The sequence below is a fragment of the Diplotaxodon limnothrissa genome, linkage group LG1 (assembly GCF_057381915.1).
Source record: "Diplotaxodon limnothrissa isolate DT_005_m linkage group LG1, D_limnothrissa_male_GT1.1, whole genome shotgun sequence".
In the NCBI taxonomy this organism is placed as follows: domain Eukaryota; kingdom Metazoa; phylum Chordata; class Actinopteri; order Cichliformes; family Cichlidae; genus Diplotaxodon; species Diplotaxodon limnothrissa.
Window position 1 is genome coordinate 28,326,640 of NC_140596.1, and position 115,768 is coordinate 28,442,407.

At 41.0% G+C, this 115,768-nt stretch overlaps 8 protein-coding genes across 9 annotated transcripts; 1 reads left to right on the forward strand and 7 right to left on the reverse strand.

The window, feature by feature from the left end:
• The first annotated feature begins 10,434 nt into the window (after positions 1-10,434).
• Positions 10,435-13,267, forward strand: LOC146639925 (serine protease 23-like). The gene is made up of 2 exons (XM_085356561.1): positions 10,435-10,638; positions 11,364-13,267. The coding sequence occupies exons 1-2, from the start codon at positions 10,610-10,612 to the stop codon at positions 12,562-12,564; spliced, it is 1,230 nt and encodes a 409-aa protein (XP_085212687.1). The 5' UTR covers positions 10,435-10,609; the 3' UTR covers positions 12,565-13,267.
• Positions 13,268-13,685: 418 nt separating this feature from the next.
• Positions 13,686-34,217, reverse strand: tmem39a (transmembrane protein 39A). Its single transcript, XM_085348348.1, has 9 exons — positions 33,962-34,217; positions 28,522-28,735; positions 26,538-26,760; positions 26,219-26,302; positions 21,494-21,648; positions 20,479-20,836; positions 20,189-20,376; positions 19,970-20,090; positions 13,686-16,412 (listed from the first exon to the last, which is right to left on the reverse strand). The coding sequence occupies exons 2-9, from the start codon at positions 28,632-28,634 to the stop codon at positions 16,173-16,175; spliced, it is 1,482 nt and encodes a 493-aa protein (XP_085204474.1). The 5' UTR covers positions 28,635-28,735; positions 33,962-34,217; the 3' UTR covers positions 13,686-16,172.
• A 3,398-nt stretch (positions 34,218-37,615) lies between these two features.
• ildr1a (immunoglobulin-like domain containing receptor 1a) lies at positions 37,616-42,595 on the reverse strand. Of its 2 annotated transcripts, none has more exons than XM_085356571.1 (9): positions 42,408-42,595; positions 41,608-41,778; positions 40,996-41,145; positions 40,511-40,630; positions 40,213-40,359; positions 39,753-39,875; positions 39,457-39,638; positions 37,919-38,539; positions 37,616-37,774 (listed from the first exon to the last, which is right to left on the reverse strand). In XM_085356571.1, exons 1-9 carry the CDS (start codon positions 42,451-42,453, stop codon positions 37,736-37,738), a joined length of 1,599 nt encoding a protein of 532 aa, XP_085212697.1. In that variant the 5' UTR covers positions 42,454-42,595; the 3' UTR covers positions 37,616-37,735. The 2 variants fall into 2 exon arrangements, with proteins under 2 accessions (XP_085212697.1, XP_085212694.1); XM_085356568.1 differs by having other exon boundaries at positions 37,919-38,545.
• A 1,847-nt stretch (positions 42,596-44,442) lies between these two features.
• On the reverse strand, positions 44,443-47,629 carry LOC146639928 (coiled-coil domain-containing protein 42 homolog). The gene is made up of 7 exons (XM_085356574.1): positions 47,592-47,629; positions 47,380-47,485; positions 45,778-45,870; positions 45,509-45,700; positions 44,919-45,140; positions 44,658-44,816; positions 44,443-44,562 (listed from the first exon to the last, which is right to left on the reverse strand). The coding sequence occupies exons 1-7, from the start codon at positions 47,627-47,629 to the stop codon at positions 44,443-44,445; spliced, it is 930 nt and encodes a 309-aa protein (XP_085212700.1).
• Positions 47,630-52,025: 4,396 nt separating this feature from the next.
• Positions 52,026-72,810, reverse strand: LOC146639929 (uncharacterized). The gene is made up of 10 exons (XM_085356581.1): positions 72,702-72,810; positions 69,048-69,434; positions 65,973-66,092; positions 57,630-57,686; positions 55,576-55,722; positions 55,294-55,461; positions 54,937-55,065; positions 54,234-54,579; positions 53,433-54,156; positions 52,026-52,061 (listed from the first exon to the last, which is right to left on the reverse strand). The coding sequence occupies exons 1-10, from the start codon at positions 72,745-72,747 to the stop codon at positions 52,026-52,028; spliced, it is 2,160 nt and encodes a 719-aa protein (XP_085212707.1). The 5' UTR covers positions 72,748-72,810.
• A 3,517-nt stretch (positions 72,811-76,327) lies between these two features.
• Positions 76,328-79,548, reverse strand: LOC146639930 (cell surface A33 antigen-like). Its single transcript, XM_085374264.1, has 4 exons — positions 79,509-79,548; positions 78,716-78,888; positions 78,390-78,609; positions 76,328-76,374 (listed from the first exon to the last, which is right to left on the reverse strand). Exons 1-4 carry the CDS (start codon positions 79,546-79,548, stop codon positions 76,328-76,330), a joined length of 480 nt encoding a protein of 159 aa, XP_085230390.1.
• Positions 79,549-97,392: 17,844 nt separating this feature from the next.
• On the reverse strand, positions 97,393-105,246 carry LOC146639931 (cell surface A33 antigen-like). Its single transcript, XM_085375312.1, has 7 exons — positions 105,204-105,246; positions 104,596-104,768; positions 104,261-104,480; positions 103,878-104,062; positions 103,198-103,327; positions 102,520-102,568; positions 97,393-97,546 (listed from the first exon to the last, which is right to left on the reverse strand). The coding sequence occupies exons 1-7, from the start codon at positions 105,241-105,243 to the stop codon at positions 97,393-97,395; spliced, it is 951 nt and encodes a 316-aa protein (XP_085231438.1). The 5' UTR covers positions 105,244-105,246.
• Positions 105,247-111,247: 6,001 nt separating this feature from the next.
• On the reverse strand, positions 111,248-114,703 carry LOC146639932 (cell surface A33 antigen-like). The gene is made up of 7 exons (XM_085356589.1): positions 114,661-114,703; positions 113,907-114,079; positions 113,576-113,795; positions 113,088-113,252; positions 112,363-112,479; positions 112,120-112,246; positions 111,248-111,713 (listed from the first exon to the last, which is right to left on the reverse strand). Exons 1-7 carry the CDS (start codon positions 114,698-114,700, stop codon positions 111,248-111,250), a joined length of 1,308 nt encoding a protein of 435 aa, XP_085212715.1. The 5' UTR covers positions 114,701-114,703.
• Positions 114,704-115,768: the final 1,065 nt, after the last annotated feature.

Sequence of the window (115,768 nt, forward strand, 5' to 3'; positions counted from 1 at the left end):
GATAGCAAGATGACAAGGCTGGAAAGGAGAAAGAGCATGAAACCTCAGCAAAGAAGGGAGATCAAAGCAATCTCAGGAGAGGGCAATATATTTAGAAAAATAAAACATTGAGCGGCTCCTTCTCGTGATTCCTTCGGCATCTGTGCTGTCAGATGACGAGTGATTAAACTGCACCCATGACCAGCGTTCCTGTTTCCGAAGGGTAAATACCACCGATCTTTTGCATTATGTGGATATAATGGATGTTTTGATCAAGTTACCCTGTGATCTGATTACAAGCATTGGCCTTGTGAGCGAAAATGACTTCAGAGGAAAGGAGAGTTCAACATAGACTTTACCTACCACATGAACCAAATTAAGTTTGCAAGGACATCAAATCATATCAAACACAAAACTGAAGAACCAGAAACAAAACCACAACTCCTGAAGGATGTCATACATGGTTTGAAATACCTATCACAAGGATATGAGTCATTTTCCTAAAGCTAGAATATCACATGCCTTGCCAGATAACTGTGCTCATCCATAGTGACGGTGCAAAACTGAATGTGTCCCTTTAAAAGCTGTTATTGGGGAAAAAAAAAAGAATCCCTTGCATCACATTTCTGGCACGTCACATTTCCCAGTTAGTATTCTGTTTAGCTTATAGGCTGAAAGCACGGTGAGGTGAGCCACACTCAAAATCCTGTGGAGGATGATCACTGCCCTCTATGGTCAAATCTCAAGAAACAACGAGTTTGCTGTGTTCAGAAATGTCCTCTGTTGCATTGAATGTGGAAACAGGGCATGACCCACTCCCATAAAATCTCAAATTCTGCATTCTTAAATTCTGACTTGCAATTTTTATTATATGTATTATTTACAACAAAGTAACTCAAAGAGAAATTTTTAAAAGCTTATCAAAAAAAGATATAAATTACAGTTTTCACATTATTTAAAGGAGTACTGTGGAGTACTAAATGAGTACTGCGTACTGTGCTGTAGAGAAGTCGGCTCAAGTAAGCATGCTATCTGTAGACAGACCCTTGAGAGAACATGAGAAAATGAAGACACGCCCATGTTGCAGTAATACACAGCTGTACTTCAGAACTGCGCAGTGTTAAGGTGTGGTTACAGGTACAAATATCTGTAGGAGAGGCAGTAAGCACTGATTTTCAGCCCGGTGTTAAGAAACTCTTTAAAAAGTTTAGTGTGAAAATAAAGGTTTACATTTTGACTGCTAACAGCTGTTTGGAAGCACAGCTTTGATGGGAGGATACCTGAGAGAGATGACACAAAGGAAGCCAGGCTTTCTGTGTGTTAGTTGCCTCTATGAAACTGAAAAAAACAGTCAGTTTTAACAGGTATGACATCGGTGTCACACCGGCTCTGCTTTAGGTTCTATGTGTGCTCACATAAAAAGTTGTCTATGCAGATCATCAGTCATCCAGGTTATAGTAGTCTAAGAAAGAAAGCCACTGGACTGCTCTAAGTTTCATAAAGACTCATCCATGAGGCTTCTTCAGTTCTAAACTAAAGAAGCCTCATGGATGAGACGGGGAACTTCACTAAAATTAAAAAAGTCCAGCTCTGATTCATGACTTTTGCACAAAGTGATGCCATTATGAGTGCCTCTTCTCCAATCGGAGACTTATCTGATGATGATGATAAAAAGTTGACAAAAATCTATAAGTAAAAAGAAGTAAAATGCAACATGGCTGCAAATGAGATGATTAATGCTGCAGAGAATCATAGCTCTTGGAATTTAATGTACAGAGCACTAAAATAAATCTTTATAAAAATTAGTTAATCGTTTTATTGCTGTGCTGCTGTTCATTTCTAAGGTGAACAGAAGACATTTAAATATAAAATGCTACTATGTGCCACAGCCTGATAAAAGAGATGGAGAAATCACTTCAGCTTGTAATAATGAATTTGACTGATTAAACAGCTATTCGTGTATGCTCTGTGTTCTAGTAGCTGCAGTTCCAGCAGTGTAAAAGAAAACAACATTCACATAGAAAATGTATCCCCCAACAGACACGCTATGTGGATTACACTTAAAACATGCTTCAATTAAAAAAAAGTGAAATCTTTCCATTTCCAGATGATTATAAATGAAAACTGTGATTATAACTGGCTCCTGACCAGAGGGGTGCGCTGTGAAGTCAGACTGATGAGTTTGCAAGCTTAAAGTCAGAGTTTTCTGTGTCATGCAAATGGCTTTTTCTTACCTGGTTAAATCATTGTGGTAATGATAACCTGTGTTCAGTATAAGTTACTGATATAAGAACCTGTTTCTGGTCACGATCAAAATATTTTCCTAGTTTTAGTTTAAAATCATGTGGAAGCACCACATTTTCACTGATTATTTAATTCACAGCATGCTTAAAATGCAATATAGATTCTATAGTGGTGGAATACGTTCTAGGCTTCATGGACAATTTGTTAAGGCATAGCTGAATAAACCACTGCATTGTCACTGGCATACCTGTTCAGTCAATCATTTATAATCCATTCCACTTTAATCTGATCCAAAGAAAAACCCAAAACAATTTCATGTCTCCTGTTTTTTGCCACATGGAGCAAAAATGTTTCATGTTTAAAATGTAGCCAGTTTAAAGTTTCAGAGCTCTGATGTGCAGCTGCATCTTCGAAATAAACATGAGCACAGAGAGTGTCCTCAGCAATCAAATTAATTTGAATTAACTGAAACTACTCTGTGCCATGTTAATGTTCATTTCTGCTGCACCGATCACTTGTCTTATCTGTAAAAATTATAGATTTTGCAGCTATATTTTTTATTGTCTGATAACATCTCTGGCTGGAGTTGGTGGCGCTCATAGGAATCATTTTATGTGGAAGAAGAGTCACATGATCCATAAAATACCCATATTCTTGTGAGCACACAGAGATCCTGAGAACCTAGTTTAACAGAGAAAGATACCCGTTAGCCACACTTGAGGTTTTAGGTTTTCTTGAGCCAGCTTGTCCAAAGAAAGCCTGAGTGTGTTGAACTTCGTTTCTTATTTTACCCCTCAGGCTATGTATTCAGTATAAGTCACAGTGATTCAGCAAGGTAAAAAGGGAGCCATTAATTTCACTTTGTAGCACATCTCTCCAGATTATTTGTAGTTTGTGCTCTGCATTCTGCACAATTATTTGTTATGTTGTTGGTGGAAGTTATGCACCAACTCACTCTTTTTTTAAATGTATGCACCTATAGCACTTTATAAATGTATCCTTTTCTTGATTTCACAATAATAACATCTCATCTATCTTCACAAAATCTGAATTATGCATAATGTACTATTACAGCATGATTGTGTTGTCTAGCAAGCAACTAGCAGTAGATTCAAATTCCCATTTTTTGCACTAAAAAACATCTTTTTATTGTTTTCAGTGTGATTAAATCTTTTTGCCGAAGCAAAAATAGACCAAACAATACACCCACATGGTCACTAGTTATATTTACTATATATGTTTTGAAGTGAGAAATAATAGCACCAGCACTTTTCCACTATAGTATCACTTCATCACCGTGTTTTATGAACAAATTTAATTTTTAACTTAACCTATTATGTTCATCCTTACTTTTTCTCATATATGTCCTGTTACAGTGGTGGATGCATCATGATTATATACAGGGAGTGCAGAATTATTAGGCAAATGAGTATTTTGTCCACATTATCCTCTCCATGCATGTTGTCTTACTCCAAGCTGTATAGGCTCGAAAGCCTACTACCAATTAAGCATATTAGGTGATGTGCATCTCTGTAATGAGAAGGGGTGTGGTCTAATGACATCAACACCCTATATCAGGTGTGCATAATTATTAGGCAACTTCCTTTCCTTTGGCAAAATGGGTCAAAAGAAGGACTTGACAGGCTCAGAAAAGTCAAAAATAGTGAGATATCTTGCAGAGGGATGCAGCAGTCTCAAAATTGCAAAGCTTCTGAAGCGTGATCATCGAACAATCAAGCGTTTCATTCAAAATAGTCAACAGGGTCGCAAGAAGCGTGTGGAAAAACCAAGGCACAAAATAACTGCCCATGAACTGAGAAAAGTCAAGCGTGCAGCTGCCAAGATGTCACTTGCCACCAGTTTGGCCATATTTCAGAGCTGCAACATCACTGGAGTGCCCAAAAGCACAAGGTGTGCAATACTCAGAGACATGGCCAAGGTAAGAAAGGCTGAAAGACGACCACCACTGAACAAGACACACAAGCTGAAACGTCAAGACTGGGCCAAGAAATATCTCAAGACTGGTTTTTCTAAGGTTTTATGGACTGATGAAATGAGAGTGAGTCTTGATGGGCCAGATGGATGGGCCCGTGGCTGGATTGGTAAAGGCCAGAGAGCTCCAGTCCGACTCAGACGCCAGCAAGGTGGAGGTGGAGTACTGGTTTGGGCTGGTATCATCAAAGATGAGCTTGTGGGGCCTTTTCGGGTTGAGGATGGAGTCAAGCTCAACTCCCAGTCCTACTGCCAGTTTCTGGAAGACACCTTCTTCAAGCAGTGGTACAGGAAGAAGTCTGCATCCTTCAAGAAAAACATGATTTTCATGCAGGACAATGCTCCATCACACGCGTCCAAGTACTCCACAGCGTGGCTGGCAAGAAAGGGTATAAAAGAAGAAAAACTAATGACATGGCCACCTTGTTCACCTGATCTGAACCCCATTGAGAACCTGTGGTCCATCATCAAATGTGAGATTTACAAGGAGGGAAAACAGTACACCTCTCTGAACAGTGTCTGGGAGGCTGTGGTTGCTGCTGCACGCAATGTTGATGGTGAACAGATCAAAACACTGACAGAATCCATGGATGGCAGGCTTTTGAGTGTCCTTGCAAAGAAAGGTGGCTATATTGGTCGCTGATTTGTTTTTGTTTTGTTTTTGAATGTCAGAAATGTATATTTGTGAATGTGGAGATGTTATATTGGTTTCACTGGTAAAAATCAATAATTGAAATGGGTATATATTTGTTTTTTGTTAAGTTGCCTAATAATTATGCACAGTAATAGTCACCTGCACACACAGATATCCCCCTAAAATAGCTAAAACTAAAAACAAACTAAAAACTACTTCCAAAAACATTCAGCTTTGATATTAATGAGTTTTTTGGGTTCATTGAGAACATGGTTGTTGTTCAATAATAAAATTATTCCTCAAAAATACAACTTGCCTAATAATTCTGCACTCCCTGTATGAACCAGTGATCACGATGAGCAATACTTTCAAACTGCTTTTTTTCCTATTATTGGCTCTATGTGATGTCACTGAGAGCAGATATCCTTAATTTTGTCACCTTAGGAACACAGCAGCTCCACACTCTGTACTGTGGAAAGCTTTTGTTTGTGAGGGGTAACCAATCAGAAGAAAGCTGGCTTAAAGAGAGTGGGACAGGAACTGGAATGGATGAACTGGGGAGCTGCACTAAAGCTCAGTATACAGCAAGTAAGACTGTGACTGGGAAACATATAAAACTATTATTGCAATGTCCAAGAAAAGTGGATATAGGGCCCCTTTAAATTACTTACAGGCAGGATCCCATCAACCCAGCTGTTTCTACACAGTTGATTTCCCAGTGTTGACATTAAAGTGCATGAGAGCAAGTTCACTAGTTTATATAGTTTGCTTTCAGTATGTGGAATGTTCACCATGATTTCAGGGCCAGCAGGCTGCGACCACTTTAGGAATAAAGTTGCTCTATTGGCACTGCTTTTCAAACACAATAATTGTGGTTTTTCTGAAAGCAAAGACTCCAAACAGGAAATCAGAAGTCTTCATCAGAAAATAACTGGAATGCACTTGGTGTAAACAGTGGAGATGTCTATTAGCTGCAGCTGAGCAAGCCAGTTTTTATCATCTTTTATAAGAAGGAATTATAAATTATGTTTCATGCCAACAGTCACATTATCTCCTTTTTGGCTTTGCCTTGAGTTTTATATGTGTCTTAAACTCACCCCCAAGATTTCACAGCGAATAATTTCTCAAAGAACCTCTGTGGTTATCTCATTTTGCCAAACAGCTGTTCCATGGCCACGAGGGATGAGTGAGAGAAGAGGTCCAGGAAGGGAGAGATTATTCAAACTCGAGAGGCTCGGAGTGGGAAAATACAAAGAGCGTACAGAGCAAACAGAAAGAGACACGAGGACATGAAGGGACAGAATTCAGACTTGCGAGTCTGTCCACACTTGCTTGATTGTGTCTGTCAGAAGCGAGAGGACAGTGGGAGGAATAAAACAATTAATATGAACAGTACTCTGGGGAATGTTCGTTTCCTTGACAACAGCAGGCACAGCCAAACAAACGGGCCCTTTCATAACCATTCAAAACAAACAGAAACTTTATTAGCAACCTTGCATTAGTTTTTTTTTTTTTAAAAAAGAGGCGTCCCTTTCTGTCATCCTGGAGACGGAATTCATACATTTTGCCAAATTGAATTCAGCTCCCGTGCTCCTCATTTCAAGTCATTTAATGTGGATTTGCACAGTTTTGAAAATGTAGTCTTGAAAGTGTGAGAAACAAGCCGAGCCTAGAAAGGCTATGGAGCTGATTAGAGGTAAGTGGGAGGAGGATGAGACCCCGCTGTTCCAGACAGTGTTCCACAGAGAGACGGAGAGAGGGAGGGAGACCTACAGCAGGGTGAGAAACCAAAATGAAAAACCTGAACCCTTGATCCATACAGTGAGGGGATTCTGTGTGTCCGTAATGCATTTCCCTGACTTGGCCTGGATCTGGTCTGGAGTGATAGCCTTTTCTGTCTTAATGAGAAGAATCCGCATCCATAGTGCACTATGGGTCAAGTATGATAATGTGATTCTATGCCACAGTCACCAGATCTCAGACCACTGAAACTCCTACAGGGGAGGTTTGCACTGGTGTGTTAGACCGTGCTTTCATCACCAAAGGAGGAATGCTGTTTTTAGAGTTTCAGAGAGTTGGAAGATCGATGCCAACACTCTCTGAAGCTGGTCTAATACCACATAGTTGCCCAACAGCCTTTCTAAGACCCCCTTTTGGATTTTTTTTCCCCCTTGAACTTGTTGCCTCGTTTGTATGTGTGTGCCTTTTCTTTGCATATTTGTGTTGTTGGATGGGCGCGGTTATTGTTACTCAGAGAAGTTTTATGATGAGCCAGCCAGTACGCCCTGTTTCTTGGCAAAGGTGATGCGCTTTAATCAGCTGCAGGATATCTTCAACAATGGCTCAGCATTTTCTTTCCTTTCTTGCATTGGGTAAGAAGTGAACACAAACTGCAAAGCAAACACACAACTACAGTCAACAGCTGAACATATGGTAGCACGTGGTATAAGGTAAACCCTCAAAGTATAACCTGCTTTATTCTCACTTTTTAAAAACTCATTCAGACACAGTTTGCAAATCAAAGACATTCTGTATTCAATAAGCCCTGAAACTGTCGAGTTGAAACATAAACTCAAGGGAAAAGTATTTATTGAGGTCATAGATCAAGTGAGCAGCTTTTTTTTTTTTTTTACCACAGGCTTCAATACAATCTGCCTTCTTTACTTTTCATTATAAACCTCCTAATTCAGACCAAGAGGAAGAAGAAAAAGAGGATGAGTTTATATGGAAAATAAAAGGTGAGGTTCTGAGGTCTTTTTTTGTTGTTCACATTTTTTTTTTGCCCCTGTGGCTCCAGAAACAGAAACTAACCTCACTCTCATGACTAACACAAATGAGTTCTGACTGATTTTAATTACAAAGTTTATCTGTGAAGGCTCTGCACAACAGACAGGGATGGGTGGAGGTTGGTTAGAGAAGCACTAATCCCACCATTTACCCTCTAGTTATGTTCTTTCTTTCTCCAAGTCTTTCTGGTGGCTCTCACTCCAAATGAAGTCATAACATGTACTAACAGCTTGCACATTCAGCATGGGTGGTTTAAATATCAGGCTTCCAACATTTGCATCAGGAGCAGTTTCTTCCCACTAGATTCATTCCTCTGAGTCATCAGTGACAATGGAAGGAGGCTTATAAACATACAGTAAATGTAAGCTTTTCACGGAGAAAAAAAAGAATAAAAAAATCACAGCTGCAAGATGTGAAACGTGACTTTTATTGTGAAATAAACACCTTTCCCCGAAGCTGGCTGTTGCCAAAAGTCACGAGATTGATCGCCGCAGTTCAACATGTCGGAGAGTTTGTTTAGGCAAAACACTGATGTATGCGTGTTACATAGTTATCTAATGAGGCTTTTGACAAGTGTTTGTGGATGTACTTGAGTTTGATACAGGAAAGAAGAGAGGAGAAGGAATCTGGTCGTGTTGTCCTAGCTAAACAATGGATGTGGGTCAGTGTTTGTGTGAGTCTGTTGAGGTATGCGCAGTATCTCAGTTTTTTCTCTCAAACACCAACAAACATACACTCTTCAGTTTCCTCTGTCATAGTCCTCTCTGCAAGTTTTCCATCTCTCTGTCTCTTTATGACATGCGACTTGGTTCAGGTGGGCCAAGTTTAATGTTTTCATTAGTAGTATTTGATGAGTATTAGCACAAATATAAGTTCTACTTCTTCTACAAAGTGGATAAGTTTGCATAATTGCTTAATTGAAGGGGGGGGGGGGGGGGGGGGGGGTAGTTTTGCCCCTGTACATCACCCAGATTGCTTTTAAACCAAACAATCAATGTGTTTTTATTGAAAGTGCAGGCTTTCAGTTTTGATTTTAAGAGATTTCACAAATCTTTTGCATTAAGTGTTTAAAAATTAAAGCCATTTTTATACATTTATACTTTTTTAGAGGTTCAATTAATGAGCTAATGTAACATCATTTAAAATGTGGGATTTTTTGATAGTTGGATGAAAGTAATTTTCAGTCAATAAGAGAAGAATATCATTTCTTCCCCTTAAGAAACTCTTGGGTTGCTTTTGTGGTATATATTTGGTTCATTATCCATTTTCACTGTGATCAGGTTTTCATCATGTGGCTGAATCAGAGCAGAGATTAAACAACTGCATCACACAATTCAATCTGCTGGTTGAAGCAGCGGCCACATCATCATTAACCACTGACTCACGTCCACTGGCAGCTGTGAAATTACCTCCACATGTTTGACAGGTAATGTGATAGTTTCATCTTGGTTTCATCTGTGGGGAAGTTTATTTTTCTTTTCCAGAACTGCACTGGCTCTTTTAGACGCTTTCTGGTAAACTCTAAATGGTTTTGCACATTTCCACTCATAAAGGCATCTCTTCACCTTCACAATCACACCTTCCTCCCACAGAGTGCTCTTGGCTTTGTTAGATGTTTTGAAGTTGCTTTTCTTAGCCAAGGAAGTAATTCTATCATGATGCACTTCAGATGTCTTCTGTGTCTTTTCAGGCATTTTTGGTGTTGCTGAGCTGGTCAGTGCATTCCTTCTTTTTAACAATGCACCAGATTGTTGATCCAGCCACTCCTAAAGTTTCTGCTATCTTACAGATTTATTTTGGCCTCACTCATCACTTTGGAGCTCAAATTTAAAATGACAGCGAAAAGCTCTAAATTCAGTACTTTGAATCAACGTCTGCATCAAAACTAAAAAAAGAAACGGTGTCTTTGTTCAGCAAATTATAAACCTAAGTGTAGTGAGTTTGCCTGTGGCCAGATTTTACCGACGTGATAGAATTGCAACCATGCACATGACTTTACATTTAGATATCAGACATTACTCTGTAGGCACCACGATAGATGTTGCACGACAGATGGTCTCAACACCAAAAGCAAAAAAATATAAGTGAATGAGGGGAATAGATAGATTCATTTTTAATAAAATGTGTAATAAAGTGTAATAAAAAAATCTTTAGTGTGATTAAAGTTCAAACTCTTGAGGTGATCTCAACTGCACACCTGCTGAAGTAGGCAAAACTCTACAGTCTCTTTAGCAGACCATCTTCAGCAGCAGTTTGCATTTTGAGATCTTTATCATTTCAACAGCATTGCACTTATTTGCCAGATAGTTTTCCTCATAAGCAGTTATTGATCAGAAACATTTTAATTGCTAATTCTTTGCATCTTGTTTTAAAGGGTCCACGATTTTCTCTTTCGGAGCACGTGCGTGTTTCATGTTGGTGGGTTTCTTTCTGAAAATGTCATTGTGTCACAGACTGTCTGTCTTTTTCTCTGTTTGATCATCGCTGCCAGAAATTCTACAGAATAAAATCGAACTATTGATTATATTGAATCCAGATGCAGAAACGGCGTGTGATACAAAAATACAGCACACACGCTTTTTTGGATTTGATTATACGCGCAGCAGAAAGTTCGTAACGGTAACCAGCACCTGTGATAGAAAAAGTCACGTGACCGGGTGGTTACACTCCATCCGCATCGGATGTGACTGCTTGACTCCAGACAGGCAGGCAGGAGACCTGCCCCTCCTCCTATAGCATCAGCAGCAGCGATGATTCAACGCGTCCGCTGTCGACTCCTTTTTGGATTCACGGCTCAGCAGCTGAGGTCTGCAGTCCCTGAGTGAAGAGCTGAGAGAAGAGCTGGTTTGCTTTCGCAGCAGGAGTTCTTCACCGCTTCAGAGCTTCCATCGAGGGCGCAGTCTGCTCTAGTTTGAGGCGTTTTGCCCCTCTGTCGGTGTTCAGCCAACAGCTCACCTGCAGAGACTCCTGACAATGCCTCGCTCCCGGGCGGAGCTCCCCCGGTAAGCAACCTCTATGGCAGGTTTCACCCAGTTTATAGGAGGGTAGGGGGGCTGGGTGTGAACCGTGAAAAATCTCCTTAGGGCGAGGTTGTAAAATAACGAAATAAACCTGTAAAGAAGAATTACCGCCGGCAATTAGAAAACCAGTGCTGAAAATAGATATTTAGCCTTCTGATTTTATGAGTTAAAAAAATAAGATTTTTTTTAATCCAAGAGTCAGATATGGAATTTTTTTTCTATTACCGTTCCTGACAGCAGTGTATCAAGTAGTTGATCTGACGGGGGGCAGAGAAAAGTCTGAGCGTGTTTAAAATACAAAATTAAGGCTTTTGTCACCCTAACCTATTTACAAGTAACAGAGCTTGTATTTAGTGCAGTAACACTGTTATTGTTATTCCACCACTCTGGCAGGCTTAAGCCAATCCCTCAGGCCACTTTGGGAATTTTCCATCCGAGCATAGTACGCCTGATCTTTGCCCTTGTTCGTGGTATCGGCTGCATTTTTTAAAGTGGAAGATTGTGGCTGCCAGATTTCAGTGAAGTTAAAAATTCTTCAAGTTGAAAAAAAAGAAACTCTCCCGGCTGTAGCGATGTAATCTGAAATGCATTCTAGATGTTGTTTTTTAGTTATGTTTGCTGAGGGGTCCGAACGTCCGGTCACGGTATGATAAATTTGATCTTTTCAGTGCTGCTGTTCACTCACCTCTCCTGCCTCTTCTCCGCAGGTTGACCGGCCTCCTCGTTCTCCTTTTTCTTCTACCTGTTTTCCCGTTTTCCTCATCATCCTCCTCCTCCTCCTCCTCTCACCCTCAGTGGGTCCTCCAGCGTATCCCTGTGGTCATCCCCCAGCACACGGAGGCTCGGCCGGCCCCTCATTTTCTGTCTCAGGCCCGCTTGGACGTCACCTCAACCTGTGACCCCGAATGCCACAAGAAGGCCCCTCATCCAAGCTACTGGGACCTGCGGAGTCTCCTGGCATATGAGACTCTCCACTCTAATGGTCGGCTCACTGAGACTGCCATTAGGATCTATGGCTACAACCCCAACTCTAACACGACCCCAGCCTACTTAACTGGGTCCTCAGGCAAGGCTGAGAGGTCACATGTCAGAAGAAAGCGCCAGATCTTTGGCCACGATGGGCGATTTAGCATTGCTGGGCAGGACTTCTTGCTTAAATATCCATTCTCAGTGGCTGTCAAACTGTCCACTGGGTGTTCTGGTACACTGGTGGGAGACCGTCATGTTCTCACAGCTGCTCATTGTGTTCACGATGGTAAAAACTATGTGAAAGGAGCTCAGAGGCTCCGGGTTGGCTTTTTAAAACCTAAGCAACGAGACACACAACAGTCTTCCTTCCACCTTCTCTCCAACTTCACCAACCATGTTGAAGGAGGTCCGAGTCCCTACGCACCACCTACCAGTGACATAATGAAGTTCCAGTGGATCAGAGCCAAGCGCACCCATGTTCCCAAAGGCTGGATAAAAGGGAATGCTAATGACATAGGAATGGACTATGACTATGCTTTGCTTGAACTCAAGAAACCCCACAAACGGCGCCACATGAAGCTGGGAGTCAGCCCCCCCGCTCAGGGACTGCCTGGTCGCCGAGTCCACTTCTCAGGATTCGATAACGACCGGCCAGGACAGCTGGTGTATCGGTTCTGTCGTGCCGGCGAGGAGACTTCAGACCTGTTGTACCAGCACTGCGACGCTCAACCCGGGGCTAGCGGCTCGGGAGTCTACGCGCGGATGTGGGCTGGTCGACGCTGGGAGCGGAAGGTGATAGGTGTGTTTTCCGGGCATCAGTGGGTGGAGCGACAAGGTGCGTCCCAGGAATTTAATGTAGCAGTGAGAATCACGCCTCTGAAATATGCTCAGATCTGCTACTGGATAAAAGGAAACTTCATGGACTGTAGGGAGGGGTGAAAACAAAAACATGAGGACCACACAAGGGGTGTAAAACCACAGCCACAAATCCCTTTGGCATAACAGGAGCCACACTTTTCAACCCCACTGCCCACAGCACTGATATGTTAACATAAATATGCCAATATCTACACGCAGACGAGACTCAGATCCAGTAATGACATGACAAATGGGCCACTTTAATTTGTGCCTTTGCTTAGTTTTTGATATCAAGAAAGTATTTTTCTCCCTTTTAGAACATTTATCAGGATAACCAAGTTTTATTTGGACTCATTTAATCTGAAACATGGACTGATGGGGTGGGACCAGAGAAACTGTTTATCTAGACACTGCAGCATTTTAACTGAGCTAATACTAAAGATTGCACTGTTTTCTCTACTGAAATTTATATTTGTGAATGAATGTACAAGTCAGCTACCAAAGTTGCCAACTGTTTCCTTCCAAACCTCTCAGTGGAAACAGTAGTTATCTACAAGCATAGCATGCTTTATTTACAGTGGGAGGCGGGGTGGAAGCGTTTTGCAGGTGTTGATATTTCAGGACTTTTGCAAGTCTGCAGATTACTTGGTAAATGAAGCAGTTTGTGGAGTGTTGTTTATTGCCAAGCGCCATCTGCTGGCCACATAAGAACACTGCAGGTGTCCACATGAACATGATGGCATCCCAAGTTAGTTTAGGCCTACATAAGCACTTTTTACTTATTTGTGACATTTCTGAAGAAACCAGAAATCTGTCAGATTTAATGAAATATATGCTTTGAAATAAGGCAAGTGTCTTCTATTTTTTTCCCAGTCTGCTCACAAGACAAATTAAAACAAACACAACGTTGGTTCGACAAGTTTTTATTTCCAATTTCAAAAAAAAAAAAAAAAAAAAAAAAAAAAAAAATCAGAAATGCTGTGGGGAACCTGAACACTGTAAAAAGCCGAAATATGAGGACCAGCTCCTTTGACTTCTCCAGCACTGACATACTCAACGGGTTCATCACTGACTCTGAATGTGGAAACGTGGATATGTCATGTTTTTTTAAAACCATTTGAAGTAAATGAGCAACAAGTTGACTAAAATCGAGAGGGTAGAGCAGTAATAAATTTAGAATCTATTCATATCTCAATTCTTCAGCTTTTATTCAAAGCAGACTCTCCACAGAAGCGGGAGTTAGAGTTAAATTGTGTCATTTCAGAATTGCCCTGGGCAAATTAAAAGATGAGAGCCATTCAAAACTCATTTCAGCAATGGCGCTCAACTGAAGGCAACAGCACGGAGAAAGAAAGAAAAAAAATAAAAAAATACCGATTCACATCAACAGCACAATTCAGCTGCAAGACTTTGCTACATTCAAGTGTAAAGTGACCACAAAGTATAAGCACCAAAGAAAGGAGAGACGTTTGCAGACAAACTAGAACATGTATGACATGTGAATTAGAGGATCTGTCAAACCTGTGTGCTCCACATGTACACTGGTTCATCTCAAAGGTAGCAATGTGGGAAAAAAACTCCACTTTGTCAAACTAAAGTTTAATACTGCCTGAAGTTACGCACTGGCTGCAGACGGACGCTGGTGATGGAGAGGTGGAGGAACATAAAGGCAAAACTACTGACGGGTAAGGTGATGATCGCAAAGTGTAGCTACACAGAAAGGCAACAACAATGCAACCTGTTTGTAACACCATTCCGGTAACTGAGAATACATGAAGTGGCTGTCTTTCCACACCCTGCGATTACGCATTCAGTCCCCACTGAAGTGTCACTATTAAACACCCTCTGCGTTCAAACCTAAATGAGAGCATGGTGACAGTGACTTATTTGCAGTGGGTCAAGGGTGAGGATGAAGGATGTTCCAGTCCACAACAGACACAGACCTGATGTGATACAGTCCTATATCCCATCATACTTGAAACATTCAAGTGACTGGATGAACATTAAGTAACATGGTGTATTGTAGCCAGATTTCAGTGTGTGAAAGTGTGCTCAGGCATCACCCTCTCACAGCAGCAGCCTTTCTCACTTTAAGTACTGTACTTGGACTTTCATGAGTGCGCAGTGAGTTTAACGATGCCAGACAAAAGATTTTGTCTGACGCTTGTGAGGTTGTTGCGAGACTGGTGCTGTTACTCCACCCTCCAGTTAGCCAGTGATACGAAGCAAGCAGATACTAACTGTGAAAACGTGGTTAGAAGCTGAATGAGAAGAACACGGCATTGTCTGCGGAGGCCGCGGATTGGAGTACCAACTGTGTTTTTCTTCCAGACTGCTCTCGAGTCAGTTTGCATGAACAGTTTATTGGACTTTGAGTAAAAAAATAACAGACTGAGACTTTGCTTAAAGGAATACTTACTCTTAGGAAATGTTCTCATCCTTTTACATTTAGATAATAAGATTCATATCACACTCTTGCCTCGATAGTAGCTTCAGCTGACTTTTTAGCGTAGGTTTAAGTATTTATACAGTGGAACAGCCAATCCTGCACAAACCAAAAATCACTAAAATTACCTACAATGACCCCCTAAAGCTCATTAATATGAACATGTTTCACATGTACCGACTGGACAGATTTATTTTTACCCTTTGACTTTTGTTTCAATTAAATAAATAAATATAAAAAAAATAAAAAAAAGGTTTCACACACAGGGAATCAGATTCTGCCATTATGTTAAAGCCATCTCAGAGATATAAACAAAAAGAGTCCTTTAGGGTCACTACAGAGGTTGCAGCAGTGGAAACAGTGATATATCTAACACGGACGCCTGTACAGGAGCCCTTGGTGTTTAAATTTAAACACACTAGGAACCTTTAAGTGTTGCTTTTCTTTAGAGAGCTAACTTTGCAAAGGGACATTTAACCCAAATCATGAAAAATGGCCAATCCCCAAGTAAATAAAAACAAAAGGGGGAGGACAAAACACAAGCAGTCTACTAATGTGCATCTTTGTGACGGCAGAGACTTGTAGCAGAACAGCAGGATTTGACTCCCAGGTATGAAAAGGTACGGTAAACATTTGTCAGACTAGCCATTTTTCTTGCATTTGCTAATGTTAACAGATTGAGTGTCTAACTTTGATCAAAAGACAATAAGCACATTTCCCAAAAATCCCAAATTATTCCTTTTAGAGACGAAGAGCTGCACCAATACTGAAATGAAGGAATCGTGCTGATGCCCCCAGAAACGACTGGTTCCAGATTTAAGACTGAAGCAGAATAAAGGACAATCAGGACCCAAGCATGAAACCTCCCTCTGCTCTGAATCGAACGCCTGTTTTAACAGACTGTCAAAGGCAAAGTCTGTGCCGTCATTGGCCGCCTGCACTTAAAATATCTTTGGTGAAAAGTCACTTCCTGGCATTCCCTGACTTCCCTGTCACCTAGCAACAACATAACACAACATGCTAATGACATGAGCGTGGTAATGCCCGGTGTAACTCGAAATAGTATACAAAATAAAAATATTCTTTTAAATAGGTCTATATATAAACACTGCATTAAAAATTGAACCGTATCAAAACACAATTATGAGTCCCTTAATCTCCAAGCGCCTTCCACTTCCATCAGGCCTCCATCTGTCTCGCCTCCGCGTCCAGAGTTTGTAGGAGAGGTCTCGCCGTGTAGTCTTTACTGTGACTTGAGCCCCAAACTGTTGGAGGACAGAGGGTAGGAATAGGCTTTGCCCAGCACGATGCGGTCTCGGAGTAGTTTGAAGAGGACATAGTAGTTGCAGAAGAGAATAAGGCCCAGAGACAATGTGTGGTTCCAGCGCTCAGAGCGCAGCAGAGAGTATAACTGGTACAAAACCACGCTGGACTCGATCCAGATCAGCAGGTTCAAGATCCGCAGCGGCTTGTGGAACAGGAACTGGAAGCCAAACAGACACAAAGAACGGGGGGAAAAAATGACAGAGTGTCATAGATTAAAAAAATAAAATAAAATAAAAAATTCAATATGTGCAGTGGTTAGCGCTGCTGCCTCACAGCAAGAAAGTTCTGGAAACCTGCTGATGGACTGGAGCCTTTCTGGTTGGAGTTCCCCTGTTAACACCGTGCCTGCACAGGTTTCCTCCCACACTCCAAAGACAGGAAGGTTAACTGTTAAATTTAAACTGGCTGCTTATGTGAATGTGAGAGAGTGTGGGTTTCTGTCAAAGTGCCCAGGATTGGCTATAGCTTTGTGGGGTGGGAAAGCAAAAACAAAACAAAACAAAAAAGACTGAATAGAGTACACATGTATGGACACTTAGCAGGTTAGTGTGGCAGACAACTTGACCTGCTGTGGACTGTGGGAGACAGCCAGGACACTCAGAGGGGGCGGCGGTAAATAAATACTCAGAAATGTTGGGCACAACCAGGCGCCGAGCAGCTTCCTAATCACTTCACCGATGTGTGAATCCAGCTGTTTCAGGGAATCCCATTAAAGATCACATCTTACTGCATGTTTTTCTTCTCCAATATCTGTTTAAAGACAATATCTGTGGTTGAGCAGCCACACAAATTTTGCCGCTGTGCTTGACCACAGGCTGATGATTTTTTGAAGCTCGGCTTCAGAGTCAGCGAGAAGTAAAGATGCTAGCTCAACTCTATCACTGAGTGAGAAGTGCCAGACATCAGCGCTTCTGTACCGGCAGTCTGAACACAGTGCATTAGCCTCTGAGGAAACTCGTACTTTACTCACTTTATTCACTTGTTGCAGTAGTTTGTGTTTAGACATGGGCCTCGTGGAGCTCTGTTCTAAACATCTGGGGTGCAGACTCAGTGAAGAGCTACATGATGGACGCAGCAGTGATGTCAAATCTTGTTTTTGCTGACAGGTAAGAGCCCAAACCATCATTAGTGTTACTGTGGACCCTTCTGTCTGAACCATTCAAACAGCTTGATTTTCAAACCCCAGCCCAAACATTCATACCAGGGCTCGGTAACCTGCGGCTCTTTAGTCCTTATACTGCGGCTCCGCGTGGTTTGGGAAAATAAATTAGAAGTATTTAGCTGAAGTGTATTTTATTTATGTTAGTTCTTTTTTAACTTAAGTTCTAAATTCGAAGATTATTGTGATATTGAAATAAAATAATAAAATTACATTCTATTATTTTTTCATCGCTCAAAATAAGCGTCACACTCGCGGAAGCCGGTGTACCCGCCAAAACGGCATGCATTTTTCGAGACTTTCAACCCCAGGTAGGCCAATTATGGATCTTCGGATCCACATTATGTCAGCAGCTGTTCTCCACCGTGGACTATGTTAAAAACAAACACCGCTCGCGCCTCACAGATGACAGCTTACAGTCCTGCGTAAAGATGAAAGCCCCGATTTGCAGACACTGTGCACAGAGGTTCGGGACCAGAAGTCAGGGCACACCCGACGATGTTTGCATGAACATGCTTTTCAGCATCTCTTTATTGACCACTTTTCACACACGGTTGCTGACGCTTACAGCCGGCTGTAGCTTTTCAGCTCACAGCCCGACACACACCAACACAACAGCACAGATGTAAAGACGGCGAGGCGTGATTGCGGGTGCCACTCCGGTGCTTCCGCCTCCCCTGCAGCGGCGCTGCAGACCACGCCCTGCTACACACATTAACCAGGTAAAATACATATTTAATCAGAATTTTGCAAATATCTATTTTTCATTTTTTTAGCAGCATGGTGCATTTTTTGCCAATTATTTTTTAAAAGTCAGGTCAAGCCTCGAAAAGCCCAAAGACGATATATCTGTTGTGAGCCACCACCCTTATATATAAGGGTGGTGGCTCACAACAGATATATCGTCTTTGCTGGATCATTTTAGTTCAGTTTTCCTTTAGTTATATTTCTGTAAAAGTTCAAAATGTGTTAATTACATAAATAGGATGTAATTTTCTCTGAAGCACTTCATGGATTTCATAAGCAACACACTTTAGTTGTTCACACAAAGCATAAAGGTAAAAAAACAATATATACGGTGTTATCTTCATTTTAGATGTCAAAAAGTATTTGCGGCTCCCAGTGTTTTCTTTTGCGTGGAAACCGGGTCCAAATGGCTCTTTGGGTGTTAAAGGTTGCTGACCCCTGATTCATACCATGATCCCAACACGCTATATGGGCCTCTTATATAACATCTTATGATTTTCTCCAAAGCAGTGATTTGTATTTTCTGGAACAGTGGGACGACTTCAAAGAGGAGAGATTGCTGCTTTCCGGTTTTCCCGTCCTGTTTTGTCCTTGAATCCAGTATTTTGTGTTAATGATCTTTTTTTTTTTTTTTTTTCAACTAAGTGCAAAAGTCTGTTAAAACCCCCAAAAATAAAAATACATGTAATACCGTCTCTATTGTTTGTTTTATGCAACTTAAAATGTGGCACAAGTCATTTCTACCTGATGGATTGACTAAAAGAGTTTGTCATTATAATTTATTCAGGTCTACTGTATTAAACAAACAGTTTTTAGAATATCGCTCTTAAATTCAGGACAATTGTGAGAACACGGCATCTCCTCAGGAGAAATTGTTGGTTTCAACAGCAAAAACAAACACAATTCTAATTTCGTCCACTCGGCAGAAACAAGTAGTAAAAATCTCATTTTAATTGGTAAAGCTCTAATGTCCCGTTTCAATAAAGGCAGCATGAGGTTGTGCTTAGTTTATGAGTACTCTTATTTCCAAACACATCATCACTGCCCACACAAAAACACAAAGCCCAATCAGCTGATCAGAATTAAGGTCCGTTCACGCTCACACAAATACACAGAAAATAGCTCCAACACGGTAATTTACCTTGGCAACATGTAAATAAAGTGCTTGAATTCACTGGAGCTGAAAACGTTATACATACCAGTTTCTCCTAAAAGACATTGACCGAGTTAACACTAGACTAACCTGCTGAATGTTGATCATAATCACAGATCAAACAGAAGACTGCAAAAAATAATCACCAAGCAAACAATAACTGAAAAATTAGAGTTGAACCAATTTCAGATCTTCTCTTTGATCTATAACATGAAGTTTTGTACAAGAAATCAACACAAGTCAAAGTTTTTATGAGGAAAGCGCCACCTCTTGGTGACACTCTGCAACTGAATTTTCATAATCAAACGTAAACACGCCTGAGTTGGAGGGAGGAGGTTTCCCAGGAATCATGAATAGGCTTGGGTGTGTCTGTACCTAAACCTGCCTTCAGTGGCGATAAGCTAGTACTCTTCTAATGCTTGCAAGTAATCAAATACTGCTGCAAGAGGGACACTGCTGAACAGCACAGAGCAGTGACTACATAATAAGGAAGGCAGTTCCACCACAGCTGATGTTTTTTGTTTGTTTTTTCCTCATTTCTGAACACATTTGAAAAACATTTTATTAGAGATCAGAAGGGAATAAGGACCAAAACTATAAACTGAAAAATGGTGAACATCAGTGTAGTTAATATGGGAAATTCACAGGTACTCACATAAAATCTTGCATGGGAAACATCAGAGGGGAGAGCCACATTATAGGGACCGACCGCCTTATACAGACTTCGACTATGTCGTACTAACACCCCCTGAGGCCAAATGGTGCTTTCTGACCACCTGCAAAACATTAACACCACAGTTATACATAACCTATTAAATAGACATTTCTAAACTTGTCTAAGTACACCAGAGTGTGCGCACACTGGGCCACTCACATGTGTTGAGGTGCGTTACTGTATGAGCCGTGCTCCAGCTTCTGCCAGCGGCCGAGGTGAGCCGCCGAGCGATGAAGCAGGTCGCAGTAACTGGGGGGCAGCAGCTGGCTCATCAGCATCACGAATGCATTGATCCACACCATGATGAGATGCTCACATGACCACCGCATGTCATAGTACTGGGTGCTCTGTAGGAGTAAGAAGAACGAGTAAGAAACCAGAAGCAACCCTACGCAACGCGAAAGGTCGGGAATTTATGACAGAGAAAGAGACGCAAGTGAAACACCCACCTCAACGAAGCAGAGGGGCAGAAAGGCTACGTAGTAAGCGCTGAAGAGCGAGTTGAAAAGCACTTCCTTGATTCGCCGGTTGAAGTCGCTCTTCAGCTCCTCCACCTCTGCTCGAATCAGCTCTGGTGTGTGAGAGTGTGTGGGTGGCGGGCAGGTGTGTGTGGGCGTGTGTGGGGGGCTGGAAAACTGCTCTCTGAGGTTCTCTCGTAATAGGAAGAGGAAGTCGCGTGGTCGGAAGAAGGGGGTTTCTGTTAGGTCGGTCTGCTGGTGGTCAGCCGTGTAATCACAATCGGCTGGTGCCACCTGGCTTTTCCCTCCCTCTTGATGGAAACAGCAGAGTGGGACATAAACACCGAATCTGGGGATGAAAAATAAATAAATGACACAAAAGCATTTTTTTTACCTTCAGATGAGGATGAGATGGTAAATACAATGTCTACATAAACTTACAGCTATCTGAACCACTTCCTTTAAAAAATATCTGGTTAATGGCTAGAAAATGTATAGTAGCCAAATTATTCCTTTTCCAATGCTTTTAAGTTTAGGATTTTTTCCCACTGCTGCAGCCATAAACCGTGTATGCGAGCAAGGTTTTTACTTTTACACAGTCCAATCAGAAAAATGTCTTTTAGAATTTGATGCCAAAGCAAGCAGGAAAAAAAGACAATTTAAGTCCTGCTGACAGAGGTTCATTTGACAGTTGTGGCGACCATTTGTGGGAAGCACTTCAGATAAAGCGCTTATCAGATCACCACACAACCTGTGCACATTTTTTACAATACTTCATTCAGGAGCTGCACAGCCCAGTTTCTGTTATTTCTTATAAAGCTACTGACTCTTATTCCAAATATAAAAATTATCCCCATTTTTTACAATTTGCATGCATTGCGCCTCTGATAGCAGACTTTGACTGCTTCACTCCAGATAATTCAAAACACTTAGAAATACTTTGCTTTGAGACAAATTATTCAGTGGTAGACTGGCCTTTAGAGAGTGAAGTGGACCAAACACTCACGGATATCCCAGGAAGAGGAGGTTAAGAACAGAGTTTTCCTTGTAGAGGTTGACCAGCGTCCAGCACAGCACCCAGCCGCACAGGGTCAGCAGGCTGAGTCGAGCTGCGATTAGAAGCACGTAGCGCAGCAGAGACCCCCCGCTGCACTGAGACACCTGGGCGAGACAGAAGCAGAACAACACGCCGTTATGAGAGAGAGCACGGCAGCCACACTGACATCATGAGGGATCAGGTCCCTACAGTGCAGAACAGATTTGCTCCACTATCAAAGGACCCTGGATCTATATCGGACAACCATCCATCTAAAAGCAGCGAAATAAGGTCTGAAAATCTGTTAAAAAGTGAAAGGCCACAGGGAAAGCTAAAGGCTAGGCCTGAAACTCTGATTGTGGGTGACTCTGCCGTAAAGGATGTACAAAGGATGTGCGGTAAGAACACTAAAGTCCTCTGCTTTCCTAACGATATGGTCAACAACCTGAAGGAGAGAATTCTTCAAATTGCAGATGAATATCCAACTGTGACAAACATTGTTCTGCATACAGGGTCAAACGATGTGTCCAAACAACAGTCGGAGGTTCTGAAACGGGACTTTACTGGATTATTAAATACTGTAAACTCTCTGAATGCAGCTGTATTCATCAGTGGACCTGTACCGCCGGTCAGAGGAGGAGACGAGAGATTCAGCAGGTTGTTTACACTGAATAAATGGCTTATATCAGCATGTGCTGACCACTCAGTGCATTTTATCGACAACTTTAATATTTTTTGGGAACGCAGGCATCTGTTCAAAGCAAATGGATTTAATTTTAACAAGTCAGGGGTGAAACTGTTCACCTCCAACTTGTTTTATTTCATACGTCATCCATCCGTGCTTGGTGCCAAGGCTGAGATAAACGAGGAGTTATCTCATAAAGAGGAACAAACAGTACTCCAAGAACAGACAAAGCCCAGCAGAAACCTTGAGGAGGAGCTCCATTTGCCCCCACCCGGGAAGAGCCTCAGAAAGGAGAGACATCTAAGGCAAGAAGAGGGGTCCCTATTTGCCTCCAACTCTCTCAACAACACCAACGACCAGGACAAGGGACCACGACCTTCCCCAGTCCCCCAAACCCCTGACAGGCCATCACCCTCCTCCCCCTCCCTTTCTCCCTCCTCCCCACACCTGAAATTCACTGAGGTGATGATGGAGCGGGTCAATGCTGGGCTCAGATCTACCCCCCGTCCCAATCCCTTTTTGTCCCCCATAAACCCCCCACCAGAGCGGCCAAAGGTTCGCCATCGAGCCCCACCCTCAACAGAGCAATCGAAGTCACATTGCCCAGCCTCGCCCCCCTTAGTTCCTCTTCATGCCCTGTCTCCGCAGTCTGATGCGTGATGTGTGAAGGGTCCGGGCTGTGAGGATTATGGCAGTGATGACTTTTCCCAGGAGAAGCTGGGACCCTGTTTACTAGAAGGTTTTAAAATTTCTGTACTTTTAGGTGACAGGAGACATGTGGCCTGGTCAAAACACAGAGAGCTGCACTCTAAAAGATCTTTAAACATAGTAAACATACCTTGTGTGCCACAGACTACTCCCAAACACGAGGGGACAAGTAATACCTCTAAAACACTTAAGTTGGCTTTATTAAACATTAGATCTCTAGCTGGGAAAACATTTTTAATTAATGATTTAATCACTGAGCACAGCCTTGATTTTATGTTTTTAACTGAAACTTGGTTGGACCAAAGTAACAGTGGAGCTGTTCTCATCGAGACGACCCCTCCTAACTACAGTTTTATCAGTGAGGTCAGGGCGAGCAGGAGAGGAGGAGGGGTTGCTGTCTTATTTAATGAATCATTTCAATGTAAGCAGCTATCTCCTGGAAGTTTTCAGTCTTTTGAATATGTGGCTTTACAGCTGAAGGCCCCATCCAAAGTTGTGTTTCTTAATGTTTACAGGCCTCCCAAATACTGCACAGACTTTTTTAATGACCTTAGTGAACTGCTGTCTGTGATCTGTGTTGATTTTGACTGTGTAATTATTGCTGGGGATTTTAACATTCATGTGGACAACCCTCAGGACAAAGGGACTAAAGACCTGAGTAACACTCTGGGCAACTTTGGGCTGACTCAGCATGTAACAGAGGCCACACATAATAGAGGACACACTCTTGACCTACTGATCTCCAAAGGCCTGAGCATTTCAAAGGTTACTGTGTCTGATGTGGGCCTGTCTGATCATTACTGTGTTTTCTTTGAAAGTAAAATCTCAGCCCACACAAATATATCAACAACAGTGATCACAAAACGGTGTATAACTGAAGACAGTAGTGCAATTTTTAACCAGGTCTTCCCATTAACACCTGACCTGCCCAGAGGGTCAGTCAATGAGCTCGTCAATAGCTTCAATGCTAACATGTTAAATGTAATGGACACTATTGCTCCCATTAAGGTGAAGGTTATCTCTGGAAGGAAAAAGTCTCCATGGAGAAACTCCACACTGGTGAAAAAAGAAAAAAGAGAGTGTAGGAAAGCTGAGCGCAGATGGAGAAAAACAAACCTCCAGGTTCATTATGACATTTATAAAGAGAAACTTCACAATTATAATTTACAACTGAGGAATGCAAGGAGGTCCTACTTCTCTGACATCATCACTAAAAACAGCCATAATGCTCGGGTCTTATTTTCTACAGTTGACAGGCTAACAAACCCTCCTGTGTCAGTGGCAGCTGAACTTCATTCGACCATGGCCTGCAATGACTTTGCCAAATTCTTCACTGAAAAAATCCAAAAAATTAGACAAGCAATTGGTACATCAACAGCAGATCCAGGATATGTACTGTGTCCACCAAAAAACTGTTTAAACACCATGAAACAGTTTCAACCTATTAACAGCAAAGACCTGGAGGACATCTTAGGTCAACTGAACTCCTCCTCCTGCTGTTTAGATGTCCTGCCAACAAGTTTTTTCAAAAAGGTCTCAAAGACTTTAGAGTCAGACCTGTTACAGATCGTCAACTTTTCTTTATTATCAGGTGTGTTTCCAGAATCACTAAAAGCTGCTGTAATCAAACCTATACTGAAAAAGGACAATCTTGACAAGACACAAATGAACAACTACAGGCCGATCTCAAATCTCCCGTTTTTAAGTAAGATCATTGAAAAAGCAGTTTCTCAACAGCTCAGTTACTTCTTAAAACAGAATAATTGCTACGATGCCTTCCAGTCAGGTTTTAGACAGAACCACAGCACTGAAACCGCTCTGACCAAAGTGTTTAATGACATATGTCTGAATACAGACAGTGGAAAAATGTCAGTCCTAGTTTTACTGGATCTCAGTGCAGCATTTGATACAGTTGACCACAACATATTACTCAAACGACTGGAGAACTGGACAGGTCTTTCAGGAACTGTACTAAACTGGTTCAAAACATACTTAGAAAACAGGAAATACTTTGTATCAATAGGTAACTTCACATCTGAGCAGACAAGTATCACATGTGGAGTTCCCCAAGGTTCCATCTTGGGACCCCTTCTGTTTAACATCTACATGCTCCCACTGGCACAGATTATAAACAACAACAAAATAAACTATCACAGCTATGCAGATGACACACAAATATATATCACAATGTCACCAGGAGACCGAGGCCCTGTACAGGCTCTTGGTAAATGCATTGAGGAAATCAATGACTGGTTGTGCCACAATTTTCTCCAGCTAAACAAAAACAAACCTGAGGTAATAGTCTTTGGCGCCAAAGAAAAACGATTACAGGTCACCAGAGAACTTCAATCTATACATCTAAAAACCACAAACCAGGCGAGAAATTTGGGTGTAGTGATGGATGCAGACCTAAACTTAGAAAAACACATTAAGACAATAACAAAGTCAGCTTACTATCACCTCAAGAATATATCAAGGATAAAAGATCTGATGTCTCAACAGGACCTGGAAAAACTAGTCCATGCATTCATCTTTAGTAGGCTTGATTACTGTAACAGCATCTTTACAGGTCTACCTAAAAAAATCAGTCAGACAACTACAGCTCATTCAGAACTCTGCTGCTCGAGTCCTCACTAAGACCAAAAAAGTGGACCACATCAGTCCAGCTCTGAGGTCCTTACACTGGCTGCCTGTCCGTCAGAGGATAGACTTTAAAGTTCTGATGCTGGCCTATAAAGCTCTGAATGGTTTAGGACCAAAATACATCAATGACCTCCTGACCCAGTATGAACCATCCAGATCCCTCAGGTCATCTGGATCCGGTCTTTTATCAGTTCCCAGAGTCAGAACCAGACACGGAGAAGCTGCATTCAGCTTTTATGCTCCTTATATCTGGAACAAACTCCCAGAAAGCCTCAGATCAGCTGAAACACTCAGTTTATTTAAATCCAGGTTGAAGACTCACCTGTTCTCAGCTGCATTTGAATAAAGCACCAAATCCACACTTTAAGCTTAAATTTCAAAACTTACATTTAACTACTGATTTTATCTACTGTTCTGATTTTATCTGTTTTGATTTTATATACTGTTTTGTTTGTTTGTTTGTTTGTTAATTAGTTAGTTAGTTTATTTGCTTGTTTTAATCAATTTTAAATCATGCTTTTTATTTGTTCTTGTTTCTAATGTCTCTGTAAAGCACTTTGAATCACCTTGTTGTTGAATTGTGCTATACAAATAAACTTGCCTTGCCTTGCCTTACAGTGTGCTTGCTGACTGCTTACAGAGATCGAATCTGTGTTTACCTCAGAAACAATTGTCCAAACGAGCCTCCTGGCCAGCATTACTGTGATGAAGATAGCCAGGTGGTAGTCCATTAAATGAAAGTTCTGTTGTGGGAAGATAAAAAGATAGGGGTTTGTTTCTCCACAGAGAAATTGTTGCTTATTAAATTAAACCTCTTAATAAGAAAGTCGCATGTTATGAGTTGGGGAAAGACAGCAACATATTGATGCAGTTTTACTTACAGTTTTAAAACTGTGATAACAGAAAACTGAAATGATGACCTATTTTTTAGGACTACTGAGGGAACTGGTGGGAAAAGAGTGTGTTATGTGTTCTTACGAGTGAGGTAGAGGCAGCAGGGTGGCTGTATGGGTACCACCACACTGTCCTGTAGATGTTTATGTACTGGACAAACAAGGCCACCAGCAAATAGAGAAAAAGCAGGAACTCAAACAGCAGACTGCTGTCCAATGGCAGCTCGGGGATCCTCGAGTGACGCACTGGCTCCGGAGTAATGAGGGCTGAGATGGGTGGAGCAGATAGACCCAGCGTGTTACTGCTCCTGGAGGGAAAAAGAGAAAAAAGAAAGCACGCAACACAAGGAGAGAGAGAGAAATATAAATACTCAAACACATCTGGGTGTGTGATTAAAAATGTGACACCTACTGCAAGGTGTGTATGCAAACAAAGTGGGATGTGGAGACTAGTCTACAACACCCTGGCAACAAGTGGTTGTTTTTTTTGGCTGCAGCCAGGTGAACTCATTCCTTGTAACCTCCTTGTGATCACCAACTAGTCGGGGGTAGGGATGGGTATCGAAAACCGGTTCTTGTTGAGAACCGGTTCCCACTGTTTCAATTCCTTGGAATTGTTTGCCATTTTTGCAAACGATTCCCTTATCGATTCCAGTCGCCCCGAATGACGTCACCCGTTGCGGAGCGTCATTTACCTGGCAGGAAACACGGCGCCTAAGCGGCTCAAACGCTCAAAAGTTTGGTTATACTTTACGAGAACGGGTGACAACAGGACAACTTGCAATACTTCAAAAGTAGAGATTTCATTTAAGGGAGGAAACACTACGAATATGCAAAAGCATTTGCTCACAAAACACACGATAACTTTAAATGAATGTCGTGTTTTTAATTCCGCTCCGGACTCGTGAATCTCAACCCAGCAGCAGCGGTAACGTTTGCACGTCCTCTCCCGTTAATGCGGCAGGTAAATAATCAACTAACAGTGCATATTATGTTAGCGCGATCTGCCTTATTACAAAACCTGCCATTACTGTGCATTTAGGTGACCATGATGAGAGAGACAGAGTCTGGCTGGCTCAGATGCTGGCAGTTGTCGCTGCAGTCTACCGGTAGCGTCTCCTTTCAGGCCAGGATAGATGAATGTCACCGAGCAGTGACTAAGTTTGTGATAAAACGCTTGCACCCATTTGCCACAGTAGATGCCCCGATTTTTGGTAAGTGAAGGTGTTTAATCGTAGGCAGGGACATTACTGGATATTCTTGTATAATTGCTACAAATAATTTATGTTATACTTTGTTATTGCTACAGAAGAATATTTATTTTATTATTTTACATTTACAATTTTTTTTCCTGGGGACCCTGTGACACCCCATTGAAGAGCAGTAGGCTGTGGATCTCTTAAGATCTCACTGTTGGGTTTGTAAGGCCATGTTACTCCTAAATTTCTATCTTGTTCAAAGAGAAGATATAAAACAAAGCGCTAAGCTAATCGACCTTAGTGTTCTCCTTTTTAAAAAGAATCGATAAAGAATCGAATCGTTAAACAGAATCATAAATGGAATCGGAATCGTGAAAATCTTATCAATACCCATCCCTAGTCGGGGGGCAACAATCCAAGATCCTATAAGTTGATCGTTGGTTTGTCTACATTACAACAAATGTTTTGCTCAAAGCACAATAATAGCAAACATACAAAAATAACAGTTGCAGTGAATTTCTGAATCGAAATTTGACCTTCAAAATTATTCTTTAGTGGTCTTGTAAAGAAGCTGTCAGTGGCCAATGTTCATGTGCATCACAGGTTAAAAGAGTGTGATGATTCATAGTAAATGTCTCATTTAGATGAAAATGATTCAGAAATCTTGATGACACATGAATCATGTATCATCAAGATTTCTGACTTTCACCTCACACAGAAAGTTGACATAATACAAGAAAAAAGAAGTTCTATATTGTGAATTGGCTCAGAATTTCTCAATCAGTCCATTCCTGCTTTAAATGCATTAATGAATCAAAACCTCTTTATTACTGCATCTTGACAGCACTGAGAGGCTCTCTGTGTACATACCTGTTCCTGAGGCCTGTACCATTCCCGACGTTTCCTCCGACCAGAGTCTGCAGGGACGGCAGAGCGGAGCGACTTAGCTGCTGTCTGCTGGGACCCCTGCGACCCCCTGGCATGGTCGCCTATTACTGTGGCAACCAAGGGCAGAGCCCACCAACCAAAAGCCACTGGGACTTCCCCCTTCCTCCTCAGTGAGCCACCATGTACTGCCAGGCCACTGTGAACCAAACCAGAAAAGAAGACAACGTTTCATAAGACAAGACAGATTATGAAAAACCCGCAGCACACCATTCAAACTGAACTGACAAAAACCCAAAGCCCTCTACTCAGCGAGAACGGAGCTTTGTCATTTTTTTGTTAAATCGTTTTAATTGTATGTAACTGTTTTCAGAATGAAAGGCAACTTCAACAAGAGTTTACAAGCTTGTCAAAGCTGCTGTGTTTGATACAACTAGCACACTACTATGTAATGTCAATCACATTTGAACTATACTTGAAATAATCTGTTAAAACCTAAGAGGGATAATAAACAAGGTTGTCTTCATTCACATATAAAACACTTACAGGTCCTCTGAGCCATCTTATCTACAATAAGCAGAATTTCGTTGGAATGTTGTGAGGACAGTTTCTAGCTGCTCTTTTAACTCACAACCTTATTTCAATGACAGAAATGGAACAGACAAATTATCTGACACACTTTCGATTACAACACAGTGAAAGTTCCACCACAAACTATAGCCACTCAAATGAGCTCACAATTTTTTTATTGAATGATAAAAAAAAACCAAAAAAACCCAAACAGTAAAACAGAGGTTAAGACTTACAGGGAGTGCAGAATTATTAGGCAAGTTGTATTTTTGAGGAATAATGTTATTATTGAACAACAACCATGTTCTCAATGAACCCAAAAAACTCATTAACAGCAAAGCTGAATGTTTTTGGAAGTAGTTTTTAGTTTTAGCTGTTTTAGGGGGATATCTGTGTGTGCAGGTGACTATTACTGTGCATAATTATTAGGCAACTTAACAAAAAACAAATATATACCCATTTCAATTATTTATTTTTACCAGTGAAACCAATATAACATCTCCACATTCACAAATATACATTTCTGACATTCAGAAACAAAACAAAAACAAATCAGCGACCAATATAGCCACCTTTCTTTGCAAGGACACTCAAAAGCCTGCCATCCATGGATCCTGTCAGTGTTTTGATCTGTTCACCATCAACATTGCGTGCAGCAGCAACCACAGCCTCCCAGACACTGTTCAGAGAGGTGTACTGTTTTCCCTCCTTGTAAATCTCACATTTGATGATGGACCACAGGTTCTCAATGGGGTTCAGATCAGGTGAACAAGGAGGCCATGTCATTAGTTTCTCTTCTTTTATACCCTTTCTTGCCAGCCACGCTGTGGAGTACTTGGACGCGTGTGATGGAGCATTGTCCTGCATGAAAATCATGTTTTTCTTGAAGGATGCAGACTTCTTCCTGTACCACTGCTTGAAGAAGGTGTCTTCCAGAAACTGGCAGTAGGACTGGGAGTTGAGCTTGACTCCATCCTCAACCCGAAAAGGCCCCACAAGCTCATCTTTGATGATACCAGCCCAAACCAGTACTCCACCTCCACCTTGCTGGCGTCTGAGTCGGACTGGAGCTCTCTGCCCTTTACCAATCCAGCCACGGGCCCATCCATCTGGCCCATCAAGACTCACTCTCATTTCATCAGTCCATAAAACCTTAGAAAAACCAGTCTTGAGATATTTCTTGGCCCAGTCTTGACGTTTCAGCTTGTGTGTCTTGTTCAGTGGTGGTCGTCTTTCAGCCTTTCTTACCTTGGCCGTGTCTCTGAGTATTGCACACCTTGTGCTTTTGGGCACTCCAGTGATGTTGCAGCTCTGAAATATGGCCAAACTGGTGGCAAGTGGCATCTTGGCAGCTGCACGCTTGACTTTTCTCAGTTCATGGGCAGTTTCTCGATTCGAATTTTGAGATGCTGCCCATTTCATCTCCAGTCTATGTAAAAGCGGCTATAGAAATAGACACAGAGATCCCCTTTATCTTTTCAGAGGCTACACTCTCCTGTCAAACTCCCTGTTAAGCAAGGCAAAAAGACCCGTCATTGCTCTCTGACTGCACAGACAAGAAAACCTGAACGTAAGCAGTTGGGCATGCTTACGCTGATTTTGGGAAACAAATGCCCAGAGGCGTTTACAGAGGGATTTTTAAGTGTCTTCATGCCAAAGAATTCAAATGCTAACACACCTCTGAGGGTGTCTGCAAACGTGTTTAGTGAGACTGATATACACAGAAAATGACAACCTGCCAGACAAAACCTGCTCTCTGCTCCTTTAGAGAACACAAACAAATGTCCCCGTGCTTACTCATATCTGGCCTAATTCACAGACTGTTACTGATTACACCTGAGCTTTTTCTATCAAGGTGCCCAATGAGCTGTGGTAATAGGTCAGCTAGCTGATGCTCTGCAGCACACATTTATAAAACAGAAGTCCACAGATACACAGCTTATTTTAAATTTAAAGTTTAAACGGTTCCATATTTAAAGGATTAAAATCTGAAGTGGGAGCACGCAAGAGTCACTTTTTGTTTTGTTTGTCTGTTTTGGTTTTTTTTAAAGTGCATGTGTGCGCGAGTGTGTGTGTTTTAAAAACAATTTCGCAACCGTTTTCCACAAATCTCCAAGATCTCTGAAGTCATGTCAACCAAAGAGTTGTAGCCTTACAGATATTCAGTTTATGGCACATTTAAAACAGTAAACAGGTCACATACAAAAAGTTGTAACTGGTTCATTTTTATAAATATTAAATAAATATTTGAATTATGTTCCACATAAACCTTTCACAATAAAGCTCAAGATCCTGTTGAGACTTTTCAAAATAAACTGAATCACGTGAAAGAGCAGATTATTTACAGATGAGAATTAAAAAAGAGCCGCCAGGTGCTAAAAAATAAACCTTAGACTCAAACGTTAGAACAGGCTTTTCCCCGCAGCACTCCGTGTAATAAATACAAAGAAAACGGTGGCCGTTACAACTTATGTCTAAAAATGTATCGTTTCATGCATCGGTTAAAACACTCGACTCCGGGTAAAGGACGCGCAGCTGGAAACACTTCACGCAAGTCGAGCTGCCCGAGATTCACAGAATTTACAGAAAATGTTACATTTTTGTGATTTTTATTGTTATCGGGACGATAGAATTCTTATATCGGGATATGAGATTTCGGTCATATCGCATATCATACTTTTCAGACTCACCTATTCTTAATGGAGACGTTCACACTAACCAACAGTAGCAATTTATATGTAGTAAAGTGCAATAAGTGCAATAACATCACGTATATTCTATAAAAGAAAAGGGGAATTCAATGTAAGACACTTTTAACAGCTTAATAATTTAAATAATTTGTAGTCAGTTCCAGATTTTTAAGAATTTGCTGCCGTTTTATCTCGTGATTACTAGTCACTTTATTAGGTACACCTTACTAGCACTGGGTTGGACACTCCTTTGCCTTCACAACTGACATAATTCTTCATGGCACAGATTGAACAAGGTGCATGAGAGATTCAGATTTTGATCCATACTGACATGCCAGCATCACATAGCTGCTGCAGATTTGTCTGCTGAACATCCATAACGCAAATCTTCCTTTCTACTACGGTCCAAAGATGCTCAACTGGACTGAGATTTGGAGACTGTGGAGATCATTTGTGCACAGTGAACTCAATGTGATCAGAAGATGGCCAAACTGTGATCATAAAGGCATACACAAGTTCAGCAACAATACTCAGCTGGTTCTAAAAGGCCCGAAGTACAGCAAGCAAATACCCTACACACCATTACACATCAGTTTCCTGTTTTCAGTTGACAGAAACAGCACCTAGTGTGGTATTCTGCCACCATAGCCCATCTGCTTCAAGGTTGGAGGTGTTCAGAGATGCTCTTCTGCACATCTTGGTTGGAGCAAGCTATTTTTTTTAAGTTACTGTTGCCTTCCTATCAGCTCAGAGCAGTTTGGCCATTCTCCACTCTTGGCATCTTTCACAAGAAAACTGCCACTCACTAGAAAGTTTCTATTCTTCTGACCATTTTCTGTAAACCATAGAGATGGTTATGAGGGAAAATCCCAGTAGATTAGCAGTTTCTCCATTGCTCAGACCAAACTGTCTGGCACAACCATGCTACTTTCATCATCATCTTTGTTCCTCATTCTGATGGTTTGAACTTCAGCAGGTCGTCTCGATCATATCTACACAACTAAATGCAGAGTTACCACCCTGTGATGGACTGCTTAGATTTTTTGATTAAATATCTGAGCGATTAGATATTTCTGTCGACAAGGAGTTGAACAGGTGTTCCTAATGAAGCGGCCAGTGAGAGCATTCATATGATTCTGAGGGTTTCAGCGTTTTGTTTTTCCTTCTTCTGTCAAAGGTATGGTGGCATTTATGAGTAGAAAACAGGCTGGGTATATGTGTGAGCCTGTTCACTCATCATTATAGATATACCGTAAAACATGAAACGCATACTAAAAACTAAAATAATGATAACCTACAATAAAAAGAGACACTTGAGACTTTCCCCCCATTATTTTCTTGTTTGCTTGTTGCAGGGCTGCAAACAACAGAACATACAAACCTCCAGGAAGTGTAGCTACAACTCAAATCCTTGTCACTCTCATTATATAGATTCTTATGATTACCCAGTGACTTAAAACACACACACACACACACACCAAGAACGTAGTTTCTCATCAACCAGTGACAGACTTCTAAACGAAAATTAAACCAGAGCCAGATAAGCAGCAGCCTCTATGTATACCAACATTTCCTTTATGCTGATGGAGCTTGTGAAACATGATGGAAAAGATAAAACAGTTTGCTCACAGGCCACTGTGCGGCATCAATATCGAGCACTGGAGCTGACTGTACAAACAGGAAACCGACGTTAACTCACGCACACGCGACTCAAACAGAGCGCAGGGACGCAAGATGACAACTCGAAAAAAAAGAAGCCAAAAGTGAAAACGGGAACTGAGGCGTACAGAAATGAACTACAATGAAGGGATTGCAGGATGGTGTTTAGCAATTTTGTGGAAGTGGAACGTGTTTCTTACTTTAAGCGCGACTCCTTATAATTGTGAAATGCTTTTGTTGCACTCTGCACAACATTTTGTGAGACGGTGTTTTGGGTTTTTATTTTTTTGTTCTTCTTGGGGGGGGGGGGGTGTTAGACTTGCTAAGACGTGCACTGAAAGCTGCTCGTCTGGATCATGACATCAGGCGGCGTTGTCATTTTTTAAGACTGCGGAAACTTGGGAGCGCACTTTAAAAAGAGCGCTAAAACGGACACAGGCAATAGCTTTTAGCTCGGTGGCAAACGTGGACAGTTTAAAAGCTGTGTAAAAGCCGTCGTTACTCACAAAACATCGACAACATGCGGGCGGCTGAGCTGGACGAGGATGCATCAGTCAGTTGTGCGGCGAGTCCGGGCAGTACCGAGCATTTCTCCGCCTTTCAGCTTCAATTCCCTGGACTGAGCTGCTGTGGCGACGGGCTACAGCGGCGAGGGCGACACCGGGGGGGTCGCCTTTTCTCAGGGTGAGAGCACTAAACGCCACAAAAAGTTAGCCCTGGGCTGGAAGAGCAACAGTGTAAATGCGTTGCACAGAGACCGACGTGGCAAACCCGCACCGCCTCTGCGCGTGTCGTCATCAGCGCGCGACTAAAGCAAGCTGCACAGTCGCAGTTTGATTAAAAAAAAAAAACTTACCAAAAAAGCTGATCTGGAGTCAGTGCATCGTTTTTTCATCTTTTATTCTTAGTGATCATCTCAATGCTGCACTTCACTCATGTACTGTACTATCAGAACATTTTGCATGCACACGATTTTACTGCCCATACTGTTGTTTGTAGTGACAAACTATTCAGCTGTCTCTCCTACTGCCCTACAATGGTAAAATACATAAATAACAATCATAATAAATTATGGAATTGCGATTGAAGATAAAATTTCAAAAGAGAAAAAGAAAGAAAAAAAAATCGAGATTAAATATATCTTTCTAAGAATGTAATTCATATTCACCATAATAAAAGTAATTTAAGTGACTTTGAACAATACGTCTTTTTGCTGGCACCACATTACTTTTTAATGTTTTTTGCATAATTATGTGTGTGCAATTTCTTTAGCGCAGTATTTCAGAAACTGTTTATCTACTGGGATTTGCCCACACAAACATCTCAAGGGTTTACAGAGAGTGGTTTCAAAAAAGAGAAAATATCCAGTGACCAGCAGTTCTCTGGGTGAAAATGCCTTGTTGATGTCAGAGGAGAATGGCCAGACTGCTTTGAGGAGACAACAATGGTTGAAAGAGCCAGTTGTTCCAACCAAGGTATGCAGAAGAGCATCTCTGCATCACCAGGTGTGGTCTTCTGCCTGTACACAGCAGTAGAAGATCACACCTGGTACCACCCCTGTCAGCTAAGAACAGGTAATTGAGGCTACAGTTCACTAAGGCTCACCAAAACTGGACAAGAGAAGATTGTAAAATTGTTGCCTGGTCTGAAGTTTTTGTTTTGTTTTGAATTTCTGCAGAGACAACTAAATGTTAGGAGAATTTAGCATAAACAACATGAAACATAAATCCATTCTGCTTTGCATCAGTGCTTCAGGCTAATAATGGTCTAGTGGTGTAGGATATTTTCTTGGCACACTTTGGACCTCTTGGACTCAGCATTGTTTAAATACTACAGCTTGCCTGAGTATTGTTTGTGACCATGTTCGTTCTTTTATGACCCCACAATGCCAATCTTCTAATGGCTGTTTGCAGCAGGACAACGTGTCATGTCACAAAGTTCAAATCATCTGAAATTAGTTTACTGAACATGAAAATGAGTTATCTGTACTCATTCACAGTCAAAAGATCTCAATCCAGTAGAGCACCTGTTGGAGGGGGTAGAACAAAAGAGTCTCATCTTAGATGAGCAGCTAACAAAGCTGCAGCAACTGTGTGATCCTGTCATGACAGTATGGAGCAAACTCTCAGAGGAATGTTTCTAGCTCCTTTCTGAATATATGCTATGAAGATTTAAGTCAGCTCTGAAGTCACAAGGGGATTCAACCCATTACTAGCCAGACGTAACTGGTAAATTGGCTGGTAAGTGTACAACAAGAGCATCAAGTGATAAACAGTATTTGAGAAACCACTGTGTGGCTGCATTAGGGCATGCTGCTGAAACAGTGATAATGATAGTGCATTCAGAAGTGCTGTTTGTGTTTGCCTCATTAACAGAAGCAGGTATAATTAGCGTCTGGTTTCTCAGTTCAGCTCCATCATGTGCACTTTCAACAAAGACAGTGTAAACCGGAAGAAGAAAAAACAAAAAAAAAACAAAACCTCATGCACTTTTAAATCTGAGAAAAATACATATTATTTTACATTTAACTTTGCTACTGTCCTTTTTGCCAAATAACCTAATTAGCTGTTCTTCCAGTTGTTTCTTTTTAGTGCGAGTTACTTTCAGTTTTTTGTTGCCCCTGTCCCAGCACTTCTGAGATGAACTGCTGCCATCAAATTGACAATGAGCTCATGTTTTCCATGAAATGGTGAAGTGTCCTAGTTTAAACATTTCACATTTTCTGTGTTCTGTTTTGAATAAAATAAAAACTTTTGAGATTTCCAAATTCTTACATTCTCATTTTTATTTACATTTTACACAGGTTCCCAATTTTTGGGAAGTAGGTTTGTACAATGACTTTACAGAAAACAGTTTCATTTAAAAAAAATTAAAAAAAATAAAAGCACCATAACAGAAAAAGAAAACCCAGCTGAAAATGACATTAAGACAAAAAAAAAAAAAAAAAAAAAAATCTACATTAAAGCGCAAAAACAACTGACTTGCTTTGCCAGTATGTGAAAAGCCACCAAACAAAAACAAAACAAACAAAAAAAAAAAAAACCACCCCAAAACTATAATTCTCCTGCAACACCTTGACCTTTACATAAACTGTCCTGCCATCAGCTTTAATTTGCATCATATTTAGGCTTTATTTTACAGTTCTACTGTGAATCGTTTTGGGGTTTGGGGTGTATAGTCGATGTCTGATAATTTATAGTTTTTGGATACATACTTTGATATTGCTTTTGCATTTTAGGCTATATTTAGATATGCAAATAGTTCAGAATATTAAAAACTATGGCTGTCAAGAAAACAGTGGCAGTGTGATAAGATATGGCAACCTACTTTGATGATTTCTCTCTACATGTGGAATATCGCAAAGATTATCGACACAACATGTGCGACTATCAAGTTGCTCAAAGGTCAAACAGGAAGAAGAGCAACTCACAGGTACGTTGTACCCCAGATGTCAAAGACTTATTGAAGTACTATGACAAAGTAACTGTACAGTTTTTTAAAAAGAGAAAAAATAGCTTGTAATAACAGTGAATGAATCAAAAAGGTCCGTCACTCCACTGACTGTATGACTAATTTACTCCTAGTATCAACGAGATACAAGTTATGTACACATGCATTTTCTAACCATAGCCAAGTAATGTATGCATTTTCTTTTAAAATATAGCAAATACAAAAGACACTAAAGACATTATGGAGATGTGAAAGCAATATTTTGTGATTTAACAAAAGCATAAAATGTAATCATATTGATGTGGTTTAAACTATAAATTATAATGTAACAAAAACAAAAATGCTTACTCACCCTGAGAGACTTTTCTTTTGCACCTTGTAGCGTTTGTTTCATGACTTTATCCCTTATAAGAATTAACTACCAAATAAATAGAGCTTCAGCACAAAAAAAACAAAAAACGCAACAAGCTTTTAGTCCAAATTTCCTTCTGAATAATTTCTTTAGACTAACAAACCAGCCGAGGGGAGTATTACCACAATTTCTTCAGAGTTACAATCATCATTTGGTTTAATTTAATTTAAAAGGTTTCCCTTCTCTCATGAGCCATTTGACCTCTATCCACCTGTATGAGGGGAAAGCATGACGAATATCTGGATTTTTCAATCTCAGAGTTTATGTCCTTCATCAGATGTACAAAGAGTTAGTCGTTTCACAGATTAAAAAATATATATATATGGGCATATAAAGGGTTTACCCAGAGCCAGACAACAGGCTAATGAGTTGGCTTGCTCTCTGAAACAGAGGTCAGTGTGTTTCGCAGATGGAGGGCTCAGATGACGATGCTGTTGCCACTGCGAGACGCCTTGTCCTGAGAGAGACATACTAACTTTAGATTCACTGCACTAGCAAACAGAGGTTTTATTTATAATAGTGACTGCATGTTTGAGAAATGTGTGATACAAGTGCATTGGTGTACTTGCAAGTTTGCAAACTAAAGCAAAGTATTCCTTACAGAGTAATAATCATTTCTTCGTGCTCCTGGTTTCTGTCCCGGCTCGTACTCTGTGTAACTGGGAGGTTTATCGGACCAGCCTCCACCTCCTCTCCTTGCACCTCCCACCGCCCCTCTTCTGCTGCTTCCCTCATCTGAGCTCCAGGACCCTCTCCTCGAGTGTCGTGCTGCTGGGGGAGAGTAATTCCCTCTGGACCTGCTGTCAAACAAGTCATCCCTGGAACGGGATCGAGGGCGGTCCATGCCTTCTCGTGCCCGGCTGCGACCCCGCCCATCCAGTGACTCCTCGCTGTAGCTCCGGGGAATACCTCTAGATCTGGTAGGTGACGGGTAACGTCTGCCCGCTCCCCCTTGCTCGTCGCGACGAGTGTAGCCACTGCGGCTGCTCTCGCTGGAACTCGGTGGCCGGGTCTTGGGCGCAGGAGGTGGAACTCTACCTAACTGCGACTCCCTTATTGGCGGAAGCGTAATGACACGACGCTCTGCTGGGCCATCGTTGAGGGCAGAGATCATGCTGGGGGGGCCTGGTGAAAATGGGACATTGACGGGCATGTGGCGGGAAGGAGGCGCATAGTGCTGGGCAGGAGGTGCATAGTGCTGGGTGTGAGGTGGGGGGGGTGGCTGAGACTGAAAGAAGAGAGAGATAAGAAGAAATAAATATAACTAAAACTTAAAAACAAAACGAAAACTGTGCCCAGGTTCAATGCTACAAATAGAGTATATACTGTTATGGTAATTGCATCATTAAAATAAATTAAAAAATATATATCAGACACTTATCGTCAATATGATAAGCCTCAGAAATGAAGTGAACCACTACAGGGAACTTCAGGTTTAGAAAAGCAGAAAATGTTCCACCATTTTAAGAATTTTTGTTTCCTGAGGAAACTAAAATTGCGAGGCTGAAGACACCAAGTCAGTTGTGACCTTCTAAAGTGTAATATTTAATTTTCTAACACAATGCTGTGATTAACGTGTTGTGTCAAGTCTGGATGTCTCTAACTATATGCATTCTTGACATAAAAAGTGAAAGACGTGTTTAAAACTAAGCAAAAAGCTCTCTCTTCACTGTGGGTTTGATGAGCCCGTCTGAAACGGTCACACTTTAATTCTCTGATGACATCAGTCAGACATAAGTCATAAAAAGTCGTCGCAACTGACTTGTGTTAGCTAAAAAAAAAAAAAACGATACAGAAAGCAAAAGTATTCAAACAAGTGCAACGCCCATGACGTAGTAGGCCATGAAGCATAGGAGCCATTACAATTCACAGATTGTTGCCTGTAAACCAGGGGTGGGCAATTCCAGGCCCCGAGGGCCGGTGTCCTGCAGGTTTTAGATCTCACCTTGGGTCAACACACCTGAATCACATGATTAGTTTGTTACCAGGCCTCTGGAGAACTGCAGGAGCTAGTTTAGCCATTTAAATCAGCTGTGTTGGTTCAAGGACAACTCCAGGCCCTCGAGGCCTGGAGTTGTCCACCCCTGCTGTAAACCAACAAATGTGTTTTTGTTTACATTAAAAGTCGTGGGAACATACCTGTAGAAGAGGACTGGTCATTTCCAACCCCCTCACTTGGTTCTCCAGGTAGTCGAGCATGTGATTGTTATTGGCTGGCGTGCGGTTACCTTGGACACTGGGAGGGGGCATGCTGTAAGCTGAAGACTGAGGAGGAGGGAGAGGCATAGTCTTTAAAGGGATGCTGCTTCCTGCAACAGACCCTGAAGACAAAAAAGAAAAGAAAAAAAAAGCATTTAGAAAATTTAAGGAAACAGCAAATTATAACCTATTTAAGTCTGACACTTTAATATGTGCAGATTAATGTGTGCATGTACCAGCGTAGAGCATTGGGTTCATCTGGCTGGGGGCGGAGCTCAGTGGTGCATATATTGGTTGTCCTCCTAACCAAGGATTCATGGCCTTCTGAGCCTGCTTCACCATACGATGCTGCATCACAGCTAAAACGTGAGAACAACAATTTCTAGTATGTACAGATTCAGTGAGGCTATCTCAAAGTATATGGGCTTTTTATTTGCAGCATGATAAGGTCACATGTTTGATTTCACTAAGGCTATTAGCAATAGGTACTTTCAAACACAAATGAAGGCCTGCAGAAAGGATCTGTTAATGACCAAACTGAGTGGAGCAATGGAAACAGCAATCAAACATTCACTAGATATACAGGCAATGAAATATTCTTCCTTCCTTCATGCTTGGTTTTTTTCCTCCTCAACTCCCAAACTGCCTTATTCCTTGACTTCTGTTGTTGAAGCGCCCTTAAATGAAAGCTTTTACCTTTCTCAGGACAGCAGCACCTTTGTGGGCAGCAGGGACAGCGGACATAGCAGCAGCATATCTGAGGGCAGCACTGGCAGCAGCAGATGCATAAGAGCAGGATGAGAAGGAGGGCACCGATGATGATGAGCAACACAGTCAACCAGTCTGTAGGAAGACGAAGAAAAAGGGAGACGCTCTGTGTTCTGTGTCTTAAGAAGCAGACTAGGTTTTTGCGTATGTTACAGCATTAATAACATTAACAGAAGCTGCAGCTTCTGCTGTGTTTAATCTTATGCATTCATATTTTCTTTCTTACTGTAGACAATGAGTTTGACTTCTTTGGAAGTGATCCCACTGGTGTCTCCAGGAGCATTAACATTGCAGATATACACCCCGTTGTCCCACCACATCACCTCATTGATCACCAGATCTGCCTCTGTCCAGACAATGCAAACATACATGATTAAATTCAACTTCCTCTGTTGTGCCCTAATTTCAGAAGCTCAAAGAACTGGACAGCATTCGTCAATTCACTTCCATCTCTACAAATTAAAAGGCCATCAGGATAACATACTATTAATCCTTTATTTCTGCAAAAATGATCACATAATGAAAATGAAGGAAGAACAACCAAAAAAAAAAGTTCAGTTATTTGAACAAAACTACCAATTCATATTGTACCAAGCATCTATTTAAAAGATTTATACAGGTGCTTCAGCTTAAAAAACAAAAAACAAAACCTCCAAAAAAACAAAAAAAACAAAACAAATCACATTTAGGCTCATCTTGGGGTGAACTCACGGTTTTGGACGGAAATCTTCCGTTCCTGGTACTCTGTTCCCAGTATAGGCTGGTTGCTTCCTGTTTTCTGGACCACAGTGCGTATTGTCCGGTCACGGTCTGGACAGTCATTTGATGGATCTTGTCCTAACTGTAGTTGAGCCTGGTATGCTGCAAAACCAGATGTAAAAGCTTAATAGTGCAAAGACTGACAACTGGCCAAAACATGTTACTGGCTGTTTGGGATAAAACTGGTGGTTCACAAAAGACAAGATCATCAGGTACAACCCACAAATGATCATAGATGAAATTATTATTCTTATTGAAATTGTTCATTGCAGCCTTGGGAATAGCAAAAACGAAATGTGTGCAGTAGGAAGCACCACACCAAGTGAGGTGAGAGTAAAAAAAATAAAATAAAGAACTGATTGAAAAAAAACAAACAAACAAAAAAAACCCCCAAGAATTAGATCAAATTAATGCAGAGGGCAGAAATGCACAGAAATGTATATGCATTTAAATCTACATCTACATAGATTTCCATCTTTGTCACCGTTGCCGAAAGTTTTTTGGCACTTTAATCCCACTCTGTGGCGGCACCCCCCACCCCTCAGGTGACAGTTGCTTTTGTACCTGTGGAGTAATACTGCAGTACAGGGTCCATGCAGAAAGACTTGAAAGTCCATGTGAGAATAACGTTTTGGGGGTTTGCAGAGGTGGAGTAGTCGCAGCGGAGGACCACTTTGGCAAACATAAGCGTGCTGTACTGCGTGTAGGGAACGATCACCTGAACGCATACTGACACTGCAGAAAGACAACAGACAGAGAGTTAACCACATATAGTATTATACAATGATCCATTAGGTTACATTATTTATCAGCAAAAGTCCAGGAAGAAGAATAGAGGAAAGGAGACAATGAGTGAGAGCTACTATGAGCCAAGGAGTTAATGTCAAAGTAGCAGGACCAGAAAAACAGGTGGCACAGACAAAGACACAGGAAGTGGCCTACTGTGAAACTACCAAACAAACACTGAAAAGGTGGAATGAAACCCGATGAGTTCATCTAAGTGTGCGCATAGCGCAGTGACTCTTTCCAGAGTGGAAATAAAGAAAATCGTTGGCTTAACTTTAAAGAGTGACTCAATGGTCAGGGTCCCAAGTATCTCTAAAGTGACCCAAATATTAATAATCTCCGACAGACAAATGTTTAAATCGGTTATAAAGACGAGTAACACATAATTTGCTTAACCAACTATGAAACAAGACGGTCATGTTTGATTGCTTCATGTAAACACCTGTGTCATGTGACCGATACTTAAACTGATGTTCATTTTTGTAAGTGTTTTTTTTTTTTAACATTTTCTTGATAAACTGGTTTAGTACACTTGTTTTTACACAAACATGAAGCTAACATGTAAAAAAAAAAATTACCTTTCAGAAGCGACAGCAGTACGACAGCGACAGGAAGTCTCTCCATGATTACCAAAGGGTACAAACCCCCTCACCCCAAAACCTTCGGCTCCAAATACAAACAGAGAGGCAACACTCCCAAGATTAAAAAAAAATAAAAAAATTACCACAAAACACGAGTTTCTAGCTTCACTTTGGCCTAACCAAAACTGCTCATTGTTTCCGCCTACGAGTGCCACTGAAGATTAGCCAATGTTTGTAGCTGATCCCTGAGACTGAGCTCATCTATGGCTCCACCCCGAAACAGGTGAGCTTTCCTGTGGCGTAGGCAGGTATAAAGCAGGAAAATGCCACGATCATTTGCAAGCGCATAAACAGATACTACCTGTAACATCTCACTGATCTTATCTGATTTTCTCTGGCTGTAGGAGTATTTTGTTTGTATGACACTGTGACAAATGTGTTCTGAACTCTAGATTCAATCTTTTGACTGGGCTGGAGAGAAACCATCCCTGGATTAGGAAAAAATATGTTCAGCTTATTCCTGTTAAGCAAATATTTGCTCTTCCAGGTGTTAGGAAATGTTTTTCGAAATCCCTTCAAAACAGCTGTGTGACTCATGAATGAATAATACAGGGGAGGGAAAAACTGAAGCTGGGCTTTGCTCTTCATGCCTTTGTTTCCTAGACTAATCAAAGTCTTCTAGTCTTTCATAAAAACCTCAACAATAATAATCTGTGTTTTAGTGAAAACAAATTACACTCATATAACCACACACAGATCCAACCTCTTTGGTATGTTCATATTCAAGTATACTTACCAACTGCGCTTGTGTAAAACTATTGTAGCTTAACTGTTCTGAATGATCAGTATCATAATTTCTTCTATTCCAACTTCCAAGTGGAAACAGGTCTAATTAACCAAGTAAGTGAAACTGGAACAATTCACTGGGTTCATGAGTTGTGCACTGACATGTTTATTAGTAGGTGTCAGGGATTAAACAAGTGTCATTATTTCCAAGTTACAAGTTAACTAATGATTTGCACTGGCTCCCTGTCAAATACCATGTTGAATTTAAAATATTGCTGCTTACCTTTACAATCATAAACAATATAGCGCCTAGCTATCTCATTGAACTCCGTAGACCATACACCCCTGGGAGAGCCCTAAGATCATCAACCCAATTACTCTTGGTACAGCCTAGATCTCGGCTTAAGACCAGAGGTGACCGTGCATTTGCCCTGGTTGCTTCTAATTTGTGGAACAACCTTCCCATTGCTATTTGTGCGTCCGACTCCATCCAAACATTTAAATCATGACTAAAAACTCACTTATTTAACCTTGCTTTTCCAGTTAGTTAATACTCCTATACCATCTTCATTTATGTGCTTACCATTATATATATCTCTTCACTTGATATCCATGTGTGTCTATTGATTATGATGTGATATTTACTCTTTATTTAACTTTTATTCTTGCCCAATTAGTGCCATTGACCCGCTAGCATACTCGGTACATTGCTAATGGTCTTTAATTATTCATGTTTTAATCTGCTGTACTATTGTGAAGCACTTTGGTGTACCCTTGGTCTTTAAGTGTGCTATATAAATAAAGTTGTTGTTATTAATTTATTGGATTAAGATCACATAAGAAGCTAAATGACTGTCGTACTGACCAATTAACTCATTATGTGTGTAGCCTACTACAAGTGTTTGTTGTGCGTTTGTAGTTAGATGGAAAGTTGCTCAGTTCTGGCACAGGCCTGCTAGTTTTATGTGCCCCCTTATTACTTTAATCCTGACAGTACATAAATATACAGTAAACGCAAAGCAGCTGCTGATTGCAGTTCATGTTCGTCAGTGTTTGCTGAATTCATTTCTGAAGTTGAGTCAGCGAATTACATTTTAAAGCCGTAAGCACTTACACATTACAGTACTTATTTCAACTTCAGTTAATTCATTCAAATCATAAACACACAAATAGACTTTAGATAAAAAATAGTAATAACAATATTTAAACAGATCCAGTGTACAAATAATTTCATAAGACAGTCTGTTCATATTTCTTTATTTGTGGGTTTTTTGCTTTTCTGTTTTCCCTGATCGTTGTTACGCCTTTGTGAGTGAGGCTGATATTGTTGCACTATGTCCGTCTGGTCCTCGAAGAACTGCTTGACCTAAGGAAAAGACAGTGGGGGGGTGTGTGTTACAATCTTCATTTTAATGTTTCACTGTCAGCTGCTCACCGTCTCTGCTCTGTGAAGGTACACACCTGCTCCAGCTGTTTCTCAGTGTCATTCACATCCACACCTTCCTCTCCTCCTACCTGGCCACCAGTCATTTCATACAGATTTAAAATTGCCATCTTAATCTGTCCCAGCTTCAGTGTTTTCCTGGCAGCCGTTTCCTGTATGTTATTCCATTTCTTCTCCTGCATGAACACAGGACAACCAGAGTTCATTCAGAAGACGCCAACATCTAAGGCCGTCTTAGCACTGAAGCTGGGATTTTGATCCAGGATTATGTGTCATACCCATATTAGACCTTCAGAGTGAGTTTTCTCCAGCTTGGTCTGGAGCTGAGACAGCTGGTTGTTCCTCTGCAGCAACAGCAGGTTGTGCTGTTGCTCCAGTGTCAGCAGTGCTTTTCTCTGCTCGTCAGCCTGCTCCTGTGCCTTACTCTCCCTCTCAGAGAGCTGGCATCTGAAGTGGAGGAGACTCTCTAAATGATCCGTGAGCGCCGCCACATCTTTAAACTGCAACACAATTACACTCTCATTAAGGATGTAGCCCGAAAAGCAAATTACCATCTATTTCAAACGTGCCAGAGTTTGCCTGCGATCTGAAACAAATCCACTGCTATCATCAGCAATCGTTACCCCAAATCCCAAAAAAGATGGGACGGACTGTAAAATGCAAATACAAACTGAATGCCGTGATTTGCAAATCCCATAAATCCATATCCATCACATTCAAATTGAGCTGATATTTTTTATGAGACAGTCAAATATCTCACTTTATCCATATATGTTAAAAACAGGCATTAAAGCATCAGATGATGTACTGAATTGAGAATAATATTTGTCACATTTATTGTAATACTTGTATTCAAAAGCTACAGTACCTTAGTTATTTTGAGCAGCTGCTCCAAGAGATCTCTGTACACAGAGTGTCTCTTCACCTGATGCTCGAGCTCCTGTTTCTCCTCAGTCAGTTTGGCCAACTGCTCCTTCAGCCTCTCTATCTCCGCCTCTTTTTGAAGCACCCTTTGTCTCTCCTGCTCTGCTTTCTCGATTGCTCGATTAGCTTCTTCATCCTAGAAGCAGATTGAGGGCCTTACTTTTTTGTTCCTCCCATAACATTTATAGCATGTAACGTGATCTCCTGTCATACCTTGTGATACATGTCAAAGCTTAAATGCAGGTCTTGCATTTCCTTTATCTTCTTGTGCAACTCCTCTTCACGCTGTTGCAAACTCTCCAACACCTACATAAACCCACATAATAGGGTTAAAAAAAAAATTATGCCAAAATTTGTATGAGACTTTTGCTACAAGAAGACAAGCATGTCGCAGTTCTGGGCTGTAATGAAAGTACAGTTTAGAGATACTTATATTTTACTTGCAAATCTGAATTCTTATGCTGTCCTACTCTTCTTCTTCCCTCTGAAATTATGAGCATGGGTAGCAAAATTAAGATATTTGTATACAAAACATATCAAGTGCTTATAAAATTAGTTACTGTACATTAAGTTGCACTGTTTAAAACAATTAAGACAAACATTTGATCATTAGAGTAAAACACAAACTTAACGATCTCCATCTGTCCAGTTAGGAAGCATAAACCAATGTGAATCAATTTCACCTGCTTTAGCCCAAATGAAAGTGACAACAGGTACACTGGAGAGGCACAAATAAGACATGTCTCCAAAAAGGGAATGGTTTTGCAGGTGGTGACCACAGACCTCTGTTCTTGTCAGGAAACACCAAAACTGGCACTGATTCACACTGAGCATATTTTACACACGTTAAAGAGTCTGGAGACACTATGGCAAATGTTATGCTGCCTGCAACATCAACCAGCATGACTGGTTTGGCAGTGGGTGCATGATAGTGTGAAGATGCATTCATACTATTTGTGAATTTCAATCCAGTTGGTCCCCCTAAACGAGGTGGGTCCCTCATGCCTCCCTCATGGAGTCTGATTCTGATAGTTTGTTCAGAAACATGCACAAGTAGCATACTGGAGGTCATTTTGAAGGGCTTTAGCAGTGCTCCTCCTGTTCCTACTTAAAAGTGCAGATGCTGGTGCCCAGCTGGGTTGATGCCCTTCTACAGCCCTCTGGCATAGCCAATCTCCTATTATCTCTACTACTAAGACTGTGCTGGGAGGCAATAGGCTTCTTTTTTCCTTTGGGGGGGGCACATACAGCTCCTCCAGTGGGCTGAAGAAGGAACCATCTCATGCAACCACTACTGACAAGGACACTAGCAAAAACTAAATGTACAGAAAAATCTCTCAGGAATAAAGAGAGAGCAATGGCCTGTGACCACCACCTGCAAGCTGCATAGACGTTTAAATTCATTAGTGTTGTACTGCAATGAATGATCCCTTAATTCTTTTAAAGATTATTGCATTTATATGAATAGTTCCTGATATATCATATAATATAGTCATACACTTTTACAGCAAATAGATTTTATTTATTATTTAGATTTTATTGTTAACAACACTGAATGATGGGACAGCCCTGCCACTGCCTTTAAGTGGCAGATAACTGGCTGTTTAGATAATTGTTTAGGAATTAATAGATGCTCCCAATAAAGTGCTCTTAATTCTTTGATGAAACTTAAATACATTTGTTCGTTTTTAAGATAAGAAATACTTAAACATTCAGTAGTTACAGTGCGTTGGTAAAGTTCACGCTACCCTTCAGACTGATCGTTCAGCTATCGCGAGAAGTGACTGCCTCGCGTCTCGAGAAATAATTCCGCACCTGTTTGCTTTCCTCGTACTTAGCTTTGAGCTCTTCCTGCTCTCGCTGTAATACTTGTAGCTCTACGAGGACATAGCTACTGTCGCGTCCCGCTGCTGTCCACATCCTGTTCACACACAAGCAGCGGCAGAAAGTTAGCAGCACTGACCGCTCAGATTGATGTTGGCTGGGCTTCACTCGCTCGGACGGGAAGAAGCAGCACACAAACTCACCGTGAAGCCGACTCCTCAGGCGTTAGCTGCGAGAACATGACTTTATATGTTGTCTTTTCAAATTTCAGCCAGAGTAAACCGTACGGTCTCCAAGTTTTACTCTCCTTCCTGCAGAAGACTCACGACTCTGTAGCGTTTCTATGGTAACAGTTCTGGGAACCTGTAAAGGCGCAGGTCTCCGCGGCAGCGGCTAAAGTTGGTGCTGCAGCCGAGACCCGTAGAAAACTGCACCATTTTTGTGCATTTCATTTTATATCATACAAATGGAAACCTGCAATCATTTACATTGAATACTTAAACATTTGTAATTAAATTGTTGACTAAATAACAGAAATGCTATTGATTAAACAGGTAGATTTCTAGGTGTTTACCACTTGTTTAACCTACATCTGCAGTTTAATCAGAATTAACTGACAGTAACCAAACAGTCCACTGATTGCCATAAGATTTTTGACCAGAAACAGTTGGTAGCTAATTACTTCCATCCACACCAAACCTTTAAGATCCATCTATGGCGTATGTTGATGTCATATTCCTTTGCAGCCATGCTTCATTACAGATGAGAGTTGCTCAACAGCATTCCTGACATTTCACAGGCTGTGAGTGGTCACTGAACCCTCCCATCACAAGCATGCAGTGAAGGAGCTCACATAAACTCACAGAATAATAGCTCAAAAAGTGAATTATTTCCTTCCTATTAATATCTTAAGTAATTACAAATTGTATCCAAATCTTTCACTTGGGTAAAAGTGCAACAGTAATGTAAACGTGCTACACGGCCACTTTTAAGTAAGTCTTTTTCTTTTTAAGTCTTTATCAGAAAGAATTAGACATGAAGGGGAACATTTCATTCTTTGGCCCAGAGTAGTTCTACTGTTCAGTTCTTATTTATTTATTTGTACTGAACCTTTATGCAGCAATCACAGTGTTATGGGAACATTATGGTTCAGTGGTGGCAGTCTGTGGGCAGAAAGTCAAACTGCATCAAAAATATGTGGTACAACCAGTCAGTGGGCTAATCTTGCTTGTGCTGTTGTTGGTCCATCAGCCACCCATGGTGAAGAATGAAGTTATACAACAAGTGAAAAGTGTCTACAGCAGCCGCTGCTTGTACCCTTCATGTTCTATTTTTTTGGTCTTTGATGGTCTTTTTGTGCTTCATCTAGATTGAGCGATGTGCAGCTGGGATTTTGGAGGACTTAACGGGAACATATCTGCAGTGGTTGAAAGCCCCTCTCTGTAGGCAAATACTAATGAAAACGGACACAAGTGTAATAGTGCAAACTAAGCATAATTCTACCTGTCTTGGATCTCCAAGGCTGCCCCTCCTTAAAAGCCACCTTTGTTTTGACTGGCTGCTCCTCACCTGCTAAACCTTCCCTTTGGAGGTGTGGCCAGATAACAGAAATCGCAACACACTGACGTCGGCTTGGCACGCAAACAAAAATAAACCCAAAAAAAGAAAGAAAAAGCTTCCAATTAAAGTATTTCTTATGCAGGATTATAGATTTGATGATGTGTTGATTAGTATGGAAACAAATAAATGGCTATTATTGGTTTGTTTACACAGACATGTTTTTAGATGGACAACATTTTATAATCTCAACGTTCTGGTTAAGGTTTAAAATATTTATCCACAAAAGTAAGTAGAAACTACAATTACACAGTAAAGGCAGTAAGGTCTGCATACCGACGCAACAGAAATACTAAGCAGCATGATAGAGAAACACCCTCATTCCACTGATGTCTCTGCAGTTTAAAACAAATAATCTGAACTTTCAATAAACCCTGGAGTTTTATTTCTGCGGACTTTATTTTGCTGCGTAGTCAAACACTGCTGGCCTTAATGTTTGCCACCCTGCAACTAGGCACTTTAGCAACCTATTGTCTGCAATTATAACAAATGTGGTATGTCGGCGACAAACAGGGACAATATCTGCGGCTTAGCTGGAAGACCCGATATGTGAGTGTCGAGCCAGCTGTGTAGTCAAGACTACAAGTCTGTGATTAAAACAATGAACAAAGATATGAGTCATACGCAATCACACATTGTCTCCTTAACAGAAAAATAAAGAGTCATCTCTCTCGCTCCTGCTAACTCCCGCACACAGAGTTGTCTGTACCAAACACAAGAGAAAACAAAGGGAGAATTTTTCCACCAACCATTAAAAAAACAATTACACAGATGTCACCAACATGGGAGCCATGAATTACTGGACAGTGTAATATTAGAACAAAATATTTGATATGACCGTTCCATAAAGCACGCTTAGTGTGTGGCTGCTGATAACACTGAGTTGGTTTAAGTGCTCACTCAACATTGATAAGCAATGGCTGAATTATGGTGAAATACAAACTTCATCTTATGTACGCACTTGAGTGCTTACACACACAAGATCATTTACAAATTTTAAACACAAACACACCACGTGCACAAAGAGTTCCGTACAAAAGTGTAGTACAAAAATCGTTCAAAGGCAAATTGCAGTTCAATACCTTTAAATGTTTACAGACAATACAAAATGTAACTTTTAGTTATAAATTGTAACGTGTTTTTATTAGAGGAGGGAAAGCTCCACAAAGTAATGTTACTGTCGCATAATAATCTTGACCTATGATTAAATCTCTAAAACTAATATGGGGGGAATTTCCAATGGGATTCATATAGTGGAAAAAAAAGTTGTTGTTGTCGTTTTTCTTTGCGAGGGGAGGGGGTCATTAACGATTCCCTAATTTTTCACTAATTTCATACAGTTTCAGTTTGTCATGTACTGTTGTATATTAAAATATTTTGATGGGAATCATGTTTTAGCATGTATCATGTAAATATATACCCGTCATTAGTGATAATGTTACAAAACTGCACTGGGGTTAACTGCATCACCGCTGCTAATGCTACAGCAAATGTGGGTCATATTTGGGTCAGAGGTCAGTATAGGTTAGTCCACACCTTCATCACTTTAGTGCTGCGTCAGTGCAGCTTTATCAGTTATGACTGATTTTCAAAACCATTTCTTATTTCTCACCGTCAAAATATACTTTTGCTGTTTGGGAACAGATTATTAGGCCTCTTCTGGTGCTTCTACTTCTTTTCAGGGTGTTTCGTTCACACAGTGATGAAAAATCATTGTCTTTTTAATACAGTTTTTTTATCCAGACTTAACAGGTATTTTAAAATGTTTAAAATGCATAGATTTCTGTCATATTAGGTCATTTACAGATTATATGCAGACAGCTTAATGCTCACATTTGTAACCATCTACAAGAGGCCCATTCTGAGGTATCCTGTTGCTATAAACTTTTAATAATAGACATACGAAACTAAATCAATTCAGACGTTTCTAGCTGATACATGTTGCTACGTGGAATTAAACCTTATATTACAAACCTCATTTGTATAAGTGACTATATCAGTCGAAGTTACCACAAGTTACCATTCATTTGGAATTTATGTCAGATATTCTTCTCGTGTAGCTCTGCTTTGTTCCTCTCTAACTTCTGAGAACCTCCACTATGTCCACCATCTAATCACTAACTGTGCCTCTAAGTGATTTGGTGCTGAACAGTGTGTTTATCTCAGCTCTGATGAGAGGGAAGCTAAAGCGTTTAAAGAATTTGTTAGTCAGTATCACTTCTGCATTCGATCTACTACGGGGCAACTTGTTGACAGTCTTTAATTGTTTGTGTTGTTTCAGATTGCTGCTGCACATTGTCAGCACTGTCTTATTTCTCCTATTTTCATCCTTATTTTAAGTAGAAAAAGCTTTACCTCCTTTGGTCATTTTAGTTGTATTCAGATGATGGATCCACAATAGCTGTTGAGCTCTGACACATAAACACTGTCGTTTCAATAATGTCCACTGTCCCATAAAATAAATAAGCGTAAACATTTGGTAATACTGATTACTGCTGCAGAAGCTTTCTGACTAAGGTGCCTTAGTCCCTGAATATACTACAGAATGACACAGCGGTCCTTTACAACAACCGTGCTGTCATACCGTTGTCATGCTACAGCAGTTCTTTTTCATTCACGTAACTCATCAGATGGAAATGAATGCATGCATTGTGCTGAAAGTGTAACGTAAATCTCTCTGCTTCAGAGCCTTTTCTGACAGGAACAAGGGGAGACCAACAGCACACTGCTCGCAGGAACGGTCCAGGTCATACTCCCTGCACGCATTAGCTCAGTCTTAGTCCACATAACACACAGCCAGTGACTTCACCATGACATCACAAGCAGCTGAGTAACAATCTCGGGTGCCTCTGCTGTCCTTGTCTTCACTCATCAGTACTGATTCAGCTCTCCCACAGTCTGCTGTCCTTGACGTTATCTTTATGAATCCAAGTTTGTCATCTTTTATCAGCTGACAAGCAGTTCCTGTAGTGCATCAAGGCTGCACAACGCTTTCAGTCTGTACTGAAGACTGAAGTCCATCAGACGATAAGGGAGTCTCGGCTGAGGAGAGTGCTCTGATGAGGACAAAAAAAAAGTGTAAATGATCAAAGCAACAACATAGCATATCTTATTGAACAGTGTGAGGCAGTAAAGAGAGAGTGGACATTAGCCAAACGTGGTTATTATGGTGAAGTGGAACCTGGGACAAAGTGCCTTCAACTCTTTTGTGAGATCACTTGAAGATTCGTTTCAAGACCTTACTTGAGGTCAAAACACTGACTCTTCTTAATCGATGTGTTTTGTAGAAGACGTCTTTGACACAATATAACATTTTGACCCAGGTTTGTGAGTAAGGAGACAACCAGTTATTATTGTTATAGTGGAGTTGGAGATAGAACAGAATCTTCTACCTAGTTTTCATTCTGGTAGCATCTGAACCTGACCTGCCAAAGGTACAACAACAACACTTACTACAGGCCTACAAACCTTTTTTCAACTCTTTCCCAGCCAGTTCCCTGAAGAAGACATTTTAATATGAGGTATTTTCAATTATAAAATACATTAGCTTTTGTGTATAATTCAACTAGAGCTTTCTTCAAGTTCAGGTCGCACGGAAACTTTGAGGCCTAAAAAGTTGCAAGTCCACATTAGCAATTTCTGCATATTTTAGATACTGTTGGCTTTATTTGAGGTGCAGAAATCGACCGGCCAGGGACCGGAGTCAGACAGTGTGTCTCATTTCAAGACTTTCTGCAAATGCAACAGGCGCACAGCAGGGTGAACAAATAGTTGGTAGCATACTCCCAGCCATATGCTATGAGCAGCCAAACTTTGCTAGCATGGGGTTGTGGCTATTAGCGAGTTCTTCATTGTGAGCGAAGACACAAAGTTTCCCAAAGTAAACCGTGGGGACAACCACCACGAAAACGTTTGTAACAACAAACCGAATGAGACACCCTCACTTTTACCAAGCTGAAAATGTTAAAGATGCTAACCAAAGATAAGCAGCTAAAGCTATAGCTATAGAATGAAGCTCTGCTTAGCTCTGCCCACTTTTTCTAGAAACTGAAAAGAACTTTAACCTAATCCGTAAAACCAGAATGATCAATTATTTCTTTATTTATAGAATGAAGTGGCTGCTGTGTTCGACTGCCCTTGTTAACGTGACACTTTGTCCTCAAACTATTGTACAGGATCTCTAAGCTCATGAGTTCCTCAACAGTTTTGTGGGCTCCTAGCCAAGTGCACGTTATTGGAAACACCCTCAAACAATGGGGAAATACAGCACTGGGTGTTTAGTGATTTGAAGCTAGCCTAGTGTTATCATTTTTCTAGTCTGTATTCATTAATTACACACCAGTACCAAGAAAATATATTGAATATATACTCTATACTTTAAATCCTTAAATTTGCATACAATCCCAGTAATTCACGATGTTACTCACCACTTTCCTGGACTTGTTTCTGGGATCTTCTCTGTGACTCGCTAAGGAATGAACGGGCGGCTGAGGGGAGTGAGTGTTTCCTGGTGACGACCTGTCAGTTCTTACTCGCTCTGTCTCCGTGTGAGGAGGCAGCAAATCTGCGTCGGGCCTGTTACTAGGTGAGCGACTGCAGTGCCGACTGGATTCCCCGCTGCTCTTTTTCAGGCTGCTCTTCGAGGGTGTGTCTGAATCTTCATCACCCCGGGCCCCAGTCCTCCCCTGGGTAACCCCTCGTAACTTAGCTTTACGCTCCAGCAGGCTGTTGAGGAAGGTAGCATCATAGTCCTTCTCTTGAGAAGAAGTTGAAGGTGGACCTGCTGTGGGAGGAGGTGGGACAGTGCGCTCCCTATCTGACGTGTCCCTCCTCTTTTTGGGTGAAGGTAGTGGGCTGATGTCATGTCTGTTTTTCTTGATCCGCCTGGGTTGCTCTTCGCGGTCGCTGATGTCCTCAACCTCATTTTCATTACTGTGATAATGCTGAGGTGGGGCAACTCGGTGAGAAGGGTATCGGCTGTACTCCAGATGCTCCATCTCATACTCTCGCTGTTCTTCGTCCCTCCTCTCTGCCCCTCTGCCTCCTCTCTGCTTGTAACAAGCAGCAAACTCCTCCAGCTCGTCCAGTGAGCCGGTTCGCCCTGCAGTTCGGTATGTTTTTCTTTGAAGATGTTCAGAGCGAGGGTTCCACCTGTAAAATACGACATGAGTTAAGTGTACGCCTGTATCTCTGCATAAGGCATTCTGTGTATTCAGACAGTCCTCCACCTGTTGTGGTTTTCCTCATTGTTGTGGTTTTGTTGCCGCTGATTCCGTCCGGGCCTGCGCGACTGAGACGAAGATGGAGGGTCATCGCTGTATCGGCGCGGAGGAAGAGGCTCGTCCCGTACGTGGCGAGGCTCTGGGTCAGGGTCATCATGATAATGGTGGGGAGATGGGGGATTATCGCGGTAACTCTGTGGCTCCGGACTGCGGTTTTCACGGTAGCGCTGAGGTTCAGGCTGAGTGTCGTGATCGGGGATGGCTGGCAGAGCGTTCTTCTGGATGTTGCGATATGATTGGCGGAAGCCACTTTCTCCCTCATGGAGGGAGCTCAGTTCAGACAGGGCACAGGCTAGATAGAACAAAATTAATGAATTAATCAAATAAGTAACACCTGCCAAAAAATGAATTAAAAGCGCCCTTCTCCCAGAACAAGACCCTGCAGATGAAGAACATCAAGGTTTTAAAGAAGCTGCCTTAAGTGTGAAGTGAGAGTCATTAAAAAAAATACACTTTCAGGGAAGTAGGCATGCAAAACGGCAACTAGATAACATCCAGACTAGAGGAAATTCAGAAGGCAGATTTGCTGAGTGCAGGGAGTCATGCCAAGAGAAGACAAAAACAAATAAAAGACACTACCAAAGCTGCAGACAGCATCAGAACACTTTAGTAGTACAGTAAAGCCACAGAGCAGGTTTATGAGGCTTACACTGGTGGCTGGTGGACCTGGCAGGGTTGAAGTGAGCCAGCTGCTTCTCTACATACTGCAGCACCCTGAGAGAATCCTGATCCTGAGGTGAAGGCACGCGGTAGGGAACCCCTACAGCGTGCACGGGCACTGCAGATACACACTCGAGTCATCAGAAAGGGAACTTGGATGTGTGTTTTATTAGTTTGAGGACCATACTGGTGTTTTTCTACTTTACCATAAACTGAACAAATAACAAATAGTTTATCACAGGGACATTCGGGCTGACTACATTTCTTTTAACCTTTTTTTTCTAGCTCAAATGACAAAAAATATAGTTAACACATGGCAATCAGGTAATCACGAGTAAGTCCCCACCTGCTGTGAGTAGGGTCCCATCTGAGCCGGGGACTGAAGATATCTTGTCCACCAGAGAGGGAGGAGCAATTGGGACCATGGTTGGGACACCAGAGACGAAATACGGTGGGTAGGGAGGTGTCTGAGGTGAGGAGGTGGTTGTCTTTATACCTTTTCCTGCCTCATACACTTAAAGAAAAAAAGAAGAAGAAGGGAAAAAAAAGCAAAATATAATCTTGTTCAGACATGCGTCAGTTCTCCGAGCACAAACCTGTGCATTTCTGAGTGTGTGTTCATACTCACAGTGTCTGGGGCAGCAGCACGTGTCGGGGCAGCACCAGCAGCTGACGTAGCAGCAGCAGGAGTGAGGGCAACACTGACACCAACAAACTCCAATCAAGAGCAGGAATAACACACTGCCAAGTGCCACTGCCACCACAAACACCCACTCTGCAAGCACACACAGCACAAAATCCTGCACATAAATAAATACGTATGTCCTACTCAGCACACTGATACAGGATCAGGTTCATTTGATCATTCTGGAGCCATACTGTATTCTGAGAATGCCACGTGAAAAATAATGAGTAAAAACAAAACACAAAAAACCTTTAAAAATGAAAAAGTAGTGTAAAACAGTTCAAGCAGCCTGCTCATAAACACAATGGCCGTAAAATGTAACGCTGAGAGAAACTGAAGGCTAAAAATGTTATTATCAGCAGCAACCTTTATTCTTCATCCGTGTTTATATAATCTCTAAAGCAGGGGTGTCAAAAAAGGTAGGGACTAAAATTGGCTCAGCACAGGCTCCAATCCAGCCCCAGTGCATGGCTTTGGTAAATGTGAAAGAGAGCATACATATTGGACTTTCAACTGTTTTCTTAGCTCAGCTTTGGCTACATTCATACTTCACCAAAGTAACTAAGTAACAGAAAAACAATTAAATGACAGAAAGGGTTTTGTTTTTTTAGTATCTACTTACTTTGTATCTAGAAATGGCAGGGGAGGTTTGTTCGGTAAGACAAAAACATTTGTTGTGAATTAACAGAACTCTGTTTTATAATTACAGGACAGTCTGACCAGTGAGCTACCAGAAGATTCAGAACTTTTATTTTATTTAACACTTTTATTCATCACAACTGCAGGCCAAGGAGTCATGCTAACAGATTTATTTTAATCACTAAAGCAGCATTTCTCTATAAGGTAAAACACTGACATCTATGACTTTGTGTGTAGCCTGATTTAATTCTACCATTTTTTAATGTGATGTATTTCCTGTCAAAGCAGGAAAAAGGAAAAGTGAACTGGAGCGCGCTGGGACATCACAAAGGAACAAAAGGCTGGAAAGCTGCAAGTTTATGTCCCCTCGTAGATTTCGTAGATTTTCTTGCACTTATTAACCTTGTCGGGTTGTTTTTGGATAGGAAAATGGGAACAAATGACATCTTAGTTGGAATATGAGTTACAGGAAAAAGGAATGATTGTACAAACTGTTATTAAATACCACAGCTTTGGAGAGAAGGATAAAGTGAGTACAAGAGATAACCTACATGTATCTGTCTGGGGGGAAGGCAAAGGAAAGGGAAGGCGAGCGCAGATAAGGAAGTCTTTAACAATATAAAACTAAAGATGTTTTCTCTCATACAAACAAACTAAAGGACACCAGAAGAAAACACACACTCATGTGCAGGAAACCTGTTTTTGCTACAGGAAGGAAAAGGACAGTTTACTGAACGCTTGGCTGCTACCACCAAATTGCTTGTTATGTGATATCGTTTGGAACCGTAATGACTCCTTAACACACGCACACTGTGGGAGTCATCGTGGACAGCAAGTCATGCTGGGAGTTGCTTCCATACAATCTGCACATTTATACATTTATACAAAAGAATCCGATGCATCATAAAGCCCTCCTCTCCTTTAGATTACTGTGTTTTTGACTGGATATTATCCGAATGGTGTGGGAATACTTGCTGACCACAACCACAAATAACTTTAATGACCATAATAGCTGTTTTCCAGAGCAGCTCATCTTAGCGGGAGCAACGACCAGCTCATTACTTGATGGGTGTGGATGAGTCTCTGAGTTAAAAGAAGGTGAATCACCAGCACTTGCTGCATTATTAGATGTTGTGGGTGAAGAACAGGTTAGACCATTGACTGTAGAAAACAGTCACTGGGTTAGACAGTGTTACAGGCAATATTAGCACAGGAACCACTGAACATGGTGTAAAAAGTGATCTTTTTTTATTCTTAAACTCATCTACATAGTTCCTATATTCATAGTCTGAGCAGTCAGCAGTGTTAGTATGAATGAAAGAAAGCAGGTGCAGGGGGGGAATGCACTAAGCCCCTACCTGGCATTATCTTCAAATCAAAGTCTGGCAGGAGGTCTTCAGGAACACCTGAGAAACCTGGAGAGAGAGCACAGTGGACGAGAGGAGATTGGGAAAGAGAGAGGAGAAGCAATGGAGTTGATATAAACTGAAATGACTGATTCAAAGAAAGTTATTGCAGTAGCGGCATGCATGCATTAAAAGTGATTTAAGAGAAAGACAGAGCAAAATACGAAGAAGGAATGAAAATAGACAGATAAACAGCATGCATGAGAGGACATTGTGGTTTTTCACTGGAACAGGGGTGTCAAACATAAGGCCTAGGGGTCTGAATTGGTCTGGCAGAGACAACAATCCAGTCCACAAGACAACTTTCGAAAATAGGAAGGAAGATCCAAATCTTTTACTTTAAACTGTATTTTTAATGTTTTACAGCCTCTATTAGTGATATAAACTTTCCCCACGGCTTTTCATATCACACCAAAGTAGCAAAGATAAACAATTAAATGACAGAAAAGAGCTACCAGAGCTTTAACTTTGTTACACATCACCAGCATTTATTGTTACGGTGAAAAGCTGAGATTTACTATTAAAATGACATGTCTTTTTCTTAGATCTCAGGGATTAAATATGTAGTTAAACATCTTTACACTGACAGAAATGGAAATTTTACTGATCTGACACACTTAAGATCAAAGTGGGCTGTATGTGGCCCTCGGCGTACAGTTTATGGTCCCTGCTCTAGAAACATTTCAAATCAACTGATTAGAAGATTGATTGTCTGACTGCTGAAAAAAAACGAAAACAGACTGGAGTTTGAACGAGTCTCATCACTATAGCTGCCAAGTCAATGAGACTTTGTTTTTATAGAAGCCGACAAAAGTTACTAGAGAAAGGTCAAGTGTATCACGTAGCTTTTAGCTTCAAGAACTATAAATATCTTCATTCATAGTGCTGAAAGATGCACCTGAAATATTGAAGTATTTCCTGAAATGCCAAACTACTCCAACTATTCAGGTCAACCAAATGGTGAAGATTGGCTGTTGAGGTCGCTGCTACAGCAAAAAACACTAAAAATGTCATCTAAAATCTGAACTCCAGATGGCTCTTCTTTTACTGATTCCTATTTATACAGTTACTTTTCTTATGCTGTGTTTGTAACATTTTGGAAACAATTTACCTATTAAGCAAAAGTTTTCTTCCAAGAACTTAATAATTACATTAATCCCAGGCCAGCTTTATTAGCACTGTTTATTGGGGTGAAATAAAGACATACGTTAGATGCCTAACTGCACAATTTTACTCTTTATTTAATTTAATGTTTTCCACTAAAATGGCAGTGTGCTTGGTGATGCATGTTAAGGCTGATGTGTTGTCGATAATATTACATATAGAGTTTGTGCCTTTTGTCTTCCTCCCCTCACCCCCAACCAGTCACAGCAGATGGCTGCCTACCCTGAGCCTGGTCCCACTGGCGTTTTCTTCCTGTTAAAAGGTTTTTTTTTCTTCCCACTGTCGCCAAGTACTTGCTCATAAGGGGTCATTTGAGGTGGGTTTCTCTTCAATTTATTGTAGGGATCTTACAATGTAAAGCACCTTGTGTCATGGTCCTGGGTCGGTGACCCAGCGCTTTTAGTTATCATTTTCTAGTTTATGATGATGATGATTATTATTGTTTGAGTTCTGTGTGTTATATTTGGTCTGCCTTTGAGTCTGTCTCTGTCTATGGTGTCACCCCATCTGTTTGTGAATCTGTCTGTTTAGTTCAATGTCTTGCCTGGTTCCATGTGTCTGAGTTTCCTGTTTTATTGTGAAGGTTTGTGTCATATGTGAGTGTGCTCAGTTACGTTTCCCCTGTCTCGTCAGCTGTGATTTCTCCCAGGTGTGTTCCCCTTCTGTCTCTCATCCCTTGATTACTGCCGTCTGTGTATTTAAGCCCTGTGTTTCTCTGTGTCAGTGTCGCGTCGTACCCTCATGCTGTGTGTGATTTCCCCCGTGTTTCCTGGTGAGCTTTATGTTAGTTTTTCCCAGTTTAGTTTTGTATCTCCTATTATCTTTGGTCAGCAATAAAGCTGCTTTTTGAGTTCACCCCCGTGTGTGTGAGTTTTGCATTTTGGGTCCTCCTCCTGCCTGCCACACAGCCGAGCCTTGACAGTACGACGTCACCAGACATGGACCCAGCAGGCTCCTCCCGGGAAAGCGATTTGGCCCGCATCTTCAGCCTGTGGGAGCGAGTTTCCCACGCCTCGGACATTAAAGCCATGTCCATTGGGATAAACGCCATCGAGGCAATTCTCAAGGGGAATCCCCATCTTCACGAGCTCTCAGGATTTTCGGGCCTACTGTCCAATCTGCAGAAAGCCAAGGAGACAGTACAAGTTCGCGAGCTCGTCATACCGCAACAGCGACCGCCACAATCGGGAAACGTTTCCACGCTGCTGCCACTGGACTCCTCTCCATCCACCCTCCACTCTGACTGTCACTCACCCGCTGCTTTTCTCGCTGCAATGTGGTCGGAGGATGAGGAGCCGGCCGTGATCTCTCCGTCGTTGCCGGTTTCCTCCATCACCGCACCTCCGGCTTCCCGAAGAAAACGGCATTCACGCCGCCGACGCGCCACCCCACAGCCGGACATTCGGCCTTCTAATTCACCTGCTGTGGTGAGTGAGGACTCTGTGTCTTTTCCAGACATTATGACTGTTCATTCAGGGGCTGTGTTTTGTGTGGCGGATGTCAATGCGAGTTGCTTATCGCCTGTGCAGCTACCAGAAGCTCAGTCGGCTCCCTCGCAACCCTTCACAGCTCAGTTAGCTCCCTCGCAGCCACCCTCAGTTCAGTTTCCCGTGTCCCCCTCAGTTCAGTTTCCCGTGTCCCCCTCAGTTCAGTTTCCCGTGTCCCCCTCAGTTCAGTTTCCAGTGTCCCCCTCAGTTCAGTCTCCTGTGTCCCCGCTAGCTCAGCCATTAACTCCACCACACGCTCCATTTTCACCTCTACCATCGCTTCAGTCATCAGTTCGGTCTGCCACTCAGTCGCCCTTAGTTCCGTCATCCACACTACCACCTGTTTCCCTTCCACCCCAACCATCACTACACCCAGCCATTCAGGCTGCTACTCAGTCAGACATTCAACCCATAGCCCTGCCGTTACTATACTCTGTAGCTGAGCCACTAGCCGCCCGACCCACAGCCACTTCAGCCACTCCTCCACCCGTTACACCTCCACTACAACCATCACTGCAGTCTCCAGTGTCCCCAGTGCAGTCTCCAGTGTCCCCAGTGCAGTCTCCAGTGTCCCCAGTGCAGCATCCCTTAGCACAGTCATCCACTCAATCACCAGCTCCACTTTCCCCTCAACTATCACTACCACCTCTAGCTCAGTCTCCTGTGCACTCACCTCTGGTTCATTCTCCTGTGAAGTCATCAACTCCACTGCCTACTCCACTCTCACCACCTCCGTTACAACAGACATCAGTTCAGTCCCCTGTGCCAGTGCAGACGCCCTCAGTTCAGTCTCCCGTGCAGTCATCTACTTCACCACCATCAGTAGCTCAGCTCCCACTCTCATCCGCATCTCCAGTAGCTCAGCTCGCACCTGAACCATTGGCCCAGTCCCCGATAGCAATACGGTCTTCTGTTCGGCTTAACATTCAGCCAGGGGTCCCAAACCTCTCTGGCTCTACATCAGCTCCTGCTGGAAGCTCGGATGAGCTCATCCAGGACTCCGCGGCTCCCACGCCGCCATCTACCTCGTCCGCTGGGGGTTCCAGTGAGCCCGGCCAGCACCTCCTCGTCTCCGCTGGAGGGTCCGAGGGGCCCGTTCAGCCTCCTCGTCTCCGCTGGAGGGTCCGAGGGGCCCGTTCAGCCACCTGTCTCCGCTGGAGGGTCCGAGGGGCCCGTTCAGCCACCTGTCTCCGCTGGAGGGCCCGAGGGGCCCGTTCAGCCTCCTGTCTCCGCTGGAGGGTCCGAGGGGCCCGTTCAGCCTCCTGTCTCCGCTGGAGGATCCGAGGGGCCCGTTCAGCCTCACGCCGCATCAGCTGGAGGGCCCGAGGAGCCTGTCCAGCCGCCATCTGCGACCGCTTCGTCCTCGTCTGGTCCGGCCTCCGAGTCTTCGTCCTCGTCTGGTCCTGCCTCCGAGTCTTCGTCCTCGTCTGGTCCTGCCTCGTCTGGTCCTGTGCCCACCAGGCCATGGCCAGCACGCCTGGGACTGGAGGGCCGCCGCCGCCTTCCGCGCGGTCGGCCCCCTGAACTGCTCCGTCGTCTCCTTCGGCGCCGCCGCCGCCTTCCGCGCGGTCAGCCCCCTGAACTGCTCCGTCGTCTCCTTCGGCGGCGCCGCCGCCGCCTTCCGCGCGGTCGGCCCCCTGAACTGCTCCGTCGTCTCCTTCGCCGCCGCCGCCGCCTTCCGCGCGGTCGGCCTCCTGAACTGCTCCGTTGTCTCCTTCGCCGCCGCCGTTGCCTTGCGCGCGGCCGGCCTCCTGAACTGTTTCCACGTCGCCGCCGTTGCCTTGCGCACGGCCGGCCTCCTGAACTGTTTCCACGTCGCCGCCGTTGCCTTGCGCACGGCCGGCCTCCTGAACTGTTTCCACGTCGCCGCCGTTGCCTTCCGCATGGCCAGCCCCCGGAACTGTTTGCCCGTCGTCGCAGTTGCCGTCCACACGGTCGGCCCCCGGAACTGAACCGTTTTGGCCTCCTGCGCTGTCGGCCTCCGGGTCGGCCCCCTGAACTTGACCTTCTGGGTCTTTCTGGGCTCTGTCCCTCCTTCCTGGTCCCCCGCCGCCCGCCCTGGTGGGGTTGTTTTCTGTTTTTGGCTGTTTTTTGTGCTTCTGTTGGGCGGTCTGGAGCCCGCCCTTGGGGGGGGGGTACTGTCATGGTCCTGGGTCGGTGACCCAGCGCTTTTAGTTATCATTTTCTAGTTTATGATGATGATGATTATTATTGTTTGAGTTCTGTGTGTTATATTTGGTCTGCCTTTGAGTCTGTCTCTGTCTATGGTGTCACCCCATCTGTTTGTGAATCTGTCTGTTTAGTTCAATGTCTTGCCTGGTTCCATGTGTCTGAGTTTCCTGTTTTATTGTGAAGGTTTGTGTCATATGTGAGTGTGCTCAGTTACGTTTCCCCTGTCTCGTCAGCTGTGATTTCTCCCAGGTGTGTTCCCCTTCTGTCTCTCATCCCTTGATTACTGCCGTCTGTGTATTTAAGCCCTGTGTTTCTCTGTGTCAGTGTCGCGTCGTACCCTCATGCTGTGTGTGATTTCCCCCGTGTTTCCTGGTGAGCTTTATGTTAGTTTTTCCCAGTTTAGTTTTGTATCTCCTATTATCTTTGGTCAGCAATAAAGCTGCTTTTTGAGTTCACCCCAGTGTGTGTGAGTTTTGCATTTTGGGTCCTCCTCCTGCCTGCCACACAGCCGAGCCTTGAGACCTTGACATGTCTATTGCTGTGATTTGGTGCTATACAAATAAAATTGAATTGCACTGAATCGATTTTAGATCATTTTAATCTGTCTAACCCTAAGTTTAGGGTTAGACAGATTAAAGTAAATGGTAAATGGCCTGCATTTGTATAGCGCTTTAGTCAGTCCCTAAGGACCCCAAAGCGCTTTACACTACATTCAGTCACTCAAAGTCATATCAAGATAAAAAATAAATACTAGTTTACTAGTTGTTTTTTAAATTTCTCAAATGTTCCTTAACACATTTTTAAAGAAGAAGTCAAACAAATGTCTGAATACAACATGTTACATGAGAGGAACTGTGTCACGAGCTGGTGCAGAAATGTGTGTGAATGTGTTTGGTTTGGGTGCGCAAGTGAAAAAGCCAGCATATGAGTGTGTGATACAAACAAGCACTGGTATTTTGCTGCTGAGTGTGTCATTCTGGCAAAGAGAGGAAAGGAGTGGTAAGTATAAAAAAACAGTTTGGAAAGGGTGCAAGCTGGACTACTTTGGCCTGATTCTAGCTGACAGTGCACATACCTTATTTAATATCTTTCTAGTAGGCTAGACATGTTCTTTGCTGGATTTGAAAACAGAAAAAACCTATTAAGGTTATTGCATTTAAAAACGATGTCGACATTTATATCGCTTTACTTCAGACCGCTGCAATTTTTGTTTTTATCTGCTGCTGTCTTCTGTGATTCTCATGCTGTTGAAGCATAGCACTTGTCCAGCTTCTACTAAATCCTGAATTTGCCCGAAGACTGGTGATAAACCAAGGTTTTCTTTCAGATATGCAGGGATTGCATACTTGACCCTACATGCGATCCTGATAGGTGCCGTTTAACAAAGCCATATATACATCTCCTTCAGAGATTAAATGTATGGGGAAAATGAGACTATATGTTGGGGCTGTTTTCACACACTAAAACCAGACAATATTGAGCCCTTCCTTCCTGTAGGCTTATAGTCAGGGTTAAATCAAACTTGTCTGAACAGTTTCAAGAGATCAGTCTATCACACTAACCATGTATCTAGAATTTTCCATTAATATGTATAAACTAGATACAATAAAATAATTCAAATCTTTGCATTTTAGGCCATTAAATATGTATCAATAAGTATTAGGACCAGATTAAGAAAAATAAATATATTACTGATCATCTTTTCAATGTCCTCATACTGATCATCACACTGTGTTTATGAGGTAAAAGAGAAATTCTTTCCTTCCTTTTACTGAAACCAATTCTGAAGTACGATTTCACTAACTCAGCGGGTATAGCAACCGCAGCAGTTTGTCTTGAAACAACAACTGTAATCTTCACATCTCGACTTTTTTCTCAAAGTAGATTTTCCTTTTTTTTTTTTCTAATGTGACCTAATACTCCATCGTAAATGTGCACTGTGAATTTCTTAGATGCTATTTTTGTAAATATCCAAATAGACTGTATATCTACCTTTCCTAACCCTCTCAGTTGCCTTTTATAGTCTATGGACTGATTTCTTTTTTAAGGATGGAGGTCGGACTTTGTGCAAAAATCCAACCATGTGACACTTATACTTTATACCGAGTGTCTCACCTCGTTCCTTCTCTGCTGCTCTTAAGCTGATAGCAGTTTTAAAATAGAGTTCACTAATCAGTGAAGTGGTTGATTCAAAGTACAACACAAATTCTTTAGAAAAAAATGACAAAAGTAGTACTGGCATGGCTTTAGATAGTGGATTGCCAGCAACAACGTTAGTGAGCAAGCCGGCTGCGGGTATCAGAGAATTTATCTGTGTTAGCGGGTAAGCCAACACTAGTCAGAAAAGCCTGTATTATCTAATGAAACCTGTCTGGTCAAAATTTATCTGAAGGGGGAAAACTACAAATATCAACACAATATTTTAATTCAGATGTTAGCTAATGTTAGCTAACACGTCCTTGCCCAGTGATAACACCTGGAACTGAAAAATGAAACCAATATCAAAGTCCCAAAAGAGACCACATGAGAAACGTGGACTAGCAGAGCTTGACCAAAAGAGGGAAGTCTAGCTGACCCAGAAAAGCAGCAGAAAATTGTTGAATTATTTTCTCTCTGTGCATTTTGTATCAGAACCATATCGTTTCTGACTGTAAATTTAAAACCATACTGATCGGCTACAGGATTGAGCTCTCAAAGGCCCACATTAGCATCACCCTCATCTATTGTCTATCACTGTGCTCTGCCGACCCTCCTCCACATCATTAAATCTTCCCTGTCTTCTTTGCTGTGAACCCATTTGCTCAAAAGACAAAAGATGCCTTCAGCCATTCACTGTGGCCTCAACTGTTGTTATGGAGACACAAGAAGCGCTTCACATGCCATATTAGCTACACTAAAACCAGAAAATATAGCATTTAAGCACCATGGTGGATTTAGGGTCTATCACATCAGGGTGAAAACTCACAGTTATGGAACCTGTAACACAACTATGGAGTGGAATTCACTCTATCAAGAGGAAACTGTAAAAGCTTACTGCTGATTACCTCTGTGTATGTGTGAGTGTGTGTGAGAGAGACTGTGTCCTTTTGTGCATACACATAAGTCTTTGAGTGCCAGCCTAACAAAAGTTCAGCCTGAGTGTTTTAAGGCACCAAGAGCTACATAGCCTCTCAACAGTTTCTCTGGTAACATGTAAGTGAACAAAGACAAGTACACTGTTACTGTAACACAACACTCTACTGATACATTCAAAATACACACGTGTGCAGACACACAGTGACGCTGAAGGACTTAGTTTAAGTCTAACATTGTACAAATTTCTGTGAAATCAATGACTTTTAACACAGTGTTTCAGTTGATTTACAAGCTACATATATTTGCAGGTTACATCAATAATTATGACACTTCTTAGTTTTGACTGCAAGTTCTTATCTTTCATTTAAAAATTCCATGTAAATTATAAGCAACTCACCAAGAACCAAAAGCTCCACAGACGCTTCGTTCTGTCCCTCCAGATCATCAGATATGACCACTTTGCAGATGTATACTCCACTGTCTCCCCACTGGACTTCTCCTATCCTCAGGTCAGCCTCTGAATTGGGGGAGTTGAAAGAAAAACAAGTGTCTTACAATTTTTGGCACTCTGGAATCAAAATAATAATAAAAAAGCATGACTTTCAAAAACACGTGAATGATGCATGGTTGGAATTATTACCCTGAATAAATCTTCCCTGTTTGTTTGCATTTCTACAAAGTTCAAAGACTCAGATACAAAGTACTACACACATTACACTGCCAAACATCTCATTGAATACCACAAGCATTAATTAGGCTAACTGCCATTGTGGAAAAGCTTTCAATAAGATCTCAGAGCCTGGCAGCAGGTTTGTTTCCTTTCAGTCACTTAATGGTCCCTTAGTGAAGTGGCCACTGATGTTGGGCAATAAGGCCGGTCTCACAGTCTGCGTAGCAAAGTAGTTCAGGGATATGTGTAGGCTAGTTAGGTTTTTCAGTATATTGTCTGTGAGCTCAGGATAATGTATGAAGTTATTTGTTTTTATGTTTCCATGACTGTGAAAGGATTCAGAAAAATGTTATTTAGCATATTTGAAAATCCCTGACACATTAAAAGAGCAAAATACAGTTAGGATTTAAAGGTCCAAGCTAATCGTCTACACTCACTAGCCACTTTATTTTGAAGAACTGTTAAACTTCTTGTTACAAAACTAAGAAATTAGCCAATAACACGGCAGCAGCTCAGTGCATTTAGGTATGAAGACAACTCAGTGGGAAAGAAAGGTGATTTAATGTCTCGATGCATGTTCAATCATCCAGGTAAGGAAATCCCAAAAAGTTGATTCTGTTCATTTGGACGTAGCGTTTTCAGTTGAACAGTAAGATTGGAAAAAGATTGCTTATTGTCAATTTCTCTACCACATTCAGATGGTAGCAATCACAATTTGGCATAAACAACACTGCTGCATGGCTGCATCCTGCATTGCATCAACAGTAGAATAGAATAGAATAGAATTCAACTTTATTGTCATTGTACATGTCACAGGTGCAAGGCAACGAAATGCAGTTTGCATCCATCCAGAAGCTTTAGCCATACTATAGATATATCACAAATATATATTAGCAATAATATAGGTATACAGATATCTATAATACTGTATATATAGATATATTACAGTACAGGTTGGTGGTAATGGTATAATGATATGGGGATGTTTTCTTGGCACACTTTGGGCCCCTCAGTACCACCCAAGCATTATTTAAACCCCACAGCCAACATGAGTATTGCTGCTGACCATTTATGACTACAATGTACCCATCTTCTGATGGCTGTTTCCCGCAGGATGATGTACCTGTACCAGGATGTCAACAAGCTCAAATATATAATAAGTGGTTTCTTAAACATGACAATGGCCTCCACAGTCACCAGATCTCAATTCAGTGGAATGGGAGATGTTTCTAGAAACCTGCTGAATCTATGCCACAAAGAATTAAGGCAAAGTGGGTCCAACCGAGCACAGCAAGGTGTACCTAATAAAAAAAACAGTGATTGTATGTTACATATAGAAATCTAGTGATAAAAGGAACATGTCATTGTCCATTGTCACAGTTGAGGAAAATCACGAAGCTTAGCTAGAACACCAAATAAGAGGGTGGGTTTGGTGTAAGATGTAATATGATGGTGATATGATGTAAAGAGGGAGAGCCATGTGCATAAACATGACTAGCTTGCAGACTTTGCTTCATTTGGCTCAGGAGTCAAAATAAAAGACAATGTTGGTCCAATGATTCTATTGTGAGGAGGTTGACATATAAATACAGACAGGAAATGGATTGTATAATTCACTTCCTTTTCCTGCTAACTGAGGAAGGGGAGGAGAGACAAGCTGTCACCAGTCTGGAATACAATCTACTTTTACTACTTAATACTACTTTTTTCATTTAAAACTACATCTCCTTTTCTTTTCTTTTGATTCTTGCTGTCTTCAGAGTATGTTATAATTTCCCTTAAACTGTGTGCGTACCATGTATGCCATTTAGTTAGCAGAACACCCCCTACCCAGTGCATGCTGGCACAGACTCCAACCTCCCTGGGACCCTGAATAGGATTACATGGGAATGGATGACTGGGCGTCTCCAAAGGCAATAAGGTTGAAATTTTTCACTTTTTTTGTCCATTTACAACACTGACCTGTTTCGTGATAGGAGGTGGAGTGGGGACAGAAAGAGGCAAGAAGAGAAGGAGAAAATAGGAACTCAAAGAGCCTTACACTGAGAGAAGTGACTGTTGGTAGGGTGGGATGTCCAGTGATCAAGAGAGTGAAACTAAAAGCGGGACATTGAGGTACATCAGAGGGAGGAGTCAGAGGTCAGAGTGAATAAGTGAACAGCGTGAAAACCATTTCTTTTGTCTGTAGCCCTGGCTAGTGAAGAGAAGGCCAGTTCTTCAAGAAGCTTCATAAATCTGTGGCTGGCACACAAGACTACCTCTCTGTATTCAACAAGAACACACACAACTACACACAATCCTGTATACACGGCGTTCAGATATTTATATATGTATTTTACGTCTCTGCTGATCTCTGAAAAGATGGTTTTGAAAAAGTATTCACACTCAGAACAACTGAAAGTGTTAAAAAGTATGCAGATTTTAGCAACAGGTTAATAGACTCCACATGTTGCAGCATCTGACTTGTTCCTTTTGGATATTTAAGTATTAAGGAATCTGGGAGAAAGGTGAGCTTGTGCCCAAGCTGTGGGTTTTATGAACCTTGCCAGGCTTGGCAAAACAAGAAAGAAGAACATAAGACTGAATCAATGCACTGAGGGAAATCTGTGATGCTGAAAATATTGTTCAGACATTATTTTACCTTTGCAGCCCTTGCCAATTGCAAGCAAGCGTGCTGTAATTCCTTTTACAATGCTGGTGAGCTCAATTTCAGCCTGTTATGCCACAAAAAAGTGCTGCTGTATGACCTGAATTTATCTTAGAAAATAAAACACAACCATAGGTAGTGCCACAGACGCTTACTGTTAATGATGGAGATGTCTCTGTTCTTGTAGTACTCTGACAATGTGACTGAGGAACCAGAGATGGAAGCCACAGTTCGGACGGTCCGACTGTTGTCAGAGCAGTCGAGGTAGCTGGCTGTCATCCCCTTCTCGTACCCTCTGCTGATTCCTCCCGTTCCGCTTGTCAGCCCTCCTCCTCCCAGACCTCCACCCAAGTTGTCGGGAAAGCTAAATGAATCCCTGGTGCGGTCACGACAGTATGACTTGTAGACCCACTGCACCACGGCGGTTTGGTAGGACACGGTGGTGTACTGACATGGGAGAACCACTGACTGGAACAGCACAGCATACTTCTTCTCGTCTCTCACAAACACTTGGACGCCGGAGCTGGATGGAGGGAAGACACCTGTGGGAGAAGATGATGAAGGCTTAGTAAAGTGTGAGAGATGTTCTTCAAAACAATCCATTGACAGCTCTCTGGATTCAGAAGGAAGACACTCCCTCTGCTTTTAAGATTAGACTGAAACCTTTCCTTTGTGGTTAAGCTTACAGTTAGGCTGTAATGTGGAAATTCACGTGAGACCACTAAGCACTTCTTCTCCACTCACCTCGTTTCACTCCACCAGTGTGCTACTACAATGTTGTTACATTTTGTCCAATTTACTCTGTCAGCCATGGCAAATGGAACCCTGAGCCTGGGTCTGCTAGAGGATTCTTCTGTTAAAAGATAGTTTTTCCTCCTCACTATTTTAGGAACACCACTGCAGACAGCAACACAATGATTCAGATACTGAATAGAGCCCTGAAGAGACACCTGCTCCTGTTTGCAGAGTTTAAAAATATCTGAAAAACATGCTACCAGAGGATGGTGAATGACGTCATCTAGATATACCAGCAGACTTAAAAGAATTCCCAAGAATTCTTTCCTCCTTTAGCTGTAATGAAATGAAGCAGCGTGTGTGTTGGTTTGAGTTGCTTCAGCTCAGTGAAATCTGACTCTGAGCTGACCTGATGTTGCTGTGGGGCATCTGAAGCTGTGCTACTCAGGGTCACATGATGAAGGTGGGCCTGGGATCGACAGTTCACTAACAACATTACACAGGAGAGGTAGTCATGTGAAATAAAACACACACACACACACACACACACACACACACACACACACACACGCCCAGGAACATATGTGCGCATTTGTGTATACGTGTCAAGCCAAGCTGTGGGAGGACTGGAACAGCGAAGGGCAGAGGTAGAAATGAAGAGGGAGGGGACTTGGCTTAATCAAGACCAGGCCCTTTTATTTTCATTCTGTTACTGAGAATGAAGCACGCCCGCTCCTGAGGGAGAGAGCTGAGTGAATTTATCCAAAATGCAACAAGCTACAGCAAGGGCAAGCACGGTGTTGTGTTTACTAGCAGTGTAACAACTGCAACAGAAACACTACACAAATGTTCATATTATACCAGAGTTCCAACATACCCACATATATCTTTTGAAGCTCAATTAAAGCATACCACCCTTGTGAAAGCTGTTGTGTGTAAAGATCGCTCAGTTTGGATGAGAATACAACAGAATAATCTATTAGGACTGCGCAAAGTTTTAGGCAGGTGTGAAAAAATGCTGTAAACAAAGAATGCTTTCAGAAATATACATTTTTGTTCATTGGCCCCAAATGTATTCTGCAGCAGGACAACGACCTCAAACATTCAGCCAAAGTCATTAAGAACTATCTTCAGCGTCAAGAAGAACAAGAAGTGCTGGAAATGATGGTATGGCCCCTTCAGAGCCCTGATCTCAACACCATTGAGTGTGTCTGGGATTACATGAAGAGACAGAAGGATGTCTCTTCATGTATCTGCATCCACAGAAGATCTGTGGTTAGTTCTCCAAAATGTTTGGAACAACCTACCAGCCAAGTTCCTTCAAAAACTGTGTGCAAGTGTACGTAGAACTGATGCTGTTTTAAAGGCAAAGGGAGGTCACACCAAATATTGATTTGATTTATCTACTGTGGTTTTGGAGAACTTTTAGATTTCTAATGTTAAACAATGGCTTAGTACAATTTATTTACATTATTTTCATTACTTTACATTATTTAGTACAACAGGAACAATTAGTCAGCTGACTGATAAGCTCAGTAGTGTCAAATAGTGGGGCAAGCAGCAGGATATTTGTAAATTTCTTTGTCTAACATAAGAAAAGACTGACGATATAGCACTGACTTTTATTTAATACAATTAGACTTTGTTATTGATTGATAAAACTGGTGGTTTTGGGGGTATGGACTTTTTTGGATTCGGAAGTTCAGCATGCTGCAAAATGCTTGGGGACCACTTGGTTAGCTGATCAACCAAAAATCAAATGACACATTATTTACATGTATTTACCATTAATTCAATTATGCGAAAGATATTCTGGTTTATCAGATTTAAAATGATTATTTTCTTTGTTTTAAATACCTGTATGCTGAATATTTGAAGTTGTCCTCTAATTTATTTTTATTATTAGTATCATCAGCTCATATTTTCAGGTAAAAGTCTTAGGTTTTCAAAATAAATGAAGCAATAAATTGACTCAAACTAAAGTCTGCTGAAACATAAATTCCTCAGGTGGGAACCTCACTCTGATTTCTAAGAACTGGAGCCCAAAAAAACAAACAAACCCACAAGTCAGCTCTTTCCGGGATCACAGACTGTGGGGTCATCCTGGCTTTATTAAGTTTTCAGAGCCGTTCTTGTTCCAGATGAGAAAATAAAAGTCAGAGGAGGGGCTCTGTGTTTTGGATATTAGTACTGAGGAGATGGGAGTGGCTAGCAAATGTTTTTTCCTGCTGTCGGTCAAACGTGTTGCCTTCATGTGAAAAGAATCGGATGAAAACATGTGGCACTTAAAAATCTGTAAATCTGCTTCTTAAATGATTTGCCATTACTCTTTCAGAGCTGTTCTTCAGTCATAGTCAATAATGTTGGTACCCCTAATTAATATAATTAATATATATGTCGGTTTGATTAAAGATAGCACTTTAAAAAACAACTTTAAAGCACATAACATGTACTTATAGCTGGCAGCTCCAGTGTGTCTATATAGCACTATAAATTTCATAAACATGTTACATAAACTGTAACAAAGATAAACTGTTTTATGGAATATTCCACATACTCCTGATTACAGTCACTTTGCATGGATCAGGACATAAATAAAAATGATGAACTGCAGTTTTCTAGTTTTACTTGTCATTTGTAAACATTTTTACTTGTTGTTTGTTTTTTTAAGTATTGTAGGGATTTCTCTCTCTCTCTCATTTAGACCCAGTAAACGTGTCTGATGTTAGACCTCCTAATCCACAGCCTCCTTTAAAGCTTCTGGTCGGATCATTCACACATGACTGAAGCCCACAAACAGTCGACTGCAGCTCAGCTAGCTCAGCGGACCTACAAGCATTAAAACCCACGTTAAAGGTTAACTGATGTGACTATTAACGTGAGGGGAAATGTTTGCATCTAAATGCTTTATTCTCCCCCACTACATAGAGTCATTATCCCACAAAGTAGGCAGGGCACCTTACTTATCCACAAAGACTACGTTACCGTTACTCCAATCTCAGTTAAACAGCCTGTTGCAGCGCTGTACACGCACGGGAATCACATTGGAATTTTTTAATGCTCCTCTTTCTTACCTGCCAGAAAAACAGTAACAATCCAGCACTCATGGGAGGACAACATATTCCAATTCTTGGAGTTGAATTTCGTAACTGTTTTCTGACCAGTGCCGCCTTCTCTTCGCCTCCTTCTTGCCCCTGATCCGTATCCAGGCTCCAGTTAACTGGCACTTAACGGGACGGCGTCTCCACAAAAGCGAGACCTCCGGCAAGTTTATCAAAATAAGACGACTTCCGGAAACTGCTTTCGAAAAATAAAAACCCAGATAAGCCAACATTTTTCGGTAGTGTATTTATTTTAGTTTACTCAGGGTGTCATGGAGAGCATTCTATATGACTATATAAATACAAATTTACATTACATTAAATAAATGATAACTTTAGACAAGATTTTCAGTTCATTATACATTTATTCACCGACTGCAGACGAAGTTCCAAACTCCACTCAGTATTTAGGTTATGTAAAAATAATAATAAATATTCAAAATATTCAGTAGTAACCACCTTTTTCCAAAATATATTATTCTGGTGTTGTATTGTAATCACTCAATATTTTTAATATCTAATATCCTGTAACAGTTTTATATTGTGAGATTTTGAAGTAAAACGTGTTGAGATAAAAAAGCAGATCACCTCCATGGCTTCTCAGATGTTACTGAGGGAAGATTTTCACCACTGACCGATTGTAATTTTATTCTGAAGTTCAAATGTTGCCATATTCACTATCAGCTGTGCAGCTTTACACGGGCTCCCAGTTGTACCTTCCAGCGTCTGCAACAATGGATGGCGGCAGTGAAGTCTTAACCACGGTGAGTAAAATAAAATTAAAGTTGCTGTTGAAAATATGTCACCCTTTCCCACCCTTAGTTAAAAGCTCAGTAATCACTTTAATGATAACAACGGAAGTGCAGGTTATTTTGGTTATCAGCTGATGAACACAGCTTTTTGGGAGGTTCTACGTTGCCATCTAGTGTTTAGAAATCAAAGGTATTGTTTTATTCATTAATGTATTCATCCTACTACAGCGCTCCATGTGTGTTTCTCTCGCCCATGATTCCTTAATCAACCCCCTTTCACCCTTCAAACTCCCCAACTTTGTTATCGCTGATATATTTTAATTATTGTTAGCACTACATAGGGAGATAAACTACTTAGCTGGTTTATATTGTACTTTTAAATCCTTTAATTAATTAACAGATTAATTAAAATGAATTAAAAACAAGAAATTCATTAACGCCTCCCTTGGTACAGGTGTGTCCTGTCATGTTTTAAGTAGGCTATATTTCTCTTCTTAAAAACACAGCCTGGACCCAACTGTTCTGGCTAATTACAGGCCAGTTTCGAAACCCCCCTTTCTCTCAAAAGTTCTGTTTTTACAGTTGCAGGCACCTTGATCTTAATCAAGATTGATTAATCACCTTCTTGCATCTTCAAAAAATAAAAATAAAATAACTGAGCCTTACAATGGAGTATGGTTGCAACTTGTTTACTGAACCGTCTTGTCAGTACATGTTCAGAACATCAGTGTCCATTTTTACTGCCTCCTACAGGACACGCTCTTCTCCCACTTTCTTACAACATAAATGTAACACAGAACTTAAACTGCCTCTCCTGGCATTACCATTGTAGCGACACACTCATTCTATCTGTTTCTTTCAGATGAATAACGGGAACTTAGGATGTAGGTATCTATGAATAATAACTATTATGCATACTCATATATTTATATAACCAACTAATTTCTTGCGATACCACACACCTTGATCTCTGAAAAGCTTCAGTCCGGTTTTAAATCACTACACAGCACTGAGACAGCACTTTTAAGGGTTTTTAATTATTTTCTCTTAACTCTGGATTCTGGCAGCTCTGCTGCCCTCTTGTTGTTGGACCTGACAGCAGCCTCTGACATGGTCGACCATGATATGCTGCTATCATGGCTGGAGTATGCTAGGCTAAAAGGGTCTGCTCTCCAGGGGTTTCGGCCCTACTTATCTGGAAGGACTTTTTATGACAACATGGACTTCCACAGCTCCAAAATAGCCCCTCTTAATCATGGTCCTGCCCTGTTTGCGCTGTATATGTTGCCTCTGGGCTCTGTTTTTTCATGGTACAACCTTTCATTTCACTGTTTTGCAGATGACTTGCAGATCTATCTGACTTTAAAAGCAGGGACAGACCCACTTCAGCTGTTATTACGTTGCCTTGATGACTTTAAACATTGGATGGCTTTACAATTTTTTAAATGAATTAAAAACAAAACAGAAGTTGTCATTTTTGGCAACAATGTTAATAAACACAGTGACAGTGCTCTGGGCCCCTTATCTTCCTACTGTAAGTCAAATGTAAAAAAAACCTCAGTGCGTACCTCGAAGGTTCCTTAAACTGTGTAGGCAGCTGAATGTAGTAATCCAATCCAGCTTTTTTCATGTGAGACAGCTAGCCAAGGTTAAGCCATACCTTCCAGCTAATGTCTTTGAACATGTTATTCATCTTTTTATTACTTGCAGACTGGACTACTGCAATTCTCTATATTTTTGGTTTGAACCAGGCTTCTATCTATCGTCTCCAGTTGGTCCAAAATGCAACTGTTCATCTGCTAGCTGGTACAAAACAGAAGGAGCATATTATCCCAGTTTTGGCCTGTCTACACTGGCTGCCTGTTTCTTACAGGATCCAATTTAAAAAATTTCATTTTGTTTTTAAATCACTAAACAGTCTGAGCTCCTTTTTATTTACGCTCCAGATAGAACCACGAGGTTCTGGTTAAAACTAACCTTATCTATTCCACAGACTAAACTTAAATCTCATGGCGACAGAACCTTCTCTGTGGCAAGTCCCAGATTTTGGAATAGCCTGCCTCTTAATATTAGATCTGCACAAATGCTCGAACATTTTAAATTGTTACTAAAGACACATTTTTATGGTGTGCTTTTTAGCACACATCAAACTAAATATTTTGGTTTTAACAACCTTAGTTTTTGTTGCTGTTTTAATACTTGTTTCTTGACTTGTATTTTTTTTAATTTTTTTTATATATTTTACTGCAACATTGTTGTGCATTTTATTTGTTAAGCACATCACTCCATGTGCTCACAGTGGGATGTCTTCATGTCAAACACAGGATCACCAGCAGATTGTGCTACGAGTGCACCAGGCATAGGTCACTGCTCTGTCACCAAGGGAAAGTTAGCTTACTGTATTTATAAGTGATCAGTAGATGCTGAAGTGCATGCTTATCTTTTATGAGTCTGTATATAGTTTTATATAAGATACAGCCATGTGTTTGTATTCATGTGTGATTAGAAATGTATTTCAGTTCAGTTTCAGTTTCACTTTTGTCATATGCAAGTTAGGGTCAACACTGCAATGAAGACAGTCACTCAGCAGTATAGTGCATTAAAAAAAATGTAAAAGAGCAAAATATTTATAAAATATAGTACAACCCCCCCACCCCCAAAAAACAACAAAAAAACGAAAACAAAACTAAAAAACATACAGTAACAGTAACATACAGATTAAGCATAACTGCAAAGCAGGATTTTGATGCCTTAGTGCTGACCATAATGAGATTCTTAAATCAATGCGATTGCACAAATTTACATGGACTTACAGATAATGTGCAAATGTATGTTAGAAAAGCATAATTAGAAACCCAGGAGCTCTGGACAGACAGGAGGAAAAAGAGGAGACACTATCAGGGACTTCAATAGCCATTGGCTGCTGCAACATGTCTATCCAGCAGTTACACAGCTGCAGATGTGAAGACCTGCATATAGAAGGTGGGTGCCGCTAACAGGAAAACAAGTGGTTAGATATGTGCTAAAATACACACAGCCAACACACCACAGACTACATAAGACTGTCACTTCTTACAGTGCAAAGTACTATAACAAGAAAAATCACACTCCGGAGTAAAAATGTCACACAGGAGATCTCAATCACTTGATTTTACATTTTAAAGCCATATTAGTCCCACACTGTGGTATTAAAGCAGTAAACAAGTAAGTAAAAGAATAAATGTAAAAAAAAAAAAAGCTAGCTCAGCATCAGCAAGTAGACCAGCTTCTCATCAGCATGCAAACACACCGATTTGAAATGCATACAGTGGGGCAAAAAAGTATTTAGTCAGCCACCGATTGTGCAGGTTCCCCCACCTAAAATGATGACAGAGGTCAGTAATTTGCACCAGAGGTACACTTCAACTGTGAGAGACAGAATGTGAAAAAAAAAAATCCATGAATTCACATGGTAGGATTTGTAAAGAATTTATTCGTAAATCAGGGTGGAAAATAAGTATTTGGTCAATAACAAAAATACAACTCAATACTTTGTAACATAACCTTTGTTGGCAATAACAGAGGTCAAACGTTTACTATAGGTCTTTACCAGGTTTGCACACACAGTAGCTGGTATTTTGGCCCATTCCTCCATGCAGATCTTCTCGAGAGCAGTGATGTTTTGGGGCTGTCGCCGAGCAACACGGACTTTCAACTCCCGCCACAGATTTTCTATGGGGTTGAGGTCTGGAGACTGGCTAGGCCACTCCAGGACTTTCAAATGCTTCTTACGGAGCCACTCCTTTGTTGCCTGGGCGTGTGTTGTGGATCATTGTCATGTTGGAAGACCCAGCCTCGTTTCATCTTCAAAGTTCTCACTGATGGAAGGAGGTTTTGGCTCAAAATCTCACGATACATGGCCCCATTCATTCTGTCCTTAACACGGATCGTCTTGTCCCCTTGGCAGAAAAACAGCCCCATAGCATGATGTTTCCACCCCCATGCTTCACAGTAGGTATGGTGTTCTTGGGATGCAACTCAGTATTCTTCTTCCTCCAAACACGACAAGTTGAGTTTATACCAAAAAGTTCTACTTTGGTTTCATCTGACCACATGACATTCTCCCAATCCTCTGCTGTATCATCCATGTGCTCTCTGGCAAACTTCAGACGGGCCTGGACATGCACTGGCTTCAGCAGCGGAACACGTCTGGCACTGCGGGATTTGATTCCCTGCCGTTGTAGTGTGTTACTGATGGTGACCTTTGTTACTTTGGTCCCAGCTCTCTGCAGGTCATTCACCAGGTCCCCCCGTGTGGTTCTGGGATCTTTGCTCACCGTTCTCATGATCATTTTGACCCCACGGGATGAGATCTTGCGTGGAGCCCCAGATCGTGGGAGATTATCAGTGGTCTTGTATGTCTTCCATTTTCTGATGATTGCTCCCACAGTTGATTTTTTCACACCAAGCTGCTTGCCTATTGTAGATTCACTCTTCCCAGTCTGGTGCAGGTCTACAATACTTTTCCTGGTGTCCTTCGAAAGCTCTTTGGTCTTGGCCATGGCGGAGTTTGGAGTCTGACTGTTTGAGGCTGTGGACAGGTGTCTTTTATACAGATGATGAGTTCAAACAGGTGCCATTCATACAGGTAACGAGTGGGGGACAGAAAAGCGTCTTACAGAAGACGTTACAGGTCTGTGAGAGCCAGAGATTTTCCATGTTTGAGGTGACCAAATACTTATTTTCCACCCTGATTTACGAATAAATTCTTTACAAATCCTACCATGTGAATTCATGGATTTTTTTTTCACATTCTGTCTCTCACAGTTGAAGTGTACCTCTGGTGCAAATTACTGACCTCTGTCATCATTTTAAGTGGGGGAACTTGCACAATCGGTGGCTGACTAAATACTTTTTTGCCCCTCTGTACCTAGAACCACCAAGTTTGTGATGGCAGTTTGTTTGCCCTTCTTGTCACCTGGGATCTGCACACGACACTCAAAATTTTTATTGTCAGCTAGTGAGATGGAGGAAAGCTTCAGGTTAGCCTTTCCCTGAGTGACATCTACATCCAGGGACAACCGACCTTCATAGTCAGTGTCTATATCAGTAGCTGGGATAGCGCTGTGATAGTAGGTGGCGATCACTGTCTGTTAGAAAATGACAGGAAGAAGAGTAAAAAACACAAGGACATGTTTGCATCTCAGGACTTTAATATTTATTTAGAGAGAGTCATAAAGATAGGTAGATGCCAACCTCTTCAGTGGTAGTTTGCTGAGTCAAAGAAGACCAAGTGATGACGACTTGTGTCTGGGAGGTTATCGAAGCTGTCGTTATAAAGGAGCAGGGCAGTGTGATGTTGTCCCCTCTGGCATACTCATACTGACTTTGGGGGATGGTAACAGTAACGGCACCGACACCTGACAGCACTGTGATGGACATACAAACAAATCAGACAGATCAATATAAAGCACTCTCAGCTATCCTGTATGTATAAAAACACAACATTCTGATATTGAATCATTTGTCTTCATGGATTCTTTACTAATAATCGTTCAGCAGCAGAAAATCAAAGTTGAAAACCTACTACTCCACCCTCACACCCACCTACTAAATACAATAATCATCTGCAGTTTATAAACCAAGCTTGAAAAGTTGCGATGCTCTAAAATAACTATTGTTTTTTAGTTTCAGAATAAACTTTATTTATTTTTGATTTTGGGGGAAAAAAACCCCATTAAAATCTCCTCTGCTGAATCATGATGCTCATAACAGTCTGTTGAAACCCTCTTCTGTGTGCTAGCTAAATTTTAAAGCAAGGCTTGAATCCAAAAGATAAACGAAAAATGATAACAAGAAGTCCTGGCAAAATTGGTTTAAAGGCGTCTTATTTCTACTTTGTTGGTTTTTGACTATTGAACAAGTACTTTAAAGCCCACCAGTAAGACGGATCACTTCTAAGCAGGGTTTTTAGGCCAGTTTCCTTTTTTACAGTGATGTCGGTGAGGTTCTGAGGAAAGAGTTGAAATATTATTAGATGAATACTTACATAGACACAGAAGCGTACATGGAAAAATCCTCTCCTCCATGGCAAGCAAATTTTTTTTAAGCAGAACCCCACTGACTCTTCTTTGTTTTCTGTAAAATAAAAGGGAAGCGAAACTGCCCTGTGAGTGATGTTGTACCTGCTGGGTATGCCCTCTGCTGTTCGGGTAACATTTGTTTGTCCCACTTGAGTGTGACTTTTCCTTTAATGTAATATACCTATCTGTTCAGGGCTATTCTTTGATTGAAACATGTGTCCTTAACAATGAAGTGAGATAATTATACGAAGCCTATCGTTTTGCTTTATTAGTTAACCCAGAGTTCTACCAGTACGATGTTTTTTTTATATATCTGATTGCAATCTGCTGTAAGCCTTAATGTTTAATTGGATCAGAATTAGGGTTTGAGAGCTCTCAGAGTGCGCACAGCCATCAAATAGTTCACTTGAATTAAAATGTTTGTTTTTAATTTATTTTTTAAAGCTTTAATTGATTAATCGATTATTTAACCTCCATCATTTGATAATGTCTCTGTTTGAAGAAGGCAACACTTGTAGGGATGATTTTTTTTTTCAGAAGAACAATCACATGACACTAATAAAGACTGGCTTCTTTGAAGCCAGGAAAGAAAAGGGAAAAAAATGCTGATTGTGAAAGTCAACAGACCTGCCAATATCACAACTCTACCATCATAGGCATAGGTCCAACAAGACTGCCCAGGGGCCAGAGGGAGGATGGGTCCTTTCAAGACTGGAATGAAACATTTGTGTTTGTTTTTCATTTTTTTAAATTTACAGTGTCATCATGAAATCGACTAAATAAATCAGTTGAGTGCCTGAACTTTGATTCCATCAGATTTAGTGGAGGCTGTCTGATTTCACTTCCTGCACCCTCTGCTTTATTACATCAAGGCGACTGCTAATGCACGCTAAGTCGTGTCTTTTTTCCTTGACGTATCAAGGAAGAAAACGAAAGAAAGGCGAGCAACAGGAAGAAAACTGGTGAACACAACTAACAGGTTGTAAGGATGATTTAACTACCAGCAGCTATTAAAGGCAGTGAAGCCACAGTCAGATGACACTGTAGCTGTGTGAGTCCCTTTTTGCGGCAACATTTTAGCTTCATAACTTTTGAAGAAAAAAAAAAAAGATTTATGTTTTATATTTTGTATAATTTCTTTTCAATACTGACACGTTTAACTATATGAAATCCATTATGGTCAAGCATAGGGCTCGATAAAATAGTATACAGGTAGTTTTCTTAACCATTGCCTCTGAATGTGTTCCACCCTGTTAGGGACATTTACATATAGACCAGAAATAGTTAAACATGTAAATATTGATCAATAGTGACTTTTTCTTAGACAGGAGTATGTCCCTTTTGTTAATATAATGTTTTATTTGTCACGGCTGGTGGGGTGAGCCGTGCGGTGTTGGAGGAAAAGGAGGACCCAAAATGCGGCAGAGACTGATGATTCGAGTGACATTTATTTACAAGTGGTGGAGTGGCAAAAACAGGCAGTGAGGCATGACAAAACAACTGAAGAAACCTAAACTGGGAGAACTAAATGACAAACCTGAGAGCATACAAAAGGGGTGTGGGGCAGAGACAGGAACGACACACCATAGAACGCAGACGAGCCGACACAGACCGACACCCACTATATATACACACACACACACAAGGTAATCGGGTAATCGCACACAGGAGGGAAGAACAGCTGATCTGAATACACATGATGACTGGAGGACACAAGCTGAACACAATGACAACAGACACAGACCTTCAGAATAGAACAGGAAATCCAGAACACAAGCCTTCAAAGTAGAGCAGGAAACACACAGACTGAATAACAACACAACACGGGGACACGAACAGAGAACCAAGGACAGACACGGGTAGGGCTGATAAAACACTAAACTTCAGGTTCAACCCTAAACTAATACAAAATCAGAATAAACACAAGGCACAAAAATGAACTTCAAGGAAACACAAAACGCTGGGTCAAACTGACCCAGGACCATGACATTATTCTTGAAACTGTAACAGGTAATTTAATTACAAATACTGTGTCATACAAAAAAACAATTTATTTTTAGCCCATTTTTTTCCAACAGCATGGAAAATACTTGCAGTTTTAAAAACATTTACATAATTGTGCCTTTTAATATTCTTGACTTCTCAACATTCAGCCACTGCACCTAGTGCATTGACTCCCAAGCTGCGACCACTGTTACCTTCACCCTCCACATGTTCTCGACCTCTTCTCTGAGCTGTTGGTATTTCTCACGCTTCAATTAGCTTCAATGTGAGGAAATACATTTGAGAACACAGATGTTGGATCATAAGCTGTGGCTGAAAACTTTGGCATGGTGTATCAAGCAGTTTTATGCAATCGTAGAGTAACAGTTTAGTTTTCTGAGTGAACAATGAAATGAAAGTAGCGTTGTCCTCTTCATCCTAAGGGGTGCGCATCTGGTGGTTCTGCCCCCACTACAATGACACTATGATACTCCAATGTTCCCCATGTCATCTGATAGAGCGCTCTTATTTTGGTACCACTAAGTGCATCTTCTCCTTCCTCGACCTCTTCTTGTCCTTATTCATAATCGAAGGAATCCCCCCCCCCCCCCCGCCCTTAGTCCTCTCTTTGAAATCTGAGCTATTACATAAGACTCCCCGAGTTCAGAGTAGAAAGCAGCAAACTCAGCATCAAGACCGCCGTTTGCATCAGTGGTCACCTCTTTTTCAAACACCAGGCTGGCCTCAGGGTCTGGCCTGAGGTCTATAAGCTGACAGAGATCTTCTTTCAGTTTGAGCAAGTCTGAGTGCTGGGTGGGGTCCAGGTCAAGAGACAGGGCTGTCTCCACCTGTTGCAACTGTGCACCATAGGCAGTGATGGCTGCCTCAAGGGATTCTTCATCCATGCTGACCCTAGGTATGAGCCAGGGCAGGAACGGGCAGCTTCACCCCCTGCGGGGGAGAGAAAAAAACAAAAAAACAACAACAATAACAAAACCAAACAAAAAAAACACATGCAAGATGCATAAGATATGGAAAAAAGATCATTTTGAAAGTCACACTTTATATGCCACCTATTTCAAGCAAGAGAAACAATTTCCAGATATTTGAGTGACAACGGAAGGACAAAGAGGAAGCATAGCTTTGCGAATGTTGGTAAATCTGAGGAACACAACAGAAACAAATCTAAAAGTTGCGATTTCACTGTAATAAGAGCCCCGACTGTGTGTTCTGCTATATTACGAGTTACCACTCTTTCTAGAACTGAAGGAAAATGTGTCAATATGATAGGACAAATGCACTGCAGTGATCGGTTTATGTGATCACCTGCTGTCAGGTTTTGTCCACCTGACAGCATGGAGGATTATCATGGAGGATGTCCAGCTTCAGTCCAATGAGTCGTATCAGACTCCCTCTGCAGACCTGGGGAGGATCGGACAGCTGATAGTCCTTCGGACACCGGAGTGGGTGAAGAACACGGCAGAGAAGCTGTCTGTGCTGTTCAAGATGATAATGTCGCGCACTTCAGTGCACCAGCACTGTAGGGTTAGGCCGGCAATGGTGGAGTTGGCCGATCAGCTGCTGGCCAGATGTGGTCGGTCACTGACTGAGTGTGTAGGATCTCTACTAGAAGCACTGGTGGGGGCAATTAATGATGTGGTATCTGGAGTCAGAGAGGTTTGATTTGATTGATATTTTTATAAAGAAAAGAAACAAATGAATCATAATTAATGGATACAAGATTACTGATAGTGCTGTTTTCTCCTCTAGGTGTGAAGTCACTCTCAGAGAGGTATCCCAGAGGAATCAGAGACACAGTGGCAGCAGTGGCACTCAGACCTTCACTGATCACTTATCTGAGAATCTCCACTCTTTGGCCACCTCCCTACCCAGACTGATGAGGACCTCTGATGACCAGAAGCTCTTTGTTCTCAATGTGTTTTTGGGCTACTTAAAAATCTTAGGACAGCTTGTCTCTGTGGCGCTCAAGTCTGCTGCACATCTGGAGAGGTTTTCCAAAGCCTTAATGCAGGTAATGTAAGTAAGTGTATCAGATTCAGTTACACTGCTTTTGCTTTTAGCAAGAAAAAAAACAAAAAACACAAACAAAGAAACCATACACCAAAAGAAATAATATCCAACACTGTCATTTTCTTTTTACACAGCAACAAATTCTTGTCAAAGCTTTGGAAAATCTTTAATGTAAACATGAATATCTGTACAGTTTAAAATAAACTTGGATATCCAGATACAGTAAGCACAATAAACAATATAAGAATTATCATACATGTGGAAACAAACATTCTCACAGCATCATGTTATACCATGGAAGAAAAAGAAGCTTCTCCACCATTGATTATGCAATTTCATTATCTTTGAGGAAGTTAAGGTTACAATGCCAAATGAACTAGACAGAAAATAATATATACTTCTAAACTATTTGGCACTGAATACAGAAACATGGCAATTAAGGTTGCAGTGCGAATACATTGTTTAAGGCAAGACTTTACTGATCCCACTGGGAAAACATCTCTTATTAAGCGCCATCAACTGGTAGTAGTTTTGTGTGAGAAAGCTCCCTAATTGTTCTTAAGTGAATAATTTCTTAGCTGATTTAAAACATGAGTGAAGATTTGAATAAGAGAAGAGAGAGCCAATCTCACCTTATTATTTTCCTTTTTGGTGCAGCAAACCTGTTCAAAGCTCTTTGCAGATGATACCACCGTGGTGGGGCTCATCTCTGGGGGAGATGAGACAGCATACAGAGCTGAAGTTCAGAGGCTGTCAGATTGGTGTGTAGATAACAACCTGGACCTCAATACCACCAAGACAAAAGAACTGGTAGTTGACTTCAGAAGGAGGAAGTCTGAGCTGCAGCCTGTCAGCATCAATGGCGAGTGTGTGGAAAGGGTCTCCGGTTTCAAGTTTCTGGGTGTGCACATAGACACAGACCTCCAATGGAGCTCTAATATCTCTGCGGTTTTAAAGAAGGCCCAACAGCGTCTCCACTTTCTGAGAATCCTCAGAAAAATGGACCTGAAGAAGGAGCTGCTGACTGTCTTCTACCGCTGCTCTATTGAAAGTGTGCTGACATATTGCATCGGTGTATGGTTCTCCAGCTGCACCACAGCACACAGAAAGGCACTCCAGAGGGTCATCAACATGGCCCAAAAAATCATTGGACATCCTCTTCCCTCCCTGAAGGACCTGTACAGCACTCGCTGTCTCAAGAGGGCACGCAGCATCCTACGGGACGGTACACACCCAGGACACCGGTTGTTTAAGCTGCTGCCGTCTGGCAGGAGGTTCAGGCTGCTGAGGTCCCGAACAAATAGACTCAAGGACAGCTTTTACAACAGGGCAATAGCCCTAATCAATGCAAATAGCTGACCTGACTGGCTACCTACCTGGACTTTTTTGGGGGGGGGGGGGGGGGGGGGAGGTAACAACGGTAAAAACAGTAACAATAATAATATTTATATTTATAACAAGGTGCAATAACAATTAATGTGCAATAATAACAGTGTGCAACACAAATACACTTCTTTTTTTATTACTAAGTTATTATACTGTGTTGTTTGTGTTGTGTTGTGATGTGTCGTTTCGGGTCGTGTTGTGTTATATGTAGTGCCGACGTAGGACAGTTTTCCAATTTCATTGTACTACTGTACTATGTATGACTGTGCAATGACAATAAAGAGTTATCTTATCTCTTCTGAGCTCTACTGTCAGTCTTTTGCTGACTTCCAAATGAAGCAGTCATTTCCTACAGATGTCAGTCACCTTATTACTGCTGCCTTCATGTTTTCTTCACTCAAGGCTGGTAATGATCACAAGATCACACAATTATGTTGAAGTTACCCAATTCCTTAAAATGAGAAGCTTGCAGTTGTGCATGACTCAGTTGAACACAATCCCAGTGATTCAGTCATTTAGCTGGTTTAGTTAATCTCTTTTTAAGACCAGAGTTTATAATTATTCATTATTAGCACACATCATTTCAGGGTTGGTAACATAGAATGTGTTTGTACTTTATTGTGTTACTTCTGCAAAGGTACCTACTAATCCCTTGACCCCTGGGGGACCCTGGACATTGGAGCCTGCATCACCTTTCTCCCCAGGCACACCTTTCCTTTCTGTAGAGAGGGAAGAGAAAAAAGTCAACATGATAACTCAAAAGCGGTAGGGATGGTAAATGCTGAATAGTCAATTTACACATTAACTTCACTTTGATATTGACAGTGTACTTATACACACAGGAATGGTTTCATTGTTATCATCTCTTGAAGAGCAGGGCCCTATTTCAGGAAGCCGGTTTAGTGCAAACTCTGAGTAAGTATACCCTGAGTTAACGAAAACTCTGGGTTTTCAGTTTCACAAAGCGAGTTTAGATTAATCCTGAGTGAGTCACTATGACGACACACTCCGTGAAGCTAACCTGCCCCCTAGCAGGTTTACTTCAACTAACCCTGACGTTCTCCGCCTCTGTGTCGGAAACCTGACTGTAGGAAGTGTCAGACATGGCGTGCCCCTTCCTTGAAGAGCCAGTAGATGTTGAAGCCCAAATACTCCGCAGAGCTCTCCGCCGGGAGAGAGTGATTAGAGCGCGTTTGGACATTTTATCATTTCCTGATGATTTTCTGTGTGAACGTTACCGTTTTTCAGCACAATCTATAATTTATTTGAATAACATTCTCAGGCCTAATATTGCTCATGTGACACATCGCGGACATCCTCTCAGTTCTATACATATTATTTGTATTGCACTTCGGTTTTTTGCAAACGGGAGCTTTCTGTATAATATTGGTGACGCTGAGCACGTTTCCAAGGCTACCGTTTGTCGGGCAGTCAGGAATGTTACAGTTGCACTGAAACGTCTCCTGCACTCGTTTGTGGTGTTCCCCGGTCATAGACCCACAAGATTCATCAAAGAGGGATGCCACAAAATTGCAGGTAGCAGGATGAACAAAACTTAATTCATGATGTGGTGATGCTTGGACTACTACATAAATTTTACATTTATTTTCACGGTTCCCAGGCGTGATTGGCTGTACAGATGGCACTCACATTCCAATCATTGCTCCTTCAGTAAATGAAGGAGACTATGTGAACAGGAAGTCTTTCCACAGCATTAATGTGCAGGTACATAGTTCCCTGTAGCATTTCAAACTAACAAATTATTTCATTATAGTAATGGATGCTAATTTGTGTTCTCTGCACTGTGAAGATCATATGTGATGCTGCCAACATTATCACAAATGTGGAAGCCAAGTGGCCAGGCTCTGTGAGGGGTGGTGGTGGAGGACCCCCACCTGTTTTTCGGGCCTCCGCTTTTTTTCTGTTGGCTATAACGGGTCACATTTGAGCATACAGAGTAAGCAAATATGTACTTGTAATGTGCTCAGATAATTTCAATAAATGCTTACAGAAAGAAAATTAATGTAGCCTCTAACTGCAATTGATTTACATAGGACAAACAGACCAAGCACTATGGCTCATAATACAATTACACCTTACCTGTTTGGACTATATTTTTATATTTCATTTTTACTTGCTGCCAGGAACGTTTGGGGCCTGTTGGGTTGCACCTGCGCTCACATCATCACAAAATAAAATGTATAAAATAAAAAATAACATATAATAAAATAACGTGTTAAATGGGTGGAAATCCCTAGATCAATGTTTAAATTAACACTCACGCATTGACTCTGTCAGCTATGTTTTGCCATGCATGCTCCCTTTGTTTTGCAGCTGAGGTTGTGTTACTTTTTTTCTGCAAAATTTGCATGTTATCGGCATATGCTGCCATCAGAATTTCGGCCTCAAGCGCTGTAAAATACATTGACCGCGCCTTCTTTCCCTCCGTCTCCATGGTGACTCGCTTAATCTGTGCTCCACTAATCAGGGCTTTATGTATCCTCGTGCGCGCGCTTAACTTGGGGTTAAAGCAACTCCGCGTTGATTGAACTACTTGTTATCAGCCTTTCTGAAACCGAATATTCCGAGTTGGACAGTTCGGGGTTATTCAACCCTGAGTATCGTTTTTCACTCTGAGTTTTCTAAACCGGCTTCCTGAAATAGGGCCCAGGAAGCACACTGGCAGCTTTCTCCAGGTATGGCCAATATTTACAAGCCTCATCCACGGCAAAAAAACTGAGCCTTGGCTGGCACTAGCTCTTTTTTTTTGTGATCAACATTTTATTGATTTAAAACGGGGTTGGGGGGGGGGGGGGGGGGGGGGGGTACAGACATATACAGCACAACTGTAAACTGCAGTAGCAAAGCAAACATTAGCAAACAAGGCATAGGGACAGCAAAGAAAAAACACAAAGTTAAAACCAATTATTGCCTCTTCCAGTAATCAGTCAGTGATTTTCAAATGTTAGTGAAGTCAGTAAAGTTCAAATGTTGCCATGCTCACTATCAGTTGTGCAGCTTTACACAGCAGGCTCCCAGGCGCACCTTGTAGCGTCTGCAACAATGGATCTCAGCAGTGAAGTCAAAACCACGGTGAGGAAGAATAAAATTAAATTAAAATTGCAGTTGAAAATAAAGCACGGTCTCTCACACTCAGTTAAAAGCTCAGTAATCACTGTATTGATAATAATGGAAGTGCAGCTCATTTTGGTTGTATTCTGTTGCCATCTAGTGTTTATTACTTTACTATGTGATCACAGTGGGATGTCAAACACAGAATCAACAGCAGATTGCGCTAAGAGTGCACCAGGCATAGGTCACTGTTCTGTCACCAAGGGAACTTTAAAAAAGATCTTTAATAAAGTTAGCTTACTGTATTTATAAGCAGTGTTGGGGAGTAACGGATTACATGTACCGCCGATACATATTTAAAATACAAAATATAAGTAACTGTATTCCGTTACAGTTATCGTTTAAAAGGGTGGTATTCAGAATACAGTTACTTTGTTGAAATAAATGGATTATAAGGCGGTCTTTTCCTGTTTCATATATTAGGCTATGCTCTCTCTATTTTGGGGGGTAATTCCACGCTGGTGGAAACCCAAACAAAACGCGTATTAAGAGGCTCTAATGCCTGTGTCTCAATCTAGCGGCCCATGTCAAGAAAAATTTTTTTTTTTTAAATTAAAAAAAAAATTATTTAATATGAAGGCAACAGGCAGAGTGTTACAGGCATGGCCCTAAAGCATGTAGCCTCATGGGCAGTGTAGCCATGCTGCAGGGAGAATGGACTGCCATACCCGTTATGTGTCTGTGAGCGAGGGAGGGAGTAAAAGGAGAGTGGAAAAGTAGGTGTTGTCACCCACCAGAAACGGGAGCTGGAAGCATGTAAATATAATTATAACCACTTGTTGGGGGAAAACTCTGCAAAAGACCCAGGAGAAATAAAGACACAATGAGACAAAGTTACTTTTTATGCTTTAACGTGTACACGGGTAAGCTGTTAAGAACAACTCACACCCATGAACAGAGGCTTGGCATTTTTATAGGCACAAATCACAGAGACAGTGAGAACAGGATAAGAAAATAATAAACAGATAAAATAAACAACTCCATATGTGGTGCTAGCCTCGTCAGCAGAGAGCTGGGAGAGAGATAAAACAATCTAAAACAATATGTCCCAAAACAATATGTCTTCGCTGGGAAAGTCTAAAAGGATAATTCTAAACTAATCTAACCATAGGCAAAGGGCAGACAAAAGGCATCTTTGTACATTTAAAAGAAGGTAAAGAAACATAGAATCATTTTCCACTAACACCACTGCAGCCAAAAAAAAGAGTGCCTGACCAGCCCAGTTGTAAGTACGCTATTAAGACTCGACTGTAAACTGTGTTCGTGTTTTCCTCCAAAACAATAAGTTCTGTTGGAGCAGTCTTTCAACGCCTCTCTCTGTCTCTCGCTAGCAAAGTTGACCCAGACAACAAAGTAAAGTAAAGCTAGTTTTCAGCTATGTGCCCGACGCATTACACATTACGGTTTTACGCCTTTACGGTTCGGAGCCGCGGACCTGTTTTATATACCCGTGGAATAGTTTCCTATACCAGATCGCTGCAAAAAGTGCAGCCTTACCTAATGTCAACCTACTGTTACTCATTTTATATTAAGATTTATAAAATCTAGTTGGTGTATGTATGGCGAATAACCTTCAGTAATAGTAATAAATCACACAGCAATAGTACATTCATGTAGTTGTAAAAAGCATGATAATATATTAAGTAATCCAAAGTATTCAGAATACGTTACTCTCATTGAGTAACGTAACGGAATACGTTACAAAATACATTTTGGGGCATGTATTCTGTAATCTGTAGTGGAATCTGTAGCAGCCAAGTCTGGACCTGATCTGGTGTCAAGCCGGCACTGCTGGCTGACTTCTGACATGGTAAGTAGTGTCATCCAGATATGGGCCAGGCCTGGCGTAGATGGCACCGTTTATGTGATGGCATGCCATATCTGGCTCGATTGTGGTTTGGTGTATGTGGCCCAGGCTCATAGAAAACAGGTATTCCGTAGATCCGGCATCAAGCTGGCGCTTCTGACTGACTGGTGTCATGGCAGGGTGTATGTCAACCAGATGTGGGCCAGGTCTGGCAATGATGAAACTGTTTATGTTCCTCTTTTAGTTAGAAGACCCAAATGCCATGTTGCAATACTATACTGCTCTATTAGCCAACGTTTCAAACGCAGGTTTGTGAGTGTGCCAGCTACATTTTGAAGAAAGTCTTGAATGTGTGGTGGCGCGAAGGAGGATAACCAGTAAAGGTGACTAAAGGATGTTGACAACGCCACTTGAAACACCCCAGAAGAGATTTCTATAGCCAATGCAAATGTTATACTAGTTACAAAAGCCCCACAGGCTCGTTATTAGCAAGCAGAGGTGAGGCAGGTCAATTTTCCAAATCAAAATTTATTAGGAAGAACTACTAAAAGCATAGAGCTATAAAATCAGAGAACCTCTTAAGGTAGCAGGGCTGACAATGCAGGACCATTAATTAACAAACATTAATTAAAAAGACAAGGCTGGCTGCCACAGTGCTACCCCAGTTAAAATAACAGCTTGGTAAAATAACTAAACAAAATGGTGGAGACTGGCCACGTGAGGAGGCAACCTACAGAGAGCAGTGACCGAAGGTGCCACCAATTACTCACCCATGTAGTTTCATTGCAAACCTCACTGTCACTCTCACTGTAGCATTCCAGCCGGACTTTATTCAGACGATGCACTCAATGATCGTTACGGATGGACCATGGTGGGGTATTCCAACCCATTTATTCACAAGTTACCATAGACACATCGTAAGAGCTGTAATCATGACATAAAACAAAATAAACATTCACTTGATATAACCACGTTTCCGTTGTGCTAATTAATTCACAGAAAAGGCACAGGAGGTGCTAGCATCAGCCTGCTAGATCACTCATAAACTTATTAACAATCAAGTAATACATTTACAAATTGTCCGAAATGCAAACAACAAGTACAACACACAAACATACCTGTTCGCCTTCCAGCTAGATGCTAATTTAAAGATGGATGGAAAACGATAACCTTCTCATTAACCTTTTCTGCGGCAAGCAGTAGCAGTATGATCTTCCTTCCCGGAAGTTGCCCGTTCCGAATTTCAAAATAAGAGTCTAATCTATATTATAAGGTATAATTCGTTCAGGGATTTAACTGTTTGAAAAATATCAAATAAACAAATAATCTGGGTCATTTACACTCACTGCAATCTAAATGGTGCAATCTACCCATTTCCCAGTGTGTACAACCTCATGCATCAGGGGGGACTCCATCTCACGTGCCTAGCCCCACAACAAGTGGCTGTACCTAAGATAAGACTTTATTGATCCCACGACAGGGAATTCTTTTGCGTTACCTTAGCTCAGGTACAGATATCAGAAGGAAATACAAAAATACAAATAAGTACAACCAATGAAAAAAAAGTAAGATAATATACTATATACAACGGTAGTAAAAAACACAAAACATAAAAAACATTAAACAAGTCAGTAAAATAGATATAAACAAAACAAGAACGAATACAAACTAAGATACAATTCTTTATACAAAGCATGATTAAAATATATCAGAGTGAAAAAAGACCATAAAACAAGGAGCCAGTCAAGACCATAAAATAACAATAAGGGTACAACAAGGCAGCAGCAGTGTGGCACGATCCTGTAACAAAACAGAGGGAAGCAGTCGTCAAGGTCCACCCTACCGCATGCCACATTATAAAAAACGTGCAATAGTCCCACTTAACACTCTCTAAAGGGCAATACTAAAATGTGCAGCTTCCTTGAAGAAATAAGACTGCTCTGCAGTGCTTAGCCACCTAATGCTCTCGGCCACCTTGGATGGGAAAGGAACGCCAAATGCCTCCGTGTGGTAGTGAAGTGCAGCTGTTTCTTATAAGGCCTCTATTAGAGATTGAAAATGTGATGTCATTTCCGGGGTAAAACCGAAAAGGATTCTGGGAACGAGTGGCAAGCGGTACTAGCACACGCAGGCTTTCACATGAAAACAGTCACACAGCGATAAAAAGAAACACAAATAATGGCAAGAAGCTGTTGTATTATTAACTGCAATAGCCGGTCGCATGACAGCCACGGGAAGCCGACAGGTAAAGAGATCGCTTTTTCGGATTACGTCGTGGAAGAGAAATTGTTCAAGCCATGTTTCCGAAGTAATAAAGAGCCGACGGATGGCCTGGATTGCAGACCAAATATAACGTTTCAGAACACTCCAGCTCACATGTTAGTCTGCTCCAAGCATTTCCACAAAGGTAAGTCTTCTGCTGTAGTTATTACGTAATTTATCATAACATAATTGTTGATGTAGGTTACAAATATGAATTGAATTCGTTGCGCTATGCTGCTTTGTTCACTGTGGCTTTGCGGGCTAATGTTTGTTGTGTTTCGTAGGAAAACCAGCCTACAAAATGCTGGAATGCGATCCAGACTGGGCACCCTCTATCAACCTGGGTCATACCGAGTTTAAAGCTGCTACCACATCGAGATTTGATGGGTTAACAGAGAGAGAGCGATATCAAAACAGCTACGAAAAATCCCGCATATATGTGCCCAAGAGTTGTATTGAAGCAGTCAAGTGATGAATAACTGTTTTCCACTATGTTGTTTTGCAACGTGTTTTTTTTTTTTTTTGGTTGATTTGTTTTTCACCGACGCAGCTAATAAAGCATGATGGAATATAATTTTGCCTCTTTCTTGTAAGATTCTATAATAGAATGAAACAATAATGCCAGTTATAAATAAAGACAATAAATTGAATGAATTACGAAACACTAATTTTATTTCTATTAGATCTGAAAATGTTGTGTAATACTACAACTTGAAACGACAAATAGATTGTGTTGGCCTGTACAGGAGATAGAGGAAAAAAATTAACAACCGCTGTGAAATGGAATAGTCCAAATCACCAAAGTAAACTGGACCTGGGCTTGTTGCAGGGATCTGAAGTTACTAAACATTTTGTGAGTGTATGCACTAAAACTTAGGACCATATAATAATAAATATGTGCGTCATAAAAGTCGGGCAGCACAGTAATGTCCTAACTCCACACTGTATGCTCGCATGGGTCTAACCCTTTCACTGCTTTGATCTTTTTCCTCGTACAATTTTTTTTTTTTTTTTTCGTCAAGTCTGTCTTTGTAGGTACCTGCCGTGTTCACCGTCGTTTTGTACATAAGTGTTTTTGGGGCAAATAAAATGCAAGTAGGGATTAAAACTGCAGAATTAATGATTACCGCTAGCGTTTGATGCAGTGTTTTGATTTTGTTGCCACTCGTACCTACAATGCAATGCGCGAAAGTCACGTGGCCTGTCAATCTCTAATAGAGTCGAGTGGGAAGGTGTCCGCGCTGCATTTGCGGACATCACGTAAAAGCCTACCCAAAATATGCTTCACTACAAATGCAAAAGATCCTAAATAAAGCAGAAGGAGCTTTTGTGCGTTCACGGGCCAAGTGGATTGAGGAGGGGGAAAGAAATTCCTCATATTTTTTTTAATTTAGAAAAGAGCAGACAGAAAAGAAATTTTATATCTTCCCTGTTAATTGATGGCATTGAATGTGACGACCCTAAAATTTTGGAGAATGAAATTTATACATTCTATTCCAATTTATACTCCTCACAGTTCTCCCAAGCAGATTGTGATGTCTTTTTTGATCAAATAGATAATCTGATCCCTAAAATTGATGAATCATTTAAGGAATTTTGTGAATCTGACTTTAGAATTGAAGAGTTAGATGCATCTGTTAAGAAAATGGCGCTTAATAAATCCCCTGGTCCAGATGGGCTTACAGTTAATTTCTTCCAATTTTTTTGGGAAGACTTAAGGGAAATTTTATTCAAAGCTATACTGGCAAGTATTGAAAAGGGAGAATTGATGTCTAGCATGAAACAAGGATTAATTACATTAATTCCTAAACCAAATAAAGATAAACGACAATTGGATAACTTAAGGCCCATAACTTTATTAAATACAGATTATAAAATATACTCTAGCTCAATTGCAACAAAGCTTAAACAAGTATAATTAGTGAGACACAATCAGGGTTTTTGAAAGACAGGAACATTCATAATAATATCAGATTGGTTTTAGACTTACTGGACTACAATGATCTAATTAGTGATGACAGTTTTATTCTTTTCTTGGACTTTTATAAAGCTTTCGATTCAGTAGAACATCCTTTTATTTTAGAAACACTAACTCGATTTGGATTTGGGGATAAATTTAGGAAGATAATAGATATACTGTATAATGATATAAATAGCTCTGTGTCGTTAGGCTATGGCACTGGTAAAAGATTTAGCGTCAAAAGAGGAATTAGGCAAGGGTGTGGAAGCTCTCCGTTGTTATTCATAATGGTTGTGGAGATGCTCGCAATTCTAATTAAGAACAGCAGCGTTGCCGGTATTGAGATTATGGATAATTTTTTAATAATTAGTCAACCTGCGGATGACACTACACTCAGAAAAATTATGGTTCTTAAATGGTTCTTCAGATGTCTTCATGGTTCTTTAAAGAACCATGAAGACAAATGGTTCTTTAAAGAACAAAAGGTTCTTCATCCTTAGCAATCTAAGTTTGATGGTGTAAATGGCATACATATTTACTCACTATAACGAGGCTGTGAATTATACTGTGTGTTTTCTTTGTGTGCATGTGTGTGCGAAGGGGAAGGGTGGGATACCTGGCAATTACCCTTTAAGAGAAGATGGTAGGAAACTGAATATTCAAATAAAAGTTAGAAATATTTGCTTAAAAATATACTGGTGGCAGGGGTGGGGGCCAAAGCCTAAAGACCCTAACCCCCCCCCCCCCCCCCCCCACACACACACACACACACCCCTAACCCCACAAACACATTATGAATATGGTGAGTTAACAAACAGTAGACACAATACACACATTCAAATACTGTACTTTAGTTTTAAATTTTAATAAAGCATTACTATTTTCTACTCCAAGGCATTACTTTTGAGATTATTATATATTTTTGAAAATATAGCATAATGATAATACTAGTTATTGTAAACTTTACAAACCACCCAGCAGTATGTAAAGTCAAATTATAAAATACAAGTAAATAACAATTGCAGAACAGAATGTCAGTGTAATGAGCACACTTCGTTTTGACAAAGCGCACTGCTTAGGTAAATGATCTGAGTAGTTGTTCATCACTGAGCAATTTGTTAATATGTGTTTCGAGCCAAATAAATGACAGGGAGAGAGAGAGTGACGTCAGAACACGTCATACTATAACCTCCCGGGAGCGGACGGAGGGGGGTCAGTCGTTGGGATGCGCATGCGCAGACAGAGTGTGCGAGCGGCGGGCCTTGACCTTTCGGGAAAAAAAAACTCACGGACGGTGACAGCGAAACGGATAACAGTCTTCAGTACCTGCTGGACTTTGAAGCTCTGGATTCTGGGACTGTTAGAAAAGGTAAAACATTTTCATTAAAACCTTATTACTGTTTTATTTTTGTTACTCGTCATTGTAGCTTGCTGTTAATGTTGTGCTAACAGTAGCGATTAGCTAGATACGTTAGCCGTTGAGGTCAGCGCAATTTAGTATCCAACTGTTTTCCTAACAAAACCACTGTTATAATTAAGTGAAGGTTCTCCCAGCTAATTTGAACCTTTGGCTTCTAAAATATGTGGTTCAATTGCGTGCTGCGTACATAACCTAATGTCAGCTAAACCGAAATTAAAATTTAATATATTGTTAAAGTCACTAACATGGCGCCTGAAGCCTGTTGTGGCGTGAGCTCTGTGTCTGCTCTAGAAACTCTGAAATTCTGTAGATCTGAGCCGTACATTAAATACTCACGTGAACCTGTACTTTTAATTCTGTAAGAGCTGTATAAAATACAGCTATGCATAAGTGTTTTGAATGAATAATTAGATTAGATAACTCTTTATTGTCTAATCGAATTATATAGAAATGAATAGAAACGTGACATGAGACGGTGTGTCTTTGACTGTTCCTGCATAACTTAGTTTCGGACTAGTTGACAAGTTATGCTCCGGTCATTTGATGTTTCCAAGATAGATGTTCTTTTGTAATATTTATTTTTTTTAATTAATAATTTTTTTGTATATTTCATTTATCCACCATCATACATACAAGCTAAGAAGAGGTCGTTATACTAACAAGAGGTATCAACGCCGGGCCAAAGTTCAGCACATGGTTAAAGTTTGTAATCCAGCCAGGGTGTAAATATCACTCAGCAGCCAGAGCTGAAGCAGGTAGCATCAACACATAAATCTACTCTACCCGGCTTAAATCACAAGAGCACCTCTGACCAAAAGGCTGTAGATTTTTCTTGTTTGCACAAATTAATCCAGATTCACATTGTGTTCACAGCTCCAAGAAAATGAGGAAGAGGAGGGGGAGAAACACAATTAGATTGAATTACAATTGGATGGAAGTTGAGGACAAGGAGAAGGAAGTTTAGGATGAGGAGGAAGAGAAGCAGCAGGAGCATCTTTAGGGATCCCTATGATGTCATTGAGGTTTGTTTCATTAATATGGTCCTCTCACAAAGAAAGATGACTTGTTTTAGTTCACCTACTTCCTGTATTAAATAGTGATGTGCAAAATGTTGTGAAAAACCATGGAGCAGGTACGTATAGTGCATCTGCAGGTAAATGAACATCAAATCTCTAAGACAGACTGAAATCTGTATATTTATCACCCTTATGATAAAACCCACGTCAGCCATTGGTTTATGGACTTTGTATTTTGAAGCCTCAACATTTGCTTTATTGTTGTTGCTATGTTGGGACCATATTAGGATGAGGGATCAGAATCTGGAGTCATGCACACTATTGTTTCATTTAGTGTGTATCCATAAGATTCGTACAGCAGATCCAAGTTGTGCCTTGAAAACAGGAAAGTCGTCTGCATAGAGGAGAACTGTAATAGCAGGCTTGTACAAAGTGAGGCTTTGTGCACTCGTTTTACTTCTGTCACCCTGATTTGTTGCAGATTTCACTTGAAATCAGGCAAGAACTGGACTTATTTTTTATAATGTGTTCTTGTGAATTGATTGTGTATCGCATATGTTTGATTTGACTTTCTGCAAGACAACAGTCGTCCGCTGGCCAAAAAAGTTTTCCAAATACCTCCACGTGATCAAGCCTGGATTTAGTAAAGAATAGCAAAAAAAATCTGCTCCTTCTGCTTCAGATGCAATTTGTGTTTCTGTGTTCAGAGGCAGCGGCGAGAGGGGAGACCTCGGCTCATCCAGCTGGAGAGCCTGACCAGGAGGAGTCAAACATTAACTCAGCTCTTCCAGGGCACCCTGCAGACTCGGCTGTTGGCATCGACGAGGGATGACGTGAACATCAAACTGGTCCATCACAGGTCAACTGCAGGTATGCGAGTCAGACCTTCTGAGGAGGGTTTCACTTTTCTCTCTCTTTCAGCTCCTTGTCTCAGAGTGGGAGGGATTTGAAGCACAAAGGGAGGAACTTGTCGTTTGGTTGGCTGATATGGATGTGAGGTTGACCAGCTGACAGGAAACACCAGTGAAAAACTGAAACAACTGCAGGTGTGGGCTTGTTTTGATATGACATATATTTGATATGATACATACGTCAGAGACATTATCCTAAACTGGACTAACAAAGGACCATGAGTACAACATGAAACGTACATTACATAGCGTAAGGCTGAAGTTCATTGATCATTTTAATCATAAACTTGTTGTTGAAATGATTTTACTGAACATGCAAACATCTGCTGATGAAAATGTGTTGATTTATTGGTCTGTTATGAAGCTATTGCTATTTCTAATGTGTTTTATCACTTTCTGATGTTTTATTAATTAAACAATACATGTATTATTTGTTGTGTTATCTGTAGCTATAGTATTTATATATATTTATTTATAGTATAGCAAATATATTTAATTATTACTGTTTAAAACACTAATATGTGACATGTATTAGTAGTGATGTTGTGCTGAGGGTTAAAATGCCTTTTTGTCTTTTGGTAACTACAAAATGACAATAAACCATTAATATATGTCTATGCTGTGCTCGTATTTATTTTACCCTACTCAAATTCAATTTATGATGCATTTTATTTTGAAAGATTTAAAATGGTTTTTTTAAAGAACCACTCAAAAAAGGTTCTTTAAAATGGTTCTTTTAAAGAACCATTTGAAGGACCTTTTTAAAAATGGTTCTTTAAAGAACCATTTTTAAAAAGGTTCTTTGAAAAACCATTAAAGGTGCCCCAAAGAACCATTTCTTGATGGTTCTTTGGGGCACCTTTAAAGGTTCTTCAATGAACCACTGAAAGAAATGGTTCTTCAAAGAACCATTGTTTGAAAGGTTCTTTGTGGCACCAAAAAAGGTTCTTCTATGGCATCAGTCTAAAGAACCACTTTTGGTTCCAGTTGGCACCTTTATTTTTCTGAGTGTAGCTTACTGGAGAAACGACCTAAACCTGTTGGTTAAATCTTTGACTTTAGTTAAAAAGAAAAAGGCTGCTTTTTTGTTTCCTTTTTGGAAGATTTTGATTTAGTGAGTTAATAATCTGTTAAATTATATGACCCCATCTTTATATCTTCTTTTTCCTATGTATTAAAGTTGCTAATATGTAAGGAATGTCTATTCTCTGAATGTGTAATATATGGTGCATTTTGTTTGTATGTTGATTTTGCTAATAAAAAAAAAACAAATGCAAAAGATAAATGAAAAATGATATGATGAAGTTGGAAAAGGCAACTAACATCTGACTTTTTTACACTGTGATCTCGGTGAGGCTCTGGGGAAAGAATCAAATGATTTTTAGAAGAATGTTCACACAGACAAAGAAGTATACATGGAAAAATCTTCTCTATGGCAAGCAACATTTTTTTAAGCTAAACCACTGACTCTTCCTTGTTTGCTAGTTTTGTGTAAAATAAAATAAAAACAAAACTGCTCAAAAATATAGCCCTGTGAGTTACGATGGGTATGCCAGCCTCCTCTGGGTGATTGGTGGTGCTTTCTGCTGTTTGGGTAACATTTGTTTCGCCCACTTGACGAGTTTGGCTTTGCCTTTAATTTAGCTTACCTATCTGTTCAGTCTGCTTATGCACACTGAGTTGTGTTTTTCCCCAAGAACGCAAATGTAATCTGTCAAGAAAAAATAACTAAAGCGAGCGACAGGAAGCAAACTGGTGACCTGTATTAACTAACAGGTTAAGAATGATTTAAATACCAGCAGCTGTTAAAGGCAGTGAAGTCACAGTTAGATGACACTATAGCTGTGAAAACGACCCAGCACAACTTAGCTCTGTGAGCTTCATGGTTCTTAATTTGAGACAACCACTGGAGAGTGAAGCAGCAGCAGGAAAAATGATGAGACATAAGCTGAGCTCATAGAGTTGGATCTAAGTTATTCCAGTTTGCAAATAGTCACTTATTTGTCACTTGATGCATTTATTTAAGCTTGTTAGTTATAATACAACACTATCAGATAGCACACCAACATACAATGCATCTTGTACACTGTTTTGTGATTGCATTTTTGTGAATTACTTAATCATCCCAAAGTCCAGATCCAAATCAAAGAATCATCCCCAAGTCCAACAGACACCCATATATATTTGTGTTTGATAGCACCCACTGCTGGTACTGCAACCCAAGCATGCATAATTACTTCACGCCTAGGTAAAGTGTGACACACATGATGCCCTCTAGTGGGCATGTGAGTCTCCTACATACTGGGGTGAAGATGATCTCACTCTCGCGTGATCTGTGTAGCGGAGATTGAGCAGAAGATGTAAAAGAGGGTGATTGTAGCAAGAAACAATCAGATCTCTAACCCAGGGCGTGACACAGCATCCACACAATGTTAGTGACACGGCTGAGGAGCAGTCGTGTGGTGTATTGAGAAAAGGATCCAAAATGCAGGCACTGGCTAGGGTGCGAGTGAGTGTTTATTTACAGAAGTGACAAAGTGACAAAAACAGGACGAGCAGAGCAGGGAGTTAACAAATCTAAACTGGGGAAAACTAAAGAACGAACCAGAAACCAAACACTCACGGGAGGAGGGGCAAAATGCACAGAGAAGGATGGCAGACAGACGCAGAATGAACACCGGGGCCCTATTTCAGGAAGCCGGTTTAGAAAACTCAGAGTGAAAAACGATACTCAGGGTTGAGTAACCCCGAACTGTCCAACTCGGAATATTCGGTTTCAGAAAGGCTGATAACAAGTAGTTCAATCAACGCGGAGTTGCTTTAACCCCAAGTTAAGCGCGCGCACGAGGATACATAAAGCCCTGATTAGTGGAGCACAGATTAAGCGAGTCACCATGGAGACGGAGGGAAAGAAGGCGCGGTCAATGTATTTTACAGCGCTTGAGGCCGAAATTCTGATGGCAGCATATGCCGATAACATGCAAATTTTGCAGAAAAAAAAGTAACACAACCTCAGCTGCAAAACAAAGGGAGCATGCATGGCAAAACATAGCTGACAGAGTCAATGCGTGAGTGTTAATTTAAACATTGATCTAGGGATTTCCACCCATTTAACACGTTATTTTATTATATGTTATTTTATACATTTTATTTCGTGATGTGATGTGAGCGCAGGTGCAACCCAACAGGCCCCAAACGTTCCTGGCAGCAAGTAAAAAATATAAAAATATAGTCCAAACAAGTAAGGTGTAATTGTATTACGAGCCATAGTGCTTGGTCTGTTTGTCCCATGTAAATCAATTGCAGTTAGAGGCTACATTAATTTTCTTTCTGTAAGCACTTATTGAAATTATCTGAGCACATTACAAGTACATATTTGCTTACTCTGTATGCTCAAATGTGACCCGTTATAGCCAACAGAAAAAAAGCGGAGGCCCGAAAAACAAGTGGGGGTCCTCCACCACCACCCCTCACAGAGCCTGGCCACTTGGCTTCCACATTTGTGATAATGTTGGCAGCATCATATATGATCTTCACAGTGCAGAGAACGCAAATTAGCATCCATTACTATAATGAAATAATTTGTTAGTTTGAAATGCTACAGGGAACTATGTACCTGCACATTAATGCTGTGGAAAGACTTCCTGTTCACATAGTCTCCTTCATTTACTGAAGGAGCAATGATTGGAATGTGAGTGCCATCTGTACAGCCAATCACGCCTGGGAACCGTGAAAATAAATGTAAAATTTAAGTAGTAGTTCAAGTATCACCACATCATGAATTAAGTTTTGTTCATCCTGCTACCTGCAATTTTGTGGCATCCCTCTTTGATGAATCTTGTGGGTCTATGACCGGGGAACACCACAAACGAGTGCAGGAGACGTTTCAGTGCAACTGTAACATTCCTGACTGCCCGACAAACGGTAGCCTTGGAAACGTGCTCAGCGTCACCAATATTATACAGAAAGCTCCCGTTTGCAAAAAACCGAAGTGCAATACAAATAATATGTACAGAACTGAGAGGATGTCCGCGATGTGTCACATGAGCAATATTAGGCCTGAGAATGTTATTCAAATAAATTATAGATTGTGCTGAAAAACGGTAACATTCACACAGAAAATCATCAGGAAATGATAAAATGTCCAAACGCGCTCTAATCACTCTCTCCCAGCGGAGAGCTCTGCGGAGAATTTGGGCTTCAACATCTACTGGCTCTTCAAGGAAGGGGCACGCCATGTCTGACACTTCCTACAGTCAGGTTTCCGACACAGAGGCGGAGAACGTCAGGGTTAGTTGAAGTAAACCTGCTAGGGGGCAGGTTAGCTTCACGGAGTGTGTCGTCATAGTAACTCACTCAGAATTAATCTAAACTCGCTTTGTGAAACCGAAAACCCAGAGTTTTCGTTAACTCAGGGTATACTTACTCAGAGTTTGCACTAAACCGGCTTCCTGAAATAGGGCCCGGGTTACACAGTGTAACTCCGAAATGACAACACAGGCACGGCTTCTTCAAGACGGGCGCTTGGCTGCATTTATTGAACGCCGTGAAAACTCGTGGCCGCCTGCCACTTCGGAGGTCCTAGAAGAATAGCTTTACAGTCTTGTGCATTCTTGTACCGCTGGTAGACTAACCAGGCCTTTGCAGATAGCTCGCTGAACTCCTTAGCGTGATTATTAAACGTGGGCTCACAGCCTATACTATCACGCCCAAACCTCGCGATAATAGCGGTGTAACAAAACTTGTTCTTTGTGACAAGATAAACACACCCTTACAATATTGGCTACAGAAACGTACAAGCAAGAACATTTTAACTGCTGGAACCATCTCTTAAACTTCTTTATACATAAGCCATTTCTGTGACACTTACACACAGAGTAGTGAAGACTGACACGGCGTAACACAGACGACGCGACAGAGAGCACAGGAAAACACAGGGCTTAAATACACGGGGAGTAATCAGGGAATGGGCCACAGGAGGGAGAAATTGGGCTAACGAGGCAGGCGAGAGGTAAAACTGAACACACTGACATGAGACATGAACTTTCAGAATAAAACAGGAAACTAACAGACACAGAGAACCAGACAGAACACTGAACTTGACAGGCAGACTCATGAGCAGACACAATAACACCATGGACAGACAGAGGGAACACAGGCAGGCATGAAACAAAAACACTAACACATAGCAAACCTAAACAAAAGACAAAACAGAATAAACGAGAACAAAGAATAATATAAAGAAACACAAAACACCGAGTCCTCAGACTCAGGACCATGACAGTTAGGAGAGCCAAATGAGTACAAAGACTCCTGTCATGAGGGAGGCTGATAATGTGATGTTTGGAGAATCATGTGGATATTTCTCATGTGTAAAAAGTTGCATCAATAGCTACTATAACTCAAATAAATAACTCAGAGAACATTTCAGGTCACATGAGCCTGGTTGCATAAACTGGTGTTAATCCTGAAGTAGATAAACTACAGCTGTAGATGATTACAGAACAAATATTTGAGAACACAGCAGACTTAGGCTCAACATGAAGGAACATAGCTCTGGTGTCACTTCAGCTTCAGCTTTATACGGTGCCATATTTCATTCAACAATTTGATTCACAATAACACAATTTTAATAATACACAACATTATCTTTGCTACAGAAATACAGACCTAATACAGAAATAGTATTACATGTTTTATTTATGCAAAAATGTACTAATTAAAAAAGTTCAAAAGCCAACCTAAAGAAGGGCTTATTTTAGGTGGGCTGACTGACAGGGTGATGTTGCAGGTAGCAGCGTGGATCTTGTTCTCTGAGGTGCAGATGTAGTATCCCGATGTCCAGATGGCGATATCATACAGAGAAAGGATGCCTCCCTCCGAAAGACAACAAATTAGTCACAAATAATAAGTGAGTGTAACAGCTATCATGATTTAGTTATGAACGAATTCTACAGTGCTATTGCTTGGGGAAAACATGAGCTTGGTATTCTGAACAGCGTGATCAGTAATCAGTATATGCAGGGTGCAATGCAGCAGAGTGAAGCCTCTGAGGCAAGGAAATCCTCCTTGCCTATGCCACCTTCTGTCCTTGAATCTTTTAAATGAAGTTGTCATTTAGTTATTCTTCAGTGACCAAAATGAGCACTGAGCAGGTCATCGGGCTCAATCTGTGACTCCTCCAGTCTGAGTGGTGACGTATTCTTAGGCAGATGCTGAACCTAGAGTTTTCCCTTGATCCATTCGTTAGAGTGAGAGATTGTGAAAAAATGTTAGAAATCACACAGGCATAGATAAAAGTGCTGCATGTGTGTGATTCCCAGAATGAGATTTGCAGTAAAAAAAACTTGGTCAACTGAGTTGAATAAATTGAAATAAATCTTAAAACTCTGTGTAAGCCAATCCCTGTTATGTGACATAGATTTACAGGATCAATGTGTTTCTCACTGTCAGTGGTACTGGGGTCATGGGGAACAGGGTTGTTCTTTATGTCATGACGCTCCCAGCTATAGGTGGGGGGTGGAGAACCTTCCTCGGACACACATATCAAGCTGATATTCTGATGGTACTCTGCTGTTCCCTGGATCTTGCAGATGGGCTTAGAGGGAGCCGCTAAAAGAAAAACCCATTCTTGTTTATCCTTTCTTGGGTTAAGAATGACCCGCTTACATATTAGAGAACAGATAACAGGTAAACAATACCTTTAAAGTGTTATATATGAATATATGATGTACAGTAGGTATGCTATATAGAAAAGCAGAAACAATTAACTTCAGAAGAACATTTCTTTGAAAACAAATGAAATACTACCTAGAACCACCAAGCGTGTGGTGGCAGATATTTTGCCCTCTTTGTCACCTGGGGTATGCACACGGCACTCAAAATCTTTGTTGTCAGCTAGTGAGATGGAGGAAAGCTTCAGGTTAGCCTTTCCCTGAGTGAGGTCTAGATCCAGGGACACCCGACCTTCATAGTCAGTGTCTATGTCGGTACTGGGGGTAGGCCAATGATAGTAGGTGGCGATCACTGTCTGTTAGAAAATGACACGATTAGAGGAATAATAAAAAACACAAAGACATGTTTGCATCTCATCATTTTTATGTTTATTCTGGTAGTTTGATGTAGGTAGATGGGTAGATGCCAACCTCTTCAATGGTAGGTTGCAGACTCAAAACAGACCAGGTGATGACGACTAATGTTCGGGAGTTTATGGGACTTGTAGTTGTAAAGGAGCAGGACAATGTGATGTTGTCACCTCTGGCATACTCATACTGCCTTTGGGGGATGGTAACATCAATGGCACTGACACCTGACAGCACTGTAATGGACATAAAAACATTCACTTATGCCATATTGGGTATGTGGTTGTTTTACATTTATAAAGACAGTAATTTGTGAAATTTTTCATGTGCAGATTCTTTGCTGGAAATGGAGGGGTTGTGAAAAAAAGAAGTTACAGCCATATGGTAACACAGATAAATTGCACACGAAAATATTAATCTGTTACAATCCCGCGTTGAATGAATGTTGTAAAGCAATCCATCTATGCTTTGAGGGAAACAGAACACATTCTTATCAACGGCTGACACAACCAAGTCTTTGTTTGCTCATTTTGTTTTGGAAAAATCACACTTTAAATAATCAATTTAGTAAATCTGTAAGTTTCAGGTAGACTCACATTTAAACAGGCTTCTCAGGCAGCTTGGTGCGGCGCAGTGGAAAAAAGCAAATGTTTGTCAGTAGAATAACTCACCCAGACAAAGAAGCATCAAAGCATAAATCCTCTCTTCCATGGCAAACCCAAAGGTGGAAGCTGAGCTGCTCCTCACACACATCCAAACTCAAAATCCGTGTGAGGGATGATGCGAAGTTGCTTTATAAGTTTACTTTGTTAACTCAGGCTTTCTGCTTCAGGGTCCGTGTGCATAAAAGTGGGTGTTTGATGATCACTTGACTCTTCGTCCCTTGTGACACACAATATACATAACGTCTGTACCTCCTACTCCGGTCAAGGATTCAAGGACAGTACCAGACAAATGGGTCATAGAGATCTATTTTTTAAAAGGTATGAAAATGATTACAATAAAGTGGAACACTGGCGCTGAAAATAAGATGTGAGAGTAGGCCTACTGCTGCAAGTGCAGAGAGCGTAATTACATCAGTCAGCGCTGTTCTGTTTTTGTTTTTCAAATATAAAAGCTGCACATAAGAGCTCTGAACCTTTAAACTAAATATAGTTAAACATCAAACATTAGTCAGTGTGTTCAGGTCAGACTCTGTCCTGTGGCCTAAAAAGAATGATATCATCAGAACATCCACCGTACCTGCTGCTGAATCAAAAGAGTGCAGAGTACGCTGTTTTGCTTGCATTTCTAAATAGTATTGCACATACACAAAAACAATATACATACACTGTATATTACTCATGCATATTTAAAGTAACCAGTTAGTCATCCCAGCTAAAAGAGGGACAGTAAGGACAGAGTCCAATGAAACAGTAATAGTAACTTTATTAATAAATTTATTTATACATACTTGTGTAAGATTCCTAAATCATAAAACCAACTAGCAGATGAGTCCTTCCAAAATGTCACGTCTGTCGGAGCAGCTGCATGGCATGAGAAGATTGTGGACCCAAATGCAGGCGCAGAGATGAGGGGTGGATGATAACAGAAAGTTAGCCTTTATTTCTGGCTGCAAAACACTGTAAAGAGGAGGGTGTGAGAAAACTAACACAAACCTAGACTGGGGAAAACTAAGCATAACACATAACCTGAGAATGGAGACCAGAAGCAAGGAATGAGAAACCAGGAAACACGGGGTAAACTGATGGAGAAAACACAAAGGTAACATGGAGGAAGAGATGCAGACAGTCCAACAAGGAAAGGAGGGAAACACACACCATATATACACACAAAAGGGTAATGAAGAGATAGCAGACAGGAGGGGAACACAGCTGTGACTGATCAGACGAGCAAAACATAAGGATACAGACTGTAAAAGTAAAACAGAAAACACATGAACATAGAGACAAGGAATGACTAGACACGACACAACGGACACAAGGGAAGTGAATGACACAAAATAAAACAAAAAAACTCAATAACAAAAAAGGCTGTAACGGGGCCATAAAAAATAAAATAATAAAAATCTAATGAAGACAGCATCATATAAAACACCTATGCAGAGAATGGATATGCATTCTACTCCAGAGAATGCATATTCACCTGGAGGAGTCTGTAACTCTTCATGTGTATTTATATTCAGATGGTGATACACACATTTTGTTTAATATTTGGTGGTAATCATTATTGATGATGATGGTAACAGTAAATAAAGTGGCACCAGAAGATTTTATGTGTGTAGTTGTACCCTGCTGCAAGATTTTGTAAAAATAACAAGTCCTCTTTCATTTCACCCTTGTACTCAGACACAAATGGACACAGGCACAGAAATGCACACACACATGTGCACACACCTACACATATCTACACACACGTACCCACATTTCAAGATCATTTCACGCTTGTTTTGCCATCGCTTGTATGCTTCTGTATTTGTTTTATGTCTGTCTAAGTGTTAGTACTTGACACATGACTAAAGCAAAAAACAGTTGACTGCAGCTCGGTGGACCAACAAGCATTAAAACCCAAGTTAAGAGTTTATCATTGTTAAAGAGAGACATTTTGGAATCCATGCTATATTCTCTCCTTCCATCCTCCCCAGTCATTAACACAAAAAGGTGAGCAGGGCAGCTTCCACAAACATAACTGTTAATACAATCTCAGTTTAACAACCTGTTTCAGCACTGTGTGTAATGAAATGCATGCCTTTCAGACAAGTGACCACTTCTGGAGCAAAAACATATTACAAAATCCTCAAGGTGAATTTCGCAACTGTTTCCTAATGTTTGGCAACCGCTAGCAACCCACTTTGATCTTAAGTAGTCCGGAACAAATAAAGTCAGCTTTCCTTCAGTCTACAGAATTTTAACTACACATTATCTACCTATATAAAAATGATAAAATTCTGTAGTAGATAGTGAAAAAGCTGAAACTTTTCTATCATCTAATTTTTTATTTATTTGGTGTAGTATGACTAGTGCTCCTCTCATTCAGGCACACTTTTCCTCCCTGCTCTGCTGTGTTTAGCTACCCCATGACTCTGAACCATGGCAAGGAAAAACAAAGAGAAAAGTCCCAGTTGGTAATAAGCCAACCTCTTCCACCCGTGGTTAAAAACGTCAGTAACACTGGTCGTGTAGCTCTTTTATCAGCTGATAAACATCTGGTTTTGTGCTGCTACCCTAGTCTTTATGTATGATATTTAGTGTTATGAATGTAAAAATAAACTGTGACTCCTAACAGAAATCTGTTTAACATTTAAAATTTTGCTTCTAAAATCTCCCTGAATAAAATTAAACATGCTCACAAATGATTGAACAGTGTTAGCAGGTAGGACTGTATGTAAAGTGGATCTCTTAAATGGTGTAATTTTGTCCCCTCAAATGCAGTCTGAGAATTAGACTGCATTTGTACCAGTAGCACCAGTAGGAATGACAGTGTGAGTATGGTCTGAAAGTAAATGAACAATGAAATAGCAACTACATTAACAGAACACAATATACAGATAAATATGAATATAATATCCTAAGTTACTTAAGCTGTTAACAGGTCCTAAATAAGTATTAATCTAGAGATTTGTCTTCAAACCAAATTTCCTAGCAATATAGGAATTAAGGCATTCATATTTAAATATAATCAACAGTGCCATCTAGTGGCTATACAGGCCATAAGCGAGATAGACATGCCCTCACATGCCCCCTCCACAAATATGTTGTCTAGTTTGCCACTAGTTTCCACCTGATACAAACATTACATACAAGCCACAGACAAGTTAAACTAAGTTTCTATCATCTAATCGGTATAACGGATAAAGTCTACATAAAGAGAACTAAACCTCAGATACAGGGTAAAGTGTCATACGTAGTCTGCATCACCCTATAAACAACACACTTACAACTCTTAAATATTACAAAAAGAGGCATATGATCAGGAAAAGAACAGGTAAATCAATAACTTCCATCAACTTCCCTGCAGCAATGACGCACACCACACACAGAAGATTTCTCCGCTTCCACCCACTTCAGCCTCCACTTGGGTACACGCTCCCGGCATCCTCCGACCTCACTACTAAGGTGCGTGCCTGGAGTATGCTCAGAAGGTCACTATTTCTAAAAGCATATTCTAATACAAACCACATATGCACTGTCTCGAACACCAGTTACACAGCTACAGATATGAAGACTTACATATAGGATGAGGGTACCACTGACAACAACAAAAGTGGGAAGAATCATTTCCCATTACAGGAGGATGTCTGAAAGGTGCAGTAGATGAAACTGACATAGGATCTAAGGACTTCCCACAGCTTTTAGAGAGTAAAACTATTTAGAAATTCTAATTGTCTAATAATACATTTTGGGAACATATAATTTGAGCATATTTGTCTTCTCTCAAAAAAAGAATTTCGACACATGTCAAATAGATCCAAAATGTTGCCTGAAAAACTTGCTTCTTGATTTTTACAATTAAAGCAATATCAGTGCCACTTACATTGTATGTGTGTGTAGCATTAAAGCAGTATAAGCTGCTTTAATAGAACAATACATTTCAGCTGGTTTAATTAAACTAAAATTGATACATTTAAAATAAATCTGCTGTGGTAAGTGTGAGTCCTCGATGTGTTTATTAAAGTCTAAAGTTATTCTGAGAACAAGGAGATATGAGACACATTTAGTGAATTTGTTCAGTTCCACATAGAGCAGATGATTCAGCTCCTGAGCAAAGGTGCCAGGGTGTAGTATTTCCAGGTACACACCTTTGTGGGTCCATCCCCAAAAATGATTACCCTAATTCAAAGGCACTTGACTTTGTCCTTCCTGCATTACAAGGAGAGAAATTACACTTGAGTTATTCTGGTTTTTTGTGGCCCACACTCCAACTTCATTTGCTCTGTGACAGCAGTGAGAGTTCATGTCATTTTTAGTTATACTTAAGCTTTTATCAAAGACAAACTTGTCCACATTCTGTGCTCCAGCTATTCAAATATGAAGACTCGCTGTGTGACTCTGTCACTGTAAATAGAAAGAAAAACTGCGTTCGCTGTTGTGATCTCTGCCGGAGTAATCCGAGCACTAGATGTCTCTGTTTTTCTTTTCAGTTGCAGTGCAGGTACTGACCTAAATGCGATTACCTGGATGAATCACACCGGGGTTTAGTGTTTTTCTACATCTCTTGCTTTCCATATAGATTTAACACACAGCCATACTTGTTTTACACCACTGAGTTGATGAATACACCTTCTTTAATGTTTATGTTACTAGAGTTTTGCTTTCTAAGTTATCACCTTGTGTTTTCTCCTAGTCCTTTTCGCAGTATTAGAGTTCAGCTGTGGCGCTGTCTAAACTATGTTGCATTATTTACATCCATATGCTTTTCAACTAGTCATCAAATACATGTGTAAAATGTAACACACTAAAATTTAAATCGACATAGGCGGCATGACCACATCATTTGAAAACCTGCTCAGTAATGCAGTTGCATAATCAGCCAATTATGTAATGACCACACAGATATAATTAAGGGGTTTAGTTGTTAAAAGCATATATGGAACTCAACATTAAGCAACTGAGCAACTGGAGTCACATGTCGAAAGCCAAGCCTTGTCAACTTTATTTATCGTATATAAACAGCATATTTCATACAACAAATTGCATAAGAATTTGATGATTCTCAGTAAAAGTCATAACATCATCAATGCAAAATGTACAAAACAGCATCTAAGTATATATTCAGTGTACAAAAACAATATTTGAATTTGATGGAGAAAAAAAAAAAAAAAAAAAAAAAAAAGAAGTCATCAATCTTCTAGTGCCAGTTTTTGTTACATATACACACATACATATGTATGTATGTATGTATATGCAACAAAAGCTGAAGAGTTTTTGCTGTGACTACTACCAGTAACGTAGAAGGATGTTAAATAAAGAAAACACCAAGAGAGAGAAAATGCCCAAAAACAAAAGTAAAAAAAACAGCTTCAATAAAACATATCTGTTGTGCCTCTGTGTTTGTGTGTCGAGCCATGATTCACTTCAGAATGTGACCAGACCAGTGTCACACTCGCACACAATTCACAGGAAAACATGACACATGTCACTCATTATCAGAGAGAATGACTTAAAACATGTTAGATTTTAACAACTGTGATAGAACAAAATTATTTATTTACAAAAAATGCCTACATAAAACTAGCAGTACAAAGAGACACAGCCACTTAACTGTTCTCTTACTGTACAACAAAAATTTAGTCAACGCTTGTATACTGTGAGCGAATGTGTGCATAAATCACCACGCCTGCTCAGAATCTTAATCAGGAGAATAAGCTGCTTATCTAGTCTTTATCCTAACGTTATAAGTTACTTAAGACAAAAATTCAGAAAATCGGAACCTCTAAAACATACATTTAGCAGGCGCTCTGTCAAATGTTTGTCCAGTTCTCTATATTCGTAGAATAGGACGTTTGCATACAAATCTTTTCCTGGGCAGTTTTCAAACTTTTTAAAGATTAACCCCACAAATCTCTGTCCCTACTCAAAAGGATCTAAAACTATTCCTTCCGAACAGATTACTCTTTCAGCCCTAATTTTGCTGTTTCATGGGGGGTCCATTTTGATATAGCTAGGTCCCCCCCTCTCATGTAACAAAGCTGGTGCTTTGCTACAGGTTGGAGGTTTTAGTCATCGTAGTCCCTCCTTGGGGGCTTACTGTTGGGCACTGGTGGTCTATCACGGTCACGATCATCATAGCGGTTGTCATCACGGCGACGATCTTGATAATGGCGATCGTCATCATAGCGCTCACGACGGTCACTGTAGTCGCGGCGCCGATCGTCATAGTCGCTGCGGCGGTCGTCATAATCGTCGCGCCGCCGATCATTGTAGTCGCTGCGGCGGTCGTCATAGTCGCTGCGGCGGTCGTCATAATCGTCGCGCCGCCGATCATTGTAGTCGCTGCGGCGGTCGTCATAGTCGCTGCGGCGGTCGTCATAGTCGCTGCGATCTGGTTGACTCTTTTCCTCATTGCGTTCAGTCCTCTTTACACTGGAGTCCTCATAACTGTCCTTCCCCTGCCCTTCAACACGTCGACCCTCACCGTTTCTATCCGGCTCATTGTCGTGGTACTCATCCCCCTCACGAACTCTAGAAAGTAGAAACAACAGACATCAAGAGTGGAGAAATTATTGGGAGAACCGATGTGGTTTATTCAGCTGATTTCTTTTGATTGATTTCTTTTGCACCATCTCCTTTGTTAGCATCTGTTCCTGTCACCATTAATTTATTATGAAGTGGATTTTAAAAAACAAAGTGACTTTGCTTTTTAAACCAACAAAATTCCTTTTTTGTCTTTTGTATACTCAGCAGGAATGGCCACTTCCATTGATTAAAGCCATATGGAACCTCAAACACAATATGTACAAATTTTATCATTTTTTAAATCACTTAAAAAGATTTATTCCAAAAGAATACTGCGCAGAAAACATCCCATTCACTCAGTACGAGTGTCTCTGTGTTAACTGCTTGTATCTATAATAAAGAGGAACATTACCCCATAGCGTATTCCTCATCTTTGTTCTTCTTTCGGCAACAGCAGCAACAGATGACGATGATGAGTATAACCAAGGCAGCAGCAACTGCAGCAATTATTCCTGCAGTGGAAGCAATGTTCAGGGATGCTGCAGGGTTGAGAACAGACAGGTTAAGTGCAGGAACAATACAGAGGTTTGCATCAAAATAATTTTCAGTAAAGATTTATTTATTGAAAGAAAAAAAATAAAAATGTTTCTCTTACGTGGCATGACCGAGAGGGAGAGGTTGCAAGTAGCAGAACGGATCTTGTTCTGTGAGGTGCAGACGTAGTATCCTGATGTATCTTTGGAGATATTATACAGAGACAGGATGCCGTTCTCTGAAACACAAAGAATTAGTCACATATACTGAAAAATATATGACCTCTATCTTTGGCCATTCTGAACAGTATGCTGAGTAAAGTAAGTATGCCGAGTAAATAGATAAATACAGGATGCGATAGAGAAGAATGAAACCGTACATCTGACTGATATCATTCTTGGCCTCTGTGTCTCTGCCACTTCTCCTTAAATTTTTTTTTAAAAATAAAATAGACACTCAGCATTGATTCACTAATAAAACTATTTTTAGCAAACTAAAGCAGAGCTGAATTTAATATTTTTACAAATATTTAAGTGTCACCTCATTAGTGAGACCAAACTGCAGCAGAGACTAAATACCAGCCATTGTTGAGACAATTCTGAATCTCCTGTGGTTTTTCATCTTTAGAATGTCATTCATGTTACACCTCCTGCTCACTTTCATCATGTTTAATATGCGTCAATATTAAATACCAAACAGTGGCTGTGTAGCAAAAGTTAAGCTCACTTGTACACCAAGCGTAGCGTCTCTCTGATCATGTCCACATTTGTTCTTGCAAGTAAAGATTAGTAAAACTTTATGTTCTGATATGGGACATAGATTTGAAAGAATCAGAATATCACTTACTGTCAGTGGTTCTAGAGTCTTGAGGAACAGACTGATTCTGCACATTAAAACGTTTCCAGCTATAAGTGGGCGTTGGAGATCCTTCTGCAGATGCACAGGTTAATGTGATATCTTGGCCGTACTGTGCTGTTCCCTGTTGCTTACAAACAGGTGTAGAGGGAGCCACTAAAGAAGACAAATATAAATTTAGTGCGATTACTTTAGTAATGGAATACAAGGCAAGCCACATCCCGAACAGGGCTGACGTATAGCAGATGGATTCAGCCATTAACAGTGATATCTCTGAACAGCAGGAGCAAGCCCACAATCATTATGACCTTTCAAAATATGCATATACAGGATACAGTAAGTGTTGAAACATGCACAGACACTCTTTTCGATAATTCATTGCATTAGGAATAACCAACATATCAGAACATATAAAGGTTAAACATCAGAGTGTAACATCGTATAATGTATAAAGGAAGAAACGACAGCTGACATATTACCTAGAACCACCAAGTTTGTGATGGCAGTTTGTTTGCCCTTCTTGTCACCTGGGATCTGCACACGACACTCAAAATTTTTATTGTCAGCTAGTGAGATGGAGGAAAGCTTCAGGTTAGCCTTTCCCTGAGTGACATCTACATCCAGGGACAACCGACCTTCATAGTCAGTGTCTATGTCAGTAGTTGGGATAGCGCTGTGATAGTAGGTGGCGATCACGGCCTGTTAGAAAATGACATGATTAGTGGAATAATAAAACTCACAAGGACATGTTTGCATCTCAGGATTTTAATATTTATTTAGAGAGAGTCATAAAGATAGGTAGATGCCAACCTCTTCAATGGTAGTTTGCTGAGTCAAAGAAGACCAAGTGATGACGACTTGTGTCTGGGAGGTTATCGAAGCTGTCGTTATAAAGGAGCAGGGCAGTGTGATGTTGTCCCCTCTGGCATACTCATACTGACTTTGGGGGATGGTAACAGTAACGGCACCGACACCTGACAGCACTGTGATGGACATACAAACAAATCAGACAGATCAATATAAAGCACTCTCAGCTATCCTGTATGTATAAAAACACAACATTCTGATATTGAATCATTTGTCTTCATGGATTCTTCGCTAATAATGGTTCAGCAGCAGAAAATCAAAGTTGACCAGTAACACTGCTCCACCCCCACACCCACCTACTAAATAAACCAAGCTTGAAAAAGGAACTTATGATCATTATTTGATTATATTTAAAAAAACAAACAAACAAACAAACAAACGTCTGTTACAGCCATCCACTGAGTGTCAGCTCAATTTTGGAACAAGTTCCGTGCACAAAAGATAAACGGCGAAAAACAATCGGTTCTTACTTTTCAAAAAGCCTGCCATTAAATAATTGTTTTCATGACTTTTATTACTACTTCATTTGCTTACACTGGAATATGGTACTTTAAAAGCCATTTAAAAATAAGAATGCCTTCTAATCAGGCTTCTCGGGCCTGCTCCCTTTTTAGACGGCGATCCTGACGGTGCGCAAACAGGTGTGGCAGCTAGATGAGGCGCAGAAAAAGAAGCGTTTATTTAAAAAGATACTCACTCAGACACAGAAGCGTCAAGGAAAAGTTCTTCTTCTCCATGGCAAACACTTACTTGCTTCAAACTAAAACCCACTGACTCTTCAGTATCTACTTATTTCCTTTATAAGAAAAATGAGAAAACAACATTTGCATCGAAACCCGACAGTCTGCGAACAATGTTGCGCTCGCTGCCTCCGGTTGACTGATAGCGCTCCCTGCCAATCACGTCACCTTTGGAGGTTCAGGTGACATTTTTGTTCCGCCCACCTGACGTGTTTTAGCTTGTAGTTTGCTCCAGCATACCTGCCTTTTCAGGGATACTCCATTATTTAGATTCGGCTTCTCAGGATTTGACAACAAGTTTATTTCCACCACAGGCCTAATTCTAAAATATTACATGCCCAATTTTTACAGTTGGACCTCGAAATCTTTAGTTTGTCTTGTTGAGAGAACAAAATATGAAAATAATCACTCTTTCACTTTTTAAGTATCTCCTTTATTTTATTATTTCTTGTTGTTTGTCTTTTTTTTTTTTTTTGGAACATTTGGTTTTAGTTTGTAAGAGTGAGAAAAACGAAGGGCGTTAAAAAAAAAGCACGACGAACACTCGACAGTCTGAGTAGGCGGTGCGGTTGTTTGTTTCCCCGTCAAACTGGTTTGACAGGGGTTATCGCCCAAAGGCATCACACGCAAAGGCGCAACGCTGAAACTAAAACCAAGTGTGCTGTCCTCTTAAAATGGCTGATTTCGAAATAATAATTAATAGGACTGTGTATATTTGGGGTTGTGTGGGACTCACCCTTAATTTCCGTGTTTGTGTCCAATAATCCTTTACAAATGATTTAATGTATAAATATGGCTAAATTGAACAAAAAGAAAAAAAATGGGGCTGACCCAAAGATGGAAGCCAGTGTGTTATCTGTGCTGCATGGGCATCAATGGTGGCCTGTTTGCCTTCATTATTAAGATTTTAGCATTTAGTTCTTCATGACTATAACTCAGTTACCAACTCCATTACCAGAAGGCAACACGTGCAAGAACTAAACCCTAGCCACATCCCTTTTTACTGTGCAACCTGCACAATTAAAAATATTGCTGACGATTTCCTGTGTTGACTAAATGTCATCA

Coding starts and splice junctions, on each gene's coding strand:
- tmem39a (XM_085348348.1), bottom strand. CDS start 28,634: ATGCCAGGGGGTCGCAGGGGTCCCAGCAGACAGCAGCTAAGTCGCTCC. Junction 21,649..26,218: donor TTTGGACAATTGTTTCTGAG/GTAAACACAGAT, acceptor TGTCTCGCCCAG/GTGTCTCAGTGCAGCGGGGG. Junction 20,837..21,493: donor CTCCTCTTCCTGGGATATCC/GTGAGTGTTTGG, acceptor TTTCATCCCCAG/ATTCGGTGTTTATGTCCCAC.
- LOC146639932 (XM_085356589.1), bottom strand. CDS start 114,700: ATGGAGAAGAAGAACTTTTCCTTGACGCTTCTGTGTCTGA. Junction 114,080..114,660: donor CTTGACGCTTCTGTGTCTGA/GTGAGTATCTTT, acceptor TGTCCATCACAG/TGCTGTCAGGTGTCGGTGCC. Junction 113,253..113,575: donor CACAAACTTGGTGGTTCTAG/GTAATATGTCAG, acceptor TGTCTTCTTTAG/TGGCTCCCTCTACACCTGTT.
- LOC146639930 (XM_085374264.1), bottom strand. CDS start 79,548: ATGGAGGAGAGGATTTTTCCATGTACGCTTCTGTGTCTAT. Junction 78,610..78,715: donor AGCAAACTACCACTGAAGAG/GTTGGCATCTAC, acceptor ATTTTCTAACAG/ACAGTGATCGCCACCTACTA. Junction 76,375..78,389: donor CACAAACTTGGTGGTTCTAG/GTACAGAGGGGC, acceptor AGTCCCTGATAG/TGTCTCCTCTTTTTCCTCCT.
- LOC146639928 (XM_085356574.1), bottom strand. CDS start 47,629: ATGTTCTCGCAGCTAACGCCTGAGGAGTCGGCTTCACG. Junction 45,871..47,379: donor AGTACGAGGAAAGCAAACAG/GTGCGGAATTAT, acceptor GGGTTTATGTAG/GTGTTGGAGAGTTTGCAACA. Junction 44,817..44,918: donor ACTCTGAAGGTCTAATATGG/GTATGACACATA, acceptor GTGTTCATGCAG/GAGAAGAAATGGAATAACAT.
- LOC146639929 (XM_085356581.1), bottom strand. CDS start 72,747: ATGTTGTCCTCCCATGAGTGCTGGATTGTTACTGTTTTTCTGGCAG. Junction 69,435..72,701: donor TGTTACTGTTTTTCTGGCAG/GTAAGAAAGAGG, acceptor CTTCTCCCACAG/GTGTCTTCCCTCCATCCAGC. Junction 66,093..69,047: donor AGACATCTCCATCATTAACA/GTAAGCGTCTGT, acceptor CCCCCAATTCAG/AGGCTGACCTGAGGATAGGA.
- LOC146639925 (XM_085356561.1), top strand. CDS start 10,610: ATGCCTCGCTCCCGGGCGGAGCTCCCCCG. Junction 10,639..11,363: donor TCCCGGGCGGAGCTCCCCCG/GTAAGCAACCTC, acceptor TCTTCTCCGCAG/GTTGACCGGCCTCCTCGTTC.
- LOC146639931 (XM_085375312.1), bottom strand. CDS start 105,243: ATGGAAGAGAGGATTTATGCTTTGATGCTTCTTTGTCTGG. Junction 104,481..104,595: donor TGCAACCTACCATTGAAGAG/GTTGGCATCTAC, acceptor ATTTTCTAACAG/ACAGTGATCGCCACCTACTA. Junction 104,063..104,260: donor CACACGCTTGGTGGTTCTAG/GTAGTATTTCAT, acceptor TTTTTCTTTTAG/CGGCTCCCTCTAAGCCCATC.
- ildr1a (XM_085356568.1), bottom strand. CDS start 42,453: ATGGAGAGACTTCCTGTCGCTGTCGTACTGCTGTCGCTTCTGAAAG. Junction 39,639..39,752: donor GAACCCAATGCTCTACGCTG/GTACATGCACAC, acceptor TTTTGTCTTCAG/GGTCTGTTGCAGGAAGCAGC. Junction 38,546..39,456: donor TGACCAGTCCTCTTCTACAG/GTATGTTCCCAC, acceptor CTCTTCTTTCAG/TCTCAGCCACCCCCCCCACC.